We start from the raw sequence: 144,179 nt of genomic DNA on the forward strand, positions 1-144,179 counted from the left end.
GCCATTTAAACAGTAGTATAGAATTACATGCCTTTGAAAAACATCTGGTGCATTACTGGGCTCTGGCAGAGACAGAATGACACACGCGGAACACCAAGTGACCATTCAGCTGGATCTGTCCATCATGAGCTGGGAAGATCTGTTAGTTCATAAGGTCAGGCTGGCCCAGTAACTGCCATCGTAAGATGAAATGGGGACATCCGGGACTGAGCACAGGCAGCACTAGTAGGCATAAGCAAATGACACAAATGGCTAGTCCAAATCCTATGGCCTCCACACTGTTTTATTGTTGTCTCTCTGCTTCCACCTATGGCTGTATAGGGGATCCTACAGGACAGGAGGAGGAAAAAGCCTGAGCTTTCTTTGCAGAGGGTGAGCTTGAGCTTCATCTGTGGGTGCAAACTGCAAATGGATGGCAGCCATCTGGAGGCTCACTCAGAGGTTGCTTTGATAGAAGGAGGTGAGAGAAAATCCTCCCAATGGGCAGTGCACCGGGTCACCCACTTTATAATGACAGAGAAGTGGCCCATGGTTAGAAAATAATGAGAATCATGGGAAATGGTGAATGGTTTGACCAGCTGATCAGGGGTCTACAAGGAAAAACACTGGACGCATAGACAAGACGCATGTGGAAGGGCATGTGGAGCTGAGGTGGGACAGGTAGCCTAGGAAGTTGACAACCCCTCCAGGGGACGATGTAAGGGGCCTCACCGATTACACAAGCAACAAGTGGCAGAATCCAGCACCTGTAGCTAGAGAAAAACAAGAACCAGTTTCATCCAGCAAGGCTAGTCCCTATGACCAGGACCTGACTTTAACTAATTATGATGTCATTTGCATTGTGGTTACTGCGACTCCCGTCGTGCATCTGATGCCAGGACAGTTCCAGAGAACCAAATAAGAAAGCAAAAGCATGGGGAGGAGATGAATGAACCTCATCAATGGGATGTCACCAATTCCTTCCCCGGGAGGTAATTACCCACGATCAGGACTTCCTTGGGAGCAACTTGTTCTCTGAATGTGCCCACATTTTCCTTTCAAGTGTTTACTTTCACTTTCTTTCTTTATAAAAAAAAAATTCTTTTTTTCTTCCTTTTTTTTAAAATTAAAGTTTATTGTGACAATGGTTAGTAAAATTACATAGGTTTCAAGTGTACAATTCGGTAATACATCACGTATATATCCCAATGTGTGTTCACCACCCAGAGTCAGTTCTCCTTCCATCACCATATATTTGATCCCATTTACCCTCATCTACCACCTCCCTCCCCGCTTACCCTCTGGTAACCACTATTCTTTCACTTTCAGTAAATCACTTTTGCTTTCCTGGGTCTGTCTCACTTTTGAATTCTTTCTTGCGCGGAGACAAGAACCCAGTCACTGCTGCTGTGGGTTGAGTCCTCTCTTGGACATTGCCGTGAACCTCCAGAGACAGAGTGGCCTGAAGGTAACGACCTTTGGATCACATGTTAACACCCACCAGAGAGTGTCCACAGAAGGACCACTAAACAACTGAGCAGTCAGAATGACCCAGTCAGTTGATATCAGCCAGCCATCAATCACCCAGGTGCTGATAGGATGAGCCCATGAATTCAGTGGCCACGATGACCTCACATGGATGAGCCCAATAGCATGGAGCCCCATTCACCAAAATCCATTGCCGTATAGAATGTCTGAACTGCCAGCTCAGAGAGGACCACTGTGAGAACTTCCATCTTCTCCAGAGCCCTGCCTTGGTACACTTCCAGTCCCCTCTGCCATACTGGCTTCAGTCTATACTAAAGCGGTCTCAGAGTCACTGTTAGAATAGCTTCTTGAAACCACCAAAATGTCCTTTGATAGATGAATGGATAAAGAAGTTATGGTATACGTACACAATGGAATACTTTTCTGCCATAATAAAACATGAAATAGTTTGCGACAACCTAGATTGATCTTGAGATTATAATGCTAAACAAAATAAGTCAGACAGAAAAAGTCGAGAATCATATGATTTCACTGATATGTGGTATATAAAACTGAAAACAACAAAAGAACAAGACAAACAAATGAAGAAACAAAACTCATAGACACAGACAATAGTTTAGTGGTTACCAGAGAGGAAGGGGTAGAGGGTGGTAGATAAGGGTAAGGGGGATCCAATATATGGTGATGGAAGGAGAACTGACTCTGGGTAGTGAACACACAATGTGATATATCGATAACATATTACAGAATTGTACACCTGAAATCTATGTAACTTTACTAACAATTGTCACCCCAATAAACTTTAAAAAAAAAAAAAGAATAGCTTCTTGAAAAATCTGAGAGATCGTTCACTTTGGAAATATTACCACAATACTTAGAATTCTTAAAACTTTTCAATTGCTTAGCTGCTAAATTGGGCAAATCCGGTTTTAGTCCTAGTAACATGATTTGACTTAAAATTCTTTTGGTTGTCTTTAGACAGTCAATAAACTGACATTTATTGAAGAGGTCGGTTTTAATAGCACTAAAACAGTGTCACAGAAATCACATTAGAATAGGTGGAGGGGTCATGCCAAGTGCTATGGATAAGTTGATTTTCTTTAAAATTCCATTTCCCCCCATCTTTTAAATCAAATGTACCCCAATTACTGTAGGAAAACTCAAAAGCATTAATATTACCTTTTATCAACTCACAGTATCTTTTAAGAATGGGTTAAAATCTTATAAAATGTGCTTTAAAAGTCCAGTGTGTGTAAGAGAAAAAAGTGATCTTTTACAGAAGCCATTGTTCATCTAAAGACCAATTCCATAGCTGGGAAAATATAAGAACATACATTTGTAATGTCTGTAATCTGTCAAGATGGTGAATATATAAAGTTTAGCTTTTGAGAAATCTATTCTTGGCAGCAAAATAATTTCAACTGGGAAAAGAAACCCTTGAACCAGTTAAGGAGTTATCTGGAGTTTCAGTGTCCAGATAAAGCCTGCTTATTTGGGATAAATTTGCTTTGGGGTTTCAAGATTAGTAAAACTCTGCCCTGCCTTGTATTTTGAACTTTATTAAAGTGTCCTACAGCCATAAAAAGTCTCTATAAGATTTCCCTAAAAAAAAACACCATCTTTTATTGACCACTCGGGTGTGGCGTAACTGTAACGCAGGACAAAGTCTTCTCATGTTTTCTATAGTAGAAACGATCATTCTGTAATGTTATGAGCTAATGGCAGAAGTGGTGTCTACACTGTTTTACTCCAGGCAACTAGAAGAGAACAACTGAAGTCTCTGAATACCTAATAAATAATCCAATGGGCAAATGGAACTTTAAAGAGAACAGAAATTGCCTCAAGCGTTTTCCAAATACTAATTGTGCCTTTGGGAGACCTCTGATTATAGGGGTTTCGGAAACAAAATGATCAGTTTTTCTCATATTGAATTAATGGGTTAACACTGAGCTACGGCATCTTAGGAACCTGTGTCTTTGCTTTAGGGAAAATGCCGCTTTACATTTCCTGGGGTTCCAATACCCTTCTGAAAACACTGTACACCTGCCTGCCAGTTCCACTTCTCAGCTTGCTCTCTGCTACCTGCTGTGCCCTAAATTCTCCCTGTGTCTTAGTGCTTCCAAGTCTTTGTTCTGCGGGAAATCCTCCTCTGTCATCCCAGCCTCCTGAGATCCTACCCATCCATTCTTTAAGGTCTAATTCAAATATCATTTCCTTGAAGAAACCTTTGATTCGCACAACTGGGAACAGTCTATCCTTGCTAAGATCACTCATAGCACACAGAACTCACCACATCCGTTTGTGTTAGAAAATCCATTTAGAACGTGTATCTCCTCTTCCTCCTAAGAGGAGGCAGGGACTGCCTCCACCTCCCTCCGCCTCCCTCCCCTTCCCTTCCCTGCTGTGTACACAGCCAGTGGAGGCCTGTATTCCCAGATGGCAACACTTAACACACACCCTTGCCTCCTGAGGGCTTAATTGCCCCCCTCCCCATAAACTTTGGGAGGGGTGGTTGTTCTAGAAATATCCTGAGAGCCATTGTTTCTAGCCTCTAAATCATTTGAGGAGCCCCCCAGACCCACAGAAGGCATTTAACACATTTTTGTTGCTTTATCCCTCTGCCATTTCTTTCACAGTGCATTGAAATTAATATATATATATATATATTTTCATTTGGGTCAAACTGTATTTATTAATAAACTTTCCCAATCTGTCAAATGCTTTTGGAAATGAAATAATATTATTGTTGTCAAAACCCAGCTCAGTTTCTCTAAAGCATAGTTCACGCTCTGTTATTAATGACTTAACAAAGGCTCTGGAAGAGTAGCAGACTGTTTCCATCGTGGAGACTGGACTTCTGTAGGCATTTGGCCTCTCCCAAGTCAGCAAAAGCCACAATATATGATTAAAAAGAAGGTACACAAAGGAGCGCGGGGTACATTTCCAGTGCTGTAGCTGTTCCTTTAACAAAGGGATTATTGGAAAGCAATTTGTAATCCAGTGTATATTCCTGTAACTTCTCAACATGTAAAAATAAGGAACAGTAGCAAACTGAAAACTATCATATGCTAAACTAAGTATATTGGAAACGTGCAAAATTTATACCTGTGGTTTTCTAATTTTGTAATTTGTAATAAAACTGTCAGCATTTGGTACAAGAGTTGGCAAAATGTTTTAGCCCAAACACTGCTGCATGAACTGAACAGCTGTTCAGAGGAAAATGGAATTTGGGAACACTTCAGCTGAACGGCATGAGTGTGGGGAGTTCCATCTTCTCAGCCACAGTGAAACTCTATTACCCAAGTTTAGAAATTATTTACATAAAATAGCACTAAATCTTAGAACATCTCAGATGTGCAAACCCACGATTAAACAACAACATAAATAACACATACTGGGGGAAAAGGCTGTTACCTCTCTAAAATAGGCCTTTTCATGGAAATAAAATAGATGATTTTTTTTCCCCCTGAAGTTAAAATTTGGTTCATTTTAACTTAAGGTTGCTATTTGTTCCTAATGTTTGTTCACCATTTTCCCAGCTGCGTAACATCTTTGGAACATACTTAGAAACCCCAAATCCGGACTTAGTTCTACTGAAAAGATACAAACGCCGAGTGGAGATTTTCCACGTCTGAGCATGTATTTTGAATTCTGGAGGGGGAGCCCCACAGACTTTCCCTTTCCAATTCCTTCTTAATTCTTACATTTTCCAAGACAAAAACAATCAGGTTGAATTGCAGTGAGAGCTGGTTGTATGAATTTATTTGGCTTTACTTACTTACTTGGAATTGGGACCATTTGCGGAAAGGGAAAACCCACTCTAGGCTATCACTGATAACATTAAAACACAGTGTTACACTTCCTTCCTTCTCTCCTCAACCATCTAACAACACTGTCCTATCTGGCCTTGCACAGACTTTCCTCCTTTCTCTCTGTTTTTACGTCTTGGCCCATTTTTGCAAGCTTCCTTTTCAACTTTGGAGCCATTATAACTCTGACTCTTGTCTTTCAATAATTTTGTGCATATTAGAAATGTTTGAAGACATCATGATTCGATAAATGTCTTCTTTATGTAGTTATAGAAGAGCAGTTACAAGTGTGGGTTCTGGAGGGAGACTGCATGGACTCGAAGCCTGATTCCACTATTTCCTGGCTGTGTGACCCAAGGCAAGTTACTTAACCTCTCTAAGCTTCTGTTTAATCATCTCTAATATGGAGATAATAATGGAACCTCTCTCTTAGTTAGGAGAATAACGCAGATATGTCTGTAAATAGCTCAGTGTCTGCCAGTTAGTGCTCAATAAATGTTAGCCACTCACTGTATGTGGGTTATCCTTACTGCACAATCTTCTTAAGTTTTAAAACTCTAGTGGAAATATCATCCCTTCATCCCTTCATTATAATCATAATTGGGTCACCCTAAGTTATCTCTGCCAGAGAGGTGCTTCAGGCCTCACCTTACAGAGCGCCGATATTAATTCGGTTCTTGTTAATTTATCAAGGGACTTCCACTAGCTACTAATTTAGCAGAGCCCAGAGTCTCCCTGCATGTCCTTGAGCTGCGAGGTAGGAGATCAAGTGCATAGGAAAAAAAAAACCCCACTAATTGCTTAGCCTTCCAGCTGTTCATTTTCTTGTTTTTCAAAATGGCTCTTAGCAGCAAGCAGGAGACAGGAAAAAGGTTGTTCTAAACTGGAACTTGATTTAATGTGTCCCGGACACAAATCTTTTACTTTCTGCTGCCCCGTTCCCTCCCCCCCACCAATCAGGCCTGAAATACATGAAATACAGTCTGTAATGTATTTAGTAAGTGATGAGTGGCCTAGAGGTCAAAGGCAATCTGGTACTAGGGGAAATCCGATCTTGTTCCCAAGTTGCTCTTGCAGGCTGGCTTTAGACTGAAAATGCCTGACTGTCACCTTGGTTCTGGGAAGGCAGGAACCTTAATTAATGTTGGCCCCTCTGGATCAGGGAGGGAAAAGCCTTTCCTGATTCCTTTCTCTGTATCTTAGACTGAAGCAGCCAGAGCTGAGGCTAAGGTTCCTGTTGGGTCCACACAGTAAGGACAATTGCTGTGTAGCCTGTGGCTCTTGGGGAACTTCTCTGTCAGTGCTCGGGGGACAGGGTGTGGCGGATACCATTGAATTTTCTATTCAGGGAAAAATACGTACAATGTGCTTACGTTGAAACAGGAATTTTTACAGCTGGAATTATAATTCTGATACTAAATAGTTTTACTTTGGTTCCTTTATATTTCTGGATGTCTGTTTCCTCAGACAGAAAATGAGGGGCTTGGACTAGATAAAGCTCCTGTCAGATTAAAAAACTTTATGGTTCTGCTAGAGACTTGATTTATAAAGGAAAATACTGTCCCTTACCCCACCCGTCAGTTCCAGATAATGTGCTATATTTCGCAAACATTGCTAGTAGAGCATCTATTTTCAGTTTCCAATAAAATGGAGAACAATGTGATCCATTTAAAAGCTAGCTCATGAGAGAATACTATGCACCAGTTATCAATCCTTCTATTTAATTTTCTTGATAAGGACCATATGATAGAAACATTTCTTTGCTGCAAAACTAATAGCAGTCTGGATTGTACTGTATTGTGTATGTACTCTGTAATAGCTCTGAAAAAAAGGATTTCATATTCATTGCCAGTGCAGTTTGGATGTGTTGAGAAAAAGGAAAAAAATCACTGTCGTGCTCATCTCCCCTCAACGACTGAACAGTTAAAAAGACATATGGTTTCCCTAGATCATTAGAAACCATAACTGTTGTTTTCAACGTGGATTGCTCTTGTGTTTATGATCCAGAAATGATTGCTATTAAGATCATAAGAAATTTTTTGTTTAGTTTTAAGAAAATATTCTTCTGTTTACATACATGCTTTCTTAGAATGAGTTAAAGGCTGTTTACTAAGAAAGACAAGAGAGTTAACTGAATTAACGGGAAAAGTATTATTTTAATAAACAACTCAGTTTGTGGATGTAGTTTCTTAAATTTCATCTCTCTAACAATAATCTGGCTAATGTGTATCCATTGGTGATAGTAAAGAGATGGCAAAAATTTGTTTCCTTAGAGAGAGACAAGACTTGGACACATTGGGCATGTGATGTTAATGATTCCTCATTTTATATTCAATTGCGTTAGGGGCAAATACCAGAGTATTTATTTTTGATGACATGTTAACTTCTAAATGCACAATTTAAAAAAATACCTCAAGATGATAGTTTATTAACCAATAGATAATCTGTACACAAAGATGCTTAAGAAATGCTTTATAAAAACAAAAATTAACCCATCAATATTGACATTACTCTTTTGAACATGTATTTATTATTAAAGTACAGTTGACCTACAATATTATACTCGTTTCAGGTGTACAACATAGTGATTCGACATTTATGTACCTTACAATGTGATCACCATGGGAAGTCTAGTAACCATCCTGACAATACTCTTAATCCTTTCCAATTTCTGATACCCTGACCAGGATACTCCATAAACACACACACACACACACACACGCGCACACACACACACGCGCACACACACACACACACATACACACACTACATGTACACATTCAAAGACACACAGATGTGATCATTCACCACACATGTGGATGCACCCCTCCTACACACACCACACACACACACACACACACACACACACACACACCTTAAACTGTTGACAGTGGGAAACGAGGGCACACCTTGCAGTGGCAGAAGTGTCAGGCAAACAGTGGAAGGACAGAGTGGGCTTGGAAACCCAGTTAGTGCAGGACCGTTCTGTGTGCTTCTCCCTCATCTTTCAAGGCAGCTGCTGACAAAGGTGCCCAGGAGAGTGAAGAGCAACCTGGGGTACAAACCAGGGAGCACTGTCAGCCAGCTACTCATCAGAAAATCAATTCACGGAATACCCAGTGTTAATAGAATAAAAGACAAAAACTACATGATAATCTCAATAGACACAGAAAAATATTTGAAAGAATCTATCACTCTTTTATGACAAAAACACTCAACAAACTAAGAATAGAAGGGAGCTTCTCAAACCGATAAAGAGAATCTGCGAAAAACCACCAGCAAGGGTCCTGTTGAATGGTGAGAGACTGAATGCACCAGTGAGTGCCCCTCACCAAGGTAGGGGTGTCCAGTCTCACCAATTCTGTTCCGCATCATCCTGGAGGGTCTTCCAGGTGGGGGAGTGGGAGTGGCTGCTAATGGGTGCAGGTTCCTTTTGGAGACGATAAAAATGTTCTCAACTTAGATTATGGTGATGGCTGCACAACTCTGTAAACATACTAAAAATCATTGAATTGTACACTTTCAAGAGATAAATTTATGTTATGTAAATTATATTTAAAAGTAACTGTTAAAAAGTCATTACAATGCGAAATGACAAATGTTATAATAGCAGCTAACCTTTTTCTAAGCACTGAGGGTGTGCTGAGCCGTGTGGGAAACTTTTTGAATACATTATCTCCATAATCACGTATAAGGTACATGTTCCTATTCTATTTTATAGTGTTTTGTAGAAGGGGAAATTGAGGCTTCGGAAGTTCAAGTAATCTGCCAAGGTTACACAGTTGGCAAGCGGTGAAGCTGGAATTTTGTTCTAAATAATACCAGGCTGAAAAGTAGAGTGAGCGTAAAGGGAAGGACCTTCCAAATTCTGTTATTGAGCACATGCTCTTATTATTCAATATTTGTACCATTACGAGTTGTGCACTTCCATAGGGTACTTCTCTTGGTATGAAGTGGGGGACTTGACCTGGAAGACGGGGCTCATCTGTGTCACAAAACGTTCCAGAAGTGGGCTGAGCTGGACACGGGGGTTCAGGCCCGGTGAGCTCGTGCGCCCTGTCATTCACCTGCAGCAGTGACAACAATATGTTCCCCAGATGGTCATTCATACACAGATGCCTATCAGCAAGACCATCCTCTTCCTCTAGCTCCTGGGAAAACAGCACGGAGATGGATGTGTAGCATCGTGTTCTACCTCTTAACAAGGCAACCTTGCCCATGGAGAGGGAGCATCCTCCCAGGGACCAGAGCAGGCGAAAGGGACCCTGGGAGGTTTCCCTTGTGTTCCTACAAAGATGAGCACTGAAACTCACAGTAGGTCTGTTCCCTTCTTCCACTGGGGCAAAGGGGACACCTTTCTCCCTTACCTACTCTTTCTTGCTTCCCTTTGGTGACCTGTCTTTACTTTCAGGGCCCTTGGACATTTCTTTTAATGTGTTTAAAGATACTGAATTGGGAGGTGAAAGTGGGTAGGGCAGGGTAAGAAATCTGAGTTTGCTGAGCTCATCACCACCCCTAAGGGCTGCAGGGGAGCGTGACCTCCACGGGAGCTAGGATGTTACTGCTGCCCTCAGGGCCCTGAATTGGTTTGTTTTGAAAATTTCTATTACTGCTTTTTAATTACAAAATTAAGTCCTCTTGTTTTTATAAATTAGATCCTCAGTTTCACCTCACTGTTCATTTCAGAGTGATTACCCCATTGTTTTACTCTAGGAAAAACCTAAGTAAACTTCAGGCATTTGAAATAGCTAGCTATGAGACATCTACATGGGAAAACAGAATAAGATGAGAATAATGTTTAAATGATTCTAAAAAAATAGATGCATAGAGCCTTGTGTGGTTATCCCTTGGTATCCGCGGGGGATTGGTTTCAGGACCCCCTCAGATACCAAAATCCGGATGCCCAAGTCCCTTACATAAAATTGTGCAGTATTTGCATGTAATCCACACACATCCTCCCGTACAGTTTGAACCATCTCTGGATTACTTATAATACCTAATGTAAATACTATGCAAATAGTTGTTCTACTGTATTTGTCTGCACATGTTCAGTACAGACACAACTACCATAGGCCTAACTGCACAGCACACGTCAGCAACAGCGTAGTTTTGATCTGCGGTTGGTTGAATCTGTGGGGACAGAACACACAGATATGGAGGTCCAACTGTATGTATCTTTCCTAAGCGGGAGTCACAGACATGAATGACATAAACATTGTGACATATGTATAAAGCCAGCACTACCAGGTACAGACAACTCTCTGTCAGCAAGTTAGCTGACTTCAGAGCCGACTTAGGAGGAAGCCAAAGAAGCTTAGGTTCAGGGTCCCTCACTCTCATGGGTTCCCCTGCCAAGACCTTGGAGGGGCTCTAGCAATTTTTTTCTTTTAATTTTCTATTCTTTTGAGGAGAGTCATTTTACTGACGTATAACATTACATAAGCTTTAGATTATCTAAGCTTTAGGCCCCACAACACCTGCACCAGCCTCTGCTTGACCTTGTTTCTGGGGAAAAAATCCTTTCCCTCCTTCCTCTCTCCCATCTCAACCCTGGAAGCAGATCCCGCTTACCAAAAGCCTCTCTTGTGTTCTGAGTGGTTTTGGTGTTTGGTTTGTACTTTGATAAAGACAAACAATATGACAGTGGTTTCCTCAGGCTTGAAATAATGTGCTCAAATGCTCAACATTAAATCTCAAAGGCATAAAGGTTAGGAAAAAACCCCTAGCATTTGAGTTATAAAATAAAAGTATAGATTAAGGGAAGCTTGGCTGGAGTATCAACTGTGAAGAAAAGAATTAAGTGTTTGGTTTCACCATAAACTCAGTGTGTCAGTAGTGCTAATGAGGTCATTAGAAAGCTCTGGAGTTATGAGCTGTGGAGTAAGCAGGCAAGCATAGCGGAGACCATGGTGCTCGGACGATGTCTAGTGTATCTTACTGTATTCTGGGAATCCTGTGTCACCGGTGTTAAAGCATAGCTTTCAAAAAAGTAAAATTGCAGGGCAGCTGGATGGCTCAGTTGGTTGGAGCGCGAGCTCTGAACAACAAGGTTGCCGGTTCGATTCCCACATGGGGTGGTGGGCTGCGCCCCCTGCAACTAAAGATTGGAAGCCATGACTGGACTTGGAGCTGAGCTGCGCCCTCCACTAGATTGAAGGACAACAACTTGGAGCTGAGGGGCCCTGGAGAAACACACTGTTGCCCAATAGTCCCCCAATAAAAAGCAAAATTAAAAGAAAAAAAAAAGTAAAATTGCAAAAAATAAAATGAATGTGTCAAATGTTTTATTTAACTCATTAATTAAAATCTACGTAAAATGAGATTGTGACTTCAAAGATTTATATTCTCTGCCAGATAAAATTCAGTTGCATCGCCATGAACAGGAATCATTTGCATTCCTATGGTTATTCGACGTTTGCATTGTACCCATTTTCTATAACTTAAACGCTGTGTCTACAGATTTGTGAAATAAACTAACCAATCAACGGCAATTGAAAGTACACTGCTATGGCATTAGATAATCTCAGTGTCTGGTAACAATGCCCTCAACTCCACTGAAGAGACACCAGTAATCACTTTGGCCCATTTCCAATAGTTGGCCCATTTTTCCTACATGAGGAATATTACTGAGAGAAGAATGGCCAGCAGAGAGTAACCATGAAAGCAGAAGCTCTTGAAATCCTGCATTATATGGACAAATGATGGTACCAGGGATATTTTCATCCTGGCAAAGACAAGACACATTGCTGATAGTGGTTCAAGTTATAAAATACGGAAGAATTGTCATAAAGCAAAGGGTTGTCCTTATTTTGTATAGTTCTGGAGGTCAGAACCAGGAAAAAGGAAAAAATAAAAACAAAACCGGAAGTTACAGCAAAGTAGATCTTAATTCAATATATGAAAGACCTGTTCAGAAATGGAAGAGCTAATTTGTGCATTCTTTGCCATTGAAAGTATTCAAGTGGAAGTTACATAATTTTCTATATGTATTTGTGGAGCTAATTTTTATATTTTTCAGATGTTTGCTCTAGAGCAGTGTTATAGAAATATGATGCAATTCATATGTAATTAAAATTTTTCTTGCAGCAAGATTTAAAAAAAATTGATTTTAATAATATACATTATTTAACCTATTTCTAAATCATTACTATTTCAACATCTAATCAATATAAAAACATTAGTGAAATCTTCTATTTATTTTTCTTGTACTGAGTTTCTGAAATCCAACGTGTATTTTATACTTCCCAGCACGACTCGGTTTGGACTAGGCACATTTCCAGAGCCCAACAGCAACATGTATCTAGTAATTATCTTAATGGATAGTACAGGTCTAGATAGTAGAGCTCCATTGTTCTCAAACTTCAGCTTGGAGGATTTGTGGAGACATGATTGCTGGGCTCTCTACCTCCCACATTTCTGATGCAGTGAGTCTGGAATGGAGCCCAGGAATTTGCTTTTCTAACAATTTTTCGGGTGAAGCTGATACTGCTAGTCTAGGGACCGTACTTTAAAACCCACTGCTTTAGACAGAACTCAGATCTTTTCACATAAGGTGAGAAATGTTTCTCTTGACAATGGACATATGTCTCTTATTTTTGTAGGATGACTGTTTTTTATTCAGTGAAATTGAGACTTTCTGTGTTGACTCCAACTGATTCTGCCTTTCCCAGTCTTTATTCAAAGTTTCCTCTATTACGTCATTATCTCATTCCTGAACTCCTAATGTTTTATTTGCACTTGGCTTTCAACAGTGGTACTTTTCACAGATTTCACCGAGAATATATAAACATTAACATAAGAATAAGTAAAAGGTGGAGTTTCAGATTGTGCAGTTGTATAAAAGGCATTCAGCAATGGACACCATTTCCCAATGTGTTAGACCCCAGAGGCATAAGTATCTTTGTGATTTTCTTTTGTAACATCCTTTGGCTACTGAGCCCATGAATCTATCTAAATCTTTGTTGAAACTATGAATTTGTTAAGTTACATAATTTTTTGAAGCTTATTAACTATACAAAGTGGGCCTTTCTAGTTTTCCTAAAATTACATCTTTTAATCTCCAAGGGGAGCTTTCTTAATTTTATTATTCCAGAATTTGGCAAACACATCTATATCTAATTTACTGACATTACATCATTTCCCAACCGAAATGTGTCTAGATATCTGTTTGGGAACTTTTTTAGTTAGGGTCTTACCTGTGGGTGCTTATCCATTAGCCATATCCATAAAGAATTCCTTTTTCAATGTATGTTATCAAAACCCACATTTCTATCACAAATTTTTTGGCTTGACCCCTTAACATTATTCAGTTAGTACCAAAGCAGTTATGAAAAGAGAAAGGAAAAAAGGGAGGAATTGCATTTTAGTGAATTGGAAAAGGAGACTGGCCTGGATATTCTTGGTAGCCAGGAAGACAAAAGTTTTTTCTCAGTAGATACAAAGAAACACAGATCTTTATTTTCATGTAACCAAGAAACAAAAGTTTCTTTCCTTCTTAGGAAGTTCCGGAATACAGCTGGGGCCATTTTCTCACAGTCCTCACAAACGCACAAGGTTTCTATCAACTGCAAATGTAAATGGACTTGGATGTGCTTACTAGTCAGGAACACCGGGTTCTCATCAGGCGTCTTACAGGATTTTAAAAATTATGATTCTTGGCTCTCACTCTCTCCCACACCTTAGAACCACTGCTGTTAATTCATTGGAAAGAATTCTTCTGAAGGTCAAACTGATTTGGAGCCATTTTAGTTTTTCACAAGGAGTATAATTATTGCTCTCATATATGCTGAACACGGTCCAAAAGGAGCCCCTTTCAGAATCTGCAGAATCAGGTTGATAATTTAGAATAGCAGTTCAGTTGTCATATGACTGTGCCCCATTGCCTTTCGTGTCCGTTTATTTCACTGTGAGAGATTCCTTTTCTGGGTCACAAAATGAGCTAGGATTTTTTTTTTTCTCTCGCAGAAATTACACACTGACATTATTTAATTTTGTTCACTTGGGACGACTGTAAAAATTAGTCTAGAAAGGAAGACTTCTTTATAGCAGAACAAGACTCAACTCTGTAGATGTTAGTAAAACATGAGGCTGTTAGAAAAACAGATAGTGAAGCTATTAGAGTCACTGCTGGAAGTGTTTGCATTTTTCATTGTGTTATGAACATTTAGGACAACTCCACCAATTACAAGGGAACCGTTATGGAGTCCCTACTAATAGACTCCAAGAAAGTGTATTGTCAGAGAGAAACTTGGAAACCCAAAGAGCATCAATTACAGGAGGTAAGAGAAGCTTGCTAGAGTTCCAGGTTGGAAATTGAAGAGAAATGCTGAAAGACTGTGGAGAGTGGAAAGAATGTCAAGCATCAAAAAGAGACTTGACATGTAAACTTGGGGGAATCAAATGACCTCTCTGAAACTGGTCTTTAAAATTAAGGATCTTCCATGATAGTTTATAGGCTAGAAATGGTACAGAGTGTTTGCTTGCTTGTTTTTTCAATGAAGGCCGTAAGACGTGACTGCCTTACATTTATCTGCCCCTTTTCTTTTTGGGAAACATTCTGTGTCAACTCAGATCCCATGGTTACAGTATTGCCCCACCCCCGATGGGCACCAAGATGACATCGATACTGAGACTTCCTAGGAATGGCTTTCCTTCCTAGCGCTGCAACCACACTATCGACCAAAGGGTGGTGATCAGTGCATCCTTCAGACTGATTCATGACCAAAAGGGGGAACTGAGGATGGAAAAAAGGGGTTCTATGGAAAGTAACCTCACAGGATGACCTGATCATAAATTCCTAACTGGCAGATGGTGGTGGGTAGTCACACCCCACCTTATAACTTCTTTAGTGAAAGGTTTTAAGCCAGCTCTGTCCATTGTTCTCATGCATTTAGGTTAACACACCTTTGAGATGTCAGAAGTAATACTCCTGGAGGGGGTACCAACCCTCAAGAGAGCACATAACCTTAATCATCCTGTAATCAAGTCCCCGCCTTACTTTCTCGCACCCTCATGTAATGAAATCTTCCTTTCGATCCCTGGTTAATTTCAAATGCATAAAAAAAGCTGCAAAACTATTATTTTCCGGAGCATTTGAGATATTCCTCCCTGGCATATGTCGTCAGTTTGGCTCAAATAAACTCTTACAAAAATTAAAAAAAAACCAAAAGAAATAATAAAATTAAGGAATCTTCAAGATCTCTTCTTTCAGGAAAAGTCATGGAAGACATTTGAAACGGGCAAAAGAGATTCCTGGGTATCCTTTCAGTGGAAATCTGGATGTTGTCCAGGGGACCCGCCTAGGATAGTCTGATTCTTTGAGGCTGAATCTTTGATTGCCTTTGGCTGATCTATTTTGCAACATTGTAGAGATAGAAATAGTGTCTTAAAGTTGTTAGTTTGTAGATTTATTAAGCTTCTATTCTAGGTTGGAACCAACTAGATCCTAACAATGCAGAGACAGATGAGATACATTTTTAATCAGTTCCTGGCCCACAAGAAGAGGCACATACAGTCACCCATTCTGAGTCTTCCTTCATCTGTGCTCCTGTCATCTCCCTCATCCTCAAATCCACCCAGAAATAGAGAATGAGTCAAAGAAAAAACGTTATGCAAAAAGGCATGGAGTGCATGAAAACAACCTTGAGTATTTTGCAGTTAATGATAAGTTTTGTGTGGTTCAAGTTTGGTTTAATTATAAATTGCATGAGGCTAGATGGTTGGATTTGGCCAGCTTTTTCAGGGCCTTGTGTTGCATCTTAAAGAAAGTAGATCTTATATACTGCATGCAGCAGGAAGTCAGTAGGGATTTCTAAGCAGGAAAGAGACAGGCTGTTACTACCTTCATCACTGATATGGAAGATGAGCAATAGAGAGAGAGTTGTCCAGATGACAGCCGACAGATTTTTGAACTATGACAGTAGCAGTGGCATGGGAAGGAAGGCAGGGGTTGGGAGACATGTTTTGAAATGGAATGAACAGGACTGAATTAGAGAGGAATATTGGAATTGTGAGAAGGAAAGCAGTGAAGGTTGAATCCAAGCTTCAACCTGGGATGAATGGTGGCTTCCTTCGTTGCAATAAGGAACATAAGAAAAGTGAGGTGGTGAGGGTAGCTGGGCTGAGTTGGGAATGAATTTCATTTTAGATGTGATTTGAGAAGCAATGTAACAGTAATGGTTATGAAGCTAATTTACGTTTGTATAATTATTTACAATTTTCAAGAGCTTTCATATGCATTGACTTTTTCTTTTTTACAATCATAGGTTGATGTTTTCATGTTTTCGCCTTTCACGTAGAAGAGAATGCTATTCTTGTCAATGTCATAATGCGTGAATGTGAAGGAAGCAACGCGTGTGCACAGTTCTTTTACAGTGAAGCTACACAAGGTTGTCCTTTGATTTAGGGTCGGAGCTTTCCCTATGGAGGACTCTGCGGGAAACCTAAAAGCTTGTCAGCTCTGGGACTTTTCCAATGGTCCCACCATGATTTGTAAAGCCTGTTTCTCAAGGTCATTACTTGAGGCATTCTGAGTGTGGGTATACCATTTTCAATGTTGTAAGCTCCGTAGGGACAAAGACCAGTTGTAGTCATCATGGTATCCCAAGCTTTTAGGACAGTAGCTATCACAGACTACTTAATCAATACATGATACCTGGGTGAATGGACAGACAGGTGAAAGCAAGTTCAAGTCATCAAAGCTTAGGTAGAACAGGAGGATTGCAGTACAGACGGACTGACTGCCTGAAAGAACCTGAAGACTTGTGTTTGTATTCTCCTTGTGTCTTCAAAGTAGTTCACATGTGACTTGGGATTTTGAAAGAACATAGAAAGTAGGACAGAAAGTGTGCATAAAGCTTTCATCTCAAATGATTTTCTTGCCTTCTTCTAGTGACCTCATCTCCTTTGGTGGACATGATTACTTCCTTTATACCCAAGATGTAAATGTCATGCCCCATCTGTGTGATCACTGGTTAAAGAGGCTCATGGATAACTGGTCCTGAATACATGTGGTTGTCCAAAAGCAAACTATCTTAAAGTCAAATACCTAGAGTTACCTGCTGATTGCCATCACGTCCTATTTTATTCTGAGGTCTCAAAGGGGTCAAGTTACTTATATGTGCAGTACATCTGACATCCTTAGGATGACTCTTCCTGTATTGTTTAGTACACTTTGAGCAATCTCACAAATGTACTAATTATAAAGACATTCCTGAACATGAATACAATATTACTACAACTACTAATAATCACAACAGGGATAATATTCAAACTCAGTGATAATAATCAAATTAACTCACACATGAAGTGATCTAAGAAAATATGCAAGACATATATGTCAAATGCCAGTTTCTTATAATTCCATTGAGAGCTTACTACCTGCCACAGATAGCCAATTTTGCTGTAATGTGACAAATGTGTTCTTAAAAACCACTGTGCTATGCATACCTGGCAATAACAACCAGAGTGTTTATGGGGAAAATGGATTTAGGGGCACAATACTCAAAACTTCATCAGTGACATATTAAAAAGAAACATAATAAGATGGAACAGTTTTTTTTTTTTTTTTTTACAGATGCTCAAAGGTTCAGAAATGGTTGAATGCTAAAATAATGTCATTTTACCTTGGAAAAGACCTGATGGTTGTTTGTTTGTGGAAGTTGGTGTTAGAAAGATGACAGCTTTTGAAGGGATAGAAGGAAGATTACCCAAAATGTGACAGACACTTGTAACATCAGATGACGATGGCTTGGCTCCTAACACCCAGTGAACTGAGGTAGCTGCTAGATGTTTGAGATGTGCACGTGTGCATTCTGTGTATTCCACACATGACACTGTTCAACTGGGTGCAGTTTTTTGAGTTCATCCAGTGTTTTTCACAGAGAAAAGTGGCATGAGCAAACAGGGAAATCTTGTGCTCAAATTGTTCTCTAATGTATCAACTGCATTGGAAAAAGTGTGCATTTTTAAAACAAGCATTCTAGTAAAACTGACTGTTCTAGCTTAGTGCATTATCTGTCTTAACTTATTTCATCCTCCAAACACCACTTTTGGTTTCGTACTATTATCCTCATTCTTTTGATGAGGAAATCGTGGCAAAGAGAGGATTAATTAACTTCATCAAGATCAAAATTTATTAAGCAACAAAACCATGATACCACACTGCCTTTCAACATTATATTATGCTAATGATAACAATACATTTAACAAGATAAGTGTTTCCATCAAGGCTTTTAAAGAGGACCACTTGAAATAATCCTTAATATCTGATGAATATTGTGTGTCACTCACCTCAGTCTCTCCTGTTGGAGTTTCGGTCTATTTTTCTGTTACCACCTTGTCAAGGTGGGGAACATCAAGCTATAATGCCCAGTGTTCCTGTCCCTTAAGTAATTAAGGCCCAGTTGGAACTTGTACAGTCAGTCTTAGTGCTTAGTATGTGCTCAGCACCAAGCTAGACTTTCTCTTCCATCACTGATAGTAATTATGCTAAACGTAATATTCAGGGAAGCCTAATCAATGGGGTTCCAGTCATAATGTAAACATGCTGTGCTCCATTAGTATTAAAAATGTTTATTGCTTTATGTGTTTCATTAGTGTCCCTGGTTCCTCCTCATTACACAAACTCTTTATGGAGCAAAAATATTTAATACAAAACATCTTGAATGCTTTCTGTTTTTGAAGAGTAGCATTTTAGATTGCTAAGTAGCCACTTAATTCATATCCCATTGAGAGTTGGTTGCAATTGTGAATGGATGAATAACTAATGACACTTTGAATGGGCTTTTTGGTACAATGGTAGCAAAAACCAGACTTGTAGGTGGGAAAGGGTTATGAAATGAATGTTGGCCGTAGAGCTGGTCAGACCTGGTTCTGATCTCAACTATTCCATGTTTAGCTGTGTGATTGTGGGCAAAGCACTGAATTCTCTGAGTTTCAGTTTCTTCATCTATAAAAATATACCTTTTTCACATTATAATGAATTAATGACTTAAATCACATTACACACATAGTAGGTGATTTGTAAATCACCAGCCACTGAGAGAGGCCTCTGCAGTCCATCAAGACATCAAATCCTGGGTTGTTTTAGCTGGGCAAGGCTGAGGTTGAAGATAAGGGACGGCGAATGGCATGACGCCAGGCATCAAAGCTAGAGAATGGGCTAAAACAAACGGGACAGAAGGACATGGTGTGGGTGGGGTGTGGGTGGGGTGCGGGGGTTGGACCTAGAGTAAACAGAGATGGACCAAGGCTTGGCTGCAGAGTAGGGCTGGTTTAGGAGCAAATTTTGTCAGCATGGGATTCCAGACTCTGATTCTATTTTCCATACCCAGGTGGAGTCTTAAAATTATACGTAGCATGTACAACACAAAGAGTGAACCCAAATGTAAACTATGGACTTCAGTTAACAATAACGGATCGTTACTATTGGCTCATCAGTTGTAACAAATGTACCGCACCAATGCAAGGTATTAATGAAAGGGGAATCTGGGCTGAGGCGAGGGGGTATATGGCAGCTGTGTCTACTTTCTGGTCAATTTTTCTGCAACTAAAACCTGCTCAAAATAAAGTCTATTAATTAAAAAAGAGTTTAGTTATTATATGTCTCTTTTTCCAACTTAGTTTCCTTTACCCTTCTCTTTTAGGCCTTCTGACCCCAGCGGCCAAGACTAGTCGAGCATATCTCCTGCCCATTGGCAGGAGGCAGTAGGGCAGAAGTGTGCATTGGACTTGGTGTTTGGTTGCTAATCGTGTTCCTACAACCCACCTCCCTCCGTTGGTGGAGGTGAATCACATTTGCTGAGTTCACCAACTCTGAAGGGAGAAAGTGTGGTGGTTCCCAGCACAGAGGCTGGAGAGAGACAGACCTCAGATTACCCACCACCTCTGTGGCCGTGGACGAGTCTGACCCTTTGTTTTCTCATCTGAAGACGGGATGATAGTATTGAGGCTCTTCTGAGAATTAAGGGAAACAATCTATGGGAAGTGCTCACGTAGTACCTGGAATACGGTAAGTGCATGCTTTCATTATCTACACTTCGTGATAAACCACTCCAAACCTTAGTGGCTTAAAACGATGATTTATAATTTCTCATGATTCTGTGGGACAGGAATTCAAGCAGGACCGAGATGGGCCATTTTCCTGCTCCATATACTGTCAGCTGGGGTCCCTCACTTGTCTGCATTCAGCTGGTGGCTAAGGTGGGCTTTACTCATACATCTGTGCCTCTGCGCTCCTCCATGTGTCATCATGGGCTAACGTGGGCTTCCTTACAGCACGGTGGGCTCAGGGTAGTAGGGTTTCTTACATGAAGATTGGTGTCCAAGAGCAAAAGAGGGATTGGCCAGCCCTCTTAAAAGCTAAGCCCGAAACTACACAGGGTCACTCTACCACAGTCAGTAGGACTAAGCAACTCACAAAACCAGCCCTGATTCAAGGGGGAGATAAAATAGCCGCCCCCCTCAAAGGAAAGAGTAGCATGTGTCCACAGGAGGGCAGGAATTATGGCAGCCAGCTTTGGAGAAAACCACGGTGCTCACATTATTCTGTGAATTGGTTTGCCATCTTGCACAGCAGGCATTCCTGCATCTCCTGCACCCAGCCGCATGCTGTGGGCAGAGTGAGGTGTCCCCGTTGCTGTGGGAACTGCAGCATGAGTGTGGCCACGGGGTGATCCTAATTGGGCCACTGCATCTTCTCTTCATGTCAAAAAGGGCTCAGTACATTTCTAGAATTGTTCTGTCAACACAACGTGCTTATCTAAGCATTATCATTTACTTTGTATTTTATTTCATGTCATGAGATTATTTTGAATTATGTTTTAAAAAAATCTTTAAAACATAGACATACTATTTAAATGTGTCATTTTGCACTTTTATTTACACCATAGAAAACCTTCTATTAACATCATAGAAAAAAAAAATCTTGGTCAAAAGGTGAACTCACACTGGCTTCTATATTTGAGTTTTTGTTGTTTGTTTTTCACTTTGATTGGCATGTCTTCTTACCTCCTGTCCTCCACTCTTCTGTGGGCAAAAGAGCACTTAGTTATCTGGCAGGACCCAGCTACATGTCACTTCCTTTATGAAGCCCCTGTTGACACACCTGCCACCAAGTAAACTTGACCACTCCCTTCATGTGTGTTGTGGCCCCTGTATCCTGAAAGCCTCTGCCTTAGTTATCAGAACTTTTATTGCGCTAGTATTTATAAAGGCTAACCAGATTACTGTACGGCTGGTGGCACAGGGCAACTACTTCCTAAGTGCCTCCCATGGGCTCGGTGGGGGGTACAAAGAGGACGAGATGAACCCCTAGCTCCCAGGGAGCTCACTGTCTATTGGACAGGGTCATAAAGACATATTTAAAACACAATCTTAATTTCAGGGCTAGAGATCTGTACAGAGTATCATGGAAGCTTTAAACCACTCGAGTAGGGATTTCACTTGGCAAATGCGAGGAAGGCTCCTTAGAGAAGGGAGTTTTGGGAGTCATCAATAGTGATCTCAAACATCCCAACCTCAGCTGCTGTCATTTTCGTGCTGCAGTAGGTATAGGGCTCCAGGCATAAAGGGTGTGATCGGAGAGAAGTGAAGAGAGCGATGGCCCATGCCTGCTTAGAGGAGACTGGGACTTTCTATGGAAACGGGCTTTCTCACTGAGTGGTGAGGTCGTGAGGGTCCTGGTTAGGACCAGCGCTTCTAAGAAATTTGCAAGGTGTTGATAAGGGCACTGTTTTAGACTGTTTAGTCTCCTTGCAGGCCAGAGAGGTAAAAAGACATGCAAAAAAGCAGTTCAGCAAATAAAGATTACTCTTGAGCTCACCTTTACCTGATGGGCTATTGTAACAGTCAGCTTTGGGTTAGGCCACTATAACAAACAACCCCCAAATCTCAGTGGCTTGTAAAACAAAGGCTTCTTTCTCACTGAATAACTTGTTGACTTCTGGTTGTCTGCACTCTCATCTGTGGGTCCTCTTCATTCCAGGATCTAGACTGAAGGAGCAGTGCCTTTCTTGGACTCGGTAATTTGGGGGCAGAGGGACAACAATGATGGTGGAACCACATGGTAATTACTAAAGCTTCTATGAGGAAGTGGTACATGCGCTTCTACTCAAAGCTGTGAGGTATCACCTCACAGAGCAGAGCAGTGAATGACAAGAGTATAATTTGCCACCGTCCACTCAACCCAACACTAAAAGCTGATGGTTCTGAAGACAGAAGACCAAGAAGAGTTGAAACAAAAGTAGGCTTATAAACACAACTTTAAGCAGACAAAATATAAGACTAATCAGATGAAGAAACAAATATGAACGAATCAGAATGTCTTGCCTTATAAATGAAGATTGAAACTTTCAGCAATCAAAATGTGTATAATGAGGAAAATTTTGATGCCTTTACTGACAAAACAAAAATCAGCCTAGCTAACTAAACGACCAGAGCAGTGTCTTACTTCAGACATGAGCCCACTGAAGCTCACATTTTTTGAGTAACCTGGATTGGTGTTGGCAGGTCACAGAAGGTACTTGGAGGAGAAAATGGATCTACAACGATGACGGCCATTATTCAGCATCATCGCTCAGGCCTAGATTGCTATTCGCTCAATCACTGCCCACGCACATCCCATGCATGTTGTGTAGGTATGCGGAGCTAGGACCAATCTTAATATCTCTTTGTTCCTTTGACATCTAGATTAGCTTGTCCCTTTTAGGTATTTCTATTTATGTTCTCTTAGTACCTATATAAATAGCAATTAGTTATATAGGTGTTATTTTTAATGAATTGTTATACTGATGTGACTTGACCTCAGTTATGCAAACACTGAAAGTGAGTAATACAAAGTTAACTTAAGGAATCAAATATGGTATTAGGCCGAAATGCATTACAATTATACAGAGGGGTGTATGGAGTACTTAAGTTCACATACAGAGGGTGAATATTTTTAGATTCTCTGCTATTAGATTTCGGTGTGCTTGTTCTATTTCATAAATCAAAGAATTGGCCTATATCTTTGATCTGTGTGTTTAGGTTTTATGGTGACAGATACCCTGTAACAGCTAGAAATAGAAATCCATCTTTAGTGATAATATAGTACAGGGACCTGAGAGGAGAAGGTCTTCAGATGCTGTTAATTAGCAGAATTCGGAAGCACACAGTCTCAAAGCAATTAAGGCTGTTAATTGACTATTTGGATGCAGAGTGGAATGGCTCTTATGTTGCTGGACAGGGCACCCTAGGCTTGCAAGGAGGAGTTACATTATACACATGACGTTGAAAAATTAGGAAGGTCAAATACGGGTAAACATGTTTGTCTAGGAGTTAACTGCATTTATGAACGGTGATTCATTGTCGGCTACAGGCAAAATTGTCTGTTAGCTGCAAAATTCATTATTAACAATTCAGTCTTTCAGCCTATCTGCGGTAAACATGGCACACTATTTACTCATGGAAAACGGAGTTTTTTTGCCATGGCGAATTTGCTGTCCTCCGGTTCAAGAAACATCTCTGTAATTCATGTCATCCTTTAAGAGCAGTTGGTGGTCACACATGGCTATGAGGTAGCATCTATGTACATTTTGGGGCCAGAGGGACCTGAGCGTTACTGCTGAGCTCAGGGTGGCAAAATGATTTTATTATGGAACCGCCCATCGGGTCCATTAGCTGCAGCATTTGATTAAGGTGTGAACTTCTTAAAAGAAAGCTTAAAAAAAAATTTCAATGTTGTGAAAAAGTTTTCAGGAAAGGAGAAAGCAATGAAATATTCCTTTTGGAAGAACTTCAGTGAAAAATGGTTAATGTTTGGGGTAGTGTTTATTATTTTTATAGCTATCGCTTTAGGACAGACTTCTGCTTCTGTCAAGCCCAGGGTTCACTAAGGGGCAGGGAAGACAGGCTAGTCACTAAAGAACGCCCAGAAAGCAGTGAGTAAAGAATGCATTTAGTTTTTCTCAGACTGTGGCTCAGTCTGCTCAATGGTGGACTTTCTTGTGTCTGTGTTAAGAGGAAAGAGAAATTACTTGAATTACATGAAATCCACAGGTTATCCTCAAAGCTAAAGTTGACCAACAGTTTTCACCTATTTTGCTGAACATTCTAGAAAGGGGCAGATTGATCCCCCACCCCCTTTCAGTCCCAATCCATTTTCTGGAGAAATTTCTAATAGCCTGTGAAGTGGCTTTAAGAAAAAAAGAAGGGCTGAGCAGGCAGTGGAGCTCAGAACCCCAAATCCTCAAATCGAGCATCTCCGTCCTTATATGAGGAATTAAGCATTGATAAGGGTGGTATGATTTAGAAATCCACTATTCAAACTGCTAACAGACATTTCAGTGAGTGCATAGAGCATATAGAAATAAATTTTACTAAAGATCCAAATCTGAGATTATGCACACAGGCCTTCTAAAAACATGGTGTTAACCCGCTCAAGGGTTATTAGCTAAAGGTTTTAAATAAAAGGCGTTAGAACAGGGGGCTGAAGTCCTTAACACTGGATTGGGCGGCTCGTTTGTGAGGTAACTATGAGAGCTTTTTGGATCAGGAAAGTTCCTGTTTGTTATGCAATGTGTGCATTTCATTATTGACACGATTTCATTAGGCATCAGAGCTGTGTACACAGCTAGCTGCGTCTGTAGCAGCACCCACAGTCTGAAACTAAAACCAAAACACGCTTGCTTTATTGCCTTTCACTACTCTAAACTTTTTCACGGAAAAATTTCCCTAAATTATATTTACTTCTCTAGATGAAAACAATTTTTTTTCTTAAATGTTTTTAGGAACTATAAGTTTCTTGGAAGGTTTTCCATACTCGTTTCTACTGTGTTCCAAGGGCTAATAAAACAACAACAAAACCTCAGTAATAAGGATTCAGAGTGGGGAAACCCTCTTTGTGTGTCTCCCAGCCCTCTCTTCTCCTACCCAAGGCAATCCATCTCTCTCCTCCCAGGTCCCTTTCTTTTGCTATTTCCTGGAGTAAAGATGAAAACAGACAGGTCCGGCCTGGGCCCTGCACACCAGCGTCCGGTGGACACACCCTGGGTGACTCGCGGGGCTCGGGATGGCGGGCGCAGGAGGCCGATCTCCCGCAGTCAGCGCGGGACAGCGGGGTGGGGAGCCCACCCAGCGGTAAGGGTAAGCGGTGTCCGCTCTTTCGCTCGTTTCGGCGCGGTAGCCCCAGGGCCTTTTCCTGGTGTCCTCCCCCTGGGTCCCTCGGCCACCGAACCAAGGGGGCGGATCCTCACGTGCCAGACACGCCCCGGCCGGGTTTATAATTCGCCGGCTCTGGCTCCCGGAGCTGTGGCTTCTCCCGCGCTCCGCTGGGACTCGGGACGCGCTCCCCGCTCCCGCCGCCAGAGAAGTCCCGGCTCGAAGCCCGCCCGCCGGGCGCCCGCTCGTACTCGCACGCGCGCTCACACGCGCGCGCTCACACTCACATTGTCTTTCACCACGCGCGCTCACACTCAAACACGTGCTCTCCCACTTTGCACACGCGCTCACACTCGCACTCGCGTGCTCCCACTTGCACACGTGTGCTCGCTCTCACAAGCGCACTTTCACGCGCTCAGACTCCCACACGCGCGCCACACGCACGAGCGCTCACACTCTCACTCCGGCCCGTTTACCCTGCAGGGGCGCAGGCACCGCCGGCGAGAGCGCCGAGAGGACCCACGACCTTCCCATGGCTGACCTGAGCTTCATCGAAGATTCCGTCGCCTTCCCGGAGAAGGAAGAGGATGAGGAGGAGGAGGAGGAGGGTGTGGAGTGGGGCTACGAAGAAGGTAACCCGCAGCGTGTTGGGGTGGCCGGGGTCCCGGGACAGCGCGTCCGAGGCTACGCGCCGCGTGTGTCGGCGCAGCGCAGGGCTCTGCACGCCGCTGCTCTCGCGCGCTCCGAGCACCGCCGAGTCCCCGCTTTCCCACGTGGGTCTCTGTCGCTTTCCCAGTCCCCGGGTCGGTTTCGGGACAGAAGGCGCTCCAGGGACAGCGGGCGGGCCTGCTGCCTGCTTTAGCGCTGGGGAGCCAGGCTTTCTTGTCCAGGAGCGGCTGGCACCTGCCTCCATGCGGAGGGCGAGCCTGAGACCTGTGGCGGTGACATTTCTGTCTCCTGAGTAGCTGCAAGGAGCAATGTTACATTGTACTCACCACCTTGAGAATACAGTGTTAGCGAAAGTATTACGTTCTTGTTTGCTATGAAGACTTTGACAGAAGTATTTCTGCCTCTACTTTTTCCCCGAAGGATACTAACAAGACTCTTTCCAGACATGTCCTAAATTTCAGGCTCAATCAGTGGGCTTGACTTTTTAAGAAGTTTAGTTTTCTAAATTTATCCCTGAAAATGTAGATCTCTTAGAAGAGTTGACCACAGGTGCTGATATTGACTACATTTATTGAAAAAAATGTAGAATTTGTAGTTTTAACTTAAAAATATGGAAACAGTATTCATGTATGAATACAGATATGTGTATATAGCATATGCACACTTCAAAACATTGTACTTGCATTTCTGATAAGAGGTGTTTAACTCACTTGCTTCAGGTCTGTGGTTTTGGGCTCTCACCAAGCATGTGGGGATTTACAGGTGTTTGCCAAGTACTGCACATAATCGAACTGATGAGTAGAGGACATTTTTGTGGTATTATCTTTTCCCTAATCATTTAAAGATTACCTGAATTTCCTAGCATCATAAATTGCTACATCTATGTGGACCAATAGAGACAGTATTTTGTTAGTCCAGGGTTTTGTATGTGGTATTTAATAACATTATATCATTCAAAATATGAATGCAAAAATCCACACACTGACCACATTTCACCTATAGAGAGAGAGAGAGTAGTCATAACCCTCTTAATAACGTACAGGGTTATAAACAGTGTTTAAACTAGTTTTTACATGATAAATTTTACTGTAACTTTTTTTTTTTTAAACCTGTTATAAATGTGTTTCATCTTGTCCTTAGGTGTAGAGTGGGGCTTGGTGTTTCCTGATGCTAATGGGGAATACCAGTCTCCCATTAACCTGAATTCAAGAGAAGCTAGATATGACCCCTCACTGCTGGATGTCCGCCTCTCGCCAAATTATGTGGTCTGCCGGGACTGTGAAGTCACCAATGATGGACATACCATTCAGGTTATCCTGAAGTCAAAATCAGGTATTTCACGAGATGCTTTTGTGTGTTCTTGTAGATTCAAAGTCACCTGGGAGCCACTGACTCATTTAGCTTATATGACCTTAAAAGTAGAACGAACAGCTCCATTGTCAGGATACCTTTGTATTAGGTTGGTGCAAAAGTAATTGCGGTTTAAAAGGTTAATTGCAAAAACCATAATTACTTTTGCACCAGCCTAAAATATTATAAAACACATTTTTTTAAAAATTGGGGAATGTTGGGAACAGTGTTTTCCTAGGATGTGAAGTTGTTTTTTTTTTTCAGTCCAGTTGAGGCAGGGCAGAGCGCGGCTCCAACTCAAGTCATTGTTTTTAACCTCGTTGTGGAGAGCGCAGCTCACTGGCCCTTGTGGGACTCGAACCCGTGACCTTGGTGTTAGGAGCCCGCACTCTAACCACCGAGCCAACCCGCTGCCTGGCAGAGGCTTAGGGCTCCAACCTCAAGCTGTTGCTTTCAATCTAGTTGTGGACTGCGGAGTTCACTGGCCCGTGTAGGAATAGAACCGGCAACCTTGTTGTTAAGAGCTCCTGATCTAACGGGCTGAGCCATCCGGCTGCCCCTATAAAGTGCATTTTGGGAATTATTTTCTGAAACATTTTTGAAAGGATAAAAGGATGAAATGATGAAGATGTCAGTTTGGTTGTTCAATGTTAGATGATACTCTAACAATCAGTTGGTCAACATAACACTTTGTGGAATTTGTGGAAAGGTATGTGCAGGTGGACCAATCTGCATTTTGTCCTAAATTGTTGATCAGCTTAAATCATGTAGATAATTATACTTCTCTGTTTTACTGCACTGTAAAACTAAGACTAGGATTTATTGACATTATCTGGCATTCAAGATAGACTTTTCAAGTTCATTTTCTCTACTATATTAATATGAGAAGAATTTTAACTAATAGCAATCAAAAACATTCTCTAAACTCAGCACAAGACTGAAATGGCAAACAAAGCTCTTGCTTTAATGAAAAAAAAATTAACTCACCCTCTCCCTCTGAACCTATTTGAGATGGATTTGAAATGTCTTATGGAAACGGTGTTGGGTCATTACTAAGAAATTTTATTTTGGCTTAAGTGTAATGAAGAGGAAAGCAGAATTAAAAAAATTAGCATTAATATTATGCTTTTCAGAGTGAGTAATAACTATTATTTTCCTCTTAGAAAGAATGTAAAATTAGAATATGTTGAAATATTAGGAAGTGCTTAATGAACAGAACCAACTGTGCTCAAATGAATTCTGAATCAATAAGATTGATGTTTCAAACCATAAAATTTTCAGGTTTTTTTAGTAGGCAGGGCAGGTATTAATTACCAGCTATGGATTTTTTTTATTCATTGTGAATGTTCCTGAGCTTTAATTTAAAATAGTTGTAGATTCATGTAGTCTTCCCTGCTGTTCTGAGTTTAATCAAAGGATGGGCGTCACACAGAGTCTAGGTTTTATATGTACTTAGTTGAAGAGATAGCTTCAGATGTTAAATTTGAGTTTAAATCAGAATTTTTTTTTTTGGGGTTATCTATAATGGGATATCATGTATCATTTTTAAAATATACAGTAAAGTTATTGAATGCTGACTCCTGGCATATAAAAAACATTTTAAGGTAATACATGTGTGTTGGCATGTTGACATGATTTTGTATATCTGGAAATAAAATATTTGTATATCTGTACAACAAAAATGCATTTCACGTCAGTCACCATGGTGAGTCAGTGATGGCTGAGTACAAATGGATAAGAAAGTTCTTGAGGATTCATAGTTTAGGGAAAGCACAATCCTTTTTAAAGTATTAGTGTAAATATGGTATGGTAAATATTAGAAAGTTTTATGGGAACATAGAGGAATGACTGAGTACAAATACTATCAGTTAAGACAATGTGTGTCCATTCCTGCTCTAAGATCAAGTTTACTTGATGAAATCGAAGTTAACATTTTCTTCTGGTACCTTCTCAGACACTCATAATTTCCCTTGGCCTCCTACCTCACCCCCCCAAAAGACTATCAAGCATTGTCTTGGCTCTCTAACCACAGGTATGTTTCTTCCTCATGTGGCTTTTTTTTGCCTGTTGATTCTTTCACATCCTCCACCCCAGTCACGGAGGAAGAGCTCACTGTCTCTCTGTCTGTCTATCTAGGCCTGATTTGGATACACATGCTCCAGACAGACCCTTTACTCCTGTGTTTCTGGGGGAGAACGTGCTCCTTCAGGTGCCCAGTCTCCTTTCTGCCACGGTCTCCTTTCTTCTTCGTTGTTTCTCCAAACTTAAAAAAAAAAGTAACAACAACAACAAAAAATACCGTGTCTGGACCAGTTTATCTTTTTTTCTAGGATATTTAAGCTTCTCAAAGGAATACTTTGCAAGATGTGAACACCCTGTCATTCATTAATTTAATTCACATTTTATCTTTATCAAAATAGAATAGAAATATAATTTAAACAGTTGATTAGAACTATATTTCTTTCTGCCTCTGGGTTATACCCCACCCTCCCCTCTAAAACATTTTGCTCTGGTGACAAGCACTTTCAACTCAGCTGTTTCTCCTGCTATCACTTCCATACTTCTTAATAAAATGTTTATACTGTCATGCTTTGTTTTTTAAGATATCTATAAACTCCCTACTGTGGAAGATGGAAGATGTGGCTTGTTTTCTTGTTACGCTCCCCCATCGTGGTTTTGCTCCCTTATTGTCCCTATATACTTAAATTATAATTTTTATTTAAATCAATACTCAGTGTCTTAGAGTTTCTAGGTTTATTCATCTTCCAGTAACTTCTGAGAAAAGGGGCATGTGAGGGTAAATGTTTGGATACCTTGTGTGTCTGCATGTGTCTTACTACACCTCACACTTGACTGGAGTTTGCCTGCGCAAAGCAGTCCGGGCTGGAAGTATTGTTCCTCAGATGCTTGATTTCATTGCTACATCACCTCGGGCCTCCAGCGTGTGGCTGAAAGATCTAGTGCTGCCCTGCTTTTGAGGCCTTTGATGTGACCTTTGTTCCTCTCTGGAAGCTTTTATAATTTCCTCTTTATTGCTATTGCTTTGAAATTTTACAACCATATGCCTTGGTGTGGTTCTTTTTTTTTTTTTTTTCCACTCTCTGTGCTGAGGACTAGGTGGACCTTCTCAATCAGGATTTCTTAGAAATTTCTCAGAAATGCTCCTATATGTCTCAGAAATTTTCTTATGTGATTTCATTGATAAGTTTTCTGTTCTTCTTTTCTTCTTTCAGTAACCTGTTTTTTTGTCTTTTTCTTCTACTTTCTGTAGATTTCCTCAACTTATATCTTTCAGACTTTCTATTGGACTTTTAACCTCTGCTGTTATATTTTTAATTTCTAAAAAGTTGTACTTATTCTGTGAATTTAAAAATTTTTGTTTTAATTAAAAATTTTTTAAAATACAGCTTCCACGAAGTATTTGTTTCATGAATGAAGACTCTTTCTCCATTCTTTTCCGTATTGCTTTTTTCCTTTTCACTGCATGTCTCTGTTTATTCTGGGTTCCTTCTATTTGTTTTGGCTTCTGTCTTTTATTATTGAAGGTTTCCCTCAAATGTCTAGTGATCTTTGGCTCTTTGTTCATCTTTAGGAATGGGTGTAAAAAGTGGATTAGAAGCTCTGTGCACCTGAGCAGGAATTGAGGTCTGGTGGCTGTCACAGTAATGTGATTAGGTGAGGACCTGGCCATGTTGTTGGTGGAGGCTTTGGAAGTTTTATCCGTTTCTTTGGGGGAGGGCGTGTGGGGCCTCACAGCTGGCCATCAGCACTGGTTATTGACCACAGGCAAGAGAGTGTCACCAGAGTGGTATGTTTCTTACGGTTGATGAACCTGCATTGATACATCATCGTCAGCTAAAGTCCATAGTTTACCTTAGGCTTCACTCTTGGTGTTGTGCATTCTATGGGATTGGACAAATGTATCCACTATTGTAGCATCATATGGAGTAGTTTCACTGCCCTACAAATCCTCTATGCTCTGCCTGTTCATCCCTCCCTCCTCCCAACCACTGTCTCCATAGTTTTGCCTTTTCCAGAATGTCTTATATTGGAATCATATGTTAAGTAGCCTTTTCAGATTGGCTTTTTTCATGTAATAATATATGAGGTCAGACAATTAAGTTCGTGAACTCATTCTAGAAAAACTGCTACATACCTCTTTGCTGCATATCACTATGGTCACCTTCGAAGTACTCCCCTTGGGAAGCTATGCACCGACGTCAGTGCCTAGTCCACCCTTCAAAGCAATTTTGGAACTCTTTTTCTGGAATGGCCATCAGAGCTGTGGTCGTATTACCCTTGATGTCTGAATGTCATCAAAATATCTTCCTTTCAATATTGCCTTTACCTTTGGGTAAAGAAAGAAGTCATTGGGGGCCAGATCAGGTGAGTAGGGAGGGTGTTCCAATACATTTATTTGTTTACTGGTTAAAAACTCCTTTACAGACAGTGCTGTGTGAGCTGGTGCATTGTCGTGATGCAAGAGCCATGAATTGTTGGCAAAACGTTCAGGTCGTCTAACTTTTTCACGCAGCCTTTCCAGCACTTCCAAATAGTAAACTTGGTTAACTGTTTGTCCAGTTGGTACAAATTCATAATGAATAATCTGTCTGATATCAAAAAAGGTTAGCAAATTGTTGCAACAAGTTTGTGAACTTAATTGTCAGACCTCATTGCAGTTTTCTTGGATGCTGTCATTAAAAAAATTTATAGAATAAGCACAATTTTTTTTTTTTTTTTTAGAAATTAAACTCACTTTATACACAACCACTCCACTGAACCATCAGGCCTCACGGAGGTTGTCAGTGGCCTGGGCTACTTCGTCTTTTTCTTCCTGGTTCTTTTTTTTTTTTTTTTTTTTTGCTTTGTTTTATATTAAACAATAATAAAGAATTATCAAGAAGAGTTACAAAAATTGTAGCGTAATTTAGATGCTAACACCTATTAAAGCTTTTAACATAATTCTAATGATATAATTCTTATATATAATCCCATCGGGATATATTACCTTAATTTAAATTTGAGGCATGTCCTGAGCATGAAGCCTCTACCCTCCCCCCTACCCCGAAATTTCCAATCAAGGTCATTGACGATCTCATTCCACAATCAAATGGACATTTTAAAATTCTTAAAATACATTAATTCTGTTGCATTTGCAATGGAATTTTTGAAAATTCTTGGCTCCTGTTGGTCTCTGACACATGACCTCCTGAAATTTGTTCTTAATGTTGATGGACTTTTTTCTGCCAGGTCTTCATTCTCCATTATTCTAAAGTAATGGGATTTCTCAAGGTTTCCTCCTCGACCTGCTTCTCTTCTATAACAGGCACCCCATAATCAGTGCACTCATACAATTTGGTACTTTCTTCAGTGTGCTGTTTTCCAATAAGACAGCAAATGAGTTTAGGACAGAGGCTGCAGTCACAGATTCCCCGAGTGGAATGAGCCCTTGGAGGGAGGGCAGCCTGTCTAGCGTCTCGTCTCAGATCCTCTGGTAAGTGGCGGGGCGTCCTCAGCTTGATCAGCTCAGAAAAGGAAATTCATTCCTTACTGAGGAAATCCATTTTGCTTTTGAGTAATTTCAAAGATAAAAAAGTGTTGTGATCTCCTTCATTGTTTCTAGTTTGGGATTCTGGACCTATCAGAACAAATATAATTGTGCTTTCACATGACATCTTTTAAAATATTGATTACCATCGTCATATTGTGAAGTTGCCATTTTTTCTTTTCAGACATATCAGTTCCTTCAACTGTTCCTCATATGATAGTCCTTCATTCATTAATACTGATTTATTGATCATTGACTACAGGAATTACAAACTCACTTGTCCTTAAGAGCTAGACAGGTATTACAAATGAGAGCAGCCAGGAGAGCAAAACTTGTAAATAGCTATTGACCCTCTGCTTTATCTGTGGTGTTGGGAAGTAGTAGGGACTGGTGGGGACTGTGGGAAACCAGCAAACTGCAGAGAGCATGCCCAATTTGGCAGATGTTTAAAGTGTCAGGAAAAGCTGGAGATGTGGCCCTGTGAACCAAACACACACATTCACTGGCTTCATCTGGCCGACGAGGTGCAGTTGGCAATCTTTGTTTTACCTTGTGCAAGGTATTCCATGCCTTTGATAAGGTAAATAAGGGCCACAGGCAATGCTGGCTCTCAAGGAGGTTACAGTGGTAGGTTGTGAAAGATAGGTGTATAGAAGGAGATTATTTTGCCTGAGATTATTCAGAAAGGATTTGTGGAGGAAGTGACATTTGCAGTGGTCCTTGCAGGGTGAATAGCATTTGGATCCAGGGGACTGGGATGTGTGGAAGAGAGAACAGGGTGCTATGGCTATGGATCAAAAGACATGGCTATGGCTATGGGAAGGTCTAGAGAGCGTCAGGGAAAGGCACATCGTTAAGGCCTTTTGGAAGGAAAGCTTCATTCATATTAAATGAAGTTAATAGAAAATACAACGGAGAGGTTATGTTGGAGCAAGTTCATGGGGACCTTGAACCAAGTATAAAGACTATAAGTAACTTTTTCTTTTCTGTAGGATAAAGTCATAATCAGCATGTTGCTTGAGGAAAATCAACCTGGCAGCACTGAATAAGAGGGAATCTGGAGAAACTGGGAATCAGGTTATTGCATGAGACTCAGTTAACCAAGACTGCAGCTGTTATGTGGGCAGTGCCAGTGGAGAGGAAGGGATGACAGAGAGATGTCTGAGATGCCACCCGCAGAATTTCAATGACTGGTTATGTGGACCAGGGGAGAGGAGGGATGGCCTGGGGCCCCTATGACTGGGCCATGGTTTGGATCCTGTCACCGTTCTCCCTCTGCTCTGAGCATATTTCAAGGTGGCAGAGTGCCTCCCAACGTGGACTTGAGCCAAGATTCGCATCCCAGGTGTGACCTGACCAGACGGTCGGTCCTGTTATCTCCCTGAGTATGGAGAGGTTTATTAAGGCTGCCACATATATCATGAATTTCTCTGTGGGATGCATGAATCGCTGCACTGCAGGAATCTTAATTTAGTGTATACAAAGTAAAATGCAACATGCTTATAAAAAGTAGCTTAAGTATAAAAATACAATTATCGATACCCACCTATAACCACTTAAGTGTTAAGTGGTTTCACACTTAAGTTGTGAAAAAGTGTAAGACTGCCCAAGCTTGTGTAATAGAATGGCATTCCATCTGATGACCAGCAGTGTTGAGAGTAATGACATTTTTAATGGGCCATCGGTATGGGAGAAACTGCTAATCAAGATAGGTCATTTGTGCCCTTCACTGTAACTTATTATAGCAACCTTAATTAGAAAATTTTATTTCTGGGTCTTTTAGAGTTCTCAATATTAATTTTAGGCTAAATTAGTATTATTAATCATCCTTTTAAAAAAATGACAACTTTTTATAGTGTTTCTTGGCAACCTTGCTGATTTAAAGATGAAGTTGTCAAAAGTACCTTAAAATTATTTTTACTTAAGAAGAGCCTATGTATTATTTATGTATACGAAATGTCGGGCTTGAATTTGTTTATGATTATATTTATTATTAGTTAACTTTTGGGGATTTCAATGATCTGGACTGTTGCCCAGTTGCCTTAATCCGCTTCATTTTGCTTGTGTAGACTCAGTTTAACTGGCCTTCTCTCCATATTGTTGATGATATTTATTCTTTAATATGAAATAAAGCTGTAGGTTAAAAGCTGGAGACAATAAAAATAATTGAGTTTTGCTTTGAAGATGTGAAATGTCAAAAAATAACTACTTAGTACTATTTTTGGAATGTTTTATGAATACGTTTCAGATTCCTTAAGTTAAACAGGATATAAAATCTTTAAACGTACCGAAAATGACCTGTTTGGGCCTTTGGATCCTTTGGGGGTACATGGGGGCCATTGGCGCTGGTCCCCCTCCCCGTTGGAGACTTGGCTCTGGCAGGCTCTGTCACGGGCCTCACTGACTTTGTCTGGGGTTTGACAGCAGCTCTCTAACCAGTGAAGCTTGCCGTTTGCTGGTCCACTGTCCATGCAGACACGTGAGCAATATCTCCAAATGCAAAAATATGAGCCCCCTGCTTAACAGCTATCGATGATTGCCTCCCTGCTAAACTCCAGCCCCTGAGCATGGGCTCAGGGTCCCCCCGAATGCTAACACCTTGGGGCCTGCCTTTGGCCATTGGTAACCTGTGACTTTATTCTCTTGGAACACACTCAAGCTGTTTCCTGTCTCTGAGCCTTCCTCAGCCTCTTCTCTCTGCTGGAACGTACTTTCTCACTTCTCTAAGCTTACTCTTCAAGGCTCTGCTCAGCTGTCGTCTCCTTTGGAAGGTTCCCTGACTTTCTGATGCCCCTTGGTTTTGGCTTGAGCCTTGCTGGGTGCCCTCCTAGTACCTTCTGTACTTCCGCTTACTCTCCTGATGCAATTTATTTCGACCATTAAATTCAGTTCCGTAAGCACTGCGAATGCCTTGCCAGCACTGAGACTAACCTTGTTTTTATACACTCGGTGTCAGCACAGGGCTGGGCCTGGAGGCCATCTTAAAATGTGTGTGTTGAACTCAAATGAAATGAAATGAGGGGGAATAAGCCTTGATAAACAACAGCCTGTGAACTATCTGGCAAATTTGTCTTCAGCAAAGGATTGTAGAAGCTTAGGTAGATTTAGGTAAGTATACATATATCATGTCATTATGGGGTTCCAAATTTTGCAGAAGGATCTCTTTTTACATCTCATAAGCATAATGGGCATTTCTGTTAAAGAGCATTAAAGAAAATGGATGCAGTAGCAATGACATCAGTTGATTTTGTATTCTTTTCACAAGTTTGTCATTCTAAAGAAACGCAGCATGTCATCAGTACGAGTTTCATATTGTTTCATTGTAATTTTATTGAGCTTAATGACATCACGACTAATAAACCTGCCATACAGTGACAAAATATCACTCAGCAAAATTTGATAATCATAAATATAGGAAAAGTGTGTACCTTTTGGTATGACTGGTTTCCTTATTTAAAAAGAAAGCTATAAAAAGTCAGAATAATGCCTTAAGAGGATGTTGCAAAATGGGTAAAATAGAGCTACTCTTTATTTTTAATCTATAAACACAGTCATTCCTGGGGAATGAACAGGTAATTCTTTTACCTGGCACTTCATAAAATTCTGAATTCAGTATTTTGTCATTTTTTATGGCTTTGTATGGCCATGTGATTTTAGTGTGGTTTAACCTTGGATTGTTCATCAGCAGAAAAAGTGCAAGGCACCCAGTGGCTGATTCCTGGCTGAAAACTGCCTATTTGTCACCTCTCCCTGGGGACCAGGCCTGGGCAAAATGCTTCCTTTCTTTGTGCTCATTTTCAGCCTAATAGAATGTAAGATCCACGAGACCATGGAATTTTGTCTGTTTTGCCCAAATCGGTGTGTCTTAAGTACTGAATACAGTGCTGGGTGCAATGTAGGTGATAAAAAAATATTTGTTGAAGGGATGATTAAATGGACTCCTGTGGGCCTTGAACTTCTCCCTATCAACACATTGATCTGTGGAGTTTGAATTTCCAGGCTATTTAAAATGTAAAGTTTATTGCCAAGTTTTAAACTAAAGGCTTTATTCCTGTTAAAGAAATACTAGGCATTGATAAGATGGGGGATATATTTTTGAATCACGGATCTCTTTCTGGTCCCCTGAAATCTCTGTCAACATCAGTTGTAACATCCATATTTATAAAAAATACCAGTAGACTACACTGTAGCAGTTTCAGAAATTGGTGTGTGTGTGTGTGTGTGTGTGTGTGTGTGTGTTCTGAGGATACACAATGAAGAGGCTTTGGGGAAAGATTTTTTTTTTAATTAAATATATTAGGGTGACAGTGGTTAGTAAAATTACATAGGTTTCGAGTGTAAGATTCTATAATACATCATCTGTATATCACATTGTGTGTTCACCACCCAGAGTCAGTTCTTCCATCACCATATATTTGATCCCTTTTACCCTCGTCTACCATTCCCCTCCCCCCTTACCCTCTAGTAACCACTAAACTATTGTCTGTGTCTGTGGGTTTTTGTTTCTTTATTTGTTTGCCTTATTCCTTTGTTGCCTTCAGTTTTATATCCCACATATCAGTGAAGTCATAGGGTTCTCGAGTTTTTCTGTCGGACTTATTTCGCTTAGCACAATTATCTCAAGGTCCATCCATGTTGTCACAAATGGCAGTGTTTCATCTTTTCCTGCGGCTGAATAATATTCCATCGTGTAGATATACCACATCTTCCTTATCCAGTCATCTATTGAAGAGCACTTTGGTTGTTTCCATGTCTTGGCCACCGTAAGTAAAGCTGCAATGAACATTGCAGTACATTTGGGGGAAAGGTTTTTTGTCTAATCTTCCTGTTTCACGTGAACTTTATTTCGCGGTACTCCTCTTTCTCTTACGTTGGCAATGCGGAGCTAAGCCTCCTCCAAGACAAATTTTCACTTTCTTTTAAAAGTAGAGTGTTACAGGGCCCATCCCTGTGAAGTCTGAGGGCAGGTTGTGCCCGCACCTGGGGTAGGGTATGTTTTCTGGTTCTGATGAGGCGGGGTTGCAGAATGAGACTTCCAAGAAGCTTTTTCCTCTTTTTGGCTTGGGAGGTGTGGTGCACAGTGGGTAGACTCCAGGCCTCCTTCCTGGTTTTCTTTAAGACCAAATTTGAACAGCCAAAGGATAGGAGTGCATTTTGAGGTTATTCAGACACTGTGGCGTTCTGGTTAACAGAAGAACATTTCATACCTTCTTCCATCCACAGCGTGGATGGTTATTGAAGAAGCTATTCAGTGAGCCTGCACATTGCAGCTCTGGATATCTGCAGCCCTTTGTGAACCCTGAGTTTATTTACTTTTTTTTTTTTTTTGGATTGTTCTGGGAAATAGTATGAGGTGTAATACTCAAAGGAGTGACTGCGGTTTCGAAATCTGGGCTTAAAGTACTCCGTTTCTTTCTTTTTTTTTTTTTTTTTTGCAGTTCATGCTCACAGACACTGAAATGTGGTTTTCCCCATCCCTGTCTCACTCTGGGATGTGGGTCAGAAGATTCGAGTTCCAGGCTCCTGGAGCTTGCTAGCTGGGTGACCAGGGCTGGCCACGCTCAGCCCTTTTCAGCCCTAGTTCTCGTCCCTGTCAATGGGGATGATGATAACGGTGACCCTTCAGAGTTGTTGTGAGACTTAACTAAGACCAAGTATGAGGAAGCACATTGAAATCATGAGAGAGAGTCTCTGACATGCCATGCATCGGCACCCCCTGCCCCTTAAGGCGAGATTTATGCACTTGCAAAACTAAAATTACTTTTTGCTACTGATGCTATGCTGTTTGTCTTCTTTGAGCTGGTAGAATGCTTAGAAGCCAATTTGTAGGGCACTGTTCTCAAGGACTTTGGGACATTCGTTTTTGTGATAGCCTCATTTCTCCATCTATTTTCTTCCTGTCTTTCCCCCTCTCCTTTGCTTTTCTTTCTAATTTATGCTTTCTGGCTGTATTATATGTACCTTGATATAAGCAGCCTTAAATTCCCTTTGGAGCAAGTTATTAGATGAAGAACCAACCAAATATTGCAGCACCAATTCTCTTCTCCTTTGAGTTTTTGAGTAAGAATGGACAATAAAACGGTTCCTCAAGAGAACAATTTTGACACTGTTCCTTCCTCCACAACAGCAAGTCAAGTGTGAACGCTCATCTGTTCGAGAGAGACCTCTACCGTGGGAATGGGGTGAATTTTGTCAGCCCTTTGACTGAAAAAGAACCCGTAATTCTTACCTGATCTTATTTAGAATGAACAGTTTTTACAGGGAAAATGCAAACAACCTTTATTTGTGTTGAAATTGGCCATTGTAATAAACTTTATTTCAAGGTTCTCCATATGATATCGGGGAATGTTTAACTAAAGAAAGTATTTTATTGCTTCAAGACAGGTTCTTGTACAAATTTATTTTTCATTATCCTTTAGAGTGCCCTTGTTTGGAACAAAGTTCTGGGTCATATCCAGAAATGAGAAATAGACACAGGGCCCTCTAGAACTAATGTTACTATTTTAAGTATTGTTAATATTTTATCACAATTTTGTTTTGTTTGCATTGTATGTGACACTGAATGATTTGCTTTTTAAGTGTGATTTCATTGTAGAAAAATCAGATTGGCTTAATAATAATTCTCTTCATGGATAATTTTGTTAGCTTACACCTATTCTCTAAATTGAAAGCCTACTAGTACAAACAGATGATCTGTAAAGGTTTAATTTATCGATAAGGCCTATGGTAAATTATTGAGACTCAAACCATATTTTTGTCTTCTGATCAGTTCTAAATTTATGTCTCTGGAGTATAGCTATTGCGTTTGTTCTCTTTGTCTAAAGTTAAAAAAGTTAAGGCTAAATGATATACATATTATCAAGTATTTCAGATTCTTGGAACTTCTACTATATCTGGCCAGTATAAGAATTTCAGCCAAACCCACCTGGTGTGAATTCATCTCACAATTGTGATATATTTCTATTTTGCTATATGAATTTACTCTATAGAACTAATGAGAGTTTTTTGGCAAAACACGTCCCCAGTGTTTAAATTGCTGTGTTGATAAATATGTTTGAGAGGTAATTAAATAGAGTTTATTTTCTTTTTCAGTTCTATCGGGAGGTCCATTGCCTCAAGGGCATGAATTTGAACTGTATGAAGTTAGATTTCATTGGGGAAGAGAAAACCAGCGTGGTTCTGAGCACACAGTTAATTTCAAAGCTTTTCCCATGGAGGTAAGAATAACAAATCATCTCATAAAATTCTTATTGTTCGCGTAAAGTATTTAGCGACTTTGTGAAAATGGTTTACTTTAAAAGTAGATGCATAGCTTTCGAATTTTTATCAATTTACATTAAAATAAAAAAGTGCTTAATGAAATGTAAGCTTGGGGCAGCAAATAGAGCTTCCCAGGACCTTTAGTGGGCTCTTGGCCATAAAGGTAATCCATTAAGTATAGCCATTAAGTTTCATCCTAGTAGCATTACTGTTATAAAAATTCTGCTGCCTCTGCAAAGTCAGTAGATCACTTTTGTAGGTGCTCTGAATCAACGATAAACTGAAAACAAATAACTTGTGGAGAAACCTCAACAGTAATTAAAAGTCTAGTTTAGCTCTGATTAAAATTGGTAGGTTGGGTCTGTTCTCTCCAAGCAATTAGAGAGAGGAGAGAGATTATTTTGGAGCGTCATTCTTTTGTTTAAAGAATTCCCTCCCCCATTATCTTCTTGGTCAACTCCTGCTCTTTTTGCAGTATCTAGTTGAAGTATCATTTCTTCCTTGGGAGTTTTTCTGTGTTCCTTCCCTAAGCAGAGTTAATTTCTCCCTCTCCTGTGCTCCCAGTGTACTTGGTAGAAGGCTGCCATGGCCCTGATCTCACGGATTGTAAGCTTAATGTCTAAGGTGTCTTTCTCACTGACTGTGGGCTTCTGTTATGGACTCAATGTTTGTGTCGCCCCCAAATTCATGTTGAAGCTCTACCCCACCCCCGTGAGATGGTATTGGGGGTGGGGCCTTTGGGCAGTGATTAGGGTTAGATGAGGGTGGAGCCTTCATGAATGGAATGAATGGAATTAGTGCCCTTATGAGAGTCCAGAGAGAGCTTGTTTCTTTGCCCTCTGCTATGTGAGGACACAACGAGAAGACAGCCATCTATAAGCCAGAAAGTGGGCTCTCGTCAGATACCAGGGCTGCCCGCACCTTGATCTTGGACTTCTCAGCCTCCAGAACTGAGAAATAAATTTTTGTTGTTTAAGCCATAATTTGGCTTAATTTGTCATACAAATTTGGTCATACAGCCTGAGCTGACCAAGACAGCTCTTGAAGAAAAAGTCTCCCCCTCCTTCTCTTTTTTACTCGCATCATTTAGTCCAGTGCTAGAAACATCAGAGACAATCCATGCAGATAAAATTGAGGAGACGTCTCTGTTGGTCCCGGCCTTGTTTATATTTTGTTTTATAAGGAGGTACAATTCTTTCTAGGAAATAACCTTTCAGTGGCAGTGAACAGTATATTTTTGGGGATGCTGGGATGCCAGTGTTTGGTCTCTGTCATTCTCAACCGCACATGTACTTAATTGTATCTGGAAATCACTACTGTATATATAAATGATATGTATACTTCAAAGAATGAAGTTAGAGGAAGTATTTCTCAATATGACTTTAATTATAATAATAATAAAAAAAAATCTCTTTGGAAACTCAGGCTATCCCTTCCATTAAAAAAGACAAATCTTAAAAGTGGAATATTAAATGTTTTGACAATGGAAGGGAAAGGCAATTGCAGTATGTTGAAGAGTATATGAGTTATGTGATAGTGAGGACAGTAAGAGATCGCTTTCGAAGGCCTTGATGGGGAAGGTTGGGTCTTCAAATGTTACCTTTCTAGGGGGTTTTGTCTCAAAGCCTGCAGACATCCTCTCATTTCTAACTGCCTTCAAACAATTCCTCCTTGTGTCTGTGTCCCCTTTGGCTGTTGCCCTGTGTGAGGAGGAAAAGTTCACATCAAATGTATCAAAGAGGAGGGAGGACACAAAACAATCCAAAACAATAATACCCACTGGGTAGTGGAGGGCAAAGTGGGCGGTAAGAAACACCCTGGACTGTCAGGGCCTCAGCCCTGCCCGTTGAGTTGGAAAGGCCACTTCATCATTTTGTCTCCACCAGTCCTCAAAGACACACTCTAATAATAAAAATTTAGGGGGAAATGGGAGTAATTGGGTAGACAACAACTTCTGGTTGGGTATTCAGTGGCTTTGCTTGTGACACACTGAATTTACAGCCTTGAGAATGTTTCATTAGATTAGGGGAGTCAGTGGTGTGTGCTCATTGCTCTGCAGTTGAATAGAATTTCCGGACCTAGTGTCCAGACTGGTTCTGCTCCTTGGTGGCGTTGTCACTGCTCTGGGCCATTAACCACAGGTAATAGTTTGTTTCGAGTGAAGGTTAAATTTTAGTAGTAAGTCTTTGTTTCTGTAGAAATATTTAACATCACGGAATTACTGACTGTAATTTTTCCAAAATAGGTGATGAATAATATTTATATCTTGTGTTATCCTGGATTATCCCTGATCCAATCCTAGAGAAAGTACTTTTATCAGTCATCTGATGTTTGCTCAGTGCTATACCCTACGGAGCCGGTAAATGCTGTGGATATGCAGAATTAGAGAAAGGTATCTGCAAGCTAGGTGTTTTCTGGTTTTTGGGTTCCTTCCTTGTTTGTTTAATGGAAGCTGTGAATACTGATCTGGGATTGAAGGAGGGGAGGGCTCGCATGGTGTGCTCAAAGAGAGGCGAGAGGGGCTCCACGTAGAATAGTCCAGGAGGGAATGAGGTGGCTAGTGAGAGAGGTACGAAGATAACTTGTCACTGGTGCCCTGGTCCTCAGCTGCCATCAAGGGCCACCTCGAACACAAGGGCAGAGCCAGCAGGACAGTGGAGTGTGAAGGGACCAGGTACCCTTTATTTATATTTAAAATAATTACAAATATTTAAAAAATATTTTAAAATATATTTAAATTTTTATATTAAAAATATAATGTATTATAGTATAAAATAAAATATATATAAAATATATTATAAAAATATAAAATTTTACATTAAAATATGTTTTAAAATTATATTTTTAAATATTTAAAAATATTAAAAAATATTTTTAGGGTACTCTCCATATTTTATTTACATTTTAAGATTAACTTCAGTCTCTAAATCACATATCTAAACATACTTTCTTTTTGTTGATTTCACTTAAACTTAAATTGATGGTTTATTAAATGAACACTGTAAATAAATATTTGCTATGTCATTACGTCTAACACAGGAGTGGCTTTTAACAGAAATTCATCAACTTCCCTTCTTGGCTTTTTAAAATTATAAATACAGGCATAAAAACAATCCAGAATGTGTTTGGATACTGCTAGTAGCCAGCACCAACATTGCTTCAAAAATTAACACAATTTGTGCCTTTAAACAATTTAAATTCTAGCTCTTCCGTTAAACGAGATGGATAAAGCATGCCATTTCTGTTTTTTCCTTCTTGAGATTTTTAGTTTTCAGAAACACACATTTCTCACCATGCTTTCATCCTGTAAACCTGAGTTCTATTATGAATACTCCAGGTTTATGCTTAACTGACAGTTCCTTAACAAGAAAAATAAACTGTGCTCCATTTTTCTTCCTGTTACCTGGAAACATAATTTTACTTAATGTGTGGATATTTTGCTTTGTGATATTTAATCAAGACAGCAACCTGAGTAGAAGGCTGTTGATTTAAGTCAAGTTTGAGATCCAGTCACATTAATTTCTGTGTGTTTGTTCTTCTGGTGGCTGTGGAAGCATATTTGCTTCGTACACCATTAGACGTCACCTCTTGAAGTCCAACTTTCAAAGTTATATGAATTTTGCCATTTTGCTAGCACTGGTGTGCTCTGTGCATCTGCTAGAATTATTTATTCCATTCATACTGATTTGTGTTACAAATATAATGGATGGAAGAACTTCTAGGAACTTAGGTTCATGTTCAACTTTCAGGCTGTACATTCTGTTTTCATCATTTGTCTGTGGAGACTGTCATCTTCTTTAAGTAAGCCTAACTGTCGTCTGTATAACTGTTGGTAAATTATGATTAATCTTTATACATGAATAGCGATTTTCATACTTCTGTGGGTGAGTACTTTGCAGGCATTTAGATTTTATGCTGGATCAGTAAAATTAAAAAAACAAAGGAGATGAGAAGATCAACAGAGTGGCCAAGTTTTATTTTTTCTTTTCCAAATAAATGTTACTAACTTTGCTGCCCCATCATTCTATAAAGAGAGGATCTTTAATTTAAGAGCTAAATGTAGGAAAGATATGATCTGAGAATAAACACAGACCTATAAATTGAATAGCTTTAGCTTTTAAAAAACTCACTGCGTTATTCCTGTTTTTTTCAATTCACTACAGATGAACGATTGTTTTGTCAGGATGGGCACTGGTCCTGCCCACAGACCAGCAGGAGGTCATGTGTGGTGGGCTGACTTTCTTGCCCTTTGGACCTAAATAAAAATTTATTATTTCAGAGTGAATTACCAAGAAGGAGGCACAGCATATTGTACGGCAGACTCTTATCTTTATTTATACTGCATTAAAAGAGCAGCTATTGCTTTGTGTATTCTGGAAAGGCCCAAATGAGCTATTTATGAAAAGTTGAGTGCATTAGGAAATAGAAAGAAAAAAGTGAGTTTCATTGTGCAGAGCAGGGTTCTTTAATTGTGAAGCGTCCAGGTCTTGGTTGCAAAATAAGCCAATAGACCATGAAGAATATATCTCATAATACATTGCCAGTTCTGAATATTACACCCCCCCAACCCCGGCCCTCCCAACGGCTCCTCCTCCCCCGTCAGTGTTCCAGGTCTCCAGATAGCCAGTATTTCTTCTTTTCTTTTCAGGTAAATAATAGTGTCTACTATTTAAATGTTCTTTTAGTAAAACTGGCCTTTTGGGGTGCTGTCTTTCAGACATTTACATATTCACATTTATTTTACTACTATGAGGAGATACAAGGAAGAGTTTGCTTGGTTAATAGTGAAATGATGATCTTTTCAAGTTGTTTCACTTCCATGGACACCTCAAGTAGAGTTTAACGCTTGTGAATCTCTTCCAAAATAGAGACTTTCCAAAGAAATGTAAGAGGATGACTTTAGTGAGACAGGACCTGCTGAGGATTAGACATGTAAGATAAATAATTAGAGTTTCTTTCTAGAAAGAACTTTAGAGATCACCTGCTCCAAACTCTTGCTTAGCATAGGAGAAATCTGAGGCTCCAAAAGGTTAAGGGTCACAGGGCACCTTCGAGGAAACCATAATGTACGGTCGGGTGAAGAGTCTATTTTGGTTGATGAACTATTTCCTTGATTATCGTCTTTTCTCTAATGCTTTAGATTGAAAGCGACAACACGGCAGCCTTCATCCTCATCTCCACCCCTGTGAGGAACTTTTACATTTACATGCACCGCACTTCGGGTCGGCTGTTTTAGCCTTGCCTAGGTGAAGCTGTGCCATCGTGCCCTGGCCTACAGGCTATGCAGACAAAAACCAGAGTGGTTTTGTGAAGGTGGAGGAGTGTGGTTTTGTGAAGGTGGGACCCTTGCTGCCCCGCTGAAAACTGGGGTGCATTTAGTGGACCATCTATTCACCCCACATTGCTGAGTGCACACCTGAGGTCAGAGGGTTAGGCGTGGCTCAGGTCACACACCTAGGAGATGGCAGGGGAACGTGAGACCAGTGAATTGACTTCTGCTCCAAAGAGTGCTTTTTTTCACCTTCCAAAGCTATTCTTACTAGGCTAGTCCACTCTAGTTTGAGATTTTATTTGCAACGGTTGTTAATACTTTGGATTGAGATTGCTTTATTGGGAAAAAAGAAAGCTTGCCATGAACAGGAGTTACGACTGATACTAAAGGAAACAATTTGAAATTTGAATGTTCGGCTTCTCTGGAAAGTTTTATTATTTTGAGCAGAAAAAGGAACATTTTGTCTCTAAGTGTAGTGACTATTATGATTATTATTACTTGATATTCTAAAATCTTCCACAGGGCTAGCAGATTGAGCCTCCGAGATAAACAGATATTGGAATTAGAACCTTGTGCGGTGGCCTCTTCAGTGGTCATAATTTCGAAACTCCCTCTCACATCTTAGTAAAAAAAATAATATTAATAACAAATTTTATGTTTCCTGAATTCTTATAAACACTTGCCTTTTAACTCCATAAAAAGCACAGTTCCTGCTTTGATTCGGCATGTTAATTTTTTTCATTTATTAAAATGCATTTAGTGCAGAAACCTCATAGTTTACTGAATGGAAAATAAATGTTAATGCTGAGCAAACAGAAATGTTCTTTTAGCTGTGCCACATGCTGTGGCAATCTGCCTTTCCCACTTAGAAACGGAAGTGTATAATGCCACTTTGACCTTTGAGTGGTCACTGTGAACCTACCTTTGATTTTTATATTTGTATTTCTTTTAGCAGATTGTTCTTTCTCATTGCTTGAAGATGTGTAAAGGGTTTTCTTAGCAAAGTAAATTTGAAAGAAGCATTGACATTGTAGCTGAGTTTATGATGTAAGGCAAATTTGTAGAAAATGACAAAATTAGTTCCAATAACTGAATGATACATAATTAATTTATAGGTGGTTATAGACTTGCTACAGGTAGAAAATATTTTAAATTGGGGTCTAACAGATCTAAATTTTATAGTAAAATAGATCTCTTAACATGCCTTTGATTAAAGAAACTGACATTTAAATATATAGTGCATAACCAAGTGGCCAACTTTAATAACTCATTTCCATTTTTTCGTCCATTTGTCTGTTTGTCTGTTTCATCCATTTGTCTGTCTGTCATCCATCCATCCATCCATCCATCCATCCATCCATCCATCCATCCATTTGATCAAGTATTTCTTGGGTACCTGCTCTTCAGGCCCTTGGATGAGTATAGGGGTATAGGCATGAGTGTAATAGACAACTCATGGAGTGTTTATTGCACTGGGGGGGGGGTGTCCAAATGCATGTGTGTGGTTGGTCGCTTCCCCCTTTCCCTTAACTTGATGAGTGTTTAGAAGATACTGAGTGTTTCCATGGCATTTAAAGGGCCTCATACCCTCTACCTTATCTGTGCAGTATGCAAATTCCAGCCACTAGAAGCTAATTAGAGGAAGATTTTTGATGGCTTTTATTAGAAAGCAAATATGTTATTTGAGATGTAAATAGTTGTCAACCAAGCAAAATATTTATCAACTAGTATGTGAAAAGCACTATGCTAGGTATAACCCTGTTACAGGTAGTTGTAGGCTAGATTAACTACGACAGCCTAACACAATTAGAATCAATGAGATACAGGATAGGAAAGGTTTGATGGCCAGGACAAGTTAGGAAGGGTTTAGGTTCTGGAAAGCTGCTAGAGAACAGGGCAGCGGTGCTTCTTCCTGTATTAACAGTGAAGAGTCTTGTATAACCATGTGGGAGTCAGGATGGTAAGAATTTAGGCTCAGAAGTCAGAAAAACCTGGATTTAAATCCTAGCTCTGCAACCTTGGGCAAGCTAGTAAACCTCTTCCAGCCTTGATGTTCCTGTCTAGAAAAAGGGCTGGAAACTAGCCCAGAGGTTGCCAAAGAGTAAACCTTTCAGGATGTATTTTCCGTTATTAGGAAGAGATGAGGGGACATCGAAGGGACTATTGTGGTTGTGATGATAAAAATCTTATGAAATAATCTGAGGGGGAAACCAAACACTTTTTTGGTACTACAAATAAGAACTGCCGAGAATAAGATGAAAGAAAAAAGTTTGAAGTATTTTTTCCTTTAAAACCTTACTCCCCCTTTAGTTGACTATGTTATATTCTACAAGTCTAGTCAATAGGACATTTCCTGGCCATTTTTCCTGACATATCTTTTTGTGATTATTATACATGCATATCCAATAAAATTTATATTATCAGATTATTTTATAGTGAAAATGAAATAAAATTTTCCTGTGTATAATAGTTGGATAACAGTATGATAAAACTTCTAATTGAATAAAAGGAGATTTTTTAACTCCATAAGATCTTAACCAGTATAAAAACTATATATGCCTTTCGTTTTATTTATGAATGTCAGCTTAAAATGGCATAGTGCTGTTAGTAAGATAATTAGGCTCTAGTCACTGCTTTGCTATGCTTGAGTACATTTTTTATCTTCTTAGGGCTACACACAACAAAAACTCACTATGGAATCCCAGAACAACATACCATGAATCCTAGGGGAAACTGGACTCTTTGGTGCCATGGTTCCCTAGGAGGCAGCTTGCTCTGGTGATGTAAAGTATGAGTCAGGGAGAGCTCCACTCTGAGTCCAGCTCACCATGGTGTTTCCTTTTGGACTTCGGTGTAGCTGTTTAACCTCAATTCCTTCACTGGTACAAAAGGATAACACAATTGTACCTACTTTTAGGAAACTTAGGGAGAGGCTGTAAAAACTAATGGTATAATGTTAGAAGCACCATACACCGAATATCTCATAGAGTGGTGGAAAATGTTGTTATAAGCACAGTCTGATATTCATTTTTTAAAAGTGTGTTAAGGGCATAATTACCTCTATTGGATGTAAATGTTGTAACTTAGGACAATATAGCTGTTCTGTTTTTTTTTGTTTGTTTGTTTTTTTAGTTTTTTTAGAAGCCTTGAAATGAGAAGAAAAATAAACAGGTTTAAACTGTTGACTAAAAACATTAAGTATAGAAGGAAGGCATTTATTCTTATAATACTTGACAGATGAAAGGTGGACCTTTTTCATCAATTAATGTTTTCATTGAGGGACCCTAAGGCAAGTACATTCTCTAAACCCAGCTTAACGAAATCACTTAGAGCTCTGGATGAGAGAGTTCATTCAGTGGAACCAATTTATTTGGCTTCAGAGTTAATGTATTTCCCATGAATATTCCTTGGTGAATTATATAAATCAGTGAGTTCTCTGAAGAGATCCCATAAAGAGATCCCTTCTCCCCAGTCCGAGTCCTGAACAAATTAGGAAATAAAACATTACTAGAGTCATCAGATGGAGAATAAAACATTACCTCTATTGTGGATAGAGGTACATTGGAGACAGCTTAGTGTGACAGAGGAAAGAAAGGTCACCCACTAGGTTAGAGGCTAGGAAGGGTGGTGTGTGTGTGCGTGTGTGTATGTTTCCAAATAGGGTTTATTAGCCTGCTCTCTAAGGGTAACTCAAATTTCAAGAGGAAATAAAATAGGGAGGAGTGAGTTGAAGGAGTGGAGAGGAAGGCCAGCCTTGTTTAGGGAAAATGAGGCATTTCCTGTTAATGAGACCAACTTTTCCAAATTCTCCCACTTCAAAATTCTATGACATTGGACATTAGCAAGAGACCAACTACATCTGGGAATCAGTGAAGGAAAAGTCCCATTTCCTTTTATTGCAAGTTTGTTCATTTTACCCATCTGGGACCATGTCCCTTTTTGCTTGCTGCTCCATTGTCCCGAAGATAGTCACAGTTTTCCACATTCTAGAAGGAGCTGCGGGGGTGGGGTGAGCAAGAATTTTGAAGCATGTGTAGCATTTAATTTATTTTTCTTTCTAACTTCAGTGGGTTTTTGCCCAATTCACCATCGCAGCTTGGGCCAATCATTGTTTCAACCAAAGGCATAACTAAGGGTGGTTTATGGATGTTTCATTTTTCAAAAATTGTGACCTGGGTCCAGGGCTTAAAATCATTAATCCTATTCCAAATTTGGGTTGTACGACACTGGAAACATTTTGCAATAATTTTTAAAAACAAATGTTACTTATCCACCTTGTTAAGAAGAACAAATATTACAGATTTTTATCAGTGGGCATTGTTCCTAATTAACTTATCAGCTCTAACATGCGTTAACTGTGTTCCCAGTCTTGCCAGTTTCTAACCAGTCTAGAGCTTGACTATATGAAAGAGCTTGACCATGTTTGTCAGTGGCTTGGGTCATAGTGGAATAAAGTCTGTACCATTAGTAACTGGGTTCCTTTTTCCTCAGCTGAGCTCCAGTAGGGCTGCTGTGTAGCAGTTTCTCTGTTTGCCCCACGAGCAAGAGAAAAGAGATATTATTGAATTTTGAGTCTTTCGGGAAGGCCAGATGGGGAAGTGGTTCAGTTGACATTTAAGTGTCTGTATTTAAAGCCAAATCCTAAGAGAAATATAAAACGTAAAAACACAACATTTGTTTTTAATGATTGCTTAGTCTGGTTGGAAGAGGTGGAATTAAGATAGAAACATGTGAAAAGATAGCAATTGAAGAAGGGTTAAACTACAACATAAAAAACAATCCAAAACACACTTAGGAAGTAACTACTATGCATTTGCTGCTGTGGTTGGTGCTGATGTAGGACAATAAATGGGAAATAATCAAGGTCTAGAAGAAGTTTACATTCCCAACAGGGTGACAGACATATTAAAAAATGGCTATTACCTGTCAAAATAGCTTTAGAGGATGAAATATAAAAGGGGACACACATCCTGGAATTTCTGCCGATAGCAAAGAAAACTGGAAAGGAATGAATATTGGGGCTGGGACTTCGATTAAAAGTTTGCTGGATAAAAATGACATGGATAGAAAAAGAAGCGGTGGGTGCGAGAGATGCAATGGAGGGCAGAGAGATAGGGCTTGATGAGTGATCAGGAAAGTACAGTATGATGCTGAGAAATGGAACTTGCGTACTTGGAATAGTGATGAGACAATTAATAGGGAAAAACGGGAGTCAGAAGATGAGGTACCGTGGTGGGGAGAAGCTGATTAAGTTGAGTTAATAAATGATACTATTTTAACAAAAGTCACTTTCCCCTGTTACTGTCAATACTATCTAATACTGCTTTTAATCCCAGAACACTCTCAAATGAGGTAAAGAGCACCAGAAGTTGGTGTCACAGTTCCCTAAAAAGTTGTAAAGATGCCCTTAGCTGTAGGATGTAGGATGTGGAGATAAAAATGTGTGAAGCTGTACTTAGCCTTATGTAATTTGAGGTGTAATTCGATCTGATCTTTTCCCACACAACCGAAGAGTGAATTAAATGGAAGATTACTAGATTTTAGCTTTTATTTATTGTTAATTGGAGTTGATTTGTTTACTTATGGGGAATTTTTCAGCGTTAAATTTTTATCCCCTCTTTTTAGTCTAACCCAGCAGAACCTCTCCTTTTTTGAGGGCCTTTTTCTTTTCTTTCCTCCCCTCTTCTTCCCCCACCCCCCACTCTGGTTCAAGCCGTTGTTTCTCAGCCTAGTTGTGTAGGACCCAGTTCCCTGGCCCATGCTGGTATTATGAGCCTTGCGCTCCTCTCCCTGGCTGAGGCAGTTGGTCGCCTGCCCACTCATGCTGGCTGCTCACGGCAGCCGGTGGCAGCTCACGCCAACCTCCGGCTGCTCACGGCAGCCCAGTTCCAGGGAGAGCCGTTGTTCACAATTTTAGCTGTAGAGGGCGCAGCTCTCTGGCCCACGTGGGAATTGAACCTGTGAACTCGACGTTAGGAGCACAATGCTCCTACCACCTGAGCCACCAACTGGCCCGGCCTTTTTCTTGATATCTGTGCTCCTTGGAATTTCCAAAGCTTGCTGTTATCAGATGCTGTTCCTGGAGCCTCTCTCTTCCTCTGACACCTTTCCCAGGGCCCATGTTACTTTTCAACCTAGATGCCCAAATCCTGTCAATGTGCCTGATGACTCCTATAAGTTTCTGTATTTTAAAACTTAGAGGAAGTGGTAGATAAAAAAGGTCTCGACTGTGAAAACAACAAATGAAGATTCATCAAATTACATGGATAGTTACATTTGCATGTATCTAAATTTTAATAGAGCTTTATTTTGAATTTGGTGTGAAAACCACATTTGTGCAAATAACAGATTTTTTTAAAGATTATTAGAACTTGTCTATTGGCATTATTGATCTAGGCGAGCTAAATGCCTCTGGAGAAGTAGATTTTTTTGCTTCTTGATGCTAGTTAATTTTGAGCCCTCTTTATAGGAAGAATTATCCTTGGTTGCAAGAGTTTAATGTCAGAAATATGTATATCACATCTCTTAATTGAATAAATATTGAATCCTGTGGGGACAAAGATTTGAGAGAATGGCAGGTGACTGCCTTTCTTTCGCCAACACATTTTTTTGGGGGGGTGAGGGGTGGGCTTGGGGAAGATAATGGGTATAAAATTAGACTGACCAACTATTATAATATTTTTTGGAATAATATTCAGTAAGCATGTACATAGTGTTTTATGCTTAGCAAAAATTGGGGCGGCCAGATGGCTTGGTTGGTTAGAGTGCGAGCTCTGAACAACAGGGTTGCCAGTTCGATTCCCACAAGGGCCAGTGAGCTGTGCCGTCCACAACTAGATTGAAGACAACAAGCTGCTGCTGAGTTGCCGGAAGGGTGGCCTGATGGCTCAGTTGGTTAGAGCGCGAGCTCTGAACAACAAGGTTGCTGGTTCAATTCCTACGTGGGATGGTGGGCTGTGCCCCCTGCAACTAAGATTGAAAACAGCGACTGGACTTGGAGCTGAGCTGCACCATCCACAGCTAGACTGAAGGACAGTGACTTGGAATTGATGGGCCCTGGAGAAACACACTGTTCCCCAATAAAAAATAAAAATAAAATAAAAATAAAAAAAATAAAAAACAATAAAAATTAAAAATAAAATGAATGAGATTTTGAGCAGAAGGCTTGGGAGCACTGTGTGTTGTTAAATGACATGGAGATGTCAGGAGAGAGAGGGAATTGTAGGGAAGATGTCAAGGTCAACCATAGTTATGCTGAATTTGAATCTGACATTGGTTGAGATTTGTACATAATTAAACTGAAAGATAAATTCTAGGAATTTTCACCTTTGGAAGTTTGGTTTGACTTCTAATAGAATTTAACTTCCTGGCATATAGTGGGCTTTAAGTAAATAAAAATAGGTGGGTGAAAGAGTAGATGGAAAGTACTAGGCATAGTGCCAGGTGCTGAGGATGTAAATAGGACAGAAATATCCTGCTCCCACCTCGGGGACTCTGCCCTTGCTCTGTCCTCTACCTGGAGTGTTCTCTTCCAGGTAGCCACATGGCTTGCCCCTTTAGCACCTGTGGGTCTCTATTCAAATGTCACATAGTCAGTTAGGCTAACCTTAACATGCAGCCCATGTTCCCTTTCTCTAATTTGTTTTTCTCCATAGCTTTTCATAGTAATTTAATAATATATAAGTATATAGTTATTTATACATATACAAGGTCACACAATTAAGTTTGTGAACTTGTTGCAACGATGTTGCTAACCTTTTTTGATATCAGACAGATTATTCATTATGAATTTGTACCAACTGGACAAACAGTTAACCAAGTTTACTATTTGGAAGTGCTGGAAAGGCTGCGTGAAAAAGTTAGACGACCTGAATTTTTTGCCAACAATTCATGGCTCGTGCATCATGACAATGCACCAGCTCACGTGGCACTGTCTGTGAGGGTTTTTAGCCAGTAAACAGATAACTGTATTGGAACACCCTCCCTACTCACCTGATCTGGCCCCAATGACTTCTTTCTTTACCTGAAAATAAAGGAAATATTGAAAGGAAGACATTTTGATGACATTCAGGACATCAAGGGTAATACGACGACAGCTCTGATGGCCATTCCAGAAAAAGAGTTCCAAAATTGCTTTGAAGGGTGGACTAGGCACTGGCATCAGTGCCGAGCTTCCCAAGGGGAGTACTTTGAAGGTGACTGTAGTGATATTCAGCAATGAGTTATGTAGCACTTTTTCTAGGATGAGTTCACGAACTTAATTGTCAGACCTCGTATATTGCATATATAGAACATATAAACATAGCTATTTCATAGTAATCTCTTTTAGCTACAATTTAGGTGACCTTGAAATTGTGTGTCTGTGATGTGTCATGGAGTAGGCTCTGACTTCTGGCGACCCTCTGAATGAGTGACGTCCACAGTGTCCTGTCCTCACAGCCCTGCTCAGCCCCTGTAGACTCCTGCCTGCGGCTTCTTTTATGGAGTCAATCCATCTCATATTTGGTCTTCCTCTTTTGTCGCTACCTCCTATTTTCCCCAGCATCGTTGTCTTTTCTAAAGAATACTACCTTCTCATGATGTCTCCAAAGTAGGACAGCTTCCATTTTGTCATTTTTGTCTCCAGAGATGTTAAGTAGCTGGAGATAAGCTTAGAATGCAAGTTGGGGACAGAGTGGAAGCTCTTGAATGTCGGGTTTTCATTGAAAAGATCTTCCTTGTCAGATGTATAATGTTTATGTGGTATTTTACTAAGAGCAGTGGGATCACTGTTCTGTACTTCACAGTTACAAATATTTCATTCAGTCTCCAAATATTTATTGAGCACCTACTATATACGAGTATGTTCCAGGCAAGTTTAGGTACTGCGAACACACAAATGACAAAATATGCAAAAATCACTACCCTTTTAAAACTTTCTTTCTAGTAAAATATAATCTATTTCATGGATCAGAAGAGTTGATGCCCTTTGAAAAATCACTTAAAAAACCAGGCATGATGTTCAGATCCTGTCAGCTGGGATGATGGCATTGACAAGGAAAAGAAGGGAGTGTAAGAAATGGTGTGGATACAGAACATTTAGAGCTTACTGAGGACTTGGATAGTTTGTTTGGAGATCAGGGGAAAAGAGGAGTCTGATTCCTCTAAGACTTAAGCCTTGGCAACTGGAAGAATGGTGGCGCTCTTAAGGAATGCCACAAAGGGAATTGTTTTGGTGGAAAGTTCTGGTGTATACTTGGATATATTTTGGATTTGACAGTTGCCATTCATCCAGTGGAAATGCCCACGAAGGGAATGGATATGCAGATCCGTAACTCAGAAGAGAGATCCCACACCAGGATTTACTGCAGCAGCTATTGCTTATGTATCCATTTAAATCTGGCTCTAGGTAAATGAGTTAATATAAGAACACACAGTAACTTTTCTTCAACCACTGTCATGGGATAACAGGTGCAATTTCAATTTGATATCCTATCGCCACTGCTTATCGTTGTCACAGGAATATTCAATGTTCCTGCGTAAGCCCTAAATGTGTGTGGTACTTTACCAAGGGGAAATTATATTCCTGAGCCTGGGTAATGGCTACTTTATGTCCTTAGTTTACACACTATGATTGTAGCTCTAATAGTAGCATATGTTGTCCTTATCCACATCAATAATTAATCCATTCTTGAAATTTACTAAGCTACTCACTCAATAATAAACCAGTAATACAATCGACTGTTTATTATTAAGAAATATTAATGTGAGTATAAAAGATTTAGGAATAGATTTATGCTCCTAAAATTGTGTTAGCTGATACATTTTATACTCGTTGATAACTAGTTTATGTTCTTCATGTCTTTACTTTTCAGGGTATTATAAAATGATGATATAGAAAATGCCTTATAGCCTATTTCTGTGAAAAGACCTATATCACAGCAAGAAGCTCAATCCACTTTTGTCTACTCTTAAAGCTTTATTTTCAAGAAATATTACATTTTGTCTATTGGAAGCCCAAATTTGGATCATAATAAAAATTTTCTTGTATTTATTAAAGTATTTATGCTATGTACGCATCTAAAAGATTTGATGTAACTAACTAATGGAGTACTTTTGCTTAGCATCCCATATCTCTTTTTATAGGGGTGCCTTGGTTTCAGGCAAGTAGTGGAAAACACAACTAAGAAATAATAAGAAAGTTCTCCTCCCACAAGAAGTCCTAAAGGGTTGTTCCAGGGTTGATTAATTCAGCTTCTCAGCCATATTTCCAAAGGCCAGTTTTTTCTGTTAAGCCGGTTCAGCATTTTGGCTTTTTCTTTTTTCATTCAAGGTTGCAAGATGACTGGGTCACCTGTAAGCATCAAATCCTCACAAATTAATGGTTAAAGGTTGTAAGAGGAGAAACTTTATTATCTTGCATTAAAAATGGCTTTATTGAGATATAATTTACATACCATAAAATTTACCCATTTAAAGTGTACAAGTCAATGACTTTAGCATATTTATAGCATTTTGTAACCATCACCATGTTCTAATTTTAAAACACTTTCATTACCTTAAAAAGAAAGTCACACTGCATGCCTCATCCCCCCCAGCCCTAGGCAACCACTAATCTGTTTTTTGTCTCTATGGATTTTCCTATTCTAGACATTTTGTATGAATGGAATCATACAAAGAATCCATTCTTTGTAATTTGTAATTTGTAAAGAAGGCTGACCGCCTTCTTTAATTCAGCGTAAAGTTTTACCTATATTGGTTTTACCTATATTAGTACTTCATTACTTTTTATTGCTGGAGAGTATTCCATTGCATGGATATACCACATCTTATTTATCCCTTCATCAGTTGATGGATATTTGGTTTATTTCCACTTTTTGGCAATTATTAATAATTTGTATAGTACAAGTTTTGTGTGTACATATGTTTTCACTTCTCTTAGGCGAAAACCTAGGTGTGGAGATGCTGAGTCATATGGTAAACCTTTGTTTAGCATTTTAGGAATGCTAAATTGCTAAATGCTACATTTAGGAATGCTAAATTGCTAAATGCTACATTGCCATACAAATGTAGGTTAGGTTTCCTATCTGAATTGTGTGCTGTTTCTGTAATTTGCTTTCCTAAGTGGCTGCACCATTTTACAATCTTACCAGCAGTATATGAGAGTTCCAGTTTTTCCACCTTCTGGTCAACACTTGTTATTATCTGTCTTTTTGATTATAGCCATTCTAGTGAATTGGTCTCTCATTGTGGTTTTGATTTGCATTTCTCTAGAGAGTAATCATACTGAGCGTCTTTTCTTGTGCTTATTGGCCATTCATATATCCTTCTATTCAAATCCTCTGCTCATTTAAAATACTGGATCATTTGTCTTATATTGAGTTGTACGAGCTCTTTATTCTAGATACAGGTGCTTTATCAAACATATGATTTGTAAATATTTTATTTCATTCTGTGGATTGTCTTCTTACTTTCTTCATGGTATTGCATGACATCCACAAGTTTTTGGTTTGGATGAAGTCTAATTTATCAGTTCTTTTTTCTCTTGTTGGTTGTCCTTATGCTACCATCTCTGTTTTTTAAAGTAAAATTTTTATAGCTAAATAACATACATAAAGAAAAGTGCTCAAGTCACAAGTGTACAGTTCATTGCCTTTTCACAAAGTGAATATATCTATAAAGTGAGCATTCAGATTAATAAACAGAACATAACCAGTATCCCAAAAGCGTCCTTCATTCATGGCTCCTCCAAGGTTAGCCATGATCTTGACTTCTAACATCATAGATACGTTTTGCCTGTCTTGGGATTTCATATTGCATTGAATCATACAATTTGCGTTATTTTGTGTCCAGCTCTTTTTTATTCAGCATTATGTTTAGAGATTCGTCTACATTGTGATGTGTACTTTTCATTTGCTCATTTTCATGTATAGTATTTCATTATGTGAATTTTCCACAGTATATTTTTTTCTACTGTCAATAGACATTTGGATTGCATTCAGATCTGGTCTGTTAGAACAGAGTTTCTGTGACTATTCTAGCCTTTTGGTGAACATAGATGGATGGCCTGGGTTATAGGATAGGCATAGTTCAGTTCTAGTGGATACTGCCAAGTAGTTAATCAAAGTGGTTGCACTAATCCATGCTGTTACTAGTTTGCGATTTTTTTTTTCTTTTTTTAAAGAACTAGGAAACATTTGCCAGAAGTCTTCCTAACCTCTACCTTCCAGCAGAATCCCCCTCATGTATCATTGGCTACAATTCCTGTCCGTGCAGATTCCTGACACAGCTATTTCGAGATCAGTGACAGGGGTGTAATTGTCTTAGCTTAATCAAGGTTCACCCTGTGAGGCTGAGGAGGGGCCTCGCCTTCCTAGAAACACTTGGTCTCCTGATTTATAAATGCAATTGAGGTTCTGTTCTCATGGAGGAAAAGGGGAGGGGAGTGGATGATGAGTGGAAGTCAGCTGTGTCTGCTGAACGAATCAGATGCCTATCTGGAAAAGTGACTTTTTTGCTCTACAAGATATCTCTTCTGCAATCATTTTGAACATTTACCAGCCCTTTTAGTTTCAGAGTAGTTAAACACGGTAAGTGCTCAATAAATACTTTTTATAGTGATTATGTTTTCTCGTTTTAATTTACATTTTTATACCATATTAGCATTGGGCCTGCAATTTTAAATGGAATGTCCACATTTGTAAAGTGTCATCAGTCCTCACTTTTCACTCCATCACAATGCCTTATGGGAAATGTGCTGTGAAGTGCCCACGTATAAAGTGGTTACCATTTTCCCACAAACTATTTTTATTAATCTTTCATTCCTGTTTGACACTTAACAGCAAATTAATTAAAAACGTCTAATACTGTGTTATACAAATGCAAAGATAATAACTGTATATGTCTATAACAATTTTAGGGAGCAAAATTATCTTCTGAGTTATGTTACTTTAGAGCAAGGAAGGCTTTTACTTTTCTAAGGGGCCCATCTCAGTATACACTTAAAAATACAGTTTTGTTGATTGATATACTTTACTTGTATACAGACTGTGCTATCTATAATAAACACTTTTAGAAAACAATCATTTTGTTTCTATTATTTGAATTTACATAGGGTTTTGGAGAACGGTTTGGGTAACTAAAATGATAAAGGCATTGCGTAATGCAGTAAGTGTACTAGTTTGACAGCCGTGACTACGCAGGCCAGGGGAAGGAGACTGTTGTAAAGCAGAGACTCCAGCCAGTCCTGGAGAGGCAGGCCAGGTGGTAGGCAAGATCAGGCGTAAGTGAGGTCCTCATTTCCTAATTGATGTTCCCATAACTGCCCTCTGAACATTTCAAGCGCTTTCATCATTGAGGATTACACGTTTGGATTATGTACAAAATGTTATCATCTCATTTTAGAAATGTTTTTCCCCATGTCAGTGTGAGTCGTACAAAATTGAAGTGCATTGCCATACAAATGTAGGTTAGGTTTCCTATCTGAATTGTTGTGTGCCGTTTCTGGTTCACACCCATCGATGCCTTTCCTGTTCCTAGTTGACCTTTTTTTTTATGGGAGCTGTTTTGGTACAAGTTCCACCTCAGTGAATGAGAGTGATATTTTACCTTGTCACAGCATTGAAAAGAAAATTGGACTCGGTGTTTTAGGTTAGTAGTAGGTGAACATCCAGTTTTCTAGGATGTCCTTTAGAATGATTTGTATTTGTTTCTCTATAGCATTGCTCCTGTGTTGGCAGGAAAGTCTTCCACAAACCTCAGGGGAGCAGGATCCCCTTTGGTTAGCACTAGAAGTGATGTGGTTTGTGGTGACTTTGCTAAAGAATGGTTCTTTGTACAATTCTCTTGAGCAACAGTGACTTGGATTAGTTCATTATGATTTTAAAGTAAATTACAAAACTTACATAAATAAGGAAGTACTTTTGTGGGAAAACATAGGTGTAGATTTTTACTGTAAGCCTTTTATCTGTAAGATTAAGAAAACCTTCCTCTGTAGTCACCTAGTGGTAGTCAGAGGAAATTCCTCCCTTCCATGGGGAATGTAGATGGTGAAATTCTGTTATATATGTTTCTTTGTATACATTTATTTGTTTAGCCTGTCAAAGTTCCCAATGTTTTGTAGATCCAGGATGTTTAAATTGTTGGAAAGTTTCATGTCCCTTGCATTAGCTCATGGCCAAGGAGTTAATGCAACATCCATTTTATAGCAATGCTCAGGGAATTGTGGGGGCAGAGTTAATGCTTATGCAGACCATCTATGTGCCAGACACATGCCATAATCGTATTTAATCATTAAAATATCCCTGTGTGGTAGATGTTATATCTATTTTTCAGCTGCGTAATCAGGTCAAGAGGTGTTAAATAAGTTGCCCAAAGTGACATTGGTAGTGCTGAGATTCGACCAACTACCATTCTCTTCCCTCTACAGTATGTGCTTTCTCATATTTCTAATAAAGTAGTTCTGATTTTTGCTATAGATAATTGCAATTCAAAAAGTGAAAACCTATGAGTGTGCTGTGTTAGCAGAGAGGATTAAAACGGTTTTTCTTTAACATTTTCAGATAAATGCATTTTACTATAAATGGTAACATTTTGAATATTGTAATTTAATTTTTAAAAATATTGTTCCTGAAAATTAGGTTATTAGGCAATGTACTAGATATATAAAATCGGGAGTGTGAAAATTGACAGTGGTGTATTTCACAGAGAAATGAAATGGTGCTGAATTTTAAATCCAATTAACATTGCTTTATATTCATTCTTATTACTAAAAAGAGCTTATGACTGTAATTGTTACCATGGAGTTACCTGAAACAGTTAATGCATAATAAACCAAAATTGTCACATTTTCAAAGATGATAGAAAGACATATTTTTTTAGTGCTTTGCCTATTAAGGAGTTTGGACTAAACCCTATGGACGGTAAGAAGCCCCAGATGACCTTTTCAAGGAGGGTGACAAAACCGGAGTTGCTCTCTATAACTTCCAGGTGGAAAATGAATTTGAAAAGTCAACTTTGGAGGCACCGAGACTAGTTAAGAGACCTGGGTTGTAATTCTAGCAGTGAGTTAACGGATATCTAAGCTAAGGAATTACTTATGGGAATAAGCCAAGCGGGTGGATTTGGGAGATTTTAAGGAGGTAGAAATGGCAGGACATAGCTCTTGGTAGTTTGTAAGGGTGATGGAAGAGATTTCTGGCTTGGGTCCAGTAACAGGTAGGAGCAAAGAGAGAGGCGTATAGGTCTGAGGGGTGGTGGAGGGACTGAATTACGAAATACTAACTTTAAAATATTTCAGTTTAGTAAAGGGATCTAGACTCAGGGCAGAAAGATGTAGATTTTGGAATCGTAGGCGTCTAGATGGCAAGTGAAGACATGGGACTGGATAAGATCACCCAACAAGAATATGAAGTCTGACAATTAAATTCACGAACTTGTTGCAACAATGTTGCTAATCTTTTCTGATATCAGAGGGATTATTCATTATGAATTTGTACCAACTGGACAAACAGTTAACCAAGTTTACTATTTGGAAGTGCTGAAAAGGCTGAGTGAAAAAGTTAGACGACCTGAACTTTTCGCCAACAATTCATGGCTCTTGCATCACAACAATGTACCAGCTCACACGGCACTGTCTGTGAGGGAGTTTTTAGCCAGTAAACAAATAACTGTATTGGAACACCCTCCCTACTTACCTGATCTGGCCCCCTATGACTTCTTTCTTTAACTGCAGATAAAGGAAATATTGAAAGGAAGCATTTTGATGACATTCAGGACACCAAGGGCTCTGATGGCCATTCCAGAAAAAGAGTTCCAAAGTTGCTTTGAAGGGTGGACTAGGCACTGGCGTCGGTGCATAGCTTCCCAAAGGGAGTGCTTCAAAGGTGACCATAGTGATATTCAGCAATGAGGTGTGTAGCACTTTTCCTGGATTAGTTCACAAACTTAGTTGTTAGGCTTCGTATACTGATTGAGAAGAGAAGAGGTGAGAGGATGGAGAGCTCCCACAGAACCACCATTTGGGGAGTATCAGAGCAAAGAAACCAGTAACGGAGCCTGAGATGAAATGGCTATTGAGGAAGAGGAAACCTGGAGAGTGTGATGAAACCCATGGGAAAGGGGCGGTTTGAGAAGAGCAGGCAGGGGTCTCAGATGTGTAGAGCAGTCAAGAAAGCCAAAGACAGATTTAGCAGAAGGTTCCTGGTGGACTTGTGGAGAGCAGTGTCACTCAGGTGATGGGGATGAGAGCCGAATTCAATGGATTGTGGAGGAAAAGGGCAGAGACGAAGTGGTGATGGGGAGTGTCGATAAGTTTTTGAAAAAGTCTGCTGCCAAGAGAAACTAATATGTGAGGCCTAGGAAGTGTTTGTTTTTTTTTGAGTGAGAGAAATCTGCAGATTTAAATGATGATGAGAAAACGAGCTAATAAGGAGACATCAGGTCAAAGACTCAGGAGAGTGAAGAACTGATGGACCAGAGACCCTTGAGGGGGTAGGGGAAGAATGGAGCAGAGCAGAGGCAGATGTGACTCCTACACAGGAAGATCGACAGCTCAATCAGCAAGTCGGGAGGAAGGAGGAAAGGACGGTGGGATGTCCGGGCAGGAAGCAGACAGCTCCTTTCGGATGCTTTTATTTTCTCTTCCAGGCAGGAGATCTTGGTGTTAGAATATTAACGATGTGCGTGAGAGGTTGCAAACTCGTGGCCTGTGGGTTGGATTTAGGGATGAATCCAGCTGGTTGTGTGCTCTTTTAAATTTTGGAATTTAAACACTTTTGGGCAAGGGCTCTGATTTCGGGTTTTCACAGTTCTGCTCCTCCCTGCTTCATTCCATGCTCTCTCTCATTTATCAGCCTAGTTCCTGGAGGTGTTTGCATTTGTGACTCTGATGGTAGTGATGCTGCTTTCTATAATGGAATGCATTGTTAGTTACCTTTAAACCTTAAGAAAATAAACAGGCAAGTTCAGGAAGCATAATGCGCTCGTAGCCTAACTGAAGGTGGATAAGCATTGTAGTTTTAAAGACCATGCTCTGCATTTTTTTCATTTATTTTTTAAAAAAGTTATAGTTGACATACAATATTATATGAGTCTCAGGTGTACAACAGTAGTGAGTCAACATTTATATACCTTATGAAGTGATCACCACAGTCAGTCTAATAATCATCTGTCATCATACATAGTTTTTACAGTGTTATTGACTCCATTCCCTATGCTGTACATTTCATCCTGTGATTTAATTTACAACTGGAAGTTTGCATTTCTTAATCCCCTTCCCCTTTTCTGCCCATTTCACCATCCTCTCCCGTCTGGCAAACATCAGTTTGTTCTCTGTATCTATGAATTTGTTTCTGTTTCATTTTGTTTGTTCATTTGTTTTGTTCTTTAGATTCCACATAAAAGTGAAATCATTTGGTATTTGTCTTTCTCTGTCTCACTTACTTCACTTAAGACTGTGGTCTGTATTTATTTATTTATTTTGATCCAAAATATTTACTGAACGAATGAATGAATGAATACATTTGTTACTCCTCTAAAGACCAAACAGGTTACATCCAGCCCAAAACATATACTCCATTTGGCCGGGCCTGGCCGGGCCTAGTTGGTCCAGCCCCGGGGTCCGGGTCCCGCCTGGCGCGGCCCTCACCATCTGAGACCATGGCTGCACCAGTTCCTCCAAGACTGTGGTCTTTAAATACGACCCTGTCTACCCTTCCGTTGGCATTTCCTGCTTTCCCCCACTCTAACTGGCTCTAGTCAGCACTTCCGTGATATTCACCAGACGCTTTTGGATAACACCTCTTGCCGTTGTAATGCCTTACATGTTAGATAGTGTCATCTCTCGTTGATGCTGAGACTCCGAGAGCTCAGGGAGTTTTCCCAGGAGAAGGTAGTAACAGCGTTTAGTCACACCAGGTGTGCGTGTTGTTGGCGCTAGGCTCAGCCTGACTAGATTATGAGCTGTTTATTTCTTGGGTTTCACACTCCATTTCTTTCCCCTGGTTTTACTTGTCTCTACAGAAAACGATGCTTATCATTCCTCCACGCTTTGTGGGAACATTCACACTGTGGACTGTACCCTGATCAGTCTTCTACTGTCCCTCTGTGGAGGAGAGAGCTGGCGTAGGGGTGGTGGAGCCACACTGCCTGGTGCACGTCCTGGCTGTGTCACCTGTGAGCTGTGCCACCTGGGGCAGGCTACTGCACCTTCTGTGCTTCCGTCTTCTTGTTAACACTGGGTGTTGCTGACTGTCATGGCATCTGCAGTGGTAAAGATGATAGGACTGAGTGAGGAAATGTTTGCAAAGAGCAGTGCCTGGGGCGGGGAATGTAGCGTTAGAGCTCGTTAAATAAATACAAATACCCCAAGCATCTTCTGTCATTTATGTTGCACACTAAACCTTTCCACTCATCTTCTTCATCTTTTGAACTACCAATTTTATATTCTTATTGATTCACACCCTGGATTCTTTTATTAAAAAACACGTGAGGCCTTTGTATTTCCAATGTTGAAAGCAGTTAACACCACAACCCTAGATATTATTGGGACTCAATAAAAGTTTTGATGGATGCCGACATTATTTCACAACTCTTGTCAATTGTAGTTCTCATTTGGGGGTCCGAGGTAGAGAATACAGGCATTGTTCACTGATTCACCATACAAAATGAACAGATGCAATCTATACATGACTTATGTTCTATAACACCAAGACCCTTTAACAATCTCTTTACTTTCTTTATTTTATAGAATAACAAATGAAATACAGAGTTAAATTGTTACAGCAATTTAGTTGCAGACGTAACCCACAATTCAGATTTCTAATTTTTTTTAGAAAAGAAGAGAGAGGATATTTCTTGGAAAACCAAGAATCCAATGTGAAAGAATCATTTTTAATTGTTTCTGATCTTATATTAAACATAAAATAGAACTAGTACCTTTTAAATTGAGAATTCTAAGAGCACTATAAATACCTTTTGATATTAATATATTAATGGATGAAGTTGCTCTGAAATGCTCCAACACTTCCTCCTATTTCTCTTTTAAGTGTATAGGAAGATACATAATTAAGTTTAGGCAAATATAACAAGTAGGTGACAGTTAGAGATAGAATTTCAAGTAATTTATTTTCCATCCTGTGCTTTACAGCACTTTGTCACTATTATATCTGTCTACACCTTGAATGTCCTTCTCTGAGTAATAGCTGCATAATGTATTGACAATAACATCTTAAAATGCGGCAGCACCTGAAAATAATATACACTAAATCTCAGTTTATCTGCAGATGAATGGCTGCTTCATATAATTAAGAGTGGATCTGGACAGAGGGTGCTTCCTCTGCTGTTTTTCAGTTATTTAATGCTCCCATTTTGTTACTCAAACATTTCACTTCTAGTTTCTTGTTCTTTTTAAAAAATTTCAATGCTTAATCTCTTCTTTCTTTCAACTCCCAGTATCATAGGCATAGTTGAGATATTAAATTTTTTTCCTTTTTCTAATTTTTCAGTTCTTTGTGAGTGCTCTGAGAATGGATATTTTGGAAGTGATAAAGCATGGGTGAGGTGAGATACTTGGCTTCTAAAACTCAAACTCTAGCTGGATTTTTTACAACTCTCCATAATTGACTTTTTTTGGGACTGAGGAAAGCAATGAATTAAGCCATGTCAGGACACAGAAGCCGAGATCGGCTCTTGATGACTCGTTTTCCTCTGAATCTATGTAATATAGTGGCCTAGCTCAGAAGAAAGTTCTTGATGACTATAGTTTGGCAGAAAAATAGTTTTCAGGGTCAATTACATCTGCGTTCATAGGTGCACCGAGTTCCTCTGACATCAAAATTTATAGTACTCTGTGATTCTTTTAGGTTTCACGTTTTCCCGTTAAAAGATTAAAAAATACTAAAAGTGAAAGGTGAATTTTGCTTAAATTTAAGCATACTGATTCTCCTCATTAAAAAAAAATTGCTTAGCACTCCCTTCACCTAACTTTCAGTGTCTTTTCTGCTCTTCACTGCCCACTTTGCCTGCTCATTTTATCCTAATGCCTTTAGGTTCTGCCTCTGCTGCTTTTGTTATGTTCCAACTGCCTTCTGGATAATCGTAAAAAAAAAAAAAAAAAAAAAAGATCCAAAATCTCTTTCTGTCCTCATTTTCTTTTGTTTTTTTGTAGGCCTTGACGCTGTTGACCGTACTTTCTTCTGGAAAGTCTTTTCCCTTTGGTCCTAACAGGACTTCGGAATTTTCTCGGTTTTCTCTTGCATTTTTGATATTCATTCCCCTTTTCCTCATCTCACCGTTTCCCAAAGCCCAGTCCTTGCCCTTCAGTCAGGCTCTTTCGTGACTTGATCCCTTGGTGAACTGACATTGTAAGGCTGTCTGTAGGTACCTAGGGATATCTGCAATCTGTGAGTTTAGCCCTTTCTTAAGGCAGTTTTAGTTCAGCATCGCTTACTTACGGGAGACCAGTTTGACTGTTTTGATGTACCTTGAACTCATCTAAAACTGAACTCCTCTTACTTTTGGTAAGTGATTTACGGTGGAAACCCCAGTTATCCCTTTTCCTTCATATCTATTTGTTCCAGATGTATCTGCCTCCTCTCCGTCAGCTCCATCTCCAATCTATCTGTCTGTGTGTCAGATGCCTGTCAAGGCCTAGGAGGACAGGCAGAATTTGGATAAGGGGCAGGACAAGGTAGGGAAAGCATTCCAAGTGAGTGGAGCGTAAACAGAATGGGGGTGGTGGTGTGGTGAGGGGTGAGGAGACACACTTGATTTGAGTATTTTAGGGATAGTTAGCATGGAGTTAGAGAAATTTAAGTCTGATAGGGTAGGAAATAAAGGAAGTTAGACATTTTTGATCAGAGAACATGTGGTGAAAGCTGCATTAAAGAAAGATTAGGGGCCAGGAAACAATTAGGGGCCAGGAAAGGCCCTGGTGAGTTGTAGATAAAGGCCTGGAGGTCCAAGGTCTCGAGCCTGGGAGGTTGGGGACTCCATCAGGAGATGGTGGGAGAGCACCTTTTCTTTCTTCCTTCCTTTCTTTCTTTCTTTCTTTCTTCTTTCTTTCTTCTTTCTTTCTTTCTTTCTTTCTTTCTTTCTTTCTTTCTTTCTTTCTTTCTTTCTCTCTCTCTCTCTCTCTCTCTCTCTCTCTCTCTCTCTCTCTCTCTTTTTTTCTTCTTTCTTTCTAAGGGAATTGATGTGAGTTCGGGAAATATTCAGCTTGAGGTGACATCAAGCCATCTGAAAGGAAATGTCCATTAAGCATTAGAAAATGAGATGCTGGCTTGGTGGTTCAGGTTGTTGGAGTGCCGTGTGCTCCTAACACTGAGGTCGCGGGTTTGATTCCCACATGGGCCAGTGAGCTGCGCCCTCTACAGCTAAGATTGGGAACAATGGCTCTCCCTGGAGCTGGGCTGCCATGGGCTGCTGTGCTGCCGTGGGAGCCGCTGTGAGCAGCCCACCTATGACTGGCGACCAGCTGCCTCCCCCACAACTGGCGACGAACTACCTCCCTCCATACACAACTAGACTAAGAAACCATGGCTTGAACCGGAGTGGGTGGGAGAGGCGGAAGAAGGGGGAAAAAAAAAGAAGATGGGAGACTTCACAGAACTTGTGTGAGCGAGTGCACAGGGCTGGGGAAAGATATTTGTGGGTCATAATTGCCTTTTCAGTTTTTACTACTTTTTCCATTCCTCATGATTCATTCTTTTGTACTTTAATGCTGCCATGTTATTTATGTTAATAATAAACCTCATTCATCTTGAAGATAGCTTTCTGTTAGGTTGCCATGAAATCTTCAAACTTATTTTTCTCAGTGACAAATAAATGATTATAAGGCTACAGCCTGTCACAGTTTCATAACTTTGGACAAATTTATCTATTGCTGTGAGTTAAGTACATTAAGATTAACGTTTCACAGGTACTAATAGCAGAGCAGCATAACCCATTTGCAGGCAATTTGAATTTGTGAGCCCTGGGCAAAAGCTCAGTCAAGGATTTTCTCCCAAACTATACAAGGATGTTTACAGTTGTCAGATTTTTTAATAGGAATGATGGTCATGATGCTGATAGGGTAATGATGTACCTTTGCTCTTTTATTTCTTCGTAATACATACATTGTTAACACACACGAGGCGACACCGTCCGCATACATGGAGGCCTCGGTGGTTGGGTGGGGGAAGAACAGTAAGAAGTGAGGGAAGACTCAGCTTTAATTGTTACAGAAAACCACTTTCCTCTACTCTGACATACCTGATTTGGGAGGAAGCCAAAACCTTTTGCCTTTTGGGGGAGAATCAGTGAAGGGAGAGTGTAGAAATGCTCATTGTTTCAGTTGAGGAAGAAATCTTGTCCCTGTTTTTTGAACTGCGGTTGTTGGTAGCTATCGTAGGTATTTGGGTTCAAACAAAAACAGGCAGCCCCTCTGCCACCCTTTGTACTGCGTGTTTACAAGGCGAAGAAGGTCTAGGTTCCAGAAGGCCTTGGTGAGGCTGAGTCCCATCTGTGGTCATCTTTAGTCCCTGAAAGACTGAAGTGACTGAGCAGAGTTGAGTCTAGGCAGCAGATGTAGTAATAATACGATTTAACCCTTCTACTGCTTAGACACACGGTAGGGGGCATTTCTGTACTTGGTCTTCACTATAAGTGGTAGGCTGGTCTCCATTCTCAAAATTCATCACCCTATTTCTATGCCTTTGCTGGCTACATATAACTAATGCTAATGACAACAAAATGTGGTAAGAATGTAGAAACAAAGAGAGTACTATGGGAGGACAGAGATAGGTGAGAAGAAGCCAAGCTTTTAAGATTACAGCGCTCCTTAAGTTAGAGAGACTGATGGCTCAAAGAAGTTAGTGTCGTGTGAATTTCACAGAGCTAAAGAGTTGTGGCCCTGAAACAGGACTCTACGACTTGTGATCCTAGCTCAGAGGTCTTTTCTGAGAGCATGTTGCCTCTAAGAATTCATCAATAGAGTTGTAAAAGTGCACCGTGTTCCTGCCTCTCCATTCTGTGCTCTGCTGTAGACCAGACGCACCCCAGAGCCCAGGCTTGGAAGTTCGTCTTCTAGGATCTCCTGGACTGATAATAACTGTCTGCTTGGACCTCTGCTAAGCCCCCCTTGGACTCAGTGGACCACTTCTTCATTTTCTAAACCATATTCTTAGTATCATATGCCTTTCCATTCAAACCCATGTTTCTAAAGAAATTTTCGAGCACATACCGTGTTTCCCTGAAAATAAGACCTAGCTGGACAATCAGCTCTAATGCATCTTTTGGAGCAAAAATCAATATAAGACCTGGTATTATATTGTATTATATTATATTATACCGGGTCTTATATTATAGTAAAATAAGACTGGGTCTTATGTTAATTTTTGCTCCAAAAGATACATTACAGCTGATCGTCCGACTAGGTCTTATTTTTGGGGAAACACGGTGTCCTTAATACGTGCATATTTATTAATAAATTGCATTCATCAACTAATATCTATCATCTATCTATCATCTATCTATCTATGTATCTATGTACCTATCTATCTATCTATCTACCTACCTACTTATCTATTAAATCTATTTTGTGAAGCCTAGGAAAGTTGAAATAAAAAAGACATTGGATAAAAATAAATGTGAATAGAAGTTCTAATATGTTCTTTCTTATCATCAGTGGATTGTTATGGCTCCCATTTCTCTTCCTCAAAAGAACTGTGTTTAGTCTTAGGAGAATACATTTCAAATATTGTCACTTTAATTGTTAGAGCCCTTTATCTTTATTCCTATTGCTACTGCTCTTGTTCAGATTTAAACCTCTCTTCATCTTCATACTTTTTGTTTGTTTGCACAACCTGTAATAGTCAGGTTCGTCCAGAGAAACATATATATTTAAACATATATCTATATCTATTTATCTGTCTGAGATGCATTGAGACTTATTTTAAGGAACTGGCTCATGTGACTGTAGGATCTGGCAAGTCCCAAATCTGCAGGGCAGGCCAAAGGCTGAAAACTCAGGTGGAATTTTTATGTTATAATCTGGAGGTAGAATTGCTTCTTCTTTTTGTCAGTCTTTGCTTGTAAGGCTTTCAACTAAATGGATGAGGCCCACCCACATTTTGGAGGGTAATCTGCTTTACGCAAAGTCTACTGTTGTAAATGTTATCATATCTAAAAAATACCACAGGACATCTAGACTGGTGTTTGACCAAACAACTGGCACCATAGGCTGCTTATAAAATTAACCCTCCTATACCACTATCATAATTTCTCAGCTGGAACTTTTGTGGTAGCCTCCGAGCTTATCTTCCAGACTCACGTGTCTAACATCTCTAATCCATTCCCATATTGCCGAAAGGACCTCTGAAGGAAAGACATTGGTATGGGGGAGTTTGTTAGATTCGAAGCAGCATAAGTAATAATAATATTCACTGCAGTAATATATTTCTTTAGCATTTCCCAAAACACAATTATGATAAAATTTAAAGCTCTGTGCAATCTGAACTCCTCTAACTTTCCAGCCTCATCTTCCCCATCGCTGCCAGACTTACGTACCCTCTTGCTACCCATAAAGGTACTCTTAGTTCTTCAGATGCACTGATAATTTTCCTGTCTCTATGGCCTTGCTTTATGGACCAGAGCAACACTAATATAAGGCAAAATACAAGATGATATAAGTAAAGAAGGTGCGGCGGGAGAACAGAAGTTGATATGATTAATTCAAGCTTTTGAGATCTGAAAAATTCCATTATGGTGGGGAAAGGGTGAGATACATGGTCATAGAGGCTGAATTGGGTCCCTTGCACCTTTTGTATGTTGAAGTCTTAACTCCTAGTACATCAGAACGGGACCATGTTTGGAGACAGGATCTTTACAGAGGTAATTAGGCTAAAATGAGGTCATTGGGGTATGCCCCTAATCAAGTTTTACTGGTGTCCTTATGAGAAGAGGAAATGTGGACACAGACATGCACAGATGAAAGACAATGTGAGGACACAGGAGAAGGCGGCCATCTACAAGCCAAGGAGAGAGGCCGCAGGAGGAACCAACCCTGCTGACCCCTTGATTTTGGACTATAGCCTCGAACCGTGAGAAAACAAATACCTTGTTCGCACCATGCAATCTGTAGTACTTTGTTACAGTCGCCGTGGGAGACTAATACAGGTGGAGTGAGGAAGTGCTCCGGAGCACAGAGTGAGCTAAAGCTACATACTAGCTTACAAAGGATTTCTAGAATGTGTTGGAAATTTGCTTGGTACTTGAATTAGCCATCCTCTCGTGGTTTGGAAAGGGGATCTCTAATTTTATTTGGTCTTAAAATGGGAGAGAGCCTCCAAGAGCAGAGAGTTTCTCAGTAAGCACCAGGACAGCTTTGTTTTCCAAGCGTGGGTCCCTTGTTAGCTGTGAGGGCAGAATCCCATCTGCCACTGAAATGCCAAGTCTCACAAGATTATTTCAGGCCTGGACGATAGACTGAACAACAGGTGGTAGAGGTTGTCTTGCTGTTTTCATTTTGTGTTGTTGTGCTACTCACACAAGGGTCATGGCAACCTTCCTTTGTACTTTTTAGCATGGGTTGGCTGAAGTGCCAGCATTTCCCTTAATTTTTCTTTTCTTTTTCTAATAGACTGTATTTTTAAAGCAGTTGTAGATTTATGTGAAAATTGTGTAGATAGTACAGAAAGTTTCCATGTAACCTATACCCTGTTTCCCTATTACTAACATCTTACATTAGCATGTTACCTTTATTATAATTAGGACCAAAATCTATACATAATTAAGCCCCTTTTAAAATCGGTTTCTTTAGTTTTACACTAATGTCCTTTTTCTGTTCCAAGATCTCCCTATGATACCACATTACATTTACTTCTCATGGCTCCCTGGGCTCCTCTTGGCTGTGACATTTTCTCAGACTTCTTTGATGATCTTGACAGTTTTGAGGGATACTGGTCAGGAATTTTGTAGACTTTCCTCTACTGAGATCTGTCTGATGGCTTGTGTCTTGTGATTAGAGTGGGGTTATTGGGAGGAAGATCACAGAGGTAAAGTGTCATTTTCTTCACATCATATCAGGGGTGCATCCTGTCAACTGTTGAGGTTGCCCTTGATCACCTGGCTCAGGTAGTGTTTGTCAGGTTTCTCCACTGTAAAGTTACTCTTCTGTACTGTACACTTTGAAATGAAATCACCATATGCAGGATACACTTAAGGGATGGGTACCCTCAATTTTTTAAACACAAAGAAAATGTAAAGCAGTTTTTGAAGAGTTGGTGTGAATGATGTTGCTGAAGGGATGGCAAAACAAAACAAAACAAAAAAAACCCATGCCTTTTTGGCTTATTTGTTTTTTAATCAGAAAAAGTACCCCATAATGTTGCTATGAGAAGTAAGAAAAATGTTGATTTGAACTATGTAATTTGTCTAATAAAAATACATTTCAATCTTGGCCCTTTTTCTTGATCTAATTAAGGCAATCAGTTCTTATCTGTGTCACTATACATTTACCTGTACCACTGGGACTCCTATGCTATTGTTGTAGCCAGAAAAGGAAAGATTAAAATTGCTCTGTCTTACTTTAATAACGGGAAGGTTATAAAACATTGTTTTCAAGGCAGTGCCTTGACAGTTAGATTTATTGGGCAGTCATGGTCCATGTGGGTTTTTCCTAGCCTGAACTAGCCTGGCCTTGGGTATAGTATAGTCTTTTCCTAGGCTACCTGTTCTGTTACAGTAGGGCCGAAGGCTTCATTACCTCCCCCTAGTGTTCAGCTTTATAATCTCAGATTCTTGGACAAATTTTAGCAGTAGAAAAATCAAGTTTGTGGGAATCCTCATGACTATTTTCCATAATATTTTAATATGATATGGGTACCAAAATGACATGGTGATTGAATTTTAGCTATGTCTCTTTGGATTAGGGCTGATTTTTAAATTAGGCAGTATTTTAAGGTGGTAAGTAATTATAACTTGATTAAAAACCATAGGGATGAAGAGAATATGCGAGGCAGAGAGTTCCTAGCTACTGTTATACTGAGAACCTCAGTGTCCGTTTAATTTTAACCAGGGAATTGAATTTGGCTTCTTGCAATGTTTTGTCAGCCCTGTAGGAACAAGTGCATATTCTAGATAAACTTGAAAGCTACAAAGCTTTATGAAGCTAGGAGTGAGGGAGTCTTCTGGAGCATTGTTTGTCATTCCTTCACAGATAAAATCTTATCTCCAATGCAGGAAATGGCCTCCTTTTAGAGCTCTATATCAGCATTCATTATTTTACCATGGCTTTAAAAAGATTCAGCATTTTTCATAGGGTCCTATCTCTGGATATACTTAGAGGGTTGAAATAATTTACCAGACTTTGAGACTGGTTTTGTCTTATTCTTGATGGAAATACTACAGATACTAATCCTTTGAATGAGTTCTAGTGTTTGTACCCAGACCCAGAGTTTGGTTCCATTGAGATCCAGAGGGTGTGCCATTTACAAAAAGGCAACTAAATCCTTGTGAAATCTGCCAGTCCCCTTAGATGTGGTCCTGATTAGGACTAAAGCAGAACTCGAGAGGCAGCAATCCGCTAAACATTGCTTGTGTTCAGAAATAAGAAGGAAGAATTCCTACAGAGACCCTGTATTAAAGCAGTAGTCTGCTTGTGTCTATTTCTGATACTCTTGTTGCATATGATGCCCTGTAAATACAATTCAGGAAAGTTGATATATCTTTGGTTTTCTAACTAGACGTACGTTAAGTCACGAGGTGCCCTGTCTATTTTTGCCCACCCAGCTCCATCTGATCCACTGGAATGCCACCCTGTTTGGCAGTATTGATGAGGCCGTGGGGAAGCCACATGGAATTGCCATCATTGCTTTGTTTGTTCAGGTAAATGGTCTCCTATGACTGTTGTATTGTTCAGATGCTTATTTCTAATTTATTTTGCAGAATATATATAGTTTTGAAACCAATATATTTTATTTTTTATTGAAATATAGTTGACATATACATTATATTTCAGCTTCATAACATAGTCATTTGATGTTTGTATACTTATAAAATGATCACCATGATAAATTTAGTATCCATCTGTCACCATACAAAGTTTTTACAATGTTATTGACTATGTTCCCTGTGCTGTACATTAAATCCCTGTGATTTACTTATTTTTTAACTGGAAGATTGTACCTCTTCATTCTTTTCACTATTTCACTCATCCCCTCTGGCAACCATCAGTTTGTTCTCTGTATATGTGAGTCTGTTTTTGTTTTGTTCGTTTGTTTGTTTTGTGTTTTAGATTCCACATGCATGTGAAATCATGTGACATTTGTCTTTCTCTGTCTGACCTATTTCACTTAGCACAAAACACTCTAGGTCCATCTATGTTGTCACCAATGGCAATATTTCATTCTTTTTTATGGTTGAGTAATATTCTATTGTGTGTATGTGTGTGTCTATATATATCTCACATATCCTTTATCCCCTCATTTATCAATAGACACTTACTTTGTTTCCATATCTTGGCTATTGTAAATAATGCTGCAGTGAATATAGAGGTGCATATATATTTGAATTAGTGTTTTCATTTTCTTTGGATAAATACCCAGAAGTGGAGTTGTTGGATTATATGGTAGTCCTTTTTTTCTTCTTCTTTGTATTAGTTTCAGGTGTACAAAACAACATAGTGATTAGTGGTAGTCCTATTTTTAAATTTTTGAGGACGCTCCATACTATTTTCCATAGTGGTTGCACTAATTTACAATTCCCCAACAGTGCACAAGGTTCCTTTTTCTCCACATTCTCGCCAGCACTTATTGTCTTTTTGATACTAGCTATTCAGACAGATGTGAGGTGATATCTCATTGTGGTTTTGATTTGCACGTTCCTGATGATTAGTGATGGTGAGCATCGTTTCATGTGCCTGTTGGCCGTCTGCATGTCGTCTTTGGAAAAATGTCTATTTAGATCCTCTGCCCGTTTTTCAATCAGATTGTTTTTTGATAGTGGGTTATATGAGTTCTTTATATATTTTAGACATCAATACCTTGTTGGTATATTATTTGCAAATATCTTCTCCCATTCACTAGGTTGCCTTTTCCTTTTTTTGATGGCTTCCTTCCCTGGCTTCCTTCAAACTTTAGTTTGATGTAGGTCCATTTGATAATTTTGCTTTTGTTGCCCCTGTCTGAGGAGACAGATGAAAAATAAAATTAGTGCTAAGACTGATGTCAAAGAGTTTATTGCCTATGTTTTCTTCTAGGAGTTTTATTGTTTCACATGTTACTTTTAAGTCTTTAATACATTTTGAGTTTATTTTTGTATATGGTACAAGACAGTCATCCAGTTTCATTCTTTTGCATGTAACTGTCCAGTTTTCCCAACGCTGTTTGTTGAAGAGACTCTTTTCTCCACTATGTTTTCTGCCTCTTTTGTTATAGATTAATTGACCATGTAAGTGTGGGTTTATTTCTAAGCTTACTATTTTGTTCCATTGATCTATGTGTTTGTTTTTGTCCAGCATGATACTATTTTGATTACTATAGCGTTGTAGTATAGTTTGAAATCAGGAAGTGTGATACTTCCAGCGTTAGTCTTCTTTCTCAAGATTGCTTTGGCTGTTTGGGGTCTTTTGTGGTTCCACACAAATTTTAGGATTATTTCTTCTAGGTTTTTTTTTTTTTTAATGATGTTTTTATTTTTCAATTTAGTTGACATACAATATTATATTAGTTTCAGGTATACAGCAGAGTGATTAGACAATTACATAACTTATGAAGTGATCACCCTGATAAAACTAGTACCAGTCTGACACCATACATAGTTATTACAATATTGTTGACTATATTCCTTATGGTATACTTTATATCCCCATGATTATTTTGTAACTACCAATTTGTACTTCTTAATCCCTTCATATTTTTCACTCATTCCCCCAACCCCCTCCCATCTGGCAACCATCAAAATTGTTCTCTATAACTATGAGTCTGTGTCTGTTTTATTTGTTTGCTTGTTTTTTTTCTTTAGATTCCACATACCGTGTTTCCCCAAAAATAAGACCAGGTCTTATATTAAGATTTGCTCCAAAGGACTTATGTTTAGGGGATGTCATCCTGAAAAATCATGCTAGGGCTTATTTTCCAGTTAGGTATTATTTTCGGGGAATCACGGTATAAGTGAAATCATAGGGCATTTGTCTTTCTCTGTCTAACCTACTCCACTCAGCGCTGTACTCTCTAGATCCATCCATGTTACTGCAGATGGCAAGATTTCATTCTTCTTTAAGGCTAAGGAATATTCCATTGTATATATGTACCACCTCTTCATTATCCATTCATCCATTGATGGACACCCAAGTTGCCCCCACATCCTGGCTTTGTAAATAATGCTGCAGTGAACATATGGATGCACATGTCCCTTTGAAGTGGTGTTTTGGTTTCTTTAGATAAATACCCAGAAGTGAGATTATTGAGTCCTTCTTTGTCTCTTGTTATAGCCTTTGTTTTTAAATCTATTTATCTGGTATAAGTATTGCTAACCCAGTTTTTGTTTGTTTATTTCCATTTTCATGAAATATCTTTCCCCCATCCCTTTACTTTCAGTATATCTCTGTCTTTCGATCTAAAATGAGTCTCTTATAGACAGCATATGAGGTATGATCAAACAATATGGTGAATGTTGAAATAAAAAATGTTTATTACAGTAAAAGACACATTGCCATTAATTTCCCTTACTTCGAACACACTTATCCCATCATTCTTGCCACTTTCTGAAGCAGTTCTGGAAGTCCTCTTTCTTGAGTGTCTTTAGTTGTGCTGTTGTGGCTGCCTTGATATCCTGAATCATTTTGACTTTGGGGAAGAGCCAGAAGTCACACGGTGCCAGATCCAGTGAAGAAGGTGGATGAGGGCACATGTTAATGTTTTATTTGATAGAAATTGCCATATACCAGAAGCGATGTGTTACACGGAGCGTTGTCATGATGGAGGATGGTTTATGGCAGACATTAAAACATACTTCTCAACCGTGGCTCACACCCAACTGACTGCACTGAAAAAGTTGAAGTTTGTCACACACTGTTACTAAGGTTTGATGCTCCGCTTCCTATATTGAAGATCCCTGCCTTTTCGTTGGATGGCACTCAGCAGCAGCATTCACCATATTTTGTGATCACAATGGAATGACTCCGTGTCACACACTGCTTCTGGTACAGCAATTTCTGTCAAATATAATCATTATGGTGTGTCCTCATCCACCTTATTCACTTGATCTGGCACCATGCTACTTCTGGCTCTCCCCAGAGTCAAAATGACTATGAAAGACAAACATTTTGAATTGATTCAGTACATGGAGGTAGCCATGACAGTGCAACTAAGGACACTCACAAAAGATAACTTCCAGAACTGCTTCAGAAAGTCGCCAGAACGTTGGGATAAGTGTGTTCCAAGTGAAGGGGAGTATTTTGAGGGGGATTAATGGCAATGTGTTTTTTATTGTAATAATTTTTTTTATTTAAACATTCACCATAGTTTTTAATCACACCTTATATGTAAATGTTTTGTTTTATTTCCATTCAGCCACCCTATGTCTTTTGTTTGGAGCATTTAATCCATTTACATTAAAATTAATTGTTGAGAGATATGTAATTATTGCAATTTTATTATTCATATTTTTGATCTATTTTTCTTCTTAGAGAAGTCCCCTTAACATTTCTTGTAATATTGGTTTGGTGGTTATCAACTCCTTTAGCTTTTTTCCCCTTTTTTTGGTCTGGGAAGGTCTTTGTCTGTCCTTCAATTTTAGATGATAGCTTTGCTGGGTAGAGTAATCTTGGTGGTAGGTCCTTACTTTTCATCACTTTGAATATTTTGTGCCAATCCCTTCTGCCCTAAAAAGTTTGTTGAGAAATCAGCTGACAGTCTTATGGGAGCTCCCTTGTAGGTAACTAACTGTTTTTCTCTTGCTGTATTTAAGATTCTCTCTTTGTCTTTAACCTTTGGCATTTTAATTATGATGTGTCTTGGTGTGGGCCTCTTTGGGTTCATCTTGTTTGGGACTCTGTGCTTCCTGGGCTTGTATGTCTGTTCATCAAATTAGGGAAGTTTTCCGTCATTATTTCTTCAAATGGGTTTTCAGTTCCTTGTTTTCTTCTCTCTCTTCTCCTTTTGGTACCGCCATGATATGAATGTTGGTACACTTGATGTCCCAAAGGCCCTTTAAACTATCCTCATTTTTTGGATTCTTTTTTGCTGTTCTGAGTGGGTGTTTTCTGCTACCTTATCCTCTAAATTGCTGATTTGATCCTCTACTTCTTTAATCTGCTGTTGACGGAGACTCAGATATGGTGCCTGCTTGCATCTGCACACTGGGTAACTGGGGAGAGCTCAACAAGAAAACAGTGGCTTCTGCCAGCACTTCTGTCTGGGAGAAAGCTACCCCTCCAACCCTATCCCTGAAGCCAGAGAACTCAGTTCCTCCACATATGTCCCAGGTGCTTTTGGAGCTGCTGCCTCAGTGCTGGAGCTGAGAGCAAGTGAGTTCATCAGCAAGTAAGTCCATCTGCAGGCCCTTTAAGAGGAATGCCTGGGACTGCAGTAGCCCTCTGTCTCACTCAGTCACAATAGCTGCTGGTTTTCACAGTCAGAAGTTATTGGGACTTCTCTCCTAGCACCGGAACCCTGGCTTGGGGAGCCTGGTTTGGGGCTTGGACCTCTTGCTCCTCTGGGGGGACCTCCACAGCCCTATTCTGAGTCTCTGCCCCACCTACCAGTCTTGAGGTGGCTTTTTTTTATATATCCTTAGTTGTAGGACTTCTGTTCAGGTAGACTTCAGGCAATTCTCAATGATGGTTGTTCTGTAGTTGAGTTACTGACTGGAGACTCTCTTTTTAACACTTCTTGTAAATCTAGTTTAGTGGTGATGAACTCCTTTAGATTTTGCTTGTTTGGGAAACACTTTATCTCATTCAATTCTGAATGATAACCTTGCTGAGTAGAATATTCTAGGAAGGTTTTTTTTATTTATTTTTATTTATTTACTTTTTTTTTTTTTTTTTAGCACTTTGAGTATATCATGACACTCCCTTCTGGTTTGCATAGTTTCTCGTGAAAAATCAGCTGATAGTCTTATGGGGGTTCCCTAGTATGCAACTAGTTGCTTTTCTCTTGATGCTTTTAAGATTCTCTCTTTAGCTTTAAATTTTGACACTTTAATTATAAAGTATCTTGGTGTGGACCTCTTTGTGTTCATTTTGTTTGGAACTCTCTGTTTCCTGGACCTGGATGCCTGTTTCCTTCTCCTGATTAGAGAAGTTTTTAGATATTTTTCCTTCAAGTAAGTTTCCTGCCCATTTCTCTCTCCCTTCTCCTTCTGGGGCCCCTAGAATGCTATGTTAGTATGCTCGATGTTGTTCCAGAGATCCCTTAAACTCTCCTCATTAAAAAGTTTTTTAAAAAATTGTGCTGTCCAGCTTGAGTGATTTCCATCCTCTCTCTTCCAGATTGCTGATCCATTCCACTGTATCAGCTCTCTGCTATTGATTCCTAGTGTAGCTTCCTAGTGTAGTCATTGTACACTAGATTCCTAGTGTAGTCATTGAATTCTTCAGCTCTGGTACTTTCTTAATTTTTCTGTGTCTTTGTTGAAGTCCTCACTGTGTTCATCCATTTTTCTGTGATTACAGTGAGCCTCTTTATTACTATTACTTTGAACTCTTTATGAGATAGTTTGCTTAACTCCATTTTGTGTAGTTCTTTTTCTGAGGTTTCGTGTTGTTCTTTCATTTGGAATGTATTCCTTTGTCTGTTCATTTTGTCTAATTCTCTGTGTTTGTGTGTACTGGGTAGATCATCTATGTTTCCTGGTCTTAAAGATGTGGCCTTATGTGGGAGATGTCCTGTGGGGCTCAGCATTACAGTCCCCTTCTGGTCACCAGAGCCAGTGGCTCCGGGGTGTCACATGTATGGGCTTCATGTGTCTTTCTGTTGTGGCAGGGCCATAGCTTTTGCAAGTACACTGGTGGGTAGGATTATCATCCAGCCCACTGCGAGATCTGGCTGAATCATAGGGGCTGGCAGGACTCACAGAGGGCTGTGCCCACTGGCTCCAGCAGGCTATCCAGAGGATTCCAAAATGGCACCCACTGGTGCTGCGGTCAGCATTGCAGACCCCTGGCTGAGGTGTGGTTTCCATTAGTGGGACCGTATTTCTGCCTTCCCTACCTTTCTCAGTGCTGTCCATTTTTGTGGAGATTCTGTTCATTCAGTTTCCAGGTCTCCTTCAGAAGGACTTGTTCCCTATGTTGTAGATTTGTTGTGGTTTGGGGAGGAAGTGAGCTTAGGGTCTTCCTACATTATGATCTTTAACCAGAACGTAGAATATTTTTTGTTCTCTCTTAGAGGTGACATTAAACACATGTACAGAGAACACTGATTATTTAAAAGTAGAAAACTCAATCTTGAGAGAGCAGCCTTATTCATTGGTAGAAATTGATTCATTTACTTATTAGAAATTTTCTTCGGAGTGGCATTCAGGGTCTTTGGAGAAATGATTTAGAAATGAAATCAGAGATGAAAGCAGAGTTCATTTTATTAATAAAAAAGACTTTCAGAAATGTTTTTGAACTTTGGCTTATTGAAAAAGCTAAGAAAAATCAATAATATAATCATGCAGTAGATTGTTTTAGTTCTTTGTTAATAATAATTTTTTACCCCAAGATGATTTGAAGTGCCTTATAGAAAGCATTGATAAAATAAGACTGGCAAAGACCTTGGTAGATATAGTCAATAGTCAAGGTTTAGATTTGAGCTCTCTGGTAAGCAAAGAATGTTATGTAAATTAATGAAATGTACAAAAGCAAATCACATGCTTTCAAAGGCAAAACTTTAACCTAGTTCCTAAGGTGAATCTCTTAAACTTTGTCATATCATCTGCTTGACATGATAAACAATTTACAGGTAAAAGAGATCCTGGAAATTTTAGACTTTCCTCTCCCCTATCTTACAGAAGAGAAACCAATAGCCAGAGAGGAAAAGTCATTGTTTATAGTGACACAGCGATTTTGTGTCACCAGTCAGTACCAGAAACTGTTCTTCCATTCTGTGTGGTTCCAGGCTGCCTTTCAGATAATCTGGGATTAGAGCAGTAATGTTAGCATAGTGGTCTTTAGTAACTTAATATTCCAAAGAGAGTTGGGTAACAGGCCTTTTGAAATTTGCCTTTTTTGTGTGTGTGTGCCGTATATTTCAGTATCATTAATTACAAAAATTTTCTGTTATAAATATCTCTAAGATATTTCTTTGTTGATGTTTGAATATAGCCATTCAATTTTAGCCTTTTAACATTTTAAAATCAGTTTCTTGAAAGTATGGCACATGTCATAGAACTTAAGAACAAATCCTTACATTTTTTAAATGAATCCTCTTCTTACAAGTTATTTTATGGCTTTTTCACAGGCAGGGCCCTCTATTCCTTCTGTTTTACCACTGCATTGTGTAAATAAAATGGAATCACAAAATACTGATAAAAATGTTTTAAATTATACAAATATGTTTTGATAATCTCTAGTACATTGAAGTAATAACTGTTAAAGTCCATTTTTTTTAACCTGAAAAAGTTAATAAAGCATCTTAAATTTGAGAAGTCGAGGCAGCAGAAGTAGAAGACAATGTCTCATTATTAAAAAACAAGAATAAAAAATAATGAAATGAAATAAAAATCAGAATACAAAAAACCCAAATAGTCATATGTAGAAGGGAAGGGAAACATGTTAGTTTCATCTTTGGAATTGGTACTCAATAAATATTTGTGAATAGAATTAAATATGATAACTTACTATTTTCACTTAGCTGATTTTTTGCATGTACCAGGTGATGGGGAGTATTAGAGCACTGTATTGAAAGCTAAGACTTTTGGAACTAGCATCGGTATTTCCAGGAGCAAGCTCCTTGTTGGAGGCAAGGGGAAGCTCGAGAGCATGCACACTTGTTCTAAGTTTCCATAAGTTTGCCTGGAGGGAAAATTCAGGTTATCTATGTGAAAACGCCTTTTGGGAGAGAGTAAAACTACAGAAACTTTGAGAGAAGAATTTCATGAAGGGAAGAAGGTCTGATCAGGCGTGTCAGCCGAAGCAGAGAGGAGAGGGACTGAAGCCCATCGGGTGTCTTGCACTTAGGTGAGGGGAGTGAATGGGAGGTGAGGGATCGGAGGCAGTGAGTGTAGACTTCCCTTTTAAGAAGCCTGACTTCAGAAAAGAAAGGTGGAAGGGATAATAACTAGTGATGTACAGCACAGTCCTATTTGTTTCATTTTGAGATCCGAATTCTGCCTGTGTTTTTATTCTGAGCAAACAGAACTAGTGCAGACATAGAGTTTAAAAATACCAGCAAGAAAGGGAATAGTGGACGTAGCAAAGTCCTGAGGATGGCAGGAGGACACAGGATGGAGACCTTACGTGGATGGACTAAACTTGGACAGGAGGGGACCCACCCTTTCTTCAAAATAGAGGGTCATGAGAAAAGGGTGAGTACAAATGGGATGAATTTGTAGGTGAAGGCAGGAAAATAGGGGAGCTCATGCATGATGACCTTTATTATTTCTGAGAATACAAAGCAAAGTAATTTATACAGCAAAAGAAGCGTAGGTTTGGTAAAGGTTTTGAAATAGCCCAGGAGAGGAGTGATACAGTAGCCTTGACAGTCAGTGTGGGAGACCCACTTGAGGTTGGATATTTCACGTTGTACAGGATAGTGGCTTGTGGATTGTTGTCTAACCAGGTAGAGGAGTGGAGAATTCTAGCAAATTGTTACATTGATCAATGGAAAATTGTTACTCAGCAATGACTTAGGAGGACAAAGGGATTAGAGAATTGAGAGTGGTTGAAGAGATGTCATTCAGGGCAGGCAGGAAGGGAATGAGACAAAGCCAGAAGCTCCCGAGAGCCTTGGCTCCTTGTGATCCACTAATGGGAAGAGAGAGAAAAGAGGAGAGCTGGATGAGTGAGAAGTTTTCAGAAAACAAATACAGGGTGTGTTCTCGGGATTGATTTGCTGAGTAGTATGGGGCTGAAAGCCATGGACCGAGGGGTAAAGAGATAGGACAGAGAGGGGACAGGTCACCCATGTGGATGTTGAAGTCCTCCAGAGTGATGGGAGGAAGTGATGGCAGTGAGGGAGTGACCAGTGGGACAGTAAATGGAAAGTAGAGCATGATAGCATCAGTGGAGGACGGTCCACTCAGTGGACAGCCTTATGAAAGGTAACAGCAGGGCACTGATGACCACAGCTTCCCGTTCTATGTGACGGAGACTGCACAGTATCCACTCGAGGTCTGGGAGAGCAGTGGTCATGGCAGACCTGGGGGTTCACGCAGACCAGGAGGTGGTGGGAGAGCTTGTCAAAGATGCCCAGTCATCCTGTTCTAGAGGGGACAGTTGAAAATGAGGAGAGGTTAGAGTTTGAAGTGGAAAAATACAGGGCCATGCAGGGCCGAGATTCTAGCAGGTGAACTGACCAGATGGTTTGCATTGTGGGTGGTGGTGAAAGTTGGCAAAGGTGAGAGGTAAGAAGTTAATTGGTCTCACGGTTCTTGATGGACTCTTGGCACCAGGTTGTTTTGTCACCTGAACTGCTGTAGGATTTTAGGGGTTGAGGTGTGTAGAGTATTATCTATACTAGCTTTTTGGTGGTTGTAACCTCTGCAGACAAAAATTTGGCAAAGGAGGAAAGGAAAAAGATGGAATAATGGCTGCAGTCTGTGGCTAGATATAAGGCTTTACCCAAAAGTAAAGAATATAGCGAGAAGGAGTTAGTGATAGTTATTAGGGGCTACTACATGTAAACACTGTATTGATGCTGGCTAGCATTGTGAGTGAGAGTAATATGGGTGATCTTGATTGAATTATGGTGCATAGTGTCCTGGTCTAAGGTCTTTGTTTGATTTAGCCTTCTCTTCAACCCTGTCACTTTCATCCTCCTCTCTGTATAGATGAGGCATAGAGGTTAAGAAACTTGCTCAAGGCTAAGAAGTGAGTCAGAATCAGAACCCAGGCATCCAATGCAAATGACCTTGCTCCTGAATCATGACTTTATGTGTCCTTACACCATTCCGATGTGGCCTTTTCAAAAAGTTATAATCTGACTGGAGGTGCACGAAATGAAAACAGATCCCAACCCCAGGCATAGGCATCTTAGTGGCACATCATTGTTAAACCAGAAAGCAAAGCAAGTTCATTTCCCCCGAAGATCCGGTGAAGGCTTCTGCCTAAAGGTCCAGGCTGTTGCACTCATGAATACATTTGCCTTAGGTATTTTTTCTTTAATTCAGGGATTTCCCCCCCTGTTTTTAGAGCTTATTTCAGGAATTGCAAACACTTGGGTAATAGTTAAAGTCTTGATTATTCTGAACTGATTGGCCTTAGATTATGTAAGTTTCTTGTCTGTTTTCGTTCCTCTTTCATGCCCTTTCACCTAGCATGTTTCACAATTGGTTCACGTGGAGAGAAGCAGAATGTGAACATGTTGACAGCTCTTCTAGCTCCGTATAGGTCATTCTCTAAAAATTTATGTGTGGAAGAGAAAAGAAATGAACAATAACAATGGTTGTTTATCTGAGGTTATAAATTGTCCCTGCTACAACTGTCCTCCATTAGCACGGACCATTAAAACTTGGTTGAAAAGTGGAAATCAGATTGCACTTATACTTTGTATACCCGACACTAATAAAAAATAAAGAATACTTATTGTAAGATTCTTTTTTACAGTCTCAAATTCTTTGGAGTATTTTATACACTAAAAATATGTAATGATATATAAGGTTTTAAAATAGAAAACCTGAACAGCATATTCTTATTATTCGAGAATAAAAAGGTGATTATAGAATTATGTCCAGTGGTAATCAAGACATGTCCTGATTTTGCTGACTTTAACCTATGAAATCACATACCCACTTTCCTGAGTCAATAAAAAATTTTTCAACATTGATAAAATCTATAATAACGATCTAGAGATGCTAGAAGCAAAAAATGGAAGAGTTTGGGCATGTGATGAGTAATTTGGTTCAGAAATATCCTTGAGACTTTTATATCGCAGTATTATCTGCTTTGCTATATGAGCATGTGTAGCAGTGTGTGATGCTTTATACTCAGCATGATGAATTTAGAATGGACTCTTGGAAACATCCAAGAACATCTCCAATATTTGACTTTGCTAGCTTCTGTTACAACTTTAACTGCCTTCAGTAGATGTTGACCTGATGATTAATGAAAAGGTCATTTAATTATTCCCCAAGCAGGACATTCAGGTAGACCCGAGCATCACTTCTATTAGTTATTTTAAGTCAAAGCTAAGAATGTAACAATTTTGTAGTTATGGCTTATGCTTTATATATTTCAGATAGGAAAAGAACATGTAGGCCTGAAGGCTGTGACTGAAATCCTCCAGGACATTCAGTACAAGGTAAGTAAGTCATCATTTAAAAGAAAATAAAAACACTGGTTGTGTAAGAGTTCCCCAAGGCCACCCTCAGGCTCGATGATTCACTAAAAGGACTCCCAGAAAAGCTATTATTCTCATGGTTGTGGTTACAGCAGAAGGACACAGAGGAAATATCAGCATAGTGAAAAGGCTCAGGAGAAGAGTCCGGGAGAAACCAGGCCCAGCTTCCCGGCGTCCCCTCCCAGTGGAGTCGTGGGGAGACGCACCTAATTCTCCCAGCAATGGTGTGTCCCAATACATGCACATTGTCACCAACCAGAGATGCTTACCTGAGCCTTGGAGTCCAGGGGTTTTATTTATTCGGGGTCAGTCATGCGAGCATGCAGTGCCTGTGTGACTGACCTCAGCTGCTCTGACTCCAGCCCTCCACGCCCACCCTCAGCAAATCCAGCATGCACCATAAACCACTTACTAGAATCGACTTATCTCTTCAAGCTGGTACAGCATGGCCCAAGGCCTCCAGCACACAAAACACTCTGTAAAGCAGAATATTCCAAGGGCTCAGAGATTATCACCCAGGAGCCTGTCAAAGGTCAGTCTTGAAGACAATCCTTTTTTTGAAATGTGAGGATTTGAGCAACCCACGCCTACTGAGTTAACCCTTTCCACCCATTAGTTAGAGGAAAGTTGTATAAACCAAACACGTAAAAATTGTGGCAACCATACTTCAAAGTATTTATGTTAAGAACAAAAAGACAAGTACATATAAGCCATAAAATAATACAGAGCAGAGAAGGTGATGCACGTTTATTTGACCCCTTAGAGATTCAGCCTGGTGTTGCTAGGAAGTCAAGTTCTGCTATGAACAACAGTCCCTTTTACACTTACATTGAGTCAGTGCAATCTGAGTGGCCTTGGAGAGGAGTGGTTAATCCTGTATGGCTGATGGACGTGAGCACACAGACCCAGAGACCCAAAGCCAATTCTAAAATCAGTCTGGGAATGAAGTCTGATTAGCTCTATGCTAGCACAAACCCAGGCATCCTGAACCAGGCTAGAACCTTGTCATGCGGGGTGTCTGGGCCCGCTCTCCGCACAAGAACAGGATATGGTGAGGCCAAAAAGGAACACCAATGGAGCCACAGATAGGGGGTTCATACCACTATATTCTCGCTGCGGCTGGGTTGGAGACACAGAAGCAAACATCCACCAGTACCCCAACAAAGGGTCTTCCTGCACCCCAGTTTCGCTGGCGGCTGGGTGAGACATAGGAAATAGGATCCACACGATGCGCAATCTGCCGTCCGCTTTTTTGCCTGCCAACCAACCAACAACCAACCAACCCAGTCACCGCAGTTGTATCAGTGGCCAATTGGCTAACTGGTTACAGCTGATGGCCAACCAGCCACAGCCGATGGCCATCTACTACCCGAGCCAGCACCTTTACAGGTGAGGCCGAGAGCCTGGAAACCGCTCTGTGGGACTCTGTCCCCACAAACCTCTACCAAAGATCTCCTGAGCTAGCTCAGAATGAGTCCAGCTAGCAAGGGAAAACACACACCAGTCAAAGAGGCTGGTAGAAATGGTGTGAAGACACATTTTGACTGATATTTGTCCAATAGAAATGGGTCGAGAAATTTTCCTTTATATCTTCAGCTAATATGATGTCAGTCATTCTGGAAATACAGGAGAATGGAAGGCAAGTAAGCTGGATGCTTGAATATGTCAAATAGTCTCTAGAAGTAAAGATGAGATGTAGAGGTTATGCATTAATGTTTCCTGTGATGTCTGCATTCACAGAGTAATCTTATAAGAGATGCCCAACTACTGTGACAGGTGTGTCTGCCTCAAAGGCCTGAGCAATTTAAATGGCACTATTTAAAATAGGGATCATAAATGTGAATTATTGAATAAGGACACACATATTTTTCTTGAAAATTAAATCTAGCTTTGATAAAAGTTGATTGCAATTAAATACTTTCATTTGAGGGTCAGATTTTCTTCTCTGGAGAAGGAGAGCATCTAGCATGGATCTTAGACCTGAGTTATCAAATTCAAAAGGACAAAACGAGAACCTGAGAGACAGGTTGTAACGCCAAGAAGGTTAGGAGTTGAGATCAAAGTACTAGGAGGAGCGTCATTTCAAAAGAATTCCCTGAGCCAGGGTTCGGGCACTTTACACCAAGACTCAAGTCTCTGGTCTGGACGTGCTAGGAGCAGGAAAAGTAGCTGACGGAAGGCAGACAGACACTAGGTAGCCAGTTGTAAGTTTCATACAAGGAATTATGGGAAAACTGAACTGTGGTAGCAAAGAAAATAGCCACAGACTGAGAGCAGGATTATCTTGTGGAACTAGCCAGTGTTGCTCCCATAAGAAGACAGAATGAGACACTCACAGATCTACGGGGTCTGATGATATCATTCAGAAAAGGCATCAACTTGGATTTTTAGTGCTAACAATTTTTCTAATTCAAATTTATTGGGGTGACCGTGGTCAACAAAACTACATAGGTTTCAAGTGTATGATTCTATAACACATCATCTGTATGTTGCATTATGTGTTCACCAAGAATACATTTTTATTCTAAAATTAAGAAATTTTATGTTAACATGGGGTAATTTTTTTCTTTTTTAGGGGAAGTCCAAAACCATACCCTGCTTTAATCCTAACACTTTATTACCAGGTAAGTGTGCATCCGATTGAGTAAGATGAATTTTCATTGTAGATATGAGTGCATTGTTTGCCTCAGAATATATGTATATATATATATATATATATATATATATATATATATATATATATATAAAACTATATATTATTAGTTTATAAAGTTTCTTTATAATATATGTATTCTCTGTAGTACCTTTTCATGCTCTAAACATGGAATAAACCTTTTGAAATAATGAGCACTTTGCCACTAGTCCCATTAATCCATGAAGAATTTCCTTTAGATTTTCATTTGTAAAAATTGCTACCTCTATGTAAGCACCAGCATAGTAACAGAAATACATCTAAAATTGATGAGTGAGGTTTTTATTAATCTCTAGAATGAAATAAACTTTATGTCTCATTTTGTAAGGTAACCTCTTTGCAATGGTACTTAGCTGTTATTCTAATTATTTAGGGCTCACCGAACAGGTAAGAATTGTGTATAAAATACTCAACATATAATTTGGAGTTAAAGGTTATCTTGTACAAACTTTGGTCTTCACATATCTCTGCCTAAATTATGTGAAATTTCTTAGTGTTTCCAACAAAACCAAATAGGTTGATACTTTGTATCCTCTTAGTTTCTATATTTAATTGCTCTACAACAAACCAGTTTTTGCCATATATTGAACATTTATCCATCTTATTTAATCATGAGTTCCTCTAATGCAGAGCTAAAAGATTTCACAGGAATGATTTCTTTTATCCTATCATAATATGCTTTTAATATTTTGCTGTTGGAGCAGCCATACACAGGTAGTTTGAACAGAATGCTTAGGAACATTGACTTTGAACCCAAATGCTTTGGTTAAAATCCTGGCTCTGCCAGTTTCTAGCCCAGTGGCCTTAGGCAAATTATGTAACCCTCTATGATTCAGCGTCGTTGTCTGAAAAATAGGGCTCATAACAAGACATATCTCATTGGTTTGTTGTAATGGTTCAGCGAGTTAATAAAAAATGTTTAGAACACTACCTCACATGTAATAAGCTTTCGATAAATATTAGGTATATTAGTCAGGTAAATCTTCCAGTACAATTTAAAAAATACATGGACACACTTCCCCTAAAGTGACTAAACTTGATATATGCATATCAAGTTTATAGAGCCAGGTATGGACATGCATAGTAACCTATTGATAGAAATCATTATAAATAATAAAAAGAGGATTCATAATGTTGTCCATTGATTGTTTTCTCTATGATGATTAGTTTAAGAATACATGTGTGAGGCTCTAGTTTAAAAAATGTCATCAGTCTGAGAAGCGTTATTTGGACAGTTTGTAATTTTGAAAATTATTGCTGGAGTCTTCATAATTATTATTAATTAACTTGCCTTCTTGTGACATGTCCACGGCTTACACAGATCCTCTGCTGCGTGACTATTGGGTGTATGAAGGCTCTCTTACTATTCCACCTTGCAGTGAAGGTGTTACCTGGATATTATTCCGATACCCTCTAACTATATCCCAGCTACAGGTGAGTGTGGTACTTTAACTCTTTTAGAATGAAGTTCTGAGTTAAAGGTTAAATTCTGTTTCTGTAAAAGGGAAATGTCTGTTTTATGTTTTAGCTTTCTTTAGATCAGTCACATCTTTGCAGATGAAAGTTAAATGTCTCGAACTAGTGAAAGCAACTGAAAGGTCAAGGAAGAACAGCACCCAGCTATCATTTATATCTGTGTTTTAAAAGTCAGTTTTTACAGAGTAAATAGAAGTCACTGAAATAGTCAAACTGTCAATTCATCTAGTTATTCCTTTGTATGTATGGTTTTCCCAAGCACAGAGAGGAAGAAGGTCTTGGAAGTAAAGTGAGATTGCTGCTTATTTCTGGTTAAGTCACACATGGGCTTTGTAATATTTCTTTCTTGGCTTGCACAGGAAAATCGTGTATGAAGAAGGGTGAGGGAATTAGAAAGAATATCTTGGAAAGTTCTGGATTGTTCTGTAGCCTCACTTTTTGTCACCTACCTCCCACCTTGGGCTCTGGATAGGTGCTTTAAATACTGATGCACAGTGTGTGGGGGCACCGAGGTAGATTGTCCCTGGGGTGTTACCTGGTGAAACATGCGGCAACATAACAATAATGCATTGAAACAATGATTTTCACATTAGTGCTTTCCATGTCTCTTATCCCTCAGGGCCTGAGGGATATATTCTGGAAGGTGTTAGTTTTTCTTCGTGATCTACCTCAAAAAGCTGGAGCAGTAAATAAACCAGTTTCCTATAGTATTATAAGTTTTTACAAACTCTTACTATATCCCTTATCATTTTATAAGAAGTTCACATTTCCTACCTACTCAGTAAATCCTCCTTTTGCTTGTCCTTAAATCTTTAAAATCCCTTCTTCAACCTTTAACAATTTCTTCTAACTCTTCTGTTTCTAAAGATTAATTTTAAGAGTTCCTCATTCAGCGTCTCCATCCTTTTGTTATTTTATAAACATTGACTACACCACCTTTGGACCTTTCTATTTTTAATATGACAATTCCTAATTCCTTTATTCATTCATTCATTGATTTGTTCTTACAAGAAACTATTCCTGAGTGCCAACCAGGCACAGAGGATGCAGAGATTAAAACACAGTCTTCACCCTTAAAAGTTCACCAGAGGGTTGGGAGGTAGACGATCATACAGGTGATTGTGATCAGTAAGGTGGTCTGGAAACATATAGGAAAGAAACCCAACCCAGACTGGGAGGTCCAGGCACTCACTCCTGAAAAATATTAGGGGTCAGTCTGGTGCAGGAGAGGGAAGAAATAAGAAATCTGAGTCTAACATTAAGAACAGAAGATTGGACGAATGATATATAGGTTGTGATTTAGCAAAGATGATAACTGCTGTCACAGATACATGTAAACCTCAAAATTTTAGTGATTTGTCACAGTAAAAATTTATTTCTTACATAAAATTCAACAGATGTGTTTTTGATTCACAGTGAAGTCTTTTCTCTGTGCAGTCATTCAGGAGATCAGGTTGAAAGACTCTCTGCCATCTTTAATGCCTCATTTGCAAGGTTGCCCTAGGTGTGGGCATGGGACCAGCAGGAAGGGGAAGAGCTTGGGGGATCTCAGGGGAGGTTTTTTAAAGGGCCACTCCTAGAAATGGTGAACCCCCTTATGCTTACCGTCTGTTGGCTAGAACTGAATCACATGGCCACACCTGATCGCAGGGGATGCTGGTAAGTGCACTCTAGCTTCATGTCCAAGAGAAAGAAGAAATGGATTCGAGAATCAGATCAGCTCAAGTTGAGGAGGAATGTCAGCCCAGCTGAGTGCAAAACCTCATTGCAGGTAGAGGAGATGGCACCACCCAGGAACTAAGGAATTGCCCAAGGGCCTGTGGTGGGTGTCCTGGGTGCAGCTGAGGGCGTGGTGTCCTGGGATCCAGGACTGGAGAGAGTATTTCCGAGATGTGGAGGAGGGAGGTTAATAGTAACAAATGCTACAGAGGATATAAATAGGGCTACTGCTGCTCACCCCATTGGCAATAAGCGAACCCTCTAAAAATATGCCCAGCTGTCACTTCTCAGTTCATACCCTTCACTTTTGTTTCCTTGGCCGTGTGTGAACGCTGCTTGATGCTGGTGTTAGCACTTCTCCGTGGCTTGTCTGTGGCTCCCCTTCTCCATTACCATTCCCCTACCTTCCTTTCCATCATGCTGCTTCTCGTTGCTCCAGGTAAACTCCCTGACCCATCCAACCAGTTTTTCTTGAGGCTCCTACCATGGAGAAAGCCTTTATTTCTTTTCAGAGTTGCCTCATCATTGCAAGCAAGGTGCATGAACTGGAACTATAATTGCCAAATAGGCAGTTGTTAACTGAAGCGAGATGTTTTCATAGAATGTTGAGCTGTAAATAGAAGACCAAGGATAAATACAGACCAAAGACTATCTTTCAAGAAGTTTCATGGGAAAAGCAAGGAGAGACAATGTGGAAAACAATAGAAGCTTTGTAGGCATAGTGGAAGGAGCCAGAGGAAGGAACAGTCAATGCTATTATTCTCAGGTTTCAGATGAGGAGACTGAAGCTTATGGAGATTAAGAAACCTTTGCCTGGGCCATACAGGTAGTAAGGGTAGATTTGGGACCCAACTCAGTTCTGTGTGATGTCAGTGCTGGGTGTGTAATCACGGCCCCTTTTCAACTCTTGCCCTTTTCAACATTACAATTCCTTTGAGACCCTCTTTTTGTAAGAGACCTTGTCAGGAAAATCTCAATAGTATTAGAGAAGCTTTCTACCTCCATCTGTATGTTTTGTGTCCCCAGTTGGAGGAGTTTGGTTTCTTTCAGTCAGTTAGAAACACAAAATAAGACCTTCAGAGGCTGAGGCCCAACATACAGATTTAGGAATCATTGGCATAAAAGGAGGAGCTGAATGACAGAAACAGATGAGATGCCCAAGAAAAGGGTATGGACAAAGAAGAGCAGAGTCGAGAAAATGGGAGAAGACACTATGCTGGGACATGTTCCTGAGGGTAACCTTTTTTTGATAAGAAAGCTCTTCTAAGCTGGTAGGGTCCCATGGAGCTTAGTACTCTCCATGTGCCACCTGGTTACTCCAGGTCCCTTCTCCAGCTGATGTCATATTTCCAAAGCAGGCAGGAATTATGGGATTAACAGATGTGTGTGTGTGCGTGCGTGCGCACGTGCGCGTGTGTATGTGTCTTTGTGTGTGTGTCTTTGTGTGTGTGTGGAGGCCTTGCTTGCTGTTGGCTGCCCTGTGCTTGCTGTCAGACTGTAAGAGATTGCAGCCTGAGCTGTCAGAGCTGGGGTGATGCAGTTGCTATTATTCTGTGAATGACACATGTAAAAGATCAAACGTCCCTCTGCATTGATTATACTTGCCCTACAATTGGATTCTAGGACAGTGATACACATTTCCTTATTGTTGCTTCAGGTAGCACAAAAGCTTAACATGGCTTAATTTCAAAGCACCAAGGCTTAATGCACAGTGTGTTTTGTGATACTGGGATGCACTCACCAGCCTTTATATGTCATTGACACTATTAATACAAGCAACTTATTGATATAATAAGGTAATATATGTCTTAGTTCTACCTTCCTTTTCTTTATCCTTGTCATAGGCTGATGTTAGCATGTGGAATTGCTCTTTTGAGAGTGATCTGGATAATTTAATCACTAGTTCATATACTGCTTCATTTCGTAATTGAAATCTAATGTTTTCCAGGCACCATAGTAGGCACTGAAAGTGGAGGTCCAATAGGATGTGGCCCTTCCTCTAGGAATTCTTCACCTAGGGGGAAAGCCAAAGATTCACACTTAAAAAACAGTCATTTCATGTGCACAGTGCCATGGGATAGCATGAACATGGCCTTGTGGTATCAAACAGGAAACGTGCCTGCATGAGATGTAGCCATCTGGTAGACCTTTCTCAAACCAGGTGAAGAGATGTGGCATGGGTGTTGGTGGGCACTGCCAATAGGGGGAGAAGTGCGTGCACAGGCATGCGGGCAAGAGTGAGCATAGTGCCCCTAAAAATGCACACTGTAGTGTAAAGGGCCAGTGACACGAGACGAGGTTCAGAAGGGGAGCATGGGCCCGACCTCCATCACAGAGCACAATAATAACCACAGTAATTTCTATTTTTTGAAACTCCATTAGGATTAGCCTTGCTGGGCCACAAAAAAAGAAAATTCTCAGTTTTACTTAGAATTCCATAAGGATTCCCCTGCTAGCATGGTATTGGGAACGCTAGTGTTGAGCTGTGTTGTGAATGTTACCTGATGTCCCGTAAATATGAGATACAATATTTTACTAGCGTGCTGACCAGTATGTGATGCTACAATCCAGAGACAAATCATTGTGCCTTTGGGTCTTGCTGGCTACAGAGAAAACCTTGCTTTGTATTGTCCCTCCAAGTAAGGCCAGTGACAAAGTCTCACTCACGAAGTCGTCCTCGATTATTGGCCAGCTTTTCTGAAAGGGGATGTGTGTTGGAAGGAATGATCTCAACTACTCTGGAAATAGATGATTTTCCAATTAGCTGTAGCTTTTCAAGAAAAAAGATTTAGGTGCTAATAGCACAAAGCTCTATTACAGCATCTGTTCAGAGGGCAGCAATGTTAAAACGTACACACACACACACACACACACACTCACACAAACACACTCTCACACACAGACACTCAGACACATGCATATATTATATATTAAAATATAATTAGGTGTGATTTAGAAAAAAATTATCATCGTAAGAGACTGTAAGGCAGTCTGTCCATCACTTGCATGTTTCACTGTTGCTGCTCGTATAATTTCAGAGAAAGCAAAGCAAACATAGGAAAGGTTCAGAGAGGGCAGTAAAAATGAGAGGAACCAAAGGGAGAGGATGTGATTCTAAAATCTAAACCACGAAAAATTGCAAAGTCTCATATTATCGCACTTAAAGAAAATCAGAGAAAGATGGAGATACAGAGACAGTGACTGAGAATTGACATGCAAAAAAAAAAGAAGAGCAAATGGCAGGTGGAGTCTACACAGCTGATTATATTGAGAAATATAAAACTACTATTTGGTGGTAAGAAAAGATGATATAGGAACATTTGTGACAACATGGATGGATCTTGAGAGTATAATGCTAAGCGAAATAAGTCAGACAGAAAAAGCAGAGAACCATATGATTTCACTGATATGTGGTATATAAACCAAAAACAACAAAAGAACAAGACAAACAAATGAGAAACAAAAACTCATAGACACAGACAATAGTTTAGTGGTTACCAGAGGGTAAGAGGGGGGTGGGGGGTGGGAGATGAGGGTAAGGGGGATCAAATATATGGTGATGGAAGGAGAACTGACTCTGGGTAGTGAACACACAATGGGATTTATAGATGATGTAATACAGAATTGTACACCTGAAATCTATGTAATTTTACTAACAATTGTTACCCCAATAAATTAAAAAAAAAGAAAAAAAACTGTATTGAAGAAAAATGTTTCCTCTTATGTCATAGGGTTCACGTGTATGTGATTAAGCTGCTGGGTATTATTATGGAAACAACTGGTATCTTGAATAATCATCTTCCATAGGATAACGATGTGTCTGCACTAGCACATAAAGAAAAAGTTCTCAGTCTTAACTGCTGTCCTCTGAAATGCACAGCAGCTTGATTCAAGGAGGAATAGTTTTCTGCTTAAGTGTAGTGCTCACAATTAAGCCTATAGTGGAACATTTATATCTTCCTGAGTACTAAGAATTCTAGATTATGGAACTGGAAGCCTTGCATTTTTTATGTTATTCTTGGTTTAGCATACCATATGCTGGGGAAAACACACACACACACAATTGGATGGATTTGAATGAGTGTAATTTTCTTTTTTTTTAATGATCAATAAGCATTATATTAAGATAAACAGTGGTCTAAGCATTAGGAAGCCAAAATGAAAACAGTGTTTATTCAGTTATATTGTTATGTTAGGAAATGAGATTCCAAGAACATAATCATTCATCAAATCTGACAATAGAAATTGTAAGACACATTCTGACTTCACAGAGACATTAAAATGTGAACAATACTCAGAATGATAAGATGTGCTGTTTTGATACAATGGCATATGCACGAGTTGTGTGCACACACACATGCATAGAAATGGATTGATCGTTAAGTTTTACTCTCCTTTTCCTGCTTCCTCCTCTGCTCTTTGCCCCTTACTAATCTATTTCTTAACTTACCTACTTTCTCAAATTAGATGTGTCTGTTATTTCCTTTCTCTTTCAACATCAAGTAACACCAGTGAAACAAAAGAATATGGAATATGTTCATTGTTTTTCACTGTGTGGCTATATGTCTTTTAGAACTTGGAAAACCATTTTCAGTTTTGTTTCTTCTCCGTCTCGCCTCTCCTCTCCATCCTTCCCCTTTCCGTATTTCCTATGGATTGAAAGTGGGGCGCTTCCTAGCTCCCCACAGCCATGCCACAGTAAGGCATGGTGTGTGCCTGGCCTGTGGGATCTGGGAGCTCGCATGGTCTTGGAGAGCTGAGGAGTTTGATTATGTCCAGGGCTCAACGGCCTTTCTTGTCTTTGTGCTCCTTATGGGATTTGAGGGGCTGTTAGTCCTAAAACCAGGTTGTTGCAGGGACGCGGCATGATCCCGTTTGAAAATGATTTCAAGTAGTTCGGAACATTTGTTGTAAATTTACTTCTGTATCCATGATTCTCAAACCATCCCCTGGAGAGATCGTGAAAACATCGATTGCTGCCCCCGCTCCACCCTCTCCAGCTGCTGATTCACTGGGTCTGGCGCAGGAACGTATTCCAGGAACCACAGTTTGAGAACCACTGTTTTTTATCCAACAGCATTGATCTCCATGTATAACTTAGCTCAGCACTTAACACCAGAAGCTGAGTTCCTAAAGTGTAGCACCAGACCAGCCCTGTCCCATGGAAACGCGACGTGAGCCAAGTATGTAAGACTGCAATTTCTGGTACCCACAGTAAAAAAGTCAAAATAAAAGGGGAAATTAATTCAAGTAGTATATTTTAACACAATAGATCCCAGATAGCATTTTAACATGTCATCAGTATAAAAATCACCGATGAGATTTTTTACCGTCTAATTTTTGTCCTGCCTCTGACTTTCAGTGTGCTCTGCACTTACGGACACTTCGACACAGATGAGCCACATTTCAAGTGCTCAGTGGCCACAGAGGGCTGGTGGCTGCTGTGCTGGACAGTGCAGCTCGAGGCTTTTCTCTCTCTCCTCGGAGACTCCCTCTTTCTTCTCTTAACATGGGTTATTTCTAGGCACTTGTGGGAAATTTTGTATATATTTCCTCAGTGTCTTCGATGGTAGAGAGCACTGCCTCTGTGATCGGATATTCCATGATCTGTAATTCTTGAGTAAGTTCCAGTATGTGGGGCTCATCAGTAACTATCCTAAAGTGATGATGGGAAGACAGTGGCAGAGACCAGGGCTGGGGACTGGGATAAGTTTACGTGAATGTTACTGGGAAAGGATGTTCTCTTCTCTAAGATCGTCCTAAAAAAAAAAAATAGATCAGATTAAGGAGTAAGTGATAGAATGAGTGTTGGTTTATAGACAAGGGGTCAGTAAGAAAGAGGAAGTAATGATTTTAGACAGTTAGACAAATGGGGTACAAGAAAATGAAACAAATGACAACAACAAATCTGCAATATATGAAAGGTGGATATACATACACCTTTGTATGTATACATACATATACATACAGATTTTATATATATATATAAAATCTCACTACATATATGTGGACTATTTAAGTACAGTTTGGTTTGACTCTTTTAGTTGATTGTTACCATAAGGAATGATATTACTCTAATTCATGTATCATCATTGGTTGATGACAAAATGAGAACACCACCGTTTATGTGTTATTTTTCTCTTTTAACATGATGACACAACACCTGATATGTAAGTCCAAATAAGTCAACTAGAGGATGTGCATATGAACTTGGGTACTCCTAACAATAGTAAGTGCCAAACCTCAAATCCCGGACGTAAACCCTTTAAATGCACCCATAAAGAAAGCAATTTTAAAAGCTCAACTTTGAGTGAGTAATCTGGTTCATAAGTCCGTGAAGGTTGGACTAAATGTTTTACTTAGATCCACTGGAATGTAACCCGATTCAGAGAAGAGTGACTATTCAACTCTGCTACCTTCAGAAGAGGAGAATTTGTCTCTGAAGTGTTGGATCTTTGTTCTGTCTCTTTTAAATTGGTTAAAAACAAATACCATATTCAAGTAGAGTAGCATTAAAAATTGACAAAATCATACATACTGATATACGTGATAATGATAGTCTCTATAGTGCCTGGACGTTTGAATTTTGGTGAAGACTTTTATCCTGAGATTGTATTCTGTTCATTTCTCACCATCGCTCATTTCAGAGGGATAACACAGTACGCACTGGAAACCATTTGAAGTGACTAAAGGATTTGAAGGGTGGTTACTTCAGAAAAATTGGCATTTCAGAAGAACGGTGTTTTTCCCTCGATCTCTGTTGATGTTTGAATTATTCCAAGAGTTGCTATGATCAGAGAAAAACATTTCTTGTGAAATAGTTCTCTCCAAGAATACAATGATTGGAGACCAGCTCACTGTGGGTTCAGATCGTCTCTTCTAGAAGCTGTTTTCACAGAAGGTTGCTTCAGGCTGAGGCCTGGAGCTTGAACTATTTATCTTCAGTTTAGAATATGTAAATACAAAATTAACCTGGCTTTAACATAAGCTTCCAAGTCAATAAAAATGGAGAATTTCTTAAAATAGTCGTGTTTCTAGCCCACATTGCTCATTAGTTGAGGCTATTAAATATGGTAACATGTAAAGTGAATGCAAAGAGAGATGACTTTCTATTTTCCCTGTCAATTGGTTTATTATTTACAGTCAATTTTTAGCATATAAAATTGGAGTTAAATATTTATCCAAAATGCTACAGGTTTGACTTCAAAAGAAGTTGTGCTAGTGTTTATCGAATACTTCATGTGTGCTTAGAACTGTGCTGAAGGATTTTCATGCATTATCTCACTTACTTCTAACTTCACCCTTGCAAATACTGTTATCTTTGTCTCCCCTGTATACGTGTGGAAACTGAGGTTTAAAGAGGTGAAGTAATTTGGTCATTTGGGTCTCAGGTGGTGGAGCCAGGATGAGAACCAGCCTTTCGATGCAGAGCCCACTGCCTTCGCCTTCATATCCTTCTGCTTGAAAAAGCATAGGGTCCTCGGACTGACCAGGTTCATTTCCGCTCCACACTTAGGGGAAACTAAGTAAAAACACATTCCAAAAATAATTACAGGAGATACTCATGCAACCTTGGCTCTGGAAACTTTCCAGATGCAGCAAGCTGTAGGTGCTACCCATATTCTCACTCTGACCCTAACAAGGTCTAGTGAAAGCCATTATGTAGTTTAAATAGCTAATTGCTTATTTGACTGGCACTTGTATATAACTGTAGCATGTAGGTGTTACTTAAAAAAAACAAACAAACAGGACATTGTAGCTGGGTCAAACTTGTCCCATGTAGGGAAATCAACTAGTATTTGGAGACATGGGAAAATAACATTAGAAGTCAGATTTCTAACCTGGGTTCTGATCTAACAAGCCGTTTAATTTTTCCCCAATGCTGTCTCCCAACATGTACATGAGTGGATTGAATTAGAATCTTGTGAGATGCAACGATTTTGGTGTCAGGGAACCTCTACTTAGGAAAATTCATGAAAACTTTTGCATATCATTCAGGTGTTTTTTTGCGCCCCCTAAAGTCTGTAGGGGTTTCTGGACTTTTATGAGAGCCCCTAGTTGATCTCTTGCATTTTCTTTCACTTTATGAAGGGGAGAATTCTCTTGCTGTGCTGTCTGAAGAACCTTTGTAGATATAACTTTCTGATATACTGTGAACTTTTGGTGGATTGATGCTGATCAAATCATATTTGCTCAACATCCTGGGATATATACAGGATATAGGTCTATCGACTGGACTAGAATGTCTGAAGAGGTGGCTGTGGACCAGGGAAAAAAAGCAGGTGGACTTGGAATTGTCAAGTTAGTTTGGAACCTTCCTACCCTCAGCTTCCCCTTTTGTGTAAGGAATGAAGAATGTCTCTGTTATGTGACAATATAGTATTTAAATGAAATAACAGATGGTGAACCCTGTAGGTCAATCATCTAATAGACAGGAATGAGCCTAGCAAATGTTCTTCACACGTTTGCTTGTTGCTTAGATACTTCTCAGAGGGTCATGTCTGGCAGGCGACGGGTTCTTAGGAAGTGCAGACTTGGCAAGTCAAAGAAACTGCAGTGTGGCGGGTGGGAAAGGTCCCTGGCTCTGTGGGATCCTCTTCATAGGTAATGGGAAACCACAGGATCTGGAGAGGCCGCTAGAGAAGGGGAGATGAACTTGAAAACCGCTATTGCTCAGGGAGGAAATTGGGCTTAAACTTTTGGAAACTCAGAGGTATTTTTTTGGACCTGTGCTCTCTAAAGGGCTAGAAGAGCAGCAAAGAGTATCTTTTGATGAAGGAACCCTCCATCTAATGAATCTAGCATCTAATCAATATGAACACACAGCAACATCAGAACTCATTAATTAAAATATTCTTGGGAAGCTTATTAGCTTAACACATTCATTCATTCACTCTTTCTTATTATCCTACTGGCAGATATAAAAGATTTGTGAGAGAGGTGCGTATCATTTTTGCATTAATTAACCCAGCAGGTTGCCGTGGCTGTTGGGTTGACATTGATACCTCTACTTCTGTTGTCTTTATTTCTCTTGCACGGTTCTTGTCTAATGTGTCAGGTCTGGCAGAATTAAGTCTGTTTTCCTTTTTTTGAAGTTTAGTTTTAATACTCTCCTTTTTAATTGTGATTACTTATGTATATTTTAAGTCACTTATGAAACTCCAGTCTTGTTACTATCTGGTAAATGATTAATCTACTTTTTTCTGTTTTTATTTTCAGATTGAAGAATTCCGAAGGCTGAGGACACATGTCAAGGGGGCAGAACTTGTGGAAGGCTGTGATGGGATTTTGGGAGACAATTTTAGACCCACTCAGCCTCTTAGTGACAGAGTCATCAGAGCTGCATTTCAATAGCCAAAGAGAACAAGACAAGTCCTCCTTCTTTTGGGTACGTGCAGATTAAGTAAGGAAATGTGCACACAGTTAACATAAACCTGTCATATCAGAGTTACTCTCATGGTGATCCTGATAATTTTGCAATTTGAGTGTACTTTATTTTGATAAAATTTATGACACATTCTCAAGCCTCATTAATTACAGGTTCAGGTGGTTTTCTAGACTTTCATGCAATGTTGAAAAACAATCTGCAATCCTTATATTTTCTTATGAGAGCAGCCTTTCATTCCAAGCTTTGCTTTCATAAGGAAAGGGACCCCGAGGCAGAGAAACTGACATGCAAGCACCCCTGTAGTACTTCACTGTGTTGTACCCTTGAACCTGCAGCAGTCACTTCCTCATGGCTGAGGAACACAAAGGAAAGGACTAGAGGACGTGAGCCTCAAAGCTGACCCTCACTGTCTGGTTTATCACCTAGTTTATGGAGATAGGTGAAGGCAGACCTGGCATGAATGAAGATACGTGTCCTAGGGAAGTGCATTTATTTGATAGGGCAAGAAGCACTTGTTAATGATCTGAATTTGGTATATTTCTTTATTAATTGAAATATATTCTATACATTTTAATATATTGAATTCAATGTATGTATTCCTAACAAAATAAAACATTGCAAACATGGAAAAGATAAAATATACATAAATGACTATCGACTGGATTATTTCCTTACCTTGCAAACTACCTAAAAGCGCATACATAGGTCAGTGTGCATGGCTGACAAAACACTGCTTCCCATGAGAGAGAAGTATCTGTTGGAATAGTTTTGTAGGAAACAGGACAGAGCTTTGACTGTTTAATGGAGCATTGGGAGTATGTACTCACACACTAGAGTGGTACATGGGGCTGGGGAGTCACACATGAATAGAAATCTCTGGCCTCAAGGAGCTCACAGTCTCATGAGTTAGACAGTCGACACAGGCATTTTAAAAGGTGATCATTTTGTCTATGTGTTTCCCAATCCATTTTCCTACCTCTCTGTTGTTACTGTGTAGGAGGTACCCAGAACTCCAGCCGGATGGTTGTTTTGCCTTGTACGATTGTGCTTTGCTCATAGTCTTTCCTGCCCTACCTTTTGCCTTTTGAAATCCTAGCTACCCTGCAGGCCCAACTCAAATACTGCTCTCAGCATGAATTCTCTGCTTCTCCTTTAAACTGTACCTCTCATGTCACATTCTTTCTTCCATTTAGCTGTTGGTGTGTTTCTTACTTTTTCTGTTACCGTGTTTCCCTGAAAATAAGACCGGGTCTTATATTAATTTTTGCTCCAAAAGACGCTTTAGGGCTTATGCTCAGGGGATGTCATCCTGAAAAATCATGCTACTGCTTATTTTCCAGTTAGGTCTTATTTTATTTTTGGGGAAACACGGTAGATTTCAAGCTTCTTAAGAGTTGAAACATGTTTATTTTACTTTGACTCCATCGTGACACATAACAGTTTGTATCTTAAATGTCTTTAGACAAATTAGAAGTCGTTTAGAACATACACGACCCGTAGGGGCCAGCCTCATCCCATTCATTCATTCATTCATTCTCAGTTTTTACCTTAGCCAGTACAGGTCATCTTTTCCTTCTTCTAATTTTGGAGATGATGAGGGCCAGACAAAGTTGCCTTTGGTACGGATGAGAAGAAACTTTCAGTAACATATATGGTAACAATGGAGAAAATCCAAGAGTGCTTAAGCTAAGCCTTATAGTAGATGAGCTAAAAAGCAAAAAAATTCCATCAAAAATCATTATTGAGCACCTACCATGTGATGAGTTCTGGGCATATAGAGGTGAAAAGAACAGATGTGGTCTCTGCCCTCATAAAGCAAAGTCTGACGTGGGGAACCTGACAATGGAAAAATAAAGACTTCAGAAATATACAATGACAAATTGTAATTAATTCCATGAAGAAGAAAAAGTGTCATGAAGGAGATTTCTGATGGAATATGTTTTGCAAAGGTGCCAAGGGGCTACTCCCTGTGGAGGATGTGAGAATTTGATGCACTGAGGTCCTTGAAAGAAGACCCTGTGAGTCTGGGGGACAGAAGTTAAATGGAAAGCTAGGAAGGGCCCATTTCTGAGAGGGTCGTGTCAGCCATATTAAGGCATTTAATTTCGTTGTGGATGCGTTGAGAACGTATAGACTTTCACTCAGGGGAGTGGCCTGATCACATGTGTGCTTTCAGTAGATCGTGGGTTCTGGAAAATGAATGCATTGGATTATAGGGCCAGGGTAAGAGTAGGAGAATACTGTGATGTCTGCTGAGTAAAAGACGCAGAGGCTCAGATGCTAGAATGGGAGAAGTGGATATGGAGAGACGTTAGTGCATGTGAAACAGACCTTGAAAGTGATACCTAGTGAAAATTGGACAAGGGTGAAGGAAGACGGAAACATCAAAGATAAATTCTGGGGTTTGGGCCTTTGGAAACTGGGTAGCATGTCATTGAGTGACAGCAGCAAAGCTAGAGGAGACTCCGTTTGGGATGGAAAGATAGAGTTGGAGCATGTTGAAAGAGATGCGTGTCAGTCACAAATAGTGGACCTATCATGAAGGTAGCTGGAATTTTGAGAGTGGAGATCAGAGGAGCGGTCTGAACTGCATATGGGAGTTTTGGCATAGAGATTCTATCTATCTATCTATCTATCATGTATCTATCATCTACCTCTATCTACTTTATCTATCTATCCATCTAGCTATCTGTCATGTTCTAGTACTACATAGGGATTACATCATCAAGTGTTCATAAAATCTTATGTGAATCTTTACAATGTGTTAACCAAAGCACAGAGAAGTTAGGTCACTAGCTCAAAGTAATGCAGTCATTATGCAGCAGATCCAGAAATTGGACCCAGGCAGCCTGACTGGCAGAGCCCTTTTTCTTAAACACTACATGACAGAGGTCAGAAGGTGTCCCCACACTGGTGGTCAGGGTGGCATGATGATGAAGGATGCTATTGCCATGGGACAAAGTGGAATGTGAAGGGAGAAGGGGGTCCCGATGCCATGTGGCCGCAGCTCTTGAACAGCCGGGCTGGGGGCTGCAGCTACAGAGAGGGGATGAGATTGAAGGAGACTTTTTGTTAAATTGACATACAGCATTGTGTAAGTTTAAGGTGTGCAATATATTGATTTGATACATTTATATATTGCAATATGATTATCACTGTTAGTTATCACCTCTATCATGCCACAGATAGATCATTTTTTTTTTTTTTGTGGTGAGAACAAGACTTTCTTTTTTAAACAAAAGAAATGCTGGAACTTTTCTATATACTGGCAGGAATGACCCAGTAGATGGGGGAAGGGCCGAAGATGCTGTTTCTCAAAGGGACGAGTTTTAGCCGTGAAGTCTGAAAAGTTGAAAGGGAATGGAATCCTAAGCAAATTCGGAGACTGACTTTTGTTAAGAGCATGGACAATTTATGTGCTGTAACAGAAAGGAAGAAGAGGTGGTGTTTTATAGGCTTAGTGATTCCATGACTTGGCTTTATTATTTAAGGAAGAATGGCAAAATGTGGTAGGAGGGGCAAAGGCAGCCAGGAAGGTGGGAAATTGGAGCAGAGTGAAAGGTGGAAGGGTGGGCTTACAGGAGCGACCCAGTAAGAGGGGCAGGTAGTGAGGTGTGATGAGGTTTGGTGAACATGAATTTCTCCAGTCTAGGTTATCATACCTCTGTGAATATCAGTAACTAGAAAGGACACTATTTAATGAAATAAGATTATTGCCTTGAAGTTTTGATCCATATTTGGTCCTAGACCAGAGTTGTCTCTTTCTAAATATTTAAATAACCATCTGTTTTATCTCTCTCTTACACACACACACACACACACACACACACACACACATGCACACACACAATGAGAGTTTAATGTTAATGAGATAATGTATATTTCAGATACTTCATATTCTTTTTTTTTTTTAACTTTTATTTATTTAAGTGAGTTTTTCCAGGACCCATCAACTCCAAGTCAAGTAGTTGTTTCAATCTAGTTGTGGAGGGCGCAGCTCACAGTGGCCCATGTGGGGATCGAACCGGCCACCTTGTTAAGAGTACTGCGCTCTAACCAACTGACCTAACAGGCCGCCCCATATATTCATTATTTGATAGAAAGATAATGTGTAATTTTCAGTCTTTAAATCGGTTACAGTTTAGGTATTTTAAAAAGGAGGATGGATTTGTGCCCTTGTCTTGGAGTCATTTTCCCAAAAATTCCTAAAAATTGTGTAGGAATTCTTTCAAAGGCAACTCCAATTCTGACTTCAACCTTTTATGAATACATTTTTGATCCTTTTATCTTGAAATATGTTATACAAATCTAGTTATAGTTCTACATAAAAATTATATTGGGAAATCAGACTTATAGGTATGTGCTTTTTATTTGATATTTAATAATGCCCTAAGGCAGGTAATTCAAATTTTTATTAAAGTGAAATGATTTGACAGTCAGACTTTGAATTTAATGCATGAATGTTTCATTTCAGCTCTTGGAACTGAAAAGAAAAAAACTTTTTTCCTGGTAGTTCTCTAAAAAATGTTTAAAATAATTTAGATTTATTTTAGCTATGTTTTACTAAAATAACTTTAGTTTTTAGACTTAAAATGACGTTTTTTTACATGACATGTCTAGACATCTGAAGGACTTTGATAACCAAGATTTATTATTCCCATGAATAATCTGTGACTTTTTATATTACCATCTAGAAGTATGAACTCTGATTTTGTACTTCCATAGAGAATAAGCATATAACTCACCCAGGTGCAGAGCTAGTTCAGATTTCTGGGAGCCAACTGACATTAAATGATTCTTTACCCATTACATTTTCCGTATTATGTGGGAGAAACAAATTTTAATAGCAACAAACAAAAAATAAGACCAAGCGTTATGTCCAGTTTATTTGTTGCTCTTGGTATCATGATATGGGCACTAATCTATCAGTGAAATGATTATTTGCCTATTTGTTTCATTAAGTATTAGCCCGTTTTTAAAAGGCTATTCTGACTGTTCAAAGACACACCTATTTCTTCTGTGACTCAAGTATTGTTAAACCACACACATGTTTAAGATAACTATAATTAATTATAATTATGTACTTTCTGTAAAAAGCAATGCCACAAATCTCTTTAAATAGTTTTCCTTTTTCCTTGTTAAAAGGGGAAAATATAAGTATGCCCCAAATGGATTAGGAAAAAACGCCCAAGCGTAGAAGAAAAAACCAGCGTTATTAATCAAGCATCTCTGAATGATCCCTTTGTAAAACTTGCCCTCATTTTTCTTCCTGGATCTTTGAAGTCACCCTGGACTGTGTTGAACTCCTCCCCACGTATACCTTTTCAATTAATAGTGTTGTCTCTTAGCTTTGATGAAGCTATAGCTAGCATCCATTCCATATCAGTTTTCTTTTATAACCTAGAAGAGTTATAGACTAGGAAAGGATAAGGCATTATAGGAAAGGAGGGGCTATATGGGGAGCGGGAGAATGTCAACTTGGAATGACCAAGTAGGTAAAAGCTATTATCCTTACAGGAGAAATGGAAAGCTCAAAGCCATATTTTCAGTCAATACAACTTGGACTCTCCTCACTCTAACAATTTAACATGATGCACAGCATTAAGGTGAGAAATGAAAGCTCGATGGATATAGCTGTTTTCTATTTACTGTATCATATAGAATTTCTTGAAAATGGAATGGATTTCCTAAAGGATTTCAAAATGATTTCAGGAAAAGGCCACAATACCAAGGGTACTCAACCTATCCATTATATTTTGATTATGTGATGTAAAAGTTGTTATTAAGCTAAAAATGAAAAATATCAAAACTGTATAGGTATTTCTTTCAGATTACTAAACAGGGAGACTAATCCCTGCTTCCACATTATGTCCTTTTTCCCTTTTAATGTTTTGGAATTGTTAACTATTTATTGTGGATAAAAATTCCCGAGTGATTTAGTGTTTTTCTGTCCCCTCCCTTCCCCCCCAAGAATTCAAACAAAATTGTGTTTGGGCAGAAGAAATGAGAACATTTTGCCATCAAGGACCAACTTGTATGTTGAACGTTAATATATACTGCTGATTCCTCTAAATATAGTAGATTGCAAGATTTTAAACCTAAAGGATATAATTTCCAGAAGAAGATCACTGAGACCAGCTTATCTCCTCTAAATATATTCTGCTATGCCTTTCACCTCATGGATGCTCCTTTTTGGTAATTTCCCCCAATCAATATTTTAGCTTTATTTTCCACTTTGAGACTTATTAAAAAAAACCTTATAAAGAGGTATTCGTGTCAATATTTTTCTCCTTTACCTTCTGCCTATTCTCTCTAGTCCTCTTTTCTGTGATCAAGTTCATAGAGTTTAGCTCTTTCACTGCATTAATTGATTTCAAGTTTTTTTTTCAAATTGTGTCAAAAATCCACACAAAATAAAAAGTTGATATTTTGATTATTTTATGCATTTAATAACATTTTGAGCTGCTTTGTACATAAATGACATTCTTTTTATTTTAAACCTTTGTTATATGGTAATACACTTACCATTATATTGAATTTTAGCAAAAAACACTCAAAACATACTAAGTGGCATCAACTGGATAGTGCAAGCCGCAGGAAAGCATATCTGAATGTCGCAGCAAAAGAGTTAGGAAAGCAGAGCCATCACAGAGCGAGGGAATCTCAGCCCTCGCTCATGGTGTCCTCAGGGCCCAGCCTGTGGGGTCTGCTCTGTCTGTGGATGACTCATCTGTACCCACAGCCTTTGGTACCACTAAATGCAGATGACCCACTCATTTGTATTGCTAGACCAGGTCCTCTGTTAAGTTCTAGAATTGAATGCCCGATTGTCTGTATGACTTTTCTCATGGATGTGTCAAAGGCGTCTCAAACTCAATATATACACAAGATTGAATTTATGATCTTCCTTCACAGACCTGGCTCTCTTCCAGTTTTCTTAGAAACCCGAGTCGTATTTGACACCTGTCTTCCTCGCCTCACCTCACATCTCCATTTATCATCCAGTTCTGCAGTTTTGCTTTCTGATAGCTCCCAAATCCATCTATGTGTCTGCATCTCCATCAGCACAACCCATAAAGCGAGCATCGTCTCTCACCTAGACTGTTGCAAAGAACATCCTCTCTCTCATCTACATAGGATTCACGAAAGATTTATAATAAAAATAAAAGACATGGATGACATAGAGCACGCAAACGTGTGTTTCATCTCTGATTGATTGGTACGAGAGTGTTGAGAAGGATTCTGAATCCATATTTGAGCAGAGTGGGAAAGAGTGCTCAGATATGGATTCAGAATCCATAACTAATTGGCACCATCTGCCATTGGGGATGGCTGGTGGTACTTTAGTTTGTTATTGCTGTCCATATAAAAGGTAGTGTTATTGGCATCTGATTTAAATGTCTCAGCTATTCAGGTGCAGACTTTTGAAAATGGGCTTTGGAAAATTTATCTGCGTTAGATCTAGTGATACGTAGCTTGATGTTAGCAATTACAAGGAAATACAGAAACATGAAATGACGAAGTTCCCTGATTTAGCTTCTTTTTAATATTTTCATTTCATTATGTAATAGTTATGGTCCTGATGATTATACATAGCAAATTGCTTATCTATAGCAACACCTAGGAAATCTGAAATCTTAGCATGGAAATGAAATGGTGTGAGGGTGAGGAAAGGATTATGGCATGATGGTGTGCAGGAACTTGGCCAGACCTCTTTGTTAGGGATGGAAGCCATCTCCTGAAGAAGGGAAGGGGTAAGTTAGAGAAGAAGCCATGTAAGAGGAAAGGTATATACTGACATGACCCTCACCAGGGTGAGAAATGATGTGTTTTAAGATATTTTAAATAAAAATATGCCATACAAAATTTTTGCTCATTTAATTATATAGATCTTGGATATTTCTGTTAGTACAAATAGATTTGCCTTATTTTTTTGGCTACTTCGCTTTTAATTAAACAAACATTCCCATTAAAACTTGTTTTGTTAACATATGAAGCTACAATAATCTAGACAATGCCCAATATTTTGGACAAAATATGAAATATTTATTAGATAACATGGAGGTTTTCCTAATGAAGAAATTTGCCACTAGGTAACACATTCTGAAAAATAAGTGAATTGTTAAAACAATAAAACCCCATTGGTCTTCGATGGGTCTGTTTTCCATTGCAGTGCTTCTTTAAACCCCTTCAAAATTTCTGAATTTGTTGTACTTTTAGCAGTTAGAAACTCACAAAGGGAGTTAGCCTTATCTGCAGAAAATATTTTCAGGGACAACTTAGAAGCATGGAGTTCAACTGGATCTCAAAAAGTTACTTAATCTAGTGTTCTGCCTGAAGAGGTTTCAACTAAATTAGCCCAACTGATTACGACACATATCTAGAAACAAACAGGCAAACAAAGCCTTTTTGTCTGAGAACGTCTACTTCAGACTTTTTTACTCCTGCCTAATGCAAAAAGGAAAAAAAAACCTCATGAAATACTGTCTGTAAAGTATTAACTAAATTGGAATGCCATTTTGATAGTAATATTTTTATGGTTTGCCATAAATAAATATTTTTTATTAATGTAACTGGTTATATTCCAAGATTTATAGTTTTCTCCTTTTTGCAGCTTGTGAAGTCCCATAACCTTTATGCTGCAGAGAAACTCATGATTTTTCAGATATGAATGTTTGTTCTGATTTTACTATGGGGACAACCAATAGTTCTCTAATATCTTTTCTTTAAAGAATGATTATAGTTAGTGGAGCCCAGCAATAAAAATCACTGTAATGAGGAATAAAAGATTGTAAATAAGAGTAATAATGTTATTAATCATCCAAGTTAGTCATTGGTGGCACATTCCTGTACCTGAAATATTTCCATAGGAAATAATGCTAAAATCCACATTTACTCATAATTAGGCATAATACAAACCTTCTCTCATCATAATAGTTTCCCAAATCCCAATTCAACTTAATTTCATTGATTTTGATTTCTGAACTAAAAGAACTAAACTTGAACTAGTGAAAAATATAAAATATGTGCATTCAATTAAGAAGTAATTAGATGCTCAATCACCCTTACAACACACCAGGGATTAGGGAAGAAGGAAGAAAAATGTGACTCACTGTAGTGTATAAAACGGTTTTGTTAATTAGTTTTGTGCTAATTGAGATTGGAAAAGTGTCAAAGTATCATAACATAGGTTTACTTCTGAATAGCCTTAAAAGCTAAATTCAATGTTTTATGATACTTTGATGTAGAATAATGTAGAAATGACCAAGCTATATGATTTATCCTAGAGTTTTGGTTAAAGTTTATACAGTCATTCTAAGTTATACATATTAGTGAGTATGGGAAGGTGAAAACCAAATGCTTTTTTTATATTTCAGACATTCTGCTGTATTTTATCTAGTAAATTAGATAAAATCCTCACAAAAAATTCTGTGAGGCATGTGTTTTTATTTTCATTTTAGAGATAAAGAAACAGACTGAGAGGGGTTGAGTAACTTGCTTAATGTCATAACCAATTAAAGTGCAAAGCAAGGATTCAAACCCAGGTAGGTTTAACTGCAAACTCTGAGCTCTTTTCACTACACAACATTACAAATAACAAAGGGCAGAAAATTATGAAGTCCTTGTATATTTTTGCCTTCATATCTCTTTTAAATAAGTTTCTGGGAATGAGATTTCTGGAGGAAAAGGACATGCATGTTCTCATTTTTGATAACATATTGCTAAAATACCCTCTATAAGGGGTTATACTAATTTATGCTTATACCATTGATTGAATATTTTATAGAAGGCGTTTTTGCCATTTTAAAAAATCAATCGCTCTGTATACTTTTCACCTCTCTCATCTCCTTTTTACTCCTTAGTTTCTTGAAAGGTGTTTATTTCCTTCTACCTGTTGAAATTGCTGTGGCAAGAATCACCTTTGATTTCTTTTTCTTCTTGTTCTTTGTTGCCATGTCTCCAAGTATAATACATGTTCATGGCAGAAAATTCAAACAATGCAGAATAAAAGGAAGAGGAAGCAAACATCTCTCAAACCGTCCTCAGTGACAGCTGTCACCAGACTGGGGTATCCTGATGAACATGGATGCCCTGTCACTCAGTGGGGATGGCTCAGGTTTTAGTCTGACTTCACCACCAATTAGTTGTGTTACCTTGAAAAAGTTACTAATATCTCTAAGTCTCTTTTCATCACATAAAAGGCCGTAATAGTGTCTGCCTCATAGGGTGGTTGTGAAGATAGGATGAGATGAGAATCACAGGGCTTAGCATGTTTTTGTGCCACAGTGTAAGTATTCAATAAATGTTACCTTTAACATTGTTTTTTGTCCATTGGATCTCTCTTTATGCATATATATCTCATATGGATATGTAGACATGTAGTGTTCCTTATGGGATTATATCATGCAGGCTATTTTTCTATCTGCTTGATGACATATCTTTTCATGTCATTGAAGTGATATAGGGCATACTTTTAAATGATTGTACATAAGTTACCTTTAATTATATGCCAAATTTATTGAGCTTTTCTTCTATTATTGTATTTAAGTCATTTCCAGTATTTTGCTATAATCAACAATACAGTGGTTAACTTATGCATTTATTTCCTTACAAAATTCTTAGTAATGAGATTATTGGGTCAGAGACTTAATTGTTATATATGTATGCAAATTGCCATCCCCAGGAGTTATATCAGTTATGTTCCCACTACCATGTGTTTAACTAGACATTTATTTCTCTTTACCAACATTGAGTATTTTCTATTTTTTAAATATCCATTTCATGGGATATTATTTATTCATAAAAAAGGAATGAAGTGATGACATATTTTTCAATTTTTATCCTTGCCAATCAGATTAAAAATGACTCTGTTACATTAGCACAAGCGTTCTTGTGAATATTTGGTTTTATTCCTGCATTTCCTGTTCTGTTCCACTGGTCTGTCTATTCATAAGCATCGACCATAATGTTTGTGGCAAGAGTGTATATTTCAGTGTTTGGTAAGACAAGATCCCTTACTAACATTTTTGGCAGAATTTTCCTGGCTATTTTCACATGTTCAATTCTTCCAGATAAATTATAGGATCATTTTATCAGAAAGATTGAAATAAATAATAAAAGAAAGAGAGGGTGGGAAAAACATAAAGCGAGAAAGAAAGGAAAAATAATCTTGTAAGAAGTTTTCATTTGGATTGCATTGAATATATAGAGTAATTTGAGGAGAATTGACATCGTTACAATATTGACTCTTTCTATCAAGGAACAATGCATAAGTCTATGTTTATTAAAGTTTATTATACATTGTATAGTTCTCTCTTCTCACTAAATTTAGGATGTGCATTTGGGCTCTGGAGTCTGTCTGGGGTGTGGCTTGCTAGGGAACACTGCACTTGCACCTACTGTACCACAACTTGAGCAAATTATTGATATTCTTTCAGCCTCAGTTTCCTCATTTATGAAGTGGAGATGCTAAGAGTCATACTTCTTACAGGTGTTGTGAGGATTAAATGAAACAGGAAAATGCACACTGCAGTCTTAGCAGAGGGCTAGCATTTAATAAATGTGAGTTATTACGAATATTGTAATTATCATTATCAATTTTGATTAGTGTCATTTTCCATTTTTATATGGGTTAATATTTCATTGAAAAAATAGTTGCTTAAGTCTGTGCTGGCTTTATTACTAATCTTTCCTATAGTTTCCAATAATATTTTAGCGGATTGTTTTGCGTTTTCTAAATAGACTGTGATCACATCTGTAAATAATGATAATTTTATCTCCTCCTTTCTAATATTACTTTATTGCATCATCTAGTACTTTCAGAGTAATGTTAAATAATGAAGAGTGATGTCTGGTATACCTTTCTTATTTCTGATATGCTTGGATTTCTATTTCCAAATCCTGTGGTATTTTTCCCACTCGCTTTTTTTGAATCTTCAAAAGCATTTAGCACTCTTGACCTCTCTTTCTGTATTTATTTTCCTTCCTCATGACCTCCTACTGTCACTAGTGGGTATGTTGAAAAAGAAGGTAGCTATATGCCCTTGCTTGTAATGGAAGGACATTTATTTTTAACCTTCTGTTTTGTGAATGACAGTATTCAAGGGGTTGTGTGAAAATATAAACATAATTAGACATACACTCTCCCCAAAGGAGTTTACAATCCTCAAATCTAGCATGTCACTATTTCTTAAAAGATTCTTATTTTGGAGATTTTACATTGAATTATCTTAGTTAAAGAGGGGTGCTTGAAGAGGGTTATCAATGACCTGAACCAGACTCATTGGAACTTAGGTCAGCTTTGCAGTGGCCTCGGAGAATTAGAACATGTGTGCACATGTGCTTTTTTATTTTTGGTAGCTTTTCAGGAAATTCTCTACTAGTGATTTGATTTGCATTCATTCCCTAGGGTGTCTTCATAGAAGATAATGTAAGGTTCAGAAATAGTTACAAGGAAGATAGCATCTGTTATAATTATATCGAAATAGCTGATAATTTAGAAGACTTCTTAGGATATGGCCATACTTCAAGTTCTCATTACGAACAGTGATCATTATATAATGGAACATTTCCTTTTATAGTTAAGCTGTCCTATTATTTATATATATATATATAAATGGGTATTTGAAGAAAGTCCCAAAGGGGAGAAAGTCAGCCTGATTACTTTTGTCTATTCAAAGTCTCATTTCTTTGGGTTGTTTTACCACGTAAATTTATATTCTGATTACTAAGTAATGCAGTTATTATAGAAAGTTTAAAAGATACACAAATATATAAAAAGGAACTTTTATATCAAATAATAACAGCCCATTAAACATAGACAATTAATTTTGTTTCCACCACAAATTGCAATAAAATAACAGGAAAGAGATTTTTTTTTAAGTGCACAAACCTACAAGCATAGAGAAAACAAAAGAGGAGACAACAGCAACAATATTTTGGAAACTGGAAACAGGTGGTTGTGTGGTAATGGATTTAGCAGATGTAGGAGCAAGCCTGTTTACATAACAGAGAATCAAAGTCCCAGGAATTGGTAGCAACAGATATCTCCAGAAGTTGGAGTGAAAGGAGGCTAAAATAATCAGTACTGGTAAAAGTTTAAGAAGCAGTTGCATCTCTAAATCTTCTCCAAATCTTTGGTGGATGCCTAGAGATACTTACCCTCTGGAGACAATGAAGGGAGAGTCTGTCTATTAGGGGACATAGGCATAATTGAGGATCAGGATACTTCACTGAAAAAAGGATGAGTAAATAACATTCTCATACCTGGTGTTCCCTTCCTCCCCCATCTGGCCTCCAATATGTTGGCAGAAAGTCCTCTACTCAAACAAGGGCCCAGAAGGAACCTTCTGGAGATGTGATACCCAGGGACTTCTCTATTGAAATAGCCCAGTCGGTTCACACTCTGGTGAGGGCGCCCCCTGTGTGCTTGGAGTCTCCACTCTGGTCTCTTTGTAGTAGTTGTTCCCTTTCTTAGGTATGAGCAGTTAAGGATATTTACAGAAAGTCTATAACATGTAACAGTCCAAAACAAACAGAAGAATGCAAGGTATGAGAAATAAATACTTAGGAAGAGAAAAACTTCAAAATAGGAATCATTCATATCTTCAGAGAGGTAAGGAAAGAAATTGCAACCGTGGCATTGGAATAGAATGTTATTAAGAAAAGGAATCTTTTTTTAAAAGGAGCTTTTTGAAATTGAAAACATGAAAGTGGAAATGAAAAATTTTATAGCAGAATCAGAAGGCAGAATTGAAGAAATTTGTCAGAAAGTAGAGCAAAACCAGGAGAGAATAAGACTATTGGAGGACGAGTTTAGGAGCTCCATGATCCCAATCGGAAAAGTAGAGAGAGAACAGAGGAAATGGAGCAACAAAATCATTCAAAACATTTTCTCAGAACTCCTGTACATAAATTTAAAAATTTAAAGAGCCACTGAATTTCCAGCACGGTAGATCAAAATAACACTGACACCAAGGTACTTCATTGTGAAATTTCTTGACACTGACGGAAAATTACAGGGAGAAAAAAACACAAATCAAAGAACCTACAATTTGAATATGAGACTTGTCAACAGCAACACTGGAAGCTAAAAGTCAGTGAAGCATGACCTTCAGATTTCTGAGGGAAAATTACAACCCACTTAGAATTCCTTAGCTAGTCAAACTTTCAATAATTTGAATTAACTTTTCCACGTCATTTTCAGATATCAAAGTCATTGAAAATTTACTTCCCAGGAAACTACTGGAAGATATGCTTCACCAAAATGGAGGAAGCCAAGAAAACATGTAGGATTCAGGAAACAGATCCAACAAAGGAGAAAGACAAAGGAGATTGCCAGAATGATGGTGAAGTAAGAGTCTAGGCATACAGGGTGTCAGTCTAGATGTGAGCATATGAGAAGGTTCTAGAAGAGTTTTGTTTAGGAAGATGAAATTGACAGAATGCATGATATGTTGTAACTTCTTGAGAGTCAGGCAATTGATAGGTAGTTTTGAGTTGAGTACGTAGAAAACGAAGGTGGAAAAAAAAATCAAGATAATTATTAACTCCAGAGAAAACAAAAAGATATGCAGGAAAGGAAAATTGAAATATGAATACACATAGTTCGTCTCTGAATAATATTTACATTTTCACAATAATCGGAACTGAATATTGATTCGGGCAAAATTACTCTATAACCATATTGGGAAAATGGGGTGAAGGGAAGAGTTGATGTGTGTTTTGCATGGGTGACGTGTGCATGGGGTAGGGCTGACAGGACGAAAGAGGGTCACATCTTCATTCTCCATAGGAAAAGGCAACAGACAATAAATACTAAAACAGAAAATTGAAAAGGAGCAATGCAGTCATGCTGCTTAGCTCTATGATAATAATCGGCTGAAAGAGTTGATGAGGAGGAAATTGGTGGCATATGGGACAGGGGACTGATTGTTTTTGTAACCTTTTAGAGCTATTTAACCCATTCAACTATGTGCGTGTATAATTTTGATGCAAATAAAAACATTAAATACAAATAGGAGCAACCGCTACTGCCATTTTGTTATACTTTTTATGTATGTACACGCGCGCACACACACATTTTCTTGGAGTGTTTGCTTCAGGCCAGGTATTGTGCCGGACCTTGGGAACACAGTGCCAGGTGAGACGGAGTATGATTCCATCCCACAAAAGCTTTCTCTGATATGCTGAAAAGCAAATTTCAAACATTTGCTATGGAAAATAATGGGTCATACAGTACTGTAGGTCTGTTTTCAGCAGTGACATGTCTGTAAAATCACCTGAAATTGTCACTGGTAGTTCAGTTATATGCCTGGGAGGCACTGTTGTCACATATCTGCTCTCATATTACATTCTCACACAAATCCTCTGAAATAGGTATTGTTATCTGAGGCTCAGAAGGGAGAGGTAGATTGCCTAAACTCTTAACAGCAAGTTAGTGGCAGAGTTGGGATTTGAACTCAGGTCTCCCACATTCAATATCCCTACCCCAGACTGATCAGCTGAAACATTATCCAGGTGCTCTGGTATCTGCAGTGAACAAAGTGAAGCATTCATCTTTGGGTGGAGCTAATACAAAGATCATCTTCAGGGTTCTTTGGCATTGGGAGGTGACATTTTCTTTTTAACACATTGAGGAGTAAAAGCTCAATAAACATAGGGTATTACTTTTAGTTTCTTCTGTGAGCGATTTTAGCAGAGTGAGTACCTAAATTCACCAGCAGAGTGCACACTTAGGTAAATTAGAATTCATTTGGCATTTATTGAGAAACCTCTAAATCAAACCCTTAGAGCTTCAAAAATGAATGCATCACCTAAGAGCATGTGCATCTGTTACCATGCCGATGTACAATGTTAAAGTGCTGTGGATTAAGACATGATCTTGTGTGATTAGAGTGATTGCATATTTACTTACCTATATGTAATGTTTTGTTTGATGCTTTGGACCATGGTTGCTTAATTTTTAGAATGTTTGGATATATTCTTAAAATGAAATTTTATTACTTTCATAAGCTTGGGATATTTGCCTCTAGGCCAGCCTTTCCTGACTGTGTTCTGCAGAGCCACATTGGGCCATCAAGATGTTTGTTAACTTAAGAGGTGACTGTCCACATAAATTTGGAGTATCCTGGATATAATGTCCTCCTATTGAAGATTTACATGCATATTAGCGTATTAGAGACTCTGAGATGGTTTTCTATGAAAGAACTATATTTTATTACATTTAACCAGAGTTTCCACTGTTTTTTTTTTTTTAACGTGGGTTCATTTTTCCAATTGACTTCGACAGTTGCATGGAATGCATTTTAGGAAACGGGGAACTTCGGGTTCCATTTCTTTTGCAGAAAATTCACACATCGTGAACTTTAGGCTCCTTTTAGCTCTGAAATACTGTGGCTTTACAATTGTGATTATTAGTCAGTTTCATGTTATTCATTTTGATTCATGTTAATAATTTGTTGGGTTATGTTTAGTTAAGAATATGCATATTATGACTTGCTAGTTAAGGAGGCACAAACCACCCACACGGGGTCGGCAGGTAGCTCCCTCTGCATCTGAGCCCCCACTTCTGGGTCCATTTTGATTGAAGGCACAGGTTCAATACCCTCACACAGAGGAAACAAAGTCACGAGGTTTATTGCTTGCAGATCCCAGAATAGAGGCGCGATGAGCCTTGGGAAAGGTAGTCCTCCGTCCCCGGGCCTGAGCGAGCAGGACATACAGAACAGGGCAGTAAGCACCTATTCTAAGGTGGTTGGGGTGGCAGCCACTAATTTTTCATGGGCTCAACTCCGAGTGGTCATTTAAAAAGGTGACCCGGGAGAGTAAGGCCAGAACTTGTGACGGGAATTCTTAACTTTAGTTCCTTATCTAAATGCCCAGACTCTCGGTGTGAGCAGGACTGTCATACTGTAAAAAGCTTAGGCAGCAACTCAGAATGGCAGATTTCTCACCACATGGGTTATAATTGTCAAATATATACATAAACAATGTCCTATTTTACCTTTGAAATTATATCTTAGAGGTATAATCTTAAAAATTTGGTCACGACTCAACTATCTTATTTGAAATGAGTTTGGAAGTATATACCCCAGCATTATAAATATTTTCTAATAAATTGTAGAGATTATATATATTTATATGTACATATGCATACATGTGTATATAGACAGACACATCCATACACACACCATATATGGACAATTTTAAAGTGTATTCCATTGTATCATAATTTATTAAGGAAGGAAGTCACTTGGTTTGTTGCCAGATTTTTGCTGCAGTGAATATCCTTACACAAAATCTTTGTCTGATTGGATGGTTATATCTGTGTGGTAAGCTCCTAGTAGTATAATTCCAGGTCAAAAAGTATATGCATTCTAAATTTTAATGGATGTTTATTGTCCAAAAGATTAGACCAGTTTACATTTAGTAGCAACTGTGTGAAAGTGTCAGTTTCACCACTCCCTTCTCTGGCAACAGGCGTGGGATGTTATTAAACTAAAAGCTGATGTCATTTTCCTAAATGGGAAATTCATGATCTCAAAAAGTACTATTGTTTCATGTATTATTCTCCATTTATTATATATCCGTTTATTTAATAGAACTGTAAAGTTATTTGGGGACCAGGAAGAAGTGGTTTTTGTGCTGAAGCAGTTACTATCTGCAATTATTACACATGAGATTAATGACAATAGCTGAAAGCTTTATTAAACACGATATGTAAATTTTTGTTTAGAACACAGTTCAAATATTAATTAATTTATTTGACTTGAAAATATTTGTTTCTGTGAAATTTTGCACGAATACTTTCTGCCATAGCCATACAATCATGGTAGACTTTGTGAAAAATTTGCAGAGATGACAGACTTGAGCCTGAAGATAATTTTGAAATGTCCACATTTCCTTATGAAGTTTTCAGTTTTCACTGTCTCTTGTTGGAGTGTAAAAAAGACTTTTCAGTCGCTGTGGAGGAATGTCAGTAACACAATCGACTCATTCTTTTTGCATAAAGGAGGAAGACAGTGGTGGTATAGTGCCCTTGGATGAGAAATGGAAACCTTTGAGCTGCAGCTTCGAAGCCTGCATTGTTTGTCTTCATCTGATCCAGCTTTGATGGACATCTGTGGCAGTTGCCTACACATGTGCTCGAATGAAGTATTAGGAATGGCTATCCATTCAAAAGAAACCCCATATTATATATCCACATCACTGCTGCTAGTATTCATATTTTTGCACATACTGTTTATTGCTTATGTGTAGAAGAAATGAAACTAGTTTCAGAGTTGTTATTCATATGAATATATATCATGTATTAATATTGAGACAAAAAAATACATTTCCAGCATTAGCAGTCCTTCATTTCCTGTCTCCAACAGAAAATTCACTCCTTCGGAGAATAATGTAATTCTTGATAATAAAATAAGAGTTTTGATCAAGAACAATACACAGCTTACAAGTGGAATGTAAAGGATGAGTAAAAATCATATTGCATGTCATTTTTGAGCCCTCATACCACAACTGACGTCAGGCTGGTTTGTTATTATGGAAAACAATTTGGGAGTTAATGCAAGAACGTAATACTCACTTTATATTACTTTCTTACTAACAGGACTTATTTGAATATATGAATCTAACCATGTTTATTTGATAGAAGCTGTGGTTTCTAGGAATTTGGTAAAGGTGTAGGAAATAAATAGGACAAAAAGAAAATGGGTACCTTGAATAGCATTTTTTCCATGAGAGAAACATAAATTTAATAGTATCCTATAATAATTTAGTGCTATACATTTTTTAAGACTTTAAATTATTTTATTCTATGGATTTCATGTCTTCAGTATATTTAGATGTGTCTTTCAAAGATAACCAACCGTACCTTTATTTTAATTTTTTTAAGTGCTACTGGCAAATTTAAGCATATGCTTAAAACCAGTTAGATGTGACAAAATGAGATAATTTATGTAAAGTAGTAGAGTGGCACAAAGCAAGTATTTAATATATGTTTGTTGTTATAATTATTGTTGTAAAACTAATAACTTCAATAACATAGCCCCAATTTGGAGGGATTTTGTGATGCAAATTATCTAAGTTAGAAATATAAATAATACAGGTGGAATAAGCACGTGTTGAGAGATTTTTGAGTTTTTAAGTAGAGGTAATAATGAAAGCATTAAGTTCAAATAAAAAACACACCAAATATCCCCGAAAATGGAAGTGTAGAAGATTCGTGGTGGAGCCGTGGGCAAGGAGAGAAAGGGTTAGAGGCGCAGCAGAGTGAGGCAAAGCCAAGGCTGTGCAGAGTCAGGATCGGTGGTTGCCCTGGGCCACCTAGGGCAGCATCAGGTGGGGCCTCTGACCGGCAGAGGCAGGCCCTGGATTCTTCCTTCCTGTGGTTTCTTCTGCGTGTACAGAAATGAAGAAATGGCACAGCATGGCTACGAAAACTGTGGCATATTTAAACACATTTTACAGATTAAAACTGATACCACATGCTTGCCAAACATGGACTGCAGGTGTAGCCTCGTTTGTAGTTAACATCAAAAGACAAACTGTGAAGCCTTTAGTGAATGAGAGGCCACATGGTGCTGGGGGCACTCTCCTTGCTGACCCCGTATTCAGGCCCTGCAACAACATGGTACACAGGCACCCAGCCTCTCTGCTCCCCACCTGGTAGGTATTGAGCAGCCAGGGGCTTTTCTTGGACCTAACTCTGATGCTTCTAGTAGTCGCCATCCTGTCCCCTAAAAATACAAAATAAGCAAACATAAAAACAAATTCAAATGACTTTCAAGGTGATAATCTAGTTTCTCATGTTTCCCCCTCCATCTATCTATCTATCTATCTATCTATCTATCTATCTATCTATCTATCTACCTACCTATCTATCTATCTTCTTTTATTTGAAGCAATCACATTTATTTATGGTATATTTTCTAAGTCAAAAGACTAAAATGGACTACATGGTTCGGTGTGTGGTGTCCATTGGTAAATGTGTGGAAGCTTAGCATCCTGTAATAGGGAAAACTTCATTCCTTAGCTAAGTACCAGAGACTCAGACTGTGAATGCTGTTTATACGATGCTTTTGCAGGAATGAATTTGAGAAGGTAATTTGTCAATCAACAGACGTGCATATAACTGATCTCAAATCTATACTGTTATGATGGTGGCATGGGAACAAAAAGTAAAAGATATGTAATGGACCCTGAAATGTGGGATGGAGCCTCCCAAAGCAGGTGTGTGTGTGTGTGTGTGTGTGTGTGTGTGGAGGTGTGGGGTCAGTTAATTAGGGATAAATGACAACTTTTAAAGATCTTGATATTTAATTTAGGGTGGATTTTGTTTACCTTACAAAGGAAAAAAAGCATTTAAAAGCACCTCTGATTTATGGTAATTAATGTACCTGACTGCGTGTAAAGTAATACTGTTCTCAGAAGGTTTGCCAGTTAAGATAATTTGAGTCTTCTCTTTTTTTGTTGGTCAGTCTAGCTAAAGGCTTGCTAATCAATAATGTTCTTCCTTTTATAAAACCAACATTTGATTTTGTTGGCTTTCTCTACTGTGTTTCTGTTCTCTATTTCATTAAGTTCTGCTGTAATCTTTATTATTTCCTTCCTTCTGCTGGCTTTGGGTTTAGTTTGTCCTTTTTCCAGTATCTTAAGGTGAAAGTTTAGTTGATTGATTTGAGATCTTTTTCAATAAAGTCATTTACAGTTATAAAATTTCCTCTAAGCATTGCTTTAGCTGCATCCTATAAATTTTAGTAAGTTATATATATTTTGTTTTTATTTCTCTCAAAGTATTTTCTAACTTTCCTTGTGACTTCTTTTTCGATCCAATGGTTATTTAGGTGTGTGTTGCTGAATTTCTGAATTCCCAAATTCCTGATATTAATTTGTAATTTCCCTTCATTGTGGTCAGAGAACATACTTTGCATGATTTCAATACTTTTAAATTTCTGGAGGCTTGTTTGGTGGCCTAGCATATGGTTTATCCTGGAGAATGTTCCTGTGCACTTAGTAGAACCTCTGCTCTGGGAGTGGGGGCCAGGTGGAATCAGGGGCCCATGACCCTGTGGTTGTAGTCCCTAGGGATTTAGACTGTGCAGCCTTTTAAGTAACCCTCAAAGAGGAGCTAAGGAAAAAGGGAGCCCCATCTCTTGGCTGTACCCAACTAGTGTGGAGATTTCATCATGCCAAGCTGGGGGAGAGGCGGGAAGGAGTGGATTTGTGGTTCAAATTCTAAATACTTTCACTGTTCTTACTGAGATTTAGATTTTCTTGAATAAATGTCTCTACATTTGCTGTATGTCTTTAGGAGAATTTCCAGATACTTTAAATTTTTTTAAAAATTTCACCAGTTATGATTGTTTTACTGGAAGCAGTAGGTCTGCGGGGCTCTTCATGTTGCCATTCTGGATGTCATTCTCTCATTTAAGGTAGCACATTACTCAAACTGTCAGACTCTCCATTCTCTTTTGGAATTTTCACTTAAGTAAGCACATTTTTCAGAACTTTGTGTCAAATATCATCATGGTGATTAAGGGTAGACTCATACTTCTTAGTAATTTAAAGTGTCGTTTTTAAAATCTCATTTTAAAAGATTATTTTTTTCTGTTACAGTTGGCATTTAATATTATTTTATATTAGTTTCAAGTGTACAGCATAATGGTTAGACATTTATATAATTTTTGCAGTGATCTCACCTGGCACTATACATATTTGTTGCAACATTATTTCTATATTCTGTATGCTGTACTTTACATACCCATTCTTATTTTGTAACTACCAATTTGTATTTCTTCATCTATTTACCTTGTTCATCCAGCTCCCCACCTCCCGTCCCATCTGGCAACCATCAGTTTGTTTCTTCTGTCTATGAGTCTGTTTCTGTTTTGTTTTTTCATTTATTTTGTTCTTTAGATTCCACATATAAGTGAGATCATATGGTATTTGTCTTTGTCAGTCTGACTTACTTCACTTAGCATGATACTTTCTAGGTCCATCCTTGTCTAAAATGGCAAGATTTCATTCTTTTTCTTATGGCTGAGTAATATTCCATTGTATATATGTGTATATATACCTTATCTTCTTTATCCAATCATCTATTGATGGGCACTTAGGTTGCTTCCATATCTTGGCTATTATTAACAGTGCTGCAATGAACATAGGGGTACATATATCTTTTCAAATTAGTGTTTCGGATTTCTTAAAATGAAAACGAAGTTGACATATCAGTCATTAACTTATTGAGTTAATTACTCTGCAATTTTATTTCACTATTTTATTTCCCTATTTAACTAATTAAAAGCTATTAATTAGTATGTGCTGGTTAATGCTTTTCATATCTTAACTCTACAAACTTAATCCTGGTGGAATGTGCACAAATAGACATCAAGAAAATCTCATTTTTCTTAGAATCTATCTACTTCTATTGGAAAATATTAATATAGCAAATATTGACATGATTAAAAAGCAACCTATATGAATTTAATGCAGAATCTTATCTTGGATCATAGTATAGAGTATGATGAAAAAGATGAGGCAGTCTATAAAAGTGATGTAATGCAGCCCCTAAAGGTATGCGCAGAGGAACAGTCCTTCCTTTTTTTCTGTTTCTTTTCTTTGTTTAGAGTTCTTTCCTGTGCTGCTTCTTTATGAAACTCTTAACAGGCACTCACTGAGGTAATGAGGTGGTGAGACATGACCCTTCAGACTTTTTAAGAAAGATAAAAACAACAGAGAAGAAAGGATTTTAAATTAGAAATCTTGTATCGTATCAAACTTAGATTATGTTTTAATAAAGCATACTTAGAAGTTGCATTACTTCAGATTGTACAGGAATGTCCATTTGGAAATGATGCTATAGAGTTTTAAGAAACTTTTCAATTTCTGAAACTTAAGTGAATCTGCATAAACTACTGTCTTGTAATGCTTTTACTCCCCAGCTGGAACTCTGCAGTTTCAGTGAGTCAATAGAACTTAAGAAATTTCTTAGAGCTGCTCTAAAGACCTGAATATGCTTGTTTTACTCCCTTTGGGCTTGATTCATTTCCAGAATAACTCTACTGCACAATTCCTTTGTTAAACTTTAATTGCTTTCAAATTATATTGGAATTCAGTCATCCTCAATAGGAATTTTCCTGTAAAATTATATTAGAATCTGGCCCAAAGGTATTTTTTTAAAAAATGCAGTTCAAAGCCTATACATTACGTGAAAAACATTGTATCTTTTATAACATAAAGATGCTTCTTTATGGTATAAAGCAAATCTACAGTATTATTATAGCACAAGACTATAATAAAAATTGACCCCTTGCAATTTCAGTCATATTAAATAAATTTCCTTGCAAATACCTTTTGGAACAAATCTCATTTGAATGAAATAATCTTAATACAAAAAACCCTATATTATACATGATTTCTTTTCCCTTTTTTCTACTCATAATTTAGAAGTTACATGAAATAATTCCAAATATTCAATAAATATATTTGAGGCCCTATTCCAAAGAAATTCTTATACAAGTCCAGGGACGCCTCTTGGGATGGTTTTGCAGATAGGGCACTGCCTCTGCTCTTAGGCTCAGTAGTCTAAGCTCAGCCTTCACACACAACAGGAAATGAGAAGCAGTTTGGGGAAAACAGGTACAGGTAAGAAAAGCCAATAATTCCACACATTTTTATTTTCAAAGTCTACAGAAAGGAAATGTGAATACAGTTCTCCTTGTGGGTAAATTCATCTCCCCAGGAAGAGGAATGAATGCTTCTAGAGCACCAAGGAGGTGATTTCCTCATTTAGATAAGTGTGAGAAAATGTCCTAAGTGGTATTCTGTTGAGAGAGACAAGCAGCAGGTGAGCAGTTAACTCCAGGGGACAGGGCACCCCACACAGATTAGGACCATTATTACTGTTAGTCTTTGCGCAAAACTACATATTTGAAAACGTTTTTATAGATACTGATTATGCCTCGTATTTCTTAATGCTGTTCTGATCCTTGGGCTCTGGCCTTGCGTTCTGTCCTCAGGGCCTCCCAGAGAAGACTATAGAACCCACTGTGGCTAACTTACACATCTTTGGTAAAAGGGCACATGGTTCCAAGACTATCCTTGGGTCCTTTACTTACATCTGGATGACTGACAATTGGTCCATATTTTTACCATTTCATGCATTTGTATTAAATATATTTTAATCATAATCACTCTATTATAGGAATTAGCTCAAATGTTTAAGCCAGAAGAAATTTTTTCCCCCTGTTTTTTCCTAAATCACCATTAAAAACAGGCCAGATAGGATGACATGATTGATTTCTGGGGTTTGTTTAGTCTGTCCTCTGATTTAGCCAAGGGAAACCTTTTTTTTTTTTTTCCTTTTTTGACCAGAAAGAAAAATGTGTCAAATATGTGAGCAGTCAAACCTGTGTATCTGATGAAGAATTATTTTTATCTTGAATTCCTTTAGGATATTTCCAATAGGTTGCACAATAATCTTAACAAAACAAACTTCCCTCAACAGCATTAATTCCCACCATCACCTTGTGAGGAAGGAAAATAAGTAATAGGAGCTTATGGCACATCATCTCTGGCTGAAATGTGGAAAGAGCCACAAGTCAGCCAAGTGGAGGGCAAACATCCTTCAAGCAGGAAGTGATCTATTATATAATAAGAAAGTGTTCCTATAGGCGCAGAAATAAAAGAAGCCCTGAAGACATCACAAAAGAAGCAGAAATTTTCAATGAAGTGAGACCCACAGTGGAGCAATAACTGGTCGATACACCTTAGATGATTCAAAGTGGTGTTTGTAAACACCATTCTCTGGGCAACATTTTGTGACCCACTCCAGGTAACACATTCTTGTGCTCACATCACATCACGTGGCCAGATGGCAGGAGTTACGGAGCCTCAAGGCACAGATGGAAACCAGACTCCTTTAAGTTGAATCCTGGATCTGAGTTCTGCTGGCATTGTGTGACCTTGGTCATTGTACTTAATCTCACTGGGCCACAGTTTCTTCATCTTTAATCTCAACATTTAAATCTTAAGGTGTTTATTTTTATAAGTTAAGCACTCATGGGAATATTTGAATAAGTGCTATTATTATTCCATCACTTCTAGGAATGTCTAAAACATTGGAGAAAACTTTTTATCCTATACTTATATTTTAGTAGTTTATAAGAGTGCATTCACTCAGTCAACAACTGTTTACTGAGCACCTTTTGAAGTTCCAGGCTCTGTGCGGTGATAGTGACCTAGTGATGAAAGGGCAGGAGCAACCTCTGCCCTCATGGAGTTGATGGGCATTAAGTGGGTAGGCTGTCTGGCAACTTCAGCTTGCCAACCCTTCCTCTATTCTTCCTGGAGACTTTGCAATGGACATGCTTCTGTGTTTAGCCTCTCAGCATCCCAGGGTTACACTGACCTCCTCCTCAGGTCTCATTTCATATCCAAGATGATTGATAATGATGACATCCAGTTATAGCTTTTCATTCCCCAGTCAGAACCGAGAGGTGGGTTTTAATAGCAACATGAGAAAGTAGCAAACATTGGAAACTCTCATGACATTAAGACACAAAGACTGAGGAACTGGAACTGTTTTGTACTTCATTGCCTCACTTTGTTATTATGACATATATTAGCTCTGTCATGAGAATGGAATGGACCATCCGTGTGGTTCTGTGCTCCCTTAGTGATGGTTGGCAAGTCCATGTGGTGATGGGGGTCATATCACCAGTGGCCACGAACTCTGGGCTGTTGGAGCAGGACTGCCTAACAGTTACCTTGTTTCTCTGCTTTCTCACTCACTTTTCCTTTTTTTTTCAAGGACAATCATTCCTGTGTCCATTGGCTGCACCAGGGGTCTTCTGCACAGACAACCATGTTTGTCTCTCTGCATCATTTGCTTGTATTAGTTAGTACATGCTCCAGTACTGAGAGAGCAATGACACTCCCTGAGGAAGAATCTCCTCAGGTGCTTCTCATCCTTTTTTTTCTTCTCACAAACTAGGTGCCAAAAGCAGTGGTATTTCTTAGGAAGGACCAACCTCAAGTAGGTGCCTGGATATCGAAATATTTGAGCGAAGATGATGAAGTAATTTGGGAAAGATGAGTGAAGCTATACTCTGAAATGAGTAAATAATTGCTTATCATGTGTAAGCTTGTGTGCTATTGTTGATGAAGACAAGTAATTTAAAAGTTTACTGTGCCTGCCTCTTCTGTACTTTGGCTACAACTTCCTGGTGTTTCAGAGTCCCTGAGAGACACCTCTTAGAGATGAAAATGTAGGCAACTAGGCACTCATTGCTTGGAGGAAGAGCACAGAGGAAAGCTTGGACTTTGACGAAGGTTTCTCACTTGGGTTAGGAGAGCGCTGGCATGGAGTTGAAGCTATTTTCACAAGGAGCTAGAGTCCTACTGGGAGTGAGGGAGCCAAGCGTTTTAATGAGTTTTAAAATGAGAAACATGTGGGAGTTCACTGCTTAGGAAGGGCACCTCACGGCCCAGCAACACCATGCACCACGTGGAGGGGCAGGCCAATCCGGTGACACCTGGCGAAAGCTCAAGCCTAAGGGTTACGGACTAGGACTGTCCCAGCATTTTGGGGGCTTGTTGTGAGTGCCTGTAAGGGCAGTCGCTACATTTCAGTCTCTTCCTGAAAGTCAAGGGGACATTAACCCCTGGGCAGGGGGGCCGTACGTCCCTGTATGGTACTCGCGACGTGAGTGGGGAACAAAGTCCCAGCACAGGTTCAGATAGAGTGAGAAACACAGCTTTATTTGGGAGTCAATGTCCCTCCAGAGGCCAATGCTCTGGTAAGCACAGAAGGTTATACAGAATAGAATAGAATAGAATTTAATAATGAACCAAGCCCCAGAGTCAATCGGGACGGAGAAGGTCCCTGGTCTGGGAGAGGCGACTGGGCCCACGACAGGTCTGAGGTGAGCTGGTCTTGCAAGGAAGAACTTTGGAGAGTCCCGGAGTATCATGGCTTGCCCCTCGCAGAGGGTCTTAGCCGGAGCGCCCGGTCGGACCACTCACGGCACTGCTCTGGAGTTCTGCTTTTATCCTCTTTTCCTTGGACTTGTTTACTTCTTAGGTGATAACCAGAAGTTGTTTGCCAGGAGTTGTTTACCTCGTAGGTGATAACCAGAAGTTGTTTGCCAGGAGTTGTTTACCTCGTAGGTGATAACCAGAAGTTGTTTGCCAGGAGTTTTTTACCCCTTAGGTGATAACCAGAAGTTGTTTTGGTGAAGGTGTTTATCCCTGAATTTTGTTATGCTCAGTTTCGCACAAAAACATTGTTTTCACTTCACTCTTATCAGTCTTATACATGTATGGCCATAGTCCTGTCCCTACTAGTAAACAACTTGTTTTGCAAACCTCAATCCAATATATATAATACACTTTATATGCTCTATACAGGGCTGAGGCTGGAATCTTGACAGGATCTTTCTACGACTCATAACTTCAGATAACAACGCTGAGTGTGAGTGCCCCTGTTAGCCTGGCTTCCTTTGAAAACACCGGATGCTTGGACACCTTCGGGGTGAGAGATGCCCCAAGATGGTTCTTGGACTTTCTACTAATCAGGATATGTGGAGGTACAAGTGCCTCATTAAAAAAATAAGAGTGGTGTTACCATTTTTGATGCCCAAGCTGGTAAAGGGCGTCACATCCATTATTTATACAAAAATTGTAAAGAAAATGAAGTAGATTCACATACAAATCTACAATTACTTCTCACTAGGGAAGTGTTATTAATCCTTAAGCAGCGTGACAAAGGGAACAAATGTGGTTCTCTCTGGATCCTTCACTTGTGTTTCAGATTGTTCTCTTCTAAACCAATTACTTTTTTCTTCTTATATTTTTTACCCCCTGCACTGATAGTTCTTAGGTTTTTGCTTATGTACTTGCTCAAAGTGCAATCTTGGAAGTCCTGAGTATTTTTCAGTGGATTCTTCCAGAAGCTTCCCTTTCCTCTGTAACGTTCTGTGGGATGATGGCTGCCACATGAACTTGTTAATGAAAATGGCCACATGAGGCCACAGCTCTTTGCCTCTCTCTGTCCTGTAGGCAGCATCTGTGTCCTCTATGGCAGCTTATTTCTTTTCAGTGACATCAGTATTCTCTACAATGTAATGATAGATGTCACATTTATCACCATTCTGGTTGGAAAAAAAGTCAATTTCTGCTTGGAACCTGACTGGAATAAACACTTGCATTCCTTCACAACACACCAAGCTTCCCATGCAGTAACAAGAAATCTGGGTAACTCAGGGCATTATTTTTTAATCAGTTCATTCCCAGTTTTGTGTGTGCTAGAGAATGATTAGGTTTAGAATTCCTATCTTTTCTTATCTCAAATGGAAATTGAAAGAATATTTAGTTTGCAAGAGACACTTAGGTAAGAAGGAGTTGAAAACAATGTGAAGGTAAGTGGAATTGTTGCTATCTGGTGAAGTTTCTACATCCACTAAATATCAACACTCATTGCTTTTGCTTCCAATGGAGAGTCAGCATTTGGACCTCACCTGTGGACTGTTCATTGTCCACATTAATGAGGCATCTTTTAGATCCAGAAGGGGAAATGAAAGTAAGCTCCTCAATTGCCCACCTACGTTGATAAATTAGACTGTTTCATAATGATAGAACATCAAAGACAAACAAATGCAATGCATGGACTATTTGCTTCATCTTGGTGTGCGCACAGGGGTATTATTTTCAGTTGCCCTTCAGCCATCAAGAAAATACACAATACTAACAGAACTTTCCAAATTTTCTGCCTGGAAACACTCTAGCAAGAGAATCTGAAGCAGATAATATAAATGGACATTTGGTTCATACGAATCATAGGCTACTGAATTTGTTCTAGTTCTAGTACAATAAAATTTTAATAGCTTTGTTTTAACTGGATTTTAGACAGGTTCTAAAAATTCAGCAATTACTGAATTGCATAGTTCGGAAATGGGCAAAACTCTTTGCAGCAGCACGTTGAGTACAGAATTAAGTGACAAAGGGACTTGAGGGTCACTTTGGGACTAAAACTCTTATTCACTTACACAGTGGACAAGTCAAATCTTGGACAGGGTATCAGTTTGTGGGAGGTGATCCAGAGTATAAGTGTGAGTCAAGAGTAGTACCTTTAATTCTATCCCCCAACATTCTTAATGACCCTATTGAACCATTACTTTACTTTGGTCCTTTACAAATTTATATCACAAAACTCCGATTTATTGTATCAGCATTAAGCTTTCTTAATATACACATTCCATTTTTTACATGCACAATCTCTAGTAGGATCAGTGAAATTTATATAGCAATATTTATTATATGCCTTTCAATTTCCACCCATCAGAAATACTTAACAAATGTCTCCATGTATTATTATGAAACTATTCCCAAAGCAAAGTATTTTCATGATTATATGTAATGATGTATTGTTTATTTTTAGAGCTATAGAGAATTCTAGAGGGGATTCCAACTGACGGGTCCCTACGTGATGGGGGTAAGTGTTGCTGCTCACTGAGATGCCTCCTGGGATGATGGCCAGGCTCACTTTGAAACAGAAAATAGAATAACAAATCAAGTTTACATGTTGTTGGAGTCACAGAAGCCCATTATGAGGATTTTAGTTAATGCTTATCCTATAATCTATAGTTATCTTTAATATAATTCATGTACTGATGTAAATTTTGTGTTTTGGTGAGCAGGTATCTGTCTCCACAAGTGCAGGAGCCGCTGGACAGTAGGAAGAGTATGTGGCAGATGGCTGTAGATGGCATGGGAAAAGTGGGCAAAGCCAAGTGCAGTAATTAAGCACCTCCCTCTGTCTTGTTTCTCTTCTTCCTCTTCTATTGCTATTAATGAAGCATGATTGCTAATGTCTGACATTTCTCTCTTGGCAATGAGGGAGACAGGGTGCAAGTTGGTCATTTATTTATTCAACAAATATTTATTGAATAATTACTGTGTGTCAATCAGTGTGCTGGTGGTAAGAAACATTCAAGTCTTGCTGAAATACACCTAATTATAATCCAGAGCATGTTCTAAAAGCTATATGGAGGGCATGAATTATATGTTCAAAAACGAAAAAAAAAAAAGAACATCCTGAGGTGATTAGGGAATGTTTCATGGAGAAGGTACACATAAGACTTGAAAGTTGGAGAGGAAAATTGGAGAGACATGTGAAGAGAAATGATACTCCAGGTATGTAGCCCAGCAGGAGAAAAGATGTGAGGGTGAAACAGGTGGTTTGATACAGAGTTGGTGAATAAACCATTTTAGCTGAATCTAAATATATTCAAGAAAGTGGAGAGATGTTATGATAAATGGCAGGGTGAAAGGATCAGACAGAGTATTTTGAGAGCTAGAACATGAAATTTGACTTTTATTTACAGGAAAAAATGCATCCGTTATGCAAGTTAATTATTGACCATTAAGTAGCAGGCACTGGACTAGAAATGGAGATACTAAAGGATAAAGAATACACAAGCACTTCCCTCTCTGGGAGTCACCAGAGTGGCATAAGTGGTGTTCACTAGGTTAATGCAGATTCAGATTTGGCACCTGAGTCAGGCTTGGGGCTGCTCAGCAAGAGGCACATGGCACACAGGCCAGCTGATACCGGCCTGAGGCCTGTGGACCTTAGGGAGTTTTTAAGAAAGACTGCAGCACAGCTCATGCCGGGGCTGGCTGCCTGCCGCTGAAAGAGCCTCTGGCAGTGAGTGATTTCAGTGATGCAGGTTCTCAAGGAGTCACCAGGTTGGGGTGAGCTGTGTTTTCCAGGTTAATGCAGATTCTGATTTGGCACCCACCTGCACCTGCAGGCTGTGTTGGGGAGGGTTCAATACAGGAAAAATGGCGCCTGCCTGTTGGCTCAACACAGAAACAAGGGCTGCTGTCCCTTCAGCCCTTGCCTTGAAGCCACACAATTCGGTTTCTCCCTATATGTCCATGGTGCCTTTCTAGCTGCTGTCCCTTCTCTGGAGCTTGGAGTGAGTGTTTGTGAACAAGTGAGTCTGTGTGCCAGCCTTTTAAGAGTATACCTGGGTTTCCAGCAGCCTCCAATCTCACCCAGATGGAATCCCTTCTGATTTTCACAGTCAGAAGTTATGGTGACTCCTCTTCCCATCACTTGTATCCTGGGCTGGGAAGCCCAGTGTGGGACTGGGACCTCCTTGCTTATCAGTGGGGACCTCTGCAGCTGAAATATCCTTTCTAATTTTTAATGGTCACATACGGGTGTGGAATCAGCCTGTTTCTCCTCTCTTTGCCTCCTACCAGTCTCAACATGCCTTAGTTATAGTTTTGTTCAGCTAGTTTTCAGATAGTTCTTCAGGTTGATTGTTTTATAATTTAGTGGTAATTTTGATGTGGTCATGGGAGGTTTGAGCACAGAATTTACCTAATCCACCACCTTGCTGAAAACTCCCACAGCCATTTCCCTCAAACAGAGGCAGCAAGAAGGCCCAGAAGAATTTTGAACATGAGACTGATGTTTGCTGGAGATTAGCCCCCATGGCCCTCATGTTATTCATGGTGGATTACAATGGGGGAGAACTAGGCGCTGGCAAGCCTTTCCCCCAGAGCTTTGGGCAGGTGGTGAGAGATCAGGGCCAAGAAGCAAAATGGAGAAGCAGGTGAGGTAGGATGGATGCCTGCTCTACCTTCTGTTTTGAGAACTGGTGTCTGAGGCTGCCTCCTTCCTCTCATCCCAAGTTCTTCTCTTCATGAGTCTTTATCTAACAAACAGATGAATCCAGGCACAAGTTAAGTTGCTGCCCCTCCGTTTATCTTTTGGAGGGAGTCATTTGCAATTTTTTTTTACATTACTCCTCAGGCTCTAAGAAGTATAAAATAGTGATCTCTCTCTCTCTCTTTAAATGCCTTGCTTATAAATTGTCCTTAACAAACTCTACCGTGCTCATAGCTGATCTTCCCAGATAGCATTTAAGCACCTCAGAGGTAAGGACTGTGTTTTCAATCTCTTTGATAGGTTCCTGCTGCAGTGTTCCCTCACACACCTTTGATGTCTGACAGATTTCCCAATGAGATAAAAGATTCTGAACTTATTATTAGCAGACACAAATATACTTCAGTAACAACTAAATACAAATTTATCTTTTTGAAAATATAAAATATAATGTGTGTGTGTGTGTGTGTGTGTGTGTGTGTGAAATTTTACTTCCATATTTTCTCAGCAATCAGTGCTGAATTCATGGTAACAATATTTGCAATCTGACAAACACCCAGCAGCTTTTTGGTCTTTAATATTATCTTAAGGTCACTTCACCCCTTTTCAACTTGCTGACAACACAGTTTTTTGGGGTCATACACTCAGGATGGGTGTATCTTCTTGCTAAAAACGAATGGACATGTGGTTGTCCTATCAGTTTTTGATCTTGTTTTTATTTTCTAAAAGTGTTCTTTAAGAGGATTCATGGGTCAACTGTGATACACCCAGTGCCCTCTGCCCTTCTTCAGTATCCTGTAACCATGTAGGTCTCCATTTTCATCAATCAGGTCCACCCAATATGGGACAAATCTAAAAGGACTTTGGAGATGGGAAAGTTGAGGAGGTGGGTGCTGGCTGTTCCTCTGCCAGCCCATGGAGAGTTGGGTGTAGTGTCTGGTTGAATAGGGAGGTCCACAGGCTGAAGGATGTTCAATCTCGTGAGACTCAGAGCCTGGGAGAGTTTGCACACCCACCCGGGTGCTCTGTCTGGGCCATCGTTTACCTTGTCAGCATCCAGTCTTCTAATGTTCTTTTTTTGTTTGTTTTTAAACAGCACTCCTTTGAATATTTGTATTAATTTGAAGATTAATTTATTCTACCTGCTTTATGCCACACGAGTGATTTTTCATTTAATGTGAGCTAGTGCACTATTTCTCATTTTGATGGGGATTTGTCTTCAGAATTAATTTCAGTCATTTCTTCTTCTCTTCGTATCTTTAGCAATTCACAAACATTACTTGGAAAGACTAGTTTATATGATTTATTGGATCTTTTAAAAACCATTATTATCTCTTCCTATTCTATAATTATTTTACTGAAAATGTTATAAAGCTACATATTTCTTATTTAGAAGTGAACATAAAAAAACTGTCACTCTCTTTATGTGGTAAATACAGGATAACAAAATACCAGGATTAGTTTGTTGTGTCCACATATTTCAGTGGGTTTTCTTCAGCCTTTGAAAATACAGGAGCAATACTATTATTTTTCTTTTCCTTTAACCTACCAGAGAAAAGATAGAGCCCCAAGCAGTTTTTCAATTAGCTTAGTCTTTCTTTTCACAATGGTCTGAGGAGATTGTTGCCCTAAAGCCTTCTCCCTTAATATTGGAGTGATGAGCCATGCCTGGCACATTCCTTTGCTTTGCCATGACGTCTTTTTCTGCACAAGCATTCTGAAATAGCTGTGGATGGACGAACTGTCTCAAAAGGACAGCCCACTGTGATTCATAATCCTAGTACTGCAACAGTGGGCATAAAACAAAAAGACTTTTTCCAGCTTGTGTGAATCATCACTCAAGCATTTAAAAACACAGAGTCTGTTCTTTCAGTGGAAAGCACTCCTGTTAATGTTAATCAAAGTCCCACATTTACCTCAAAGCCAGACAAGATGCCTCAATCTTTCCCCAGGAGTCCTAGATTATAAAGAAAGAATATCTGTCCTTCTTTTCCTTTTATAGTGGAGCAGAATGGAATAATGAAGCTTAGGCAGAAACTAGCAACTTTTAAAATAAAGCTTTCCATTTGTTGACACCAGAAAAATACCTTAGTGTTGGAGCATAAATGCAAATGTCTCCATTTGTGCTTGATACTTTTCAGATTTATGTCTCTTTTTTCACTTTGAAGGGAAAATAAAAATTATTTTTATTTTGTAAAGACAAAACAGCTTTAAAAAACATTTTGCAGATACTAGCCACTCAATTTCTCACTAATTCAAATCAAGCATTCTTACTGATAGAATCTGAGAAAAAGAGAAGAGATTAAACACAATAGATGAAACACACAGATAGAAATAGTAGTAGCATAATGGTCCTGTTCCTCATTTCCTAAGGAGTGTATTCTGTCATTCTTACTGAGCTAAACTACCTCTGATGTTGCTGGGCAGAATGTACTGAAAATGCTTCCTTTTCAAGTTATTAGCAAGATCAGTTAGCAAATCCTTATATCCAAGAGTAATAGAAAGCATTTGACAATAGGGAAGTGTCGGGTACCATTGTTCTAAGAATCAGCATTTTAGGTTTCAATTTTCTATGTCAATCCACATGGTGAACCCTATTCTTTTTGAGAATTTTGGGGTTCAGTATTTTGCTCAAAAAACAAACAAACAAAAAAAAAACACCACCACCAAAAACACCAGGTTGTGTGTGTAGTGGAAAGTGCATGGGTTTGGGGGTTAGAACACAGGCTCAAGTTTAATCAGTAAATAACTTAGGTGTTATGCATTCAAGTGCTCAGCCTCTCAGTGGTTATGGAATTTTAGGTATGGAACTGCGTTTTTTCTGAGCTTTGGTATTGTAGAGATGTATCACATTTAGTCTGCGCAACAATTTTCTTTTAAGAATTACTTCTCTCCTACCTAACAAAGTTGCCAATACCTTACCTCCTTCCCAATATGACTCAGGTTGGGCACTCAACCCTACTGGCCACAGTGATTATTCTGGGAGGGACAACTGGCCAAACCTGGGCCAATCTAGGAATTTTGCTGCAGTCTCCTGGAAAGAGGAGTAATTGAGATATTCTCCAGGATCACAAGCTGTAAGTGTGATATTAACTTAGTTTCTAGGTATGAGCTTACCTGAGAATAAATTTTAACCAACAGAGAAGGAAGTCCACTAGAAAGAGTCCACACAGAAGATCTCTGATAGTAAGTTTTGAGTCAGTGTATCTAAACTTACACTGTGTCCATTTCTTTCTTTCTTCTTTTCTTTCTTTCTTCCTTCTTTCCTCCCTCCCTCCCTCCCTTACTCCGTCCCTCTTTCTTTCTTTCTTTCCCTCCCTCCCTCCCTCCCTCCCTTCCCTCCCTCCCTCCCTCCCTCCCTCCCTCCCTCCCTCCCTCCCTCCCTCCCTCTTTCCTTCCTTCCTTCCTTCCTTCCTTCCTTCCTTCCTTCCTTCCTTCCTTCCTTCCTTCCTTCCTTCCTTCCTTCCTTCTTTCTTTCTTTCTTTCTTTCTTTCTTTCTTTCTTTCTTTCTGGTTTTATTGTATCATGAGGCATTGAAACATCTGAACAAATCAACATCTGGGTGGCGAAGCAGCTACTTTCTCCTTCACTTCTTTGGGTTACTAGAGCAACTTGTCAGCAGATTAAAAAAAAAAAAAGACAAACTTTTGCATTACTTAAGTCTTTCCAAGGCATGCGCTGGTACAACACAAACTTCTCCTGTCAGATGCAACTAGTCTAGCAACCAAACATCTTGCACAATACCTCACACTGCACCCACTCCCACCGCGGCCCTGCTCGTTTGTGTATGATGTTTGGAGCATCTGGAGGAGAGTGAATAGTGTTGGGAAGAGGAAACAGCGTGAGTGCCTGGCTGGGGGGAGGTCAGCCGAAGTTGTGCAGGACAGGCCTGAACCCGTCATTGGTGCAAACCCAAGCACCGTTGATGTTCTTTAATAGGAATATCTGATGGAACCCCATGATGGGGTCTTCATCAGCCTTAAGCTGGCCCACAACACGCTGATGATGCAGCTGTCTGGTGTGGGCTGATAGTCCTATACGGTGATGCTGTGTTGGATTTTCTGGAACGGAAGGCTGGACAACTTCTCCACAATGGCAGCTTTCCCCTGGAAGTGCAGTCCTTCCCACGTGGCATGATGGATCAATGTAAATTGCGCCTCGTTGGGTTCTGTTATTATCACATAACTGGTAGTAATGTTGAATGAAGCTGGTTCCAATCTGCTCCCAAACTGGCTTGTCTCCCATTCTGGAGCATCACCAGCCTCGTTGAGACCTGAGGGGCTGGCAGAGTCTGCCTCTGGACATTTCAATGATAAGGAATCAAACTTTTTTTTCCCTTTACCTTTTTTGTTTCATTTTGTTTAGACTAGTTGAGTCCTGACAAGACCATTTTGGTCTTTCACTGGTAAAATTGGAATAATAATGCTGTTTAGATTAAAGATTTGGTGTGATGATTGAATGAGATAGCATAGGTGAAAGTGAAATACACAGCCTACCTAAGGTATGCTTTACCTACGGCATGCATCAGTGACCATGGGTGAAGGACTTGGAACAGCCCCTCTAAGCTTGAAGTAATGAAGGTAAGAGAGTGAGCACTGTGCCTAAACTCTCATGTGCTCTAGGGAGATTATCAGCTCTTAAGATGGGTCTTCGTCTTCTGCTCCAACTATTCCAAGTGAGTTATGTTTAAAATGCATACTAATAGGAAAGGAATAAATGCTCACAGCCACTAGTATTCATTAATTCAACGCATGTTAAGGAGTGCCCCTACTTCTAGGCACTGTTCTAGGTGCTGGGGATACAACGGTGGGGAGATGTGAATCAGCTTCTGCTCCCACGGTGCTTCCATTTCAGTCCAGGTGCAGGTCTGTACACAGAAACGTACTCCAAATGGGGTTTGGGTCAGCGTTTGGATCCTGGAAATAGAAGTAAGAAACCTGGTTTCATTGCATAGCTGCTTATGTTTGATCGGGAATAGTTGGAGGTTAAGTGCCAGGTTATTTGGCCCCTTTCTTTAGTCATCTACTTGTACATTTGATGCAGGTCTGCATTCATTTTCTTTTCATTAAAGTTGGCAAAACCGGGAGGTTTTTGCCGTTGGTCTCAGGATCCATGACGGAGGCCTCACTGACGCAGAGGCAGTGAGGCAGCTGTACCTGCGGCTGTTCGGCACTGGCCTGTCCTCACTGTCCGAAGGCCGCAGGCAGTGTACCCGGTTTATTTGCTCACCCTCACACTGCCGGGAAGGCTCTCACTTGGAATAATGAAAAATAACCAAATGTAATACACAATTGATCTCTCAAGTTTAAATAATCACATTAGGGCTTGCGTTGAGTTTGGCTTTAGCTGTGTTTACTCCTTCTAGCACTGTGTACAGTGCAGTGTTCAGAAAGGCAATGTGCAGTGTTGAGTGACAGGAGGGCAAGATTTGGAGTCAAACAGATTCATTGGAGTCCATGCTCTTCTACTTAGCAGGTGGCAAATAGGTTTCCTTAGTCCATTTCTAAGTCCACAGAAGACTCGACTGAACTCAAGCTACATATTTTTGTAGAGTTATTGTTTTTCCATTTATTCTTTTTTTTAGATTAATGTTCATTGGGGGACAATTCTTAGTCAAGTTACATAGATTTCAGGTGTACAATTCTGTAATATATCATCTATATCTCACATTGTGTGTTCACCACCCAGAGTCAGTTCTCCTTCCATCACCATATATTAGACCCCTTTTACCCTCTTCTAGAGCCCCCCCTTCTTCTTTACCCTCTGGTAACCCCTAAACTATTTTCTATGTCTATGAGTTTGTGTTCCTTCATTTGTTTGTCTTGTTCTTTTGTTGTTTTCAGTATTATAGACCACATGTCAGTGAAATCATATGGTTCTCGACTTTTTCTGACTTATTTCGCTTACCATTATAATTTCAAGATCCATCCATGTTGTCACAAATGGTACTATTTCATCATTTCTTACCACGGAATAGTATTCCATTGTGTATATATACCACAACTTCTTTATCCAAACATCTATCAAAGGACACTTTGGTTGTTTATATGTCTTTATATATAAAGATATATATATATTTATATATATCTTTATATATATATTTATCTTTACAGATAAATGTTTTCAGATTTTTTTTTGTAGATACCCAGGAGAGGGATTACTGGATCATAGGATAATTCTATTCTTAATTTTTTGAGGCACATCCACACTGCCTTCCATAGCGGCTGCACCAGTCTGTATTCCCACCAACAGTGTATGAGGGTTCCTTTTTTTCCACAGCCTCTCCAACACTTGTTACTATTTGTCTTGTTGATGATAGCCATTCTGACTGGGGTGAGGTGATATTTCATTGTGGTTTTTATTTGCATTTCTCTGATGATTAGTGATGTTGAGCAGTTTTTCATGTGTCTATTTCCCATTTGTATGTCCTCTTTGGAGAAATGTCTCTTCAGGTCCTCTGCCCATTTTTCAATTGGATTTTTTGTTTTTTTGTTGTTGAGTTGTATGAGTTCTTTATATATTTTGGATATTAGACCCTTATCAGAGGCGTCGTTTGCAAAAATCTTCTCCCATTCAGTTGGTTGCCTCTTTATTTTGTCAATGATTTCTTTTGCTGTGCAGAAGATTTTTAGTTTAATATAGTCCCATTCATTTATTTTAGCTTTTACTTCTCTTGCCTTTGAAGTCAAGTTCATAAAATCCTGTTTGAACCCAAGGTCCATAAGTTTAGTACCTATGTCTTCTTCTATGCAGTTTATTGTTTCAGGTCTTATGCTTAGGTCTTTGATCCATTTTGAGTTAATTTTGGTACATGGTGACAGATAGCAGTCCAGTTTCATTCTTTTGCACGTGGCTATCCAATTCTCCCAGCACCATTTATTGAAGAGGCTGTCTTTTCTCCATTGTATGTTTTTGGCTCCTTTGTCAAAAATTATCTGTCCATATTTCTGTGAGTTTATTTCTGGGTTCTCAATTCTATTCCATTGGTCCATATGTCTGTTTTTCTGCCAATGCCATGCTGTTTTGATTATTGTTGCCCTGTGGTACAAGTTGAAGTCAGGGAGTGTGATTCGTCCAGCATTGTTCTTTTTGCTTAGGATTCCTTTGGCTATTCAGGGTCTTTTGTGGTTCCATACAAAGCTGATGATTTTTTTGTTCTGTTTCTTTAAAAAATGCTATTGGGATTTTGATGGGGATTGCATTAAATCTGTATATTGCTTTGGGCAATATGGCCATTTTAACTGTGTTGATTCTTCCCATCCATGAACACGGAATATCTTTCCATTTCTTTGTGCCTTCTTCAATTTCTTTTAAAAATGTCTTATGGTTTTCAGTGTATAGGTCTTTCACGTCCTTGGATAAGTTTATTCCTAGGTATTTTATTTTTTCTGTTGCAATTGCAAGAGGAATTGTTTATTTTATTTCTTTTTCTGACATTTCATTGTTAGTATATAGGAATGCAATGGATTTTTCTACGTTGATTTTGTAGCCTGAAACTTTATTCGTTTATTGTTTCTAATAGCTTTGTGGTTTTCTATATATAGCTTCATGTCATCTGCAAAAAGTGACAATTTAACTTCTTCATTCCCTATTTGGATGCCTTTTATTTCTTTCTCTTGCCTGACTGTTCTGGCTAGGGCTTCCAATAATATGTTGAAAAGCAGAGGTGATAGGAGACAGCCCTGTTGTGTTCCTGAACCTAGAGCAAAGGGCTTTAGTTTTTCACCATTAATTATTATATTAGCTGAGGGTTTGTCATATATGGCCTTTATTATGTTAAGGTATTTTCCTTCTATACACATTTTATTAAATGTTTTAATCATAAATGGATGTTGTGTCTTGTCAAACGCTTTTTCAGCATCTACTGATATAATCATATGATTTTTGTCCTTTATTCTGTTTATGTGGTGTGTCAGATTGATTTATTTTCGTATGTTGAACCATTCTTGTGTCCCTGGGTTGAACCCCACTTGGTCATGATGTATAATCTTTTTAATGTATTGTTGCATTCGATTTACTACAATTTTGTTTAGGATTTTTGCATCTGTATTCATCAGAGATATTGGTCTGTAATTTTCTTTTTTTATGTTATCCTTACCAGGTTTCGGTATCAGGGTAATGTTGCCTGATAAAATGAGTTAGGGAGTATTGTCTCTTCTTCACATTTTTGGAAGAGTTGAGTAGGACAGGTATTAGATCCTCTTTGAATGTTTGATAGAATTCACTAGTAAAGCCATCTGGTCCTGGACATTTGCTTTTGGGAAGGTTTCAGATGAGTGATTCAATTTCCTTGCTGTTGATCAGTCTACTTAGATTTTCCAATTCTTCGTGATTCAACCTAGGAAGGGAATATGTTTCTAAGAACATGTCCATTTCTTCTAGGTTATTGAATTTGGTGGCATATAGTCCTTCATAGTATTCTTGGATGATCCTTTGCATTTCTGTGGCATTTGTGCTAACTTCCCCCTTTTCATTTCTGATTTTATTTGTGTCTTTTCTCTTTCTATCTTAGTGAGTCTAGCCAAGAGGTTGTCAATTTTATTAATCTTTTCAAAGAACCAGCTCTTTGTTGCATTAATATTTTCTATGGTCTTTTTGTTCTCTATTTCATTCAGTTCTGCTCTGATTTTTATTATTTCCTTCCTTCTACTGACTTTGGGTTTCATTTGTTCTTCTTTTTCTAGTTCTTTAAGGTGTAATGTGAAATTATTTATTTGGGATTTTTCTTCTTTCTTGAGGTAGGCCTGTAATGATATAAATTTCCCTCTTAAAACTACTTTTGCTGTAGCCCCCAAATTTTGGTAGGATTTATTTTCATTATCATTTGTTTCTATGTATCTTTGGATCTCTCCCCTTATTTGTTCTTTGACCCAGTCATTCTTTAAAAGTATTTGTTTAATCTCCACATATTTGTGGTTTTTCCTGCTTTCTTTTTGCAGTTGATATCCAATTTCAAAGCTTTGTGATTAGAGAATATACTTGGTATGATTTCAATCTTCTTAAATTTGCTGAGGCTAGTTTATGTCCCAATATATGGTCTATCCTTGAGAATGTTCCATGTACACTAGAAAAGAATGTATAGTCTGATGTTCTAGGATGAAGTGCTCTATAAATGTCAATCATGTCCATTTCACATAATGTGTCATTTCGGGCTTCTATTTCATTATTTATTTTCTGTTTGAGTGATCTATCCATAGCTGTCAATGATGTATTTAGGTCCCCTACTATAATTGTGTTTTGGTCAATTTCTCCCTTTAGTTCTATTATTAGTTGCTTGGTATATTTCCTTGCTCCTAGATTGGGGGCATAAATATTGATGACTGTTATGTCTTCTTGTTGTATAGTCCCCTTTATCATTATGAAATGTCCATCTTTGTGTTTTTTTACCTTTTTTATCCTGAAGTCTGTGTCATCTGCTATCAGTATAGCTACACCTGTTTTTCTTTGAATGCCATTTGCTTGGAATGTCAATTTCCACCTTTCACATTGAGTCTATATTTGTCCTTGCAGATGAGATGTATCTCTTGGAGGCAGCGTATGGTTGGGTTCAGTTTTTTGATACAATCTACTACTCTGTGCCTTTTTATTGGTGAGTTCAGTCCATTTACATTAGGGTGATTATTGATATATGAGGATTTCCTACCATTCTATCTTTGGTTTTCTGGTAGGACTGTGTGTCCATTGTTTCTTTGTTTTTTTGTTGCTGTCTATTATTTCAGTGTAGTGGTATTCTATGATTTTTCCTTCTGATTTTTCTTTTATGTTATTTTTTTGAGTTCTGGATTTTTTTTTGAGTGGTTACCAGTAAGTGTATGTAAAAGAAAGTTTCATATTTAGAGTACTCCATTTTCTTTAACATGATTACTGTCTCCATTCCCTTGTGTCAGTTCAGACCTTTACTCTTTACTCTTTTATGTTTTTATTGTCACAAATTATCCCTATTTATGTTGTGAGTAGATTTCAGTGCTGAAGTACCAAGTTGTCTTTTTCCTCTTTTTTATAAATGTTTTTTTTTCTTCCTTCCCTGTATGTTATGTTTAAGTGTATAGTGTTTTATTTGGTGTAGGGATTGCCATTTCCTGCTTCTGTCAGTCTGTTTGTAGTACTACTCATGGTTTTGTTTTCTTTTGCTTTTTTGTTTCAGGTCGAGTAGCTTCCTTCAGTATTTCTCATAGTACAGGTCATGTGTTAAAAAATTCCCTCAGCTTCTGTATGTCTGGAAAGGTCTTTATTTCTCCTTCATATCTAAAGGATATCTTTGCTGGGTATATTATTCTTGACTCATAATTTCTCTCTTTCAATAGTTTGAATACTTGATTCCACTCCCTCCTGGCTTGTGGAGTTTCTGCTGAAAAATCCGATAATAGTATAATGGGCTTTCCTTTGTAGGTTACCATCTTCTTTTCCCTGGCTGCTTTGAGGATTCTTTTTCTGTCGCTAATTTTTGACAGCTTCAATACAATGTGCCTTGGAGAAGGCCTGTTGGGGTTAAGGTAATTAGGTATTGTGTTTGCTTCTTGGATTCTAGGATCCAGTTCTGTCCACAAGTTTGGGAAGTTCTCATTAACAATATGTTTGAATATATTCTCTGTTCCCTTCTCTTTTTTTTCTCTTCTGGTATGCCCATTATTCTTATATTGCTCTTTCTGATGGAGTCAGAAAGTTCTTGTAGAGTTCTTTCATTTCTTTTAACTCTCAAGTCTCTCGTTTTCCGTTGGTGTCATATATAGATTTCTATGTTTGATGTCACAGATTCTTTCCTCCATCTGGTCAGCTCTGTTACCTAAGCTGGCTGTTTCTTTATTTCTTTTACTAAGTTCTTAATCTCTAGAAATTGTATTTGGTTCTTTTTTAAAATGTCAATCTCTTTGGTAAAATGTTCATTTTGTTCTTTGTGTTTCTGAGTTCATTAAACTGACTGTCTGTGTTTTCTTTCATCTTGTTGAGTTCTTTGAGAATTGAAATCTTGAATTCTCTGTCATTTAAGTCACATGTTTCCATGTCTTTAAGTTCATTTTCTGTAAACTTTTCATTTTCTTTTTGAGCTGCTTTGTTACATTGGTTATTCATGGCATTTAATGAATTATTATTTCTCTTCCTAGGCATCTGCATGAGTGGGTTCTACAACAGGTTTGTAGGAAGAAGTCTTTCTTTTGCTTTTCAGTAGGTGTTGGTAGAATGCTTTATTTTCTCTCCAACTGCAGCCTTTTATTCTCTCTCTCACTGTAGTGAGCATTGTGCTCAGCCATGTTATATGCTGATCCCTCAGACGGGGCTGTGGGTCATAAAAGGAGCATTCGCAGTCTGAGTTCTTCCTCTCCTGCTGCTGCAGTAGCTCCGGAATGGAGGGAGCTCAGAGCTCCAGTCTGCATCCTGTGGCCCGCGTGTTTGCACTTCCATTTTCACTCCTCCCCTGGTTGCCCAATTTACCCACTTTTAGATGATATCAGTTGCACGTCTCTTAGTCTTGCCTGTCTGCTGTGCAGGGAGTCCTTTGTGGAATTATAGCTGTTCAATTTGTTGTAAATTCCATGGGAGATTTCAAGAGGCTCACCTCACAACATCATTTCTATGATGTCATTATTTCCATTTATTCTAATCAGTTTCCACCTAAAGCCAAAATTTCTCTCTAGGTTACTGTTGCCACAATGGGATGGAAAGGAGTGTGGGTCCACAAAATTATTATCAGGGGTCTGCAGAATGAGAGATATTTCATATATTGCCTATAAAACAAATAAATCATTCTATCTATCATCTATCTATCTATCTAAATCTAATTTCTTGTATGCTACTATTTTGTAAGTATGTAAAGATAATCTTGAATTAGTGACTAAATAAACTTTATTTAGAAATGTTACCAAATTCAAAAAAGTTTTTTGCAGTTATTTTTCAATCAGTAGATGATAACTGCATACATAATATCATATGTGACTTATTGAATTTTTTAAACTTAAAAAGGAGATCTCTAAAAAGTTATGAATATTTTCAAAAGATTTTCTCCCGTTTTTTTTGTTCTGATTAATTTGTGCTGCTTCCAGTTCCATACTTCCTCCTCCCACCTTTTTTTTTCCTCCAACTAAGTTTCACTAATTTCTATGTCCATAACCTAATTTATATGTCCATATAGTGTTCTATGGTTAACACTATAAAAATAGCCTGAAAAACAAAATGAAACAAAAAAATTATTGGCTGTTGCTGCTTCCCTTGACCTTTCTTTCAATGAATGCTGAAGTATATAAATTGTATGAGCACTTCCCTCCCATGCTACT

At 39.0% G+C, this 144,179-nt stretch overlaps 1 protein-coding gene and 1 pseudogene across 1 annotated transcript; one reads left to right on the forward strand and one right to left on the reverse strand.

The window, feature by feature from the left end:
• Nucleotides 1-25,537: 25,537 nt before the first annotated feature.
• Nucleotides 25,538-118,749, forward strand: CA8 (carbonic anhydrase 8). Its single transcript, XM_033126672.1, has 9 exons — nt 25,538-26,044; nt 27,222-27,413; nt 40,072-40,196; nt 73,259-73,354; nt 84,853-84,915; nt 87,530-87,578; nt 88,968-89,080; nt 100,061-100,229; nt 118,243-118,749. Exons 1-8 carry the CDS (start codon nt 25,945-25,947, stop codon nt 100,193-100,195), a joined length of 873 nt encoding a protein of 290 aa, XP_032982563.1. The 5' UTR covers nt 25,538-25,944; the 3' UTR covers nt 100,196-100,229; nt 118,243-118,749.
• A 16,687-nt stretch (nt 118,750-135,436) lies between these two features.
• On the reverse strand, nt 135,437-137,625 carry LOC117033971 (nuclear transport factor 2-like; annotated as a pseudogene).
• Nucleotides 137,626-144,179: the final 6,554 nt, after the last annotated feature.

This window comes from Rhinolophus ferrumequinum, chromosome 14 (genome assembly GCF_004115265.2).
Source record: "Rhinolophus ferrumequinum isolate MPI-CBG mRhiFer1 chromosome 14, mRhiFer1_v1.p, whole genome shotgun sequence".
NCBI classification, from domain to species: domain Eukaryota; kingdom Metazoa; phylum Chordata; class Mammalia; order Chiroptera; family Rhinolophidae; genus Rhinolophus; species Rhinolophus ferrumequinum.

Excerpts from the sequence above, each read along its gene's own strand:
- CA8 (XM_033126672.1), top strand. The coding sequence starts at position 25,945 with ATGGCTGACCTGAGCTTCATCGAAGATTCCGTCGCCTTCCCGGAGAAG. Across the intron at positions 26,045-27,221 it reads GGAGTGGGGCTACGAAGAAG|GTGTAGAGTGGGGCTTGGTG; the intron begins GTAACCCGCAGC and ends TCTTGTCCTTAG. Across the intron at positions 87,579-88,967 it reads TCCTAACACTTTATTACCAG|ATCCTCTGCTGCGTGACTAT; the intron begins GTAAGTGTGCAT and ends CGGCTTACACAG.